The 124,244-nt window shown below is 47.4% G+C and overlaps 2 protein-coding genes and 1 pseudogene across 9 annotated transcripts; all 3 read right to left on the reverse strand.

Annotated features, from left to right (window-relative positions):
* Window positions 1-30,025: 30,025 nt before the first annotated feature.
* SMIM12 (small integral membrane protein 12) lies at window positions 30,026-33,903 on the reverse strand. Of its 6 annotated transcripts, XM_039474533.2 has the most exons (4): window positions 33,760-33,903; window positions 32,117-32,189; window positions 30,499-30,572; window positions 30,026-30,413 (listed from the first exon to the last, which is right to left on the reverse strand). In XM_039474533.2, the coding sequence occupies exon 4, from the start codon at window positions 30,406-30,408 to the stop codon at window positions 30,130-30,132; it is 279 nt and encodes a 92-aa protein (XP_039330467.1). In that variant the 5' UTR covers window positions 30,409-30,413; window positions 30,499-30,572; window positions 32,117-32,189; window positions 33,760-33,903; the 3' UTR covers window positions 30,026-30,129. The 6 variants fall into 6 exon arrangements, with proteins under 6 accessions (XP_039330467.1, XP_074236583.1, XP_003937577.1 ...); XM_074380482.1 differs by lacking the exon at window positions 32,117-32,189 and having other exon boundaries at window positions 33,760-33,821; XM_003937528.4 differs by lacking the exons at window positions 30,499-30,572; window positions 32,117-32,189 and having other exon boundaries at window positions 33,760-33,845.
* A 5,667-nt stretch (window positions 33,904-39,570) lies between these two features.
* DLGAP3 (DLG associated protein 3) lies at window positions 39,571-101,588 on the reverse strand. Of its 3 annotated transcripts, XM_003937527.3 has the most exons (13): window positions 97,626-100,265; window positions 97,284-97,392; window positions 78,665-78,747; window positions 75,322-76,479; window positions 71,144-71,349; window positions 70,740-70,812; window positions 58,489-58,702; window positions 57,893-58,206; window positions 57,394-57,479; window positions 42,638-43,122; window positions 41,602-41,693; window positions 41,133-41,276; window positions 39,571-40,431 (listed from the first exon to the last, which is right to left on the reverse strand). In XM_003937527.3, exons 4-13 carry the CDS (start codon window positions 76,426-76,428, stop codon window positions 40,213-40,215), a joined length of 2,940 nt encoding a protein of 979 aa, XP_003937576.1. In that variant the 5' UTR covers window positions 76,429-76,479; window positions 78,665-78,747; window positions 97,284-97,392; window positions 97,626-100,265; the 3' UTR covers window positions 39,571-40,212. The 3 variants fall into 3 exon arrangements, with proteins under 3 accessions (XP_003937576.1, XP_039330501.1, XP_074236586.1); XM_039474567.2 differs by lacking the exons at window positions 97,284-97,392; window positions 97,626-100,265 and adding an exon at window positions 101,362-101,588; XM_074380485.1 differs by having other exon boundaries at window positions 97,284-100,265.
* A 15,609-nt stretch (window positions 101,589-117,197) lies between these two features.
* On the reverse strand, window positions 117,198-119,281 carry LOC141580391 (mitochondrial intermembrane space import and assembly protein 40 pseudogene; annotated as a pseudogene).
* Window positions 119,282-124,244: the final 4,963 nt, after the last annotated feature.

Here is a 124,244-nt window from a genome sequence, read left to right on the forward strand (position 1 = left end):
GCATGGACAGGCCTGGCTGCCAGGTAGGGCTGCGGAGGCAGGGCCAGGACCAGGCTCACCCTGGAGGTCATTCTGGCCAGCCTGCCAGGTTCGGAGTCAGGTTGCAGGACAGAAAGTGCCTGCCACTCTAGGGATAAAGCACCCATCTACAAGCCTTTCAGAGAAAGAGAAGAGACTGCCAGGCCACAGATGCCATCACTGATCTCAGAGGCACAGCAGGCTAGCCTTCAAGAGCTGGAATGCTCCATGGGGTGCCTGCTCCTTGGCCAGTCTCTATGCCAGTCCCTTTGCCAGCAATGGCCTTTTCAGTGCTTGCAAAGACCATGAGAAGTAGGAATCGCTGCCTATGGCCTTCTTCAGATAAGGAAACTGAGGTTGAGAGAGGCTGAGTGACTTGTTCAAAGTCACGAAGCAATTGCTACCCAATTGGGATATAAATTTATATCTGTTTGACCACAAAGTTCATGTTCTTTCACCATGCCCTGACCAGTCCCAGAGGCCTTTATATTCATAGGCATCTTTAGTTTACAAAACACTTACCAGGTTACTGTATTCGTTTCCTAGAGAGCTGCTGTGAAAACCATCATCAGCCTTCCAGAGCTATATTCTCTTATCAGGAAGCTCACAACAGACCAGTTAGCTTAATGTCTTGGTTTGAGTTCCCCACCCGCCAAAGCAGGAGGTAAGGATTTCAGTGCAAAATGGTTTATTTGGGGGACGATCCCAGAAAGCTACCATAAGAGAAAAGAAATAAGGAGGAAACCAACACAGGGTGAGCAGGGATTGCTGTGGACAACTGGGGCTCAGCCCCACTAGGGACATCTTGGAAACAGCACAGAACAAAACTGTCCCCAAGAGATGCAAGGAAGCTGGAATATTCATCCACCACTCCCACACATCACTGGCTGAGAGCTGTCCCCAGCATCTAAGCTCTCTAAGCTTCCAGACTGCTCCATAATTGAACTGAGCATGCACCTGTATCCAGAGAATGTCCTCAGAAAGAGAAATGCAAGTCGACAACTGTGCAAGGATGGTCAGTACCGAGGAGGTACGGGTAGGACACCGACAGCCCCCCTGCTACTGTTGGTAAAGCAGGGAGTATCACCCCCATTTTGTAGATGTAACCCTTGTTCCTCCAGGTCACACCATCTACGTACTCTGTACACACAGACTCTGGCCCCCTTGGACCCTCTGTAGCTCTAAGGAAAAGGATGACCTCACTCCAAGGGTCACAGCCCCTGCAGCCAACCTCACAGTTCTGAACACCACCAAGAGATTATGTCTTGCCGTCCTTGCCAGTTCTGACCCTGCCCAGAGACAGTCCCTGTCCTTTGACTCCACTTCACCTCTGTCCTCCATTTCTATTCATGACCTTCCCCTTCAAAAGGCTTAAGCAGTATTTCTTTTCCCTCCATTTGGGGGAAGGTCTTACTGTCCAGGAAGCAAATAATCAACTCTCAAATACCTTCCTTTCATCATTTCTCCAACTAGGCCCAGGGGTCTTACACAAAAAAGACCCCTGGTGTCCATCAGCTCAGGGCCAGAGTGTTCCATGTATACCAGACTGCTCAAATGAGGCCACACCAGTTGTTTCATTGCAGACGAAGAAACGCTCTAAAAGCCAAGTGATCTGTCCAACTCAACACAGCAACTGTCCTTCAATTCCAAGTCTTGGGAAAAAAGGCAGTGTTCATCCTGCCACTGGAGGCTTATAACAGGTGCTAGAAAGAGATGCTTTGCTTTTGATCTACCATCTGCATGTGTAAAGGGTTGTGCAAAAGTGGAGGATGGGAGTGGTCAACCCAAGGTGTGGGCAATAGGGGGTGCACTGTTTGCAGTAAACTTAAAAATAATAATAAAGCTGCCTAAAATCCAGCCAGCTTTTTATCATCACCATGCACGTGCAATTCTAGAGGATATTCTTGATGAAGTATCCCCCAAAGGTGGGCTGCTCCCACCAATCCCCCAGTGCACTAATGCACTGTGCTACTCCTCTCCCTTCCATGACCATGGCAGACGTTATGAATCAATAAGGTCTTTGTCTCCCACTGAAGTGAGATGCTGCCTCAAAATCCATCTTCCATGCCTTACTTTAAGCAACCGCATTATGAACTGGTATTGGAACTGATCTCCGACATCTAAGATCCCTGGGACCGAAGGGTCTTCGCCCAGGCCCTGTTCCACAGACTATTCTCCAGCTAGACCACCCCATCCTGTCAAACTTAACCCAGCTCCCCATCCCCACCTCTCTGATTTCACAGTCCTCCCTCATCTTCCCTTACTACCCTCAGCTCTATTTTCGCTCTGTCCTTATCCAACTCCACACCTGCTTCCTGCCCGCAGGGCACCTAAGGCCCTGGCCTGAGAATTCAATCCAAAAAGGCCTGGCCTCCTGCCGGTCTACCTCTGGACTGTGCTCTCCCTCTGGCCAGACAGCACAGCCCCACAGGGAGCACTGGAAGGTGACTCCTGGCCTGTGTATTCTGCCATCAATCCAACCTTGAACCCACCAGGGAATCCCCTTCAGGGAGACCTGGCCTTCAGTTCTTATGGCTACCTGAAGTTACATTATGGATTTACCTATAGGTTTGGTGTCTGTCTCCCTCCATTGGGAAGTAAATTTCAAAAAGGCAGTTAACGTGGTACGTCTTATTCCCCAGTACCCACAGCAGTGCCTGGAACACGGCAGGCACTCTACAGCCCTCAGTTAAGTGAGGAAGTAAATGAGCTTTCAGCCCACATCCACCTGGGGTAGCCCACACACTCAGGATGGCTCTGCCTCAGGATATAACCCCTGTAACAGGCACACCTGCCCTTCACCTTATGTAAAACTTCAAGCCCTTGTACCTCCCCATCCTCTGCCCATCAGCCGCTGCTGTGATCTCCTGCCTTCCCCCTGTGCTCTTACCTGTCCTCTACTTCCCTGCAATCTGGGTCTCTCCCCTGTACCTGTCAAACCCACCAGCAGCCCCAAGAATGGAAAGACAGGAGAAAGAGCAGAGAATTTAAGGCGAGGACACTGAGATCAGACAGGCCAAACCAGCCATGTGACTCTGGGCTGGTGACTTAACCTCTTTAAGGTTCTGTGACTCTTCATCAACAAAATGGCAAAGTAATGACACCCATCTTAAGGGTTCTTATGGGATTAAATAGAGAGCTAAAATATACCAGATGTGTAGTGAGCACTCAGTAATGCTTACTGAGTTATTCATACTAAGTTAAAAGGCTTTTACAATAGTCCAGGGAACACTTCCAACCCATTCAGCCTCCCCCAAGGCTTATAGGGCTTCCTGAGAAAAATGTACAAAACTTAGGCTTGCACAGAACACAGGTTGAAAAACTCTGGTCTAACTGCCACCTACTTTGCATTGCATTCATGACCCTAATTCGTCATTCCCTCCCTCTATCCACAGGCCTTGTCCTAATGCTTTGCAGTGTATCTCACTGAAGAGGTGGGCTCCATTTCCTCACCTTTGAATGTGGGCTGGCCTGTGGCCTACTCTGACCAACAAAATGCAACAGAAGTGACTAAATACCAGTCCTTAGTCTGGGCCCCCAGAGGCCTTGCGTGTTCATATCTGCTCTCTTACGCCTCCACCACAGCCAAGAGAACAAGCCTGGGGGAGCCTCAGAGAGAATGAGGGACATGTGGAGCAGAGCAAAGCCATCCTGATCATCCCAGCCAAGGCAGTGTAGACCAGCTAATACCAACCAATCCCCAGACAGGTGAATGAGCCCATCCAAGATCAGCAAAGCTGCCTGACCTGTGGGTCATAAGCCCTTACTGTTATATAGCACTGAGGTTTTATGTTTCTTACACAGCAAAAACTGACTGATATACCATCCAGCCAGGTATTGGATCCTATTGTGATCTAGCCTCTCTACCAATGGTTGACCAGCTTCTGCTCGTGCAACCTCCGCCAGCAGGAATCAGATTACCTTCAGAGGCAGCCTACTCCAAAACTCTGTCTGTAGTTTGACCTAAAATCTCTATTTGTACTTGAAGCCTTGAAACAAACTCCTAAATCCACACAAAAGAAGCCCAGTCTCTCTCCTAGGCCCATCTGTGTGTTCATCTAAATGTGCACCAAGCACTTCAAAGTCAACATGTCCAAAATAAGAAGACTTTCTCTCTCTCTCTCTCTCTCTCTCTCTCTCTCTCTCTTTCTCTCTCTCTCTCTTTCTCTCTGTCTCTGTCTCTGTCTCTCTCCCCCTGTCTCTCTCTCTCTCTCTCTCTCTCTCTATGCTCAGGACAAGAACCCCTCAGCTCTCCCCCTACATTGAACCAGTGGACAAATCATGAAGACTATTTTCTCAGAGTCAGACATCTTTCTCCAGGGCTGGCTTCATATATCTACCCTAGATGCTTCCAACAGGGACCTCCATGCCAATGGTCTTACTTCTTTTATTGTTTGTTTGTTTGTTTGTTTTGAGACAGAGTTTCACTCTCGTTGCCAAGGCTGGAGTGCAATGGTGTGATCTTGGCTCACCACAACCTCTGCCTCCGGGGTTCGAGTGATTCTCCTACCTCAGCCTGCTGAGTAGCTGGGAGTACAGGCATATACCACCCACTTAGTCATAAGGTATTATCTTTTCTATATATCACTAAACTTTTATTTATTTTTTACTGCTGAGTAGCTGGGAGTACAGGCATATAGCTGGGGCATGGTGGCACGTGCCTATAATCCCAGCTACTCAGGAGGCTGAGGCAGGTGAATTGCCTGAACCCAGGAGGCGGAGGTTGCGGTGAGCCAAGATCATGCCATTGCACTCCAGCCTGGGTAACAAGAGCGAAACTCCGGCTCAAAAAAAAGAAAAATTAATGAAGGAATATAGAGCATGAATGGGAAGACTTAAAACAAGGCTCAGAGAACAACCAGAAATCCAGGGAGGCTCGGCAGCAGGAACTCCAGCCAAGGTGACCTTGCAGGCATAGAATCCATGCAGAATGCTGCTGTAAGTGCCCATTCCTGCCTGTGGGCATGGCCTCTCTGAATCTCTCATTGTCCCTTTATCTCTAGGCCATTGTCTCTGGTTTCCAAGTCTGAAGCCAAGATCACATACCCCCACCCAGCAACCAGAAACAGGGAGGAGGAACTATCTTGCCCCCTGTGACCTGCATAGTGAGAGATGGAGCTCTGCTTCCCTCCAGGAGTCATATGAGATTCCCTTAAATCAAGGGGAGGTCTTAGGGTTCTAGGCAGGCAAAATTAGGGGACAAGTGTCAACAATAGTCTCATGCCTCAAAGAGCTTATATTTTGGAGTGGAAGTGAGGAGGGACCTTAGAGATCATCTATTCCAACATTTCCCAAAGTTATTGTAACCACACCAGACAATTCTGGTTCAACTTTTTTGTTGTTGTTGAGACAGAGTTTTACTCTGTTCCCCCAGGCTGGAGTGCAGTGGCATGATCTCAGCTCACTGCCACCTCTGCCTTCTGGGTTCAAGCAATTCTCCTGCCTCAGCCTTCAGAGTAGCTGGGATTACAGGCACCCGCCACCACACCTGGCTAATTTTTATATTTTTAGTAGAGATTGTTGGCCAGGCTGGTCTCGAACTCCTGACCTCTAGTGGTCCACCCACCTCAGCCTACCACAAGTGCTGGAATTACAGGCCACCACACCTGGCCTGGTTCAACTTTTATGTAAGAAAGTTGTGAGTTGGTTTTGAGTTGCCAGGGACCCTCAGGTCACATAGCCGGAGCATGCCCAGATGAACCAAGCGTGCAGCCACAGGGGGACCCTAAGTGCTCAGTCCAAGGAGTGGGGACTGAATTCAGAAGCTGATGCTGCCTGGTAGGGTCCAGTTAGATTATGCCTCCCTGCATCAACTCATCGCAAGATCCAATCAGATCACGCCTCATTATCCTATGCTTATAAAACCTGACTCAGCCGCAGCTCAAGGAGATACTGCTTTGGAAACTACCCATGGCGTTCTCCTTATTTGTTGCAAGTAATAAAATCCCCTTGCTACTTCTCTCTTGGCTGTGGTCACTGGGTTGATACCCACCAAGAGACCAAACCCTTCCATGGTGTGGCGAACATTAATAGAACACTACAAAGAGTATGAGAAAGGTTCTGTAGTCAAATAAGTTGCTTGAGAAACACTGGTGAGCTTGGATTTCTTCATTTCTGGACATCTCAGAGTCTGTAATATGCCAGTGTGCACTGTGAACATCTAGAAGAAATCATCAGCTTTTCCTGGTTTATCTGACCATGCAACTCGATTCTTGTGAAGCATTTTGCAGGACTAATGCTCAGCAGATCACACTTAAGCAAACTGATCTAACCTCACCCCCTCATTTTCAGACAGGGAAAATGAGGGACTTCCCTGGCCTCACCAGGTCCCTGGCCTCATAATAGTCGGCTCAGAATTCAAGGAAGGAACCGGTTCCCAGAAAGAAGAGTCAAAGATGGAGGTAGGGACCTGGGCAAAGGAAGCTGCTCAGGCAATTTCCAATCCCTGGTCTGATGCTGTCTTCCCTGTTCTGTCTGCTGACATCAGCTCACCACCAGGTGCAGCTGAACAATGCACACTCTCTATGCCTTCAGGTCTCACTTCCACCTCCAGGAAATCCCTTCCAGGGAAGAGAGAGAAACACCATGGGCTGTACCAGGCGTCTCAGCCCTGCCCCCCAGCTGCCTCCACAACCAGAGGGAAGGGGCAGGACAATCTGTAATCTGCAGGTGCCAGGGCCTGATTGTGAAGCAGGCATGCTGGAGTCCAGGGCCGGATCTGCCACATGGCTGTGTGACCTTGAGAAACAGTAGTTAATTCTCTGAGCCTCAGTTTCTTCAGCTGAAAAAGAAAACACTGATCAGCTGAGACATTTCAAATCAAAGTGTCCAGGAGAATATAAGGGATTCTGCAAATGTGAAGTTACTGTTACGTTGTACACCAGATATGAAACAAACGTTCCTCTTTTTCCTAAAGAGAGATCCTGAAAAAAACATTTCTCAGTTGGGTCACAGTAACCCTGTGTGCTTCCCTAAAAGGAGGTGTCTCCTATTTGGTTAAGTTTGGCAGGGCTGTGGTCTGCCAAGAAACAGAAATAAGATGGCATAACACTGAAATGTTTCTTCAAGAAACATTCACTGAGTGCTGCTATTGTGCCAGAACTATGCTTAAAGTCTCACACACATGCACACACACATACACACACACAATGCACACACGTCAGCTTGCACCTTCATCTCCATATCCTTTCTCTGATGGCCCAGACTGCCTAAGCTGTGCTGCCCTAGCTTCACCTGCTGAATTTCTATTCATCCTTCTCAATTCAGATGAGGCATCACTTCCTCAGGGAAGTCTGCCCAGCCTCTCCTCCCTCCAGGCTAAGTTGGGTGCCTCCCATGTGCTCCAACCAAGTAAATCGCTATCACTGATCCTCCTATCCCACAGTGACTACTACCTGTTTGTACACCTGTTCCCTCTAATAGATTGTGAATGACTTGAAGTCCATGAACGTTGAGTCCAGCCTGGCTCATACAAGTTGACTAAATGAATATGTGACCCAGCATTCAGCTCTCCGTCGAGGGAAGCCTCAGGTATTGCCTCCTGACAATCCTTGAGCCAAGATTCCACATGTCTTCATATGTCCCCCCAAGAAAATGCATTCCACAAAGCACCTGAGCACTGAAGGTTTAGTAAAAAAATCAGAGGAGACGCACACCGCACAGCAAAGCCCCCAAATACTCAGCAGCTATGTGTATTCCCCAGTCTCCTTCCTATCAGCAGAAGTCCTTGATGGAAGACAGAATAACCATGAACCTGTGAATATGTTAGGTTACATGGCAAAATAGAAATAAGGCTGCAAATGGAATTAAGGTTGTTAACCAGCTGACATTAAAATAGGGAGTTTATCCTGGATTATCAAGGTAGTCACTAAAAGTACAAGAGGAGGCCAGGCATGGTGGCTCAGGCCTGTAATCCCAGCACTTTGGGAGGCTGAGGTGAATAGATCGCTTGAACCCAGGAGTCCAAGAGCAGCCTGGCCAACATTTGAAACCCTGTCTCTATAAAAAATATAAAAATTAGCCAGGCATGGTGGTACATACCTGTAGTCCTGGCTAATTGAGAGGCTGAGGTGGGAGAACGCTTAAATCTAGGAGGTGAAGGTTGCAGTGAGCCAAGATGGCGCCACTGCACTCCAGATGGGCAGCAGAGTAAGACTCTGTCTCAAGAAGAAAAAAAAAGTGCAAGAGGAAGGTGGAAATGGAGGTCAGAGTAATGTGATGTCACTTGAGCTGGCTTTAAAGATGGTGGAAGGGAGCCATGTGCCAAAGAATGTGTGTGTCCTCTAGAAACTAGAAAGGCTAAGAAAACAGGTTCTCCCCTGAGCCTAAAGAAAGGAAAGCAGTCTGCTGACACCTGGATATTAGCCCAGTAAGATCCACTTCAGACTCTGGTCTCCAGAACTGTCAGACAGTAAAGTTGTGTTGCTTTAGGCCACCACATTTGTGGTCATTTGTTTCAGCAACAGTAGGAAACTAATATATCTCCTTCTTGCCTTTGCCCCATACGATGCCCAGACTCTCCTGTCTCAAACAATTCAGTTCTGGCCCAAAACCTGCAGCACATCTCACTCAGTTAAACAAAAGCCCTGCGGCTGCCCAATCTACCGCCCCCCACCCTTTTTTTTTTTTTTTTTTTAACACACAGAGTCTCACTTTGTTGCCCAGGCTGGAGTGCAGTGGCACAATCATAGCTCACTGCAGCCTCAAACTCCTGGGCTCAAGGGATCCTTCCACCTTAGCTTCTCGAAGTGTTGAGTTTATAGACACGTGACACCACACCTGGCTTACTCTCTTTATTTATCTTTTTTTTTTTTTTTTTTTGAGATGGAGTCTCACTCTGTCACCCAGGCTAGAGTTCAGTGGTACGATCTTGGCTCCCTGCAACCTCCACTTCCCGGGTTCAAGTGACTCCCCTGCTTCACCCTTTCTAGTAGCTGGGATTACAGGCATGTGTCACTATGCCTGGCTAATTTTTGTATTTTTAGTGGAAGGGGGTTTCACCATGTTAGGCAGGCTGGTCTCAAACTCCTGACCTCAAGTGATCTGCCCACCTCGGTCTCCCTAAGTGCTGGGATTACAGGCATGAGCCACCGTGCCCAGCCTATCCTCTTTAAATAAAGAGTTCAGCAACCATTTGTTGTTACTCAAGGATATATCCCTTGACAAGAGGGCTCACACCCTAGCAAATACTCAAAGCATCCTTCACAAGCAGACAGTGTGATGCCTGAGGGAAGTACTGATAAATGCAATTTTCTCCATTTTATCACTTGTGAAATACGAACACAGCTAACACGTGGGAGTACCTGCAGGGGGCCAGGAACTCTTCTTAGTGTTTGACATGTGTCAACCTGTTTCATCCTCCCAACCACTCAGTGCAGCAGGTACTGGTATCATCCCCACTTTATAGCAGAAGAAACTGAGACATAGGAGCTCAAACAACTGTCCAAGGTCACACAGCTGAAATTATAATTCAGGCAGTCTTACTCCAGGGTCTGGGCTTTTAACCATCACAGTACAGTCTTCCAGTACACAAGTAAATGAATAAATGAAGTAAACATGGATGCAGTTGTGGACATATACCTGTGTGTACAGATGCTGAGAAAGAGTCATTAAGACAGGTCACCTGTGCTGCAATCCCAGCACTCTGGAAGGCTGAGGCCGGAGGATGTGCCTGAGCTCAGGAGTGTGAGACCAGCCTGGGCAACATAGCAAGACCCCATCTCTGCAAAAAAAAAAATGTAAATATTAACTGGCCATGGTGGCATGTGCCTGTGGTCCCAGCTACTTGGGAAGCTGAGGTGGAGGATGGCTTGAACCCAGGAGATCAAGGGTGCAGTGAGCCATGCTCACACCACTGCACTCCAGTGTGGACAACAGAGCAAGACCCTGTCTCAAAAAGAAAAAAACAAACAAACAAAAGACAAAGCACCTACCCTCAAGTTTCTCACAGTCCTTCTGCGGAAGCAGGGGCAAACTGCATCTGCATCACACAGAGCTCAGAGAGTTTTCCTGCACAGAGCTCTGGGAGCAAAGGGGAAGGGCATCTAAATTGGACTGGAGTGAGGGGCCAGAGAAAGCTTTCTGGAAGAGGTGGCACTGAGCAGAGTTTTATAGGGTACATAGGTGATCAATGAGTGAAATGCAGCATGGCCAGGCGAAGTGGCTCTGCCTATAATCCCAGCACTTTGGGAGGCTGAGGCAGGCAGATCACCTGAGGTCAGGAGTTCAAGACCAGCCTGACCAACGTGGAGAAACCCCGTCTTTACTAAAAATACAAAATTAGCCAGGCATGGCAGCGTGTGCCTGTAATCCCAGCTACTTGGGAGGCTGAGGCAGGAGAATCATTTGAACCCGGGAGACAGAGGTTGTGGTGAGTCAAGATCGCGCCATTGCTCTCTAGCCTGGACAAGAGCAAAACTCAGTCTAAAAAAAAAAAAAAAAAAAAAAAAAACAAATGCAGTAAAAGCATTGGGTTAAAAGATCCTGAGGCCTGAAAGAGAAATACAGGGACAGAAATACGGAGAGACAGAGAAACACTGACTGCAAATGGTAGAGGCAGAGAAAAAGCCACAGAGAAAGAGGCAGAAAATAGCTAATTGTGTCATGACTGGCTGCTCCCAGCCCAACCTCCCTCCAGTCCTGGGACAGAAAATAGCCTGGCTGACCCGTAGTGTGCAAAGCATTTCCTGTGCAGCCCTGGGGACCCCTGAGCTGTACTTTCTCAGGGGTGGGGCTGGCTGGAGTCTGGGTGTGAGGGCAGAGGAGGAGGGGTCAAGCAGTCCTGGGCCTGGATGAATTCTCCAGAATGAGAGTGGCTGAAGACGGGAAGGCACTGGTATGCATATGTCAGAGTCCATGTCTGTATACGGGTGTGCAGGTGCCCTTGTCCATGCCCATGTGGGCACCTGCACCTTGACTCATGCACGTGGCTAATCCTAGGTTTCCATGTCTCTCCATGGGCATTGAAGGCTGGACGGGCACAGTGGCCACCTCCCTATCTTAGGTACTTGGGCAAAGGGCAACTACGAGCCTTCTTGAGGTTACAAGCCACCTCCTCTGGGAAGCTGCCAGCTTCAGTGTTCCTGGAGCAGCTTCCACTTGACTCCTTATCCTGCCTGGTCCCCAAGGACACCACCTCCATGTGTCCCTTCATGGGTCAATGACCTGGCCCCAACTTTTACTGGGGACTGAGTGATCTAGAAAGAACATTCTCTGGGGGCCTTTCCGAGGGAACAGCAGGAGGGGTCGGGGGACAGTTAGGCCTGGCTTCCAGAATGCAGAACATCTCACTAGGGAGGATACCTCCTTTCAGGAAGCTCTTACACTTCCCAAGTGACTTCTCAACAACTTCGGCCTAGTCCTTTCCCCCTGCCTCCTGTGGAGTCCTTGTCCCCACCCCTGAGCCTCCGTCAAAGTTGCTCTTTTTTTTTTTTTGAGGAGTCAGCTCACTCACTCGTTGCCCAGGCTAAAATACAGTGATGCAATCTTGGCTCACTATAACCTCTGCCTCCCCGGTGCAAGCATTTCTCCTGCCTCAGCCTCCTGAGTCGCTGGGATTATAGGCACATACCACCACGCCCAGCTAATTTTTGTAATTTTAGTAAAGATGAGGTTTCACCATGTTGGCCAGGCTGGTCTCGAACTCCTGACCTCAAGTGATCTTCCCATCGCGGCCTCCCAAAATGCTGAGATTATAGGCCTCACAAAGTACCAGTCCCCAAGGTTGCTTTTTAGATTAACTATCTTTAAACCAGTTGTCCCCATCCTGTCTTTAGGCAGTTTGTTATTTTACCCTCTACTCCTGTTAGATTTTTCTCATTCCAACATATGGAGATGGCTTTGAACCTAGAACACAGGTCATTCCTATTCGATGGACCTGCTTTCGGAAGCATCCTAGCAGAGGCTGAGTGACCACCAATGGGGCTGCTGCAAAAGGACTCCTGCCCGGGAGGGAAGCTGAGTTTTCATCTGCAGCAAGGTGGACACACATGTTGCAGGGGTAGTTCAGGTGAAACACAGGTTTTCAGGACACCCAAAATGTACATTCTTGGGCCAGGCACAGTGGCTAATGCCTGTAATCCCAACACTTTGGGAGGCCAAGGCAGGTGGATCACTTGAAGTCAGGAGTTCAAACTGGCCAACATGGTGTAACTCCATCTCTACTAAAAATACAAAAATTAGCCTGGCATGGTGGCAGGCACTGTCATCCCAGCTACTCAGGAGGCTGAGGCAGGAGAATCACTTGAACCTGGAGACGGAGGTTGCAGGGAGCTGAGATAATGCCATTGCACTACAGTCTGGGCAACAGAGCAAGACTCCATCAGAAAAAAATTAAAATAAATAAAAAAAATCCTGACCAACATGGTACTACCCTGTCTCTACTAAAAATACAAAAATTAGCTGGGCTTTGTGATGCATGCCTATAATCCCAGCTGCTCAGGAGGCCGAGGCAGGAGAATCTCTTGAGCCTGGGAGGTGGAGGTTGCAGTGAGCCAAGATCGCACCATTGCACTCCAGCCTGGGTGACAGAACAAGACTCTGTCTCAAAAAAAAGAAAAAAAGTTTTACATTCTCTTGCTCCTCTCCTATGTCTGAGGTTTCCTGCTCACATCTCAGCCAGGATTACCTCTTTTGGCTCATACCCTGGCCCATCTAACCACCAGCTAGGATCTTTGATTCTACAACATTTGGACCCATGTTGCTCTCCCGAAAAGCCCACAGAAGAGTTGCTGGGCTGGATGAATGCCGCCTGAATCTGCCAAGCCATGCCAGGCCTTCTTGGCCTTCAGGGCCTGCTCCCCTGGTTTCCAAGCAGCTGCCCAAATAAGGGGTGCTAGCATCCCCGCCTTCCCATAGGAGAGCAATGAGTTTGTGAATTGAGGAAACAGAACTAACATTTGTTGAACATGCATCCTGTATCTCCTTTAATCCACACAACAATCCTTCTAAAAGAACACTGTCATTTTGGTGAAGGGCTTTCTAGATATGGCAAGCTGGGATTTAGAGTCGGTATATATGATATACGGAAAGGCCAGCTTCCGCTCCTCCCAGCATATATTTACAAGGGGAGGGTCTGATATGGAAGGTGTTCAGGAGGCAGGCCTCCTCCAGGGCAAGATGACCGACCCTTCCCTGGACCAGCTCCCAGGACTAGGGCAGAACCTTAGGAAGAAAGAGGGGATCTTCTGGCAGAGGCCAAAGAACTTTCTTTCCTGGGGGATTTTGTGAGAGAAGGCTCACACGCCACACTGCTTTGGGGGCCAATAACAAGGTATGATCTGAATGCAGTGAAAAGAACCTTCTTCCCACTTCTTCCTGGACCTTCAAGTGGCTCCAGTGCAATAAGGACCCATAGAAACACAGTGCCACCTAGAACCTGGGTTGTCAGCAAGTTTCAAGGCACCAGGACAGCACCGGACATGGATGGAATGAGGACTCTTCCAGGGACCCTGCAGCCCTTCTGTGGCTTGCAAGCCAGGGCCAGTCATGAACTAGCAGGCTGTGAGCACATAAGAGAGAGCCTGGGGTCTCTCTGAGTACATAGAAGTCTGAAGTCCTAGAAATTCAGGGGAAATATGAGGCAGAAAAAATGGAGCATTAAAGCCAATATGATTTCATTTGAATCCACGGGTTGATGAGGCCAGGGAAACTCACAACTCATGCACTTTTAGAGATGGGATCAGAAAGGCCAAGTCACTTGCGGAGGTGGAGCTAATGCCGAGCCTCGGTGTCTCTGGCTCCACAGCCACGTACTTTCCAATAAACCGGGCTACGTGGGCCACTCTTAACACCCATTTCCAGGCCACAATCCTAGGAGTCCTCTTAGCTATCCTCACCTCAGTTCCATTTCTAAGGCTAGTGTACTTCTACTAAGAAATCACCATCCCTGCACACCCTGCCCTGCCCAAGAGGCACAGTCACACCTGTTCCTTCTTGTAATGTCATCTGACGAACCATGTGCCTTCTCTGGGAACTGTGATCCCATCCACAGGCCATTGAAGAAGCCGCCTGGTCTTGCCTAACACATCTTCCCAGACACTCTTTAGTACTCAAGGGACCCAAGTACCTGGGCTAGTGTGTGCCTTCTTTAGGATTTTTGGATTTAGAAACCAAATGCGATAGCCCGCTCCTTTGACTGACAGAACCTGTAACACAGAAGACCTGGGGCTAGCAGTGGCCCTGTTTTCCTCCACATGGAAGAAATGGGTCTGCTGTAAGAGGCTGGCACCACCCCAGAGAGACATGCAGAGGTGAGGGGCAGGGAGACAGTACTGGATCATTTCGTGTCTGCCGCCGAAGCTGCCCTGGGAACTAGTAAAGTCTTTTCACCTGAACAAGTTTGGTTTTAGTCACTTGCCTAAAGCCCCCATATGCCCTTTCCCAAGATAGGAAGGACAAAGGGCAGCAGTGCCAGGGAAAAGAAAAGTCCTGGGGGGTGGGGGTGCAGAGGGAGGCACCCGTTAAGCTGTCCCTTGGGTTTCTCCCAACAATGGCATGGGCAGTAACATTGTTCATTTCTGGGATCAAGATCCTTTCCCGGATACCACCACCCCTCAGCTGCCTTTCGGGTGAGGTGGAGGTAAGAATTGGTGTTGGGGCAGTTGCTAGTGTCTTTGGAAACCTTCTGGTGCCTGGGGACCACCTTCCTCACACAACTTCACATGGGCAGGGAGGGAAGAAGGAAGAGATCAGATGGGGGGCAAGGGAACAGTTTATTCTATGCTAGAAAGCAAGAGAGGGACCCCAGGCTTGAATGAAAAGGGCTAGGAGACCTCAGAAGCAACCTGGATGCTTGATCACTACTCAGACCCCCCAGTGTGGCCTTACACGGCCATTCTCTTTTCTTTGACTCAAGATCTACAACTATAAAACGAGCAATGGGAGCAGAACATACTCTGGGCTAGAGACCCTGATCCCTCCCAAGTTTGGGGAAAACTTGGCCTCACATGTGACCCCAGATGGGCTCCTAACTTTGGCTTCTGCCAAGCTCCTGTGAATTCTAACTGCTGTGACTATCTGGGAACCAGCCCACAGGGCCTTCCTAAACCTGTCCAACGCCCATAGCCTCAGAAGCCAGGCTTGCTGAGCCTCCACTGTTGTGCAGCTGATGGGAAAGGACAGGAAGCTGGGATGGGAGCAGGGAGGGTGAGTTACTCCAAAGGCAAGATCCAGCCCAACGTGATGTCTTGAGGCCAGTTTGATGTTCTGAGCAGACAGATTTCAGAATTGGGGTTTCAGGAAACAGGTGTGTTCAGAGTACGAGCCCAGTCCAGAGCTGAGGAGCACAGACATCCAGCCCTGCTCCTCCAAGGGGAGCAGAGGGGGACGCTGTCAAGGCTAGTCAGAGTATCTAGAAGCAAAGCAGGGCTGATAAACTGTATAAACTGGGAATGTGTAGCTGAGGTTAGATGGCTTTGGTTGGGGGGTGCCTGGGACTCAAGCACACCAGGCTGTTGGCAACAAAGCCAGCCCAGCAGCCCACGGAGGCTCAGGGAGCAGCCTAGCTAACAGTGGTAGGACCAGTGCCTGAAGCCAAGTGTGGTGAAGAGGGAGAGACTGTGAACCACGTGCCAGAACCTCAATCTATGCTTAGCGGATGAGTGTGTCATTGACATCAGGGCAAGGCCATGTGATTGTCTGTGGTTTCTGTGTCAAGGATGGGAGACAAAGGGAAGAGTCTAGAGTGGCAGTGTTAGGATAAAGAGTCCCAGGGCAGTTGTGGCTTCCCTGGGCCTAAGCAGTCACAATTCACACCTGCCTGGGGGCCAGAGAACACAAGGCAAACTCTGTTAGTCAGTGAGGCCTGGCCAAGACCCATCCGTGGAGCACAGGGCCTACTTGGGCAGTTTTCTCAGTCCAGCCCCAGAGGTTCCCAGCATTTGAGTGTTAGACCAAGTGTGCACTGGATTAACTCCACCGGTGGAAGAAGAGAACCAACATCGAGAGTCCAGAGCCCACAGACACTCCAAATAGTAGAGGGATACTATTTCACTCAGTTCTCAGCCAACCAGATCCTTTTTCCTCATTAATTTATTTCCTTCTGCTTATCAGGTTCCATGGTTACATCATACCCTCTGGCTCAGCACCATCCAATAGGACATTCTGCAATGATAGGAATGTCTCTCCCCACTGTCCAATACAATAGCCACTAGCCACATGAGGAGCTAATTTTTCATTTTTGCTCACTTTACTTTAAATGGTCACATGTGGCTAATGGCTATCACACTGAACAGCCAGGGCCTGGCTCTCCTACGCTGTAGGGCAGTAGGATCCTCAAGTCCAAACACTTAACCGCATCTGTACACCAGCAATGATCAGAAAGGGATCTCTGCTCAGGGTAGGGCTGGGTGACAGAGACAAGAGGAGAAGGGAAAGAAATGGGAGGAAAACATGACTAGCCGAGGAGCATGTGCATTACCTTATTTCATCTTCACAGAGACCTATAAAGTAAACAAAATTAAGCTCAGATTATAAAGAGACAGAGACCCAAAGAAGTCAAATAACTTCCCTTGTCACACCATTAGTTAGGGCCAGAGTCAAGATTGAACCCAAGTGTCTGCCTCCAAAGTCCATGGTTTTCCACCTAACAGACAGCTGAGAAAGAGAACGGCCCCTGCCTGGCACCGATGGGTCTCAAGAGTTGAACAGGTCAAATGCACAGGCTGCTAGACAGTTCTCTAACTCCTCTCCTCCAGAGCAGGTCTGCCCTGCTACAACTGCAGTATTTGGCTTGACGTGAACTTCCAGAAATCAGGCACACCCAGATTCACACATAAGGCCAAAGGCACATGGCCAGAAAAAAATTATCCTTGACTGTGCCATCCATTAGTCCAGATAATTAATGGTCTATTTGATATTCTTGGCATTAAAAAAGGCAGAAGTAATGCTTTGTTTGGGCTGATATTAAAATCTCTCTTCAAACCCCTGTACTCACTAATTCACTTGCTCACTGGCAGACCAGACAGTGGGGTCAGAAGTGAGCTGGAAGGGAAGGAGACGAGGGTGGAGAAGGAACTCACATTTCTCACACATCTAATAAGTGCCAGGTACCAAGCAAAAGGCTTCGACAGATGATTTCAAGCATCCCTATGAGCCAGATGATTTTTATCATCCCTATGAGCTAGCTCTTATGATCCTCATTGTACAAGAGCAGGACTAAAGCTCAGAGGTGTAGGGTGGTAAGCACAAAGTTGTGCCGCTGACAGTAGTGGAGGATGACTTTGAAATCTAGGTCTGCCTTACTCCAAGTATGTCACACTGGCCATTGGTAAAGATCTAGAAAGCCCATCACTGCTAATAAAGTGATGGAACTCCTTTCCAGCTCACTCTGGTATCATGCCTGAAGCCAGGCTCCTGTGTTGCCATCTCATCTCCCACAAGTTCAGACTCCCATGAGCAGGAGAGGACCCAGCCCCCAACCCCATTGTGCAACCAATGACAATGAGAGCCAGGCGTCCCCTTTCTTACCCACCACTTTCCTCCCCACCCCATGGGGTGCTGCCAGTTCAGCACAATAGCGTATTCTGTGTCCAAAAGCCTCTGCTGGCGGCCCCTAGTCTTTTGCAGCCCCTCCAGACAATGGCAGGGCCCAAAAGGCCTGATAGCCTGTGACAAATGTATGTGAATGACCAGCTCACAGGAAGTGGCCTTCAATAGTCCGATAGCTTCCTGTATCCTGACATTGTGAAGGCCCACTTCCTGTGCTGTCTCTGAAAATACAGCAAGGCAAAACTGGGGGTGGTGGCGGAGGCAGGGTTTCCCTATCTATCCCCTAGCCCAGGATCACCTAGAACACACCACTCTGTTTGCCTGAGGACGCCACCAGCCAGTCTCACCTGACTTCCTGATTCATGGGTGAATTCCTGGCTGGCCTCTGACCTCTCCTTTCACCTCTTAGCGAAACCCCACCCAAGCCCACTCAGAACAAAATGACCTATTTTTAAAGATTTTACAGGCTTCCTCAGTCTCATCCCCGGCCCCACTTCCAGGTTCCCAGGCCTTCTCCTGCTGGGAAAGGCGTTCTCATGTCTACTCACATACCTCTGCTGCACACTAAACCTGTTTCCGCGTATCCGCTGGTCACTCTGCTCTGAATGATAACCTTCAATAGGTTTACAAATGCTTATTAAGTCACCCTTCAAGTTTATCTTCCCAGAGCCGATAATCACAATGCCTTCAGCTTCCTCCACGTTACAAAAAGCAAAGTGAAGCAAGAGAGCTGGGGAAGTAGGGAGGTCCTTTATCTCCGGCTCCAGCTGGACTCAGGAAAGGCTCTCCCAGGTTGTACTTCCCCACAGCACCTTGCCTCCCAGCAGAAGCTGGCCCAAGAGATCAAGAGCACCTGCCAATTACCAGGAAAGCAGGGCCAAGAGGGAGAGCTGATATCTTCTATGGAATGAGGCACTATGCTAAGAGCTTTCCCCTCAATTACTGGTGAAGGAGGTAGCAAATCCCTGTATTAAAGACTAGGACACAGAGAAGCTAAGTGACTTCGCCCAGGGTCACACAGCTAGTGAGAGGTGGAACTGCGTGACCCACAGTCTTGTAAGAGGAAGCCCACACTACCCACAGCCTTGCTTGGCACTGGGAGATGTTTTGGATATAGGGGAATGCAGAGGTTACCGTTTGCTCCCTCCTCTCACACCTGCTCTCAGGACACTCATATCTCACACATGGAAAGTCATCTCCCAACGTCCTAGCCTGGGAGAAACGATGCTGGAGAGGGGCAGGTGGCTGCACCCAGTCCTGCCAGCAGCCTGTGTCTGAGCATTGTTCCCCATCGTCAACAAAACCGGCACTGAATCAGCCTCGGGCCATTGTGGTCGCTGCGGTTGCAGAGGCAGTGGGGGTGGGGGGTGCAGGTCAAGAGGTGACAACCCATTCATTCCCTCCTAGTCACTGGAGATCTGAGAGCTGCAACCCAGTCAGTCAGGAGCCCCCGGCCCAGTGTGTCCAGGAATCAAGGAAAACAAAGACGTCTCTGGAGATGAAAGGAAGGAGGAGGGGAGGAAGCCCCCACTGACTTTCCCACCCTCCACCCTCCACCCTCCACTGTCCAAGGGGAAGAAAGGCCAAGGGCACAGTGAAGCTTGGAGGAACAGCCAGCTCCACAGGAGGTAGACCAGAACTCCAAAGCCAGCAGATCTAGGCTTCGCTCCCAGCACAACCGCTTGCTCAATGTGCAATTTAGTTACTTAGCCCCTGAGTCTCAGTTTCCTCATCTATAAAACGGAGAAAACAACCTCTGCTTTAATTCTGCTTGAGAGAATTAAAGGAGATATCAGAAGCATACAGCCCAACCCGTAGCCTAAAGGAGCTCAGTGAGCACACAGCTTTCCTTCTCTTCTTTTCTGGGGTTTGTCTGCCTTGGATTCCCAAGACTAATGAAGTCCACAGGAAAAGCAGGGTGGCTGCCCTCTAGCCCTGTTCCAGGAAGCCAGGAACCTCTGCAATCCTAGGACTCCATGGAGCTGGCTGGGCGGAAGGCAGCGGGCAGCTGGACCCAAAGCATCTGTCCTTCCTGCCCTCCAGTTCTGGCTTCTGGGCCTGAGGGGACAAGAGGCCATGAGACACCCAGAACTGCTGACCCTAGAGGGAGACACAGGATGCTAGGGAAAACCTGCACCATCAGAGGACCCTGATCTCTAGCCCACCTAACTGAGCTGCACGGAAGACTGATGGGGAGAGGGGGCTCCAGGGCCAGGCAAAGCGCTTACTTGTCATCTGTGGCCAATTCTGACTCCCAGAAAGTTTTTGAGCCACATCCCCACCCTTCCTCAGCTTTTATCAGAAAACACATGCACTCAGAAAGGAAAGACTTTACTAGAATATCAGCCTACAGCAACCCAATCAGACTAGTAAATCTCCTGGAAAAAATATTAGAAGTGATGTTTGAACTCGTCGTGCTGTTTCTAAACCACTCCTGCCAAGTGGGTACACGGAGAGCTACAGAGCTCAACTAAAACAAAGGTGGCAGTGTTACCCACTTCAAAGTCACTGTGCCCTCATCTGAGAGCCTAGGTCACAGCCTAGAGGCGGAAGGGAGTCAAGGCTCTGATAAGGCAGGGGAAGGCCAGGACAGTGCCCGGGGCCTGCTGACTGTTCCTTCACCCCAGAGACCACAGGGATAATCAGTTCACAGAGCCTTCCGGCCTCAGGCGTTTAGTTCTCACTCTAAGGCCTCTGGTGGGAGAGAAGGAGGAGGACCCAACACCAGCCCCTCCCAGGGTAGGCTGAGCTCCTTTCCTATTAAAGGCTCTGGCTGCAGCCACTCTCCTGTGCAGAGGTTTCCCCAGCAGCAGCCCCCATCATGCTGCTGCCATCTGTCTTTCTGCTACTGCTGAACTATGTCCCCATAAGAGTCGTATGTCAAAGTCCTAAACTTCATAATGCAACTGTATTTGGAGACAGCTTTAAAGATGAGATTAAGTTAAAATGTGGCCATTAGGCTGGGCCCTAATCTAATGTGACTGGTGTCTTTTTAAGAGGAAATTTGGGGGCGGGGCATGGATTATGGCTCACGCCCATAATCCCAGCACTTTGGAAGGCAGAAACGAGTTTATCACCTTCAGTTGGGAGTTCAAGACCAGCCTGACCAACATGAAGAAAGCCCATCTCCACTAAAAATACGAAATTAGCCGGGTGTAGTGGCGCATGCCTGCAATCCCAGCTACTCAGGAGGTTGAGGCAGGAGAATTGCTTGAACCCAGTTTGCGGTGAGCTGAGATCACACCACTGCACTCCAGCCTGGACAACAAGAGTGAAATTCCATCTGAAAAACAAAGAAGAGGAAATTTGGACACACTAGGGGTACACAGGCACAGAGAGATGCCCGTGTGAAGAGGCAGCAAAAGGGTACCCACCTGCAAGTCAGAGAGAGAGGCTACAGAAAAACTCGATCAAGCTAGCACCTTGATCTGGGACTTCCAACCTCCAGAACTGTGAGAAAATAAGTCTCTGGTTGGTGAGCCACGTTGTGCTGTTTCATTATGGCAGCCCTGACAAGCCAAGTCACGTCCCCTGTCTGGTCTGGGGGATCATGAGGAAGAGTCTGGGGCACTCCCTCCACACACACTCCCAAGACCTACAGTAGCCTGGGCAGGGTCCCCTCAACTCAGCGCCACCCTCAGCCACCTCTCAGCTTCTCCAGCCTCCTCCAGAAATGTCTGTCTGCCTGAAGGCCAGTCCGTGAGCCAACCAAGGCTGTGTGCAGCTTGGGATTGCTGCAAGACACCAAGGCAGTGCAGGATGGCCCTGGGGACTTGGAGGAGGGGCAGTGAAAGAGGCGCAGAGAAGCACCAAACAGCACAGCCAACAGGCCTCAGGGCTGAGGATCAGAGGACCCAGCCATCGGCCACAGGGTTCCTGTGGGCCTCAGTTTCCCCACTATACTCAAGCATCCCCTCTTACAGCCCAGAGAGAAATCAGGGTCTTAAAGTGTGGCTAAATGCATGGAATGGAAAAAATACTCCTAATTACAATACCCAGCTGTTCCTGGTGCTAACTATACCTGAGCCGCTGTTCCAGATGCTTTGCTGTGTTTTCCTGTCATCCTCACAATAACCCTATAAGCAATACATTAGCCTCATTTAACACAGGAGACAGATACACTGAGAAGAAGCTTACCAAGGCCTGCAGCTGTAAGGGGCAATGCTGGGCCTTGAATGAGGGCAGTCTAGCTCCAGAGCTGGGCTCCTTGAGGAGAACGAATTGCAGGGTGGGAGGTGTGGGGGGTTCTGAGCCTACCAAGGCTCCAGCACATGTCAGCTGGGTAAAAGCCAGCCAAGGACAGGGCTTTAGGGACAACAGCAGCTGAACCATCCACCTTGTCATCAATCAACCAAATAATAAACACACAGGACTCGAATCTGTGGGAAAAACTGTGACCTGCTACCCTGCCACACGTGGGGAAAACAGCTTAGAGAGGATCAAAAGGGCACAGCTACCCCAAGAGTTGCTCTTTGGGCTGCGTGCTGGAAAACGAAACTGGGAGGGGGCAGGAAAAGCAGGCTGCAGCCTTCATCAGAGGTAAGTCACATGAGCCGCTGACCTGACTGGAGGGCTGTGTCTGTACCCTGAGACCAGCAGGAACCCAAGGAGGTTTCCCCTCATCTCAAGTCAACCAAACCACAGGCCACAAGCTGACCTTTGTTTGGCATGATGACAGGTACAAGCCAGGAAAGGGAGGGGGTGTGGGGTGGCCACAGGGCCAGCTCTGCCAAGAATCCCATTATCTTGGGTGAGCCACTTCCCACTCCAGGGGCAGAAGGAGAATCGGTGATTTTATCTCTTCTATTTGAACTCCTTGGGAATGACAGACAAGTGGATAGAGGGTTTCATATAAATACAAGAAGGTTTACAGTCTGCTTCTTGAGGAGGTCGGGAAACCAGAGCCTTCCCCATCTCTATTTTCAAGGCTTACAGCCCTCACCTGCCAGCCCACCCCACCCTCTTAGGCACATGGCTGGAAGGAAGGCACGAAGAGGGAAAGGGAGATGAAACAGAGACACTCCAGAAGCAGTGGCTCCCACAGGATCTCCAGGTAGCCATTCTCACCCCTTCTCAGGATTCCTCCTACCAAGGGGTTGGTCCAAGGGTCTGCCAAGAGGCTGAGGGAGAGCTCTACCTGGTAAGTGCAGTAGGAGGTTCCCTGGGCTCAGACCCAGGGCCTTGCTGAATTCCTTGGAGTTTTCCCATCCACCCTGCTGAGCTGCTGCAGAGCTTTGATCACTACTACACGAAGGGTTTCCTGAATGCTTTCCTGAGGACATTGTTCCCCACTACAGAGTCATCAGGGTCAAATTCATCATGGGCTATCCTGGTCCAGGTCCTACCCAGGAGGGAAATGCAGCCCTCTGCCCAAGCCCCAAGCCCCATGAAAAAAATTAAGCCAGTAGTTTCTTTTCATTTATCCCATTACCAGCCTTGGGGAAGTCAATGCTGTAGCAAAACATGGCTGCCATTAGCTCTAAGCTGCCTGGCACCTCAAAGCATATACCTGGCGACCCTGCTCCCTGTCTTTATAAGGGACCTGTCCCCACACCCAGCCCCAGTACCTGCTCCATCCCAGAATCACACTCCAGGACCTCTTAATTCTTCCAACATTTATTGAAAATGACCATATGTGAGGGACTCTGCAAGGGGCAGAGTAAGAATTGGTCCCTGCCCTCAAGGAACTCACAGTCTAGGGGGGATACAGATACACACCAATCCCAGTGCCTTGCAACAACATTCTTACAGTAGAAGAATGAACACAGGGCTAGACAAGCAGAGCAGGAATGACAATCTGTGCTTAGGAAGATTGGATGTGGCCCCACATGCTAAATCCCGTAGTCTAACTAGGAGTTCACTAGTTGCCAGGCAGCCAGTGAGGGAAGCACCAGGGAGGCATGATGTGTAGCGCACATGGAGGTCTCAAGGTTTAAATGAGCAAAACATATTCAAGATGTGGCAAAAACTAGGTTCTATCATGGGGAACAATGGGAGGTGAAGCTAAGGAGTTGGCTGGGGTACAATGGTGAAACAGCTTGCACGACATGCAAGGGGCCTTCATTTGCTTCCTGTAGGTGAGGAGCCAGGAAGGTCCTCAGAAAGAAAATGCTGACAGAAACGGGGAGAACTTTCAGGAAGAGACCAAAAGCTTAGGCAAGAAATGAAAAGGACCAGCCTAGCGCGGTAGCTCACGCCTGTAATCCCAGCACTTTGGGAGGGCAAGGTGGACAGATCATGAGGTCAAGAGATTGAGACCATCCTGGCCAATACAGTGAAACCCCATCTCTACTAAAAATACAAAAATTAGCCAGGACTGGTGGCGTGCACCTGTAATCCCAGCTGCTTGGGAGGCTGAGGCAAGGAGAATTGTTTGAACCCGGGAGGCGGGGTTTGCAGCAAGCCAAGATCACACCACTGTACTCCAGCCTGGCAGCAGAGCGAGACTCTGTCTCAAAAAAAAAAAAAAAAGAAAAAAAGAAATGAAGCAGGCCAAAAGCAGGGGAGTAAGGCGGAAAACAAAGGATGGATTTCAGATGTACAAGTGGCCACCACGAGTGGGTGATGGAATCCACAAGAGGGAGGAGGGGCAAGATCAAAAACAATCTGAACGCCAGGACAGAGGGAAGGAACTCTATGCCAGGCACTGCACTAGGTATCTTATGAACTTATAAACATTATGTCAATCTTCACAACTTTGTGAAGTAGGCAGAATTAGCCCCATTTTACAGATGATATGTAGAAAATTTAAATAACTTCTCTAGTCACACAACTAGATTACAGAGTTAGGCTTCAAACCCAGGTCACATTTTAACCATTATACTAAATGGTAAATCTAGACAGAGATGGGTGGTATGCTGTTTTGGATAATCATCTGGAATTTAGAGGGAAATTCAGAACTGGAGAGATACACTAGAGAGTCATCAAGTCATCGCCACTGGGGTGGGTAAAGCCACAGGATGAGGCTAAGACTGTCCGGCAAGAAAAGAGGCAAGAATGAAGCTGGAAGAACACTTACATTAGAACAGGAGGGAGCAGGGGCAGGAGAGGTGGAAAAAAAACTGAGATGTGGTGGTGTCAAGGGAGAATCCCATGAAGAGAATATTGTGTACTACAACAAGCTAGAATATGACGAGTATATACAATTTCCCATACAAAAGCTTTGAACCAAAATGCCCTGACCACTGTATTGGTGGAGGAAGAGACAAGCAGTAAAGAGCAAAAAGGGCCCGGGGATGGGGTTGGGAGCCTCAGGGAGCTTGGTTTAAAAACAGATTACCTTGAAGTGCTGCAGACTCTGTGGCATCCACAATCCATGAAAGAAGAGGGCTGGGCAAGATGGTTATGGAAATGACTCCAAATTACTAGCAGCTTAGGCTCGGAGAAGGAGAAATGGACACTGGAGCGGGGCTGGAAGTGAAGAAACTGGGCAGTGAGAGAGGAAATAAGGGTGCTAAGGACTCTGGAATCTTGTAGACGGAAAGGCTGTAAAGATTTTTACACTAGTAAAGATTTTTTTTAAATGGGAATAATTAGAAGGGCCCATTTGGCATTTTTTAACAAAAAACAAAAGCAGGGTTTACTTTGGTATTATGTAAAAAGGATCTGATTAACAGATAACCGATGGTAACAAGTTTAATTCAAAAAGAGTAAACCATTTTTAAGTACCAGAGGCACTGTTGGAACAGGATGAAAACTGATACAGCAGTTACTAATTAGTGCTTATTCTTCAAACTGATTCCCCTAAAGACTTCTATTTAGCAGATACTTTAAAACAGGCTGTGTACAGAAAAGAAATAATAGCACATTTATTTGTATTTTATTATTCAGACTGGCCACCATCCCATCTAGATAAAAGGGAGGTTTTACCTAGCATTACCTAGGTAATACCTAGCACCTGCGTTTTCCGAGCACTTCTAAAGGGGTTTTCTCACTCTGTTCACACTATCAGCAGGGAACACGTTCCCCATTTTGCAGGGAAACCAAGGCCAGGGGAGGTGAAGCAGCATACCCCAGGTCACCACTCAGATCTCTTGCCTCCAAGTTCAAGGCTCTTTCCTCTCCCCATTCTCCTGATCTGTGACCTCCTGGGCATTCTGGCCAATCTGCTTCCCTCTGACTTTGCAGACTGCACTAATGGAACTACCACTGAGTAATGTGGGTCTGAAGCCTGCAGTCTCCTGACCAGCCTGTGCTTCTTGGTTCTTACGCAAGCCAGTTCTTTCTATAAACTATTTCTAAGCAGCTCTCAACCACCAGGTCTGAGAATCCCTGTTGTCCCTTAGCCAAGGCTGCTCTCTCCCCCAGATCTCCACCTCATCAGGATCACAAGGATACCCGCAACTATTACAGGAAACGTAGGTTCTTCCTGCAATAAAATTAAAGCTGCTAACGTCTACTGAGTACCTGATTATTGTGAGGATGAGGTAATGTATGTAAAGTTTTAGCACAGACTGTGACAATGTATGTAAAGTTCCTAGCATAGTCTCTATACTAAGAACTTTACATAATTACCAAATCCTCACAAGAACCCAACAAAAATTCTTACTCCTGTTTTACAGGTGAGGGTACTGAGGTTCAGAAGGACTAAGTGACTTCCCCACAGTCATCCAGTTAGTGGTTAAGGCAGTATTCATAACTCACGTCTGTCAGACTCCAGAATCCACTTTCCGTTCCCTCTGCTACACTGCCCTGGCTCCCCACCCTACAAGTACTTAGAGAACTAAAGCAAAGTGGAAAAGGAAAAGTGAGGCAAGACAGAGGGACTTTTTCATTTTCACTGCCTGGCCCCCAACCCAGACTCCGGCAAGGCTAATTCCATGATATTTCACTTGCCGACAGTCCCACCAGCCTGGAGCCCTGGGGAGCTGACAAAAGTCAAAAGGCTCCCTGGCAGGCTTGTTCTGGCAGCTGCCCAGCCGACTTGTGCTAACACAGCAACAGGCACAGGAAAGGGTCTAGAGAGAGTGGAAAAGCACCAGACACTCAGCCGCTGCAGGGAGAGAAGTGATTCCTGCCATGCTCTGACAGGATAACCCTAAGCTAAAGCCACCACCATCACAGGGCTGGGAAGAGACCGGAGAGGGAGGCAGCAAAAAGCCCCAAGCACATCCACTTACTCATGTGTTTCGGCGAACTGTGACTGGAAGGCCAGTCAAAAAGAGGGTCACACGCCTCCAAGGTGAATCAGCAAGCATGGGAGATAACCAGTTTGCACCTTGGTTCATCCCAGCAACCCTCACCTGTCATACCTGCATCCACATAAACCTTGCTACCTAATGTCACCTGAGCAGAGGCAAAAAGCATGCATATACTATCTTACAGCCACTGCAACTGCTGATCTCAGCCAGGCTGTGGGAAAGAAAGATCTAGCTGAGAATATTAATAGATTTGCTAGAGGAAGAAATTCAGTGAGGATGTGCCCTTGGAAAGGAAACGTATTTAAAAGGGGCACAATCAAAGTGAGACTGGAAGAAGGGAGCCACCTGGATTTCCAAAGATAGGGCTCTCTCGACCTGACACTGAGAGGAGGCCAATGGGCGGTGACAGGAATATCCTAAAAGATCTGAAAAATCCAAAAATGTCCATGAGAAAATTTGATATTGTTTCTGTAGGCTTTCCATCCTCTTGTTTTTCTTAGGTTGATATTAAGCTGCCTTTGTACAGGATGCCCAAAAGTGTTTTGAGGGGAACCAATTCTGGGATCTAGTATTTGTCACAAGTTGTTAGACTGAAAAAAAAAAAGTATTCTTCTTAGGTGTCATCAGAAAGAGGGGCCAGTTTGAGAGGTCACGAATTGGCAGCCACTGGGTCAAATTAACCCCATGGGTATGTTAGCATGCTTAGAATTTCTCATAATGAATTATCAACACTTAAAAATCAGAAGGTTACACATACCAAAAAACCCTGAATTTCTAGCATCTTCTAATTTTGTACCCCCTCTGGAGCTCTCAGAACATCTTAGAACCTCTCAGAACATCTTTTCGAAAAATTCAAAATCTGGTACCACTGGATGAGCAGCAGATTAAAAGGTGAGTCACCACTGCCCCCTTTTGGCAGGTCTGTGCTAACTGACAGCGTGGTGGCTCATTTGTCACCTGACCTTGCCAGCACCAGCATTAGGTTTAGCCCAGGGAAGTGACCACAGGCTTGGTAATGCCCAGGACTGCCATACGGTGGCAGCACTCGTGTGCGGATGAGGCCTGCTCATCAGCCAGAACCAGAAATCCCCTTACTTGGGTAGCTGACAGTCTCTCCCCAAGCTCCGTATCAGATTTGTTCCCTGGGAAGCAACAGCAGCTCACTTCCACATTCCCACTGGGCCTCAGTGACCCAGAAGCCAACGACTCGACCTGCTCCCTCCTCTCAGGCCACCACCTTGCAGGAAGGCACCTCCAGCTGGCACCTCTCCGCAACTGGCACCTCTAACTGCTCAGGAACTCCACTCTCACCACCTGTGAACACCATCAGGCCTCAGGAGAGAGAGCCTGAGATAAGAAGCAGGGCCAATTCCCATTCCCTTTTAGAGGCAGATTCATTCTTCATCAAATGCTCAGTACTGCCCTTTGCTCACTTAAGTTAAACATCAGTTGGCTTCAAGAGGCAACAGCTTCTTATGCTTCTTCCTAACCTGTGCTTTTACTCCCCTCACAGCCGCACCAGCAACGTATTACGTGGCAACATTTAGTAGAAACTCCTAGAGCCCTTTAGGAAAGACATTTGGTATTATGCATGAGATCCTCAAAACTGCTCATTCATCCTATTTCATCCAAAATGACATTTGCTATTTTTACTATTTATTTCAAAATGCAGAAAAAGCTTTATATATTCGTTGCAGTATCTAAAGGAGTGAATGACCAGAAACAATTCAAATGTCTAGCAATATGGAAATTGTCCAGGATAACTTATACCATACTCCCACTTAATAGACAATTATGTTGCTATTAAAAACAACTACAGGCTACCAGGCACGGTGCCTCACACCTGTAATCCCAGCACTTTGGGAGGCCAAGCCCAAGGACGGATCACTTGAGGTCAGTTCAAGGCCAGACATGATGAAACCCCATCTCTACTAAAAACACAAAAATTAGCTGGACATAATGGCTTATGTCTGTGTTCCCAGCTACTTAGGGAGCTGAGGTGGGAGAATCACTTGAACCCAGAAGGCAGAGGTTGCAGTGAGCCAAGACCATGCCACTGCACTCCAGCCTGGGTGACAGACTGAGACTCTGTCTCCAAAAAAGCAAACAAACAAATAACAGACCATCCAAGGCCGGAGGATCACTTGAGCCCAGGAGTTTGAGACCAGCCTGGGCAACATAGTGAGACCTGGTTCTACCAAAAAAAAATTTTAATTAGCTGGGCATGGTGGCATGCTCCTGTAGTCCCAGCTACTTGGGAGGCTGAGGTGGGAGGACTGCTTGAGCCCAGGAGGTCAAGGTTGCATTGAGCTGTGACTGCACTGCACTCAAGCCTGTGTGATACAGTGAAACCCCGTCTCCAAAAACCCAATTATGATGACCATATAAAATGGAAAAATTGTAATAGTATGTAAGAAATGTATACAAAACTAAATGTACAGTCGTGATAACTATCTTTAAAACCTATGCAGAGAATTAGTAAAAGACAACAAAATGTTAACAGGTGGTTATGAAAGAGCTGAGAACATGGGTGACCTTTTTAAAATCCCTACCAAATTTTCTTGAATGTGCATGTAATACTTTTATAGGGAAAAGTGTGTTTGTGTGTGTGTGTGTGTGTGTGCGTGTGTGTGTGGCGGGTCTACTTCCATTTAGACTTGAAGGTGCTACAGTCAATTGTAATGATGGTAAAAGGTTCTTGGGAATCTGTGCCTCCAGGATTCAGTGCAACTATCCTAGTAAAGCCGTTTCCAGGGCTCCTTGGCACCCTTTAGTACCAATGTTATCCTGCTCTAAAATGCCTGTACTTGCCTGACTCCTAAGACCCCCAAATACCATCTGGATGATAGGATCCGATCATTATGGTTCTCAGATACCACTTTAATCAAGTTTTGCACTATACAGTGATGAGGGTAGAAGACGGTGATGGTTTCCAAGCAAATTCACGAGGCACATGTTTGGCCCTGCCCCAAAGTGAACAGTCTGGGCCTCCCAGAACAGAAAAATGCTTTCCTTCCCTGGGGATTCCCATTCCTGAGCTGACAAGACAGATTTCAGTAAGAATGAGCACAAAGGATAGAGCAAAATAGTGAAGGGAGCCAGGTGCATATTTGAATTCTTCCCAGTGCAGACTGGAACTAGACATGCAGGTATCCCTCCTAAAGGCAACACCCAAATCCCAGCCATTCCCACTCGAGGCCAAGCCGCCTGCCCACGGAGACTGATAGCCAACGTTCATCTCATAACGCTCCTCCCAGCCATGCACCAGTAAACTCAGACGCCCGAGTGCTTGTGACCACCACACAACAGATGCGGCCTTCCTCTTCACTGGCCCCTCGGCGGCTGCTGGGTCTGCCTGGCCATCAGGGAGCAGCCAGTACTTGCATGGCAACAAAGCCAATCAGATGTGGGTTCTGGGGCTGGTGGACATGGTAGCAGGACCAGGCACCGGCCACAGTAGGACCACAGGGCCCTGTGTCCTCCATTAATTCTTCTCTGGGCGGTTTCTGTTCAGCACAGCTTTCGGGGCAAATTCTAGCTTGTCCTTAAGGCTCACCACCTGGGTGTGGTCCTTGCCTAGAAGCTCATCCAGCTTGCGATCCTCCCGGCGCTCTGAGATGCTCTTTTCCTCCTCCACAGGCTGGGGGTCCTTTCCCCTGATGAACCATTCCAGGTGGTAGCCCACAGCCCCAACCACGAAGGCGACAGGGAATGTGACATAGGGAGCATAGGTACGAACCACGGTCCAAAACACAGGCCACATGACATCTGCAGAAGAGCACAAGGTGCATTAGAGAGAACCCAGCATCCTCTCCCACCAAATAAGAGCAACCCACTGGGGCTCTCCACTCACCAGGCAGCCTGGCCCAATTTACTGAGCACCCAGTCCTGTGCAGAGCAATGCGAGAGGTCGGTCCCTGAAATAATCTAGGAAATTTCCAAAGATTCCCTTGTTAGGGAAGAAGAAAGAATCTCCATTTTATTGACTGTACTCTTTGACACATGTGCACCAATATAAGACAATGTTCCTCACAAGGGGACCTCTGAGCCTTACCTAATAGGGTTTCAAGTCTACAGATGACCCCAGGCCCTCCCTCTAGTTTGCCAGCATTTGAAGACGGGAAAAGCAGCCTTCCTCTGCTCTATGAAGTTTCTCCATGAGGGTAGTTACCTTTTCCCCATGACACACAATTCTACGATGAATCTCCTGCTCCACGATATGAAAAGTAATTCCTTTTCCTCATGTAAAGCATAAGGAGTATATTGAAACAGTCAAATCCATAATGCATTACCTAATTATCCTGGATTTTAGGTAAACAGATAACAGTTTTATCCGACTCTGAACCTGGCTTTTCCAACACTGAGACAAACCTATACGTTACAAATCTGGCTAAACCACTTTCAAAATATCTTATCTTGGCTGAAGACTGTGGCTCACGCCTGTAATCCCAGAACTTTAGGAGGCTTACAATCCTTATTACTTAGGGGGCTGAGGCAGGAGAATCGCTTGAACCTGGGAGGCGGAGGTTGCAGTGAGCTGAGATCATGCCACTGCACTCCAGCCTGGGCAACAGAACGAGACTCTGTCTCAAGCAAGAAAAAAAAAATCCTATCTTCAACCAAACCCATACCCTCGTATTGACAGAAAAAGCTCCTGAAAATATCACAAATCATTATACATACTCTGGACAACATAAGACTCGAAGATTTTCTGCAAAAAAACACCCACTGTACAAGCCATGTACAGTTGAGGGGCACAGAGTGAATTGCCTCAGGGCCTCCTGAAATGAAGTAGGCCAATACCGAAGTAATTTAAAAACACACAAACTGGGTTATTACCATTATTATCAATTATCAAAGCTCATTCAGTTATAACACAGCTGCCATTTATTGAGCACTTATTACATGCTAGGCCTTGGGCTAAGCGCTTTGTATACACTCTCTCTTAACCCTCATGTCCACCATGTGAGGTAGATACTTAACCCACTATCAGAGGATTAAGTAACTTGCCCCAAAAGTATCAACTAAAAAATCTTTCTGTCGATGCCCCTGCAAGTATTTCTCCAACACTGCTATCTCTGATCTAAAGTAAACAATTGAAACCTTACCAAGGATAAGATGACTCTCCCCCTCTTTCTTTGGTTCTAATTCTCTTTGAAAGAATCCCAGTGTTCTCTGGACTTAACACTATAAGGGTGGCGGTCCCCAACCTATTTGGTGCCAGGGACCAGTTTCATGGAAGACACTTTTTCCACGGATGAGAGGTGGAGAGGGATGGTTTCAGGATGAAACTGTACCAGCTCAGATCATCAGGCATTAGATTCTCATAAGAAGCACGCAACCTAGATCTTCGCATGCGCAGTTCAGAACAGGGTTTGCACTCCTGTGAGACTATAATACTGCTACTGATTTAACAGAAGATGAAGCTCTGGCGGTAATGCTTCCCAGCTCATCCACCGCTCAATGCTCACCTCCTGCAGTGTAGTCCAGTTCCTAATGGGCTGAAGACCACCACTGGTCTGTGCCCCAGGGGGCTGAGGACCCCTGCAATAAGGGAGTATCATGAAATTAAAAAAAAAAAAAAAAAAACTGCAGCAGCTCCAAGATTCCCCTCCTTATTGTCTTAGCACCAGACACTATGACAATTTACACACTAATCATCCTCTGATCCTCGTAACACCTTTATGATGTAGGAATTATTAGGCCAGACTCTAGTTAAGCCACAAAGGCTCACAGACATTTTTGAGGCATTTACTCAAGATCACTAGAAGGGATAGAGCCACTGATTTTGAACTCAGGCCTCTCCAACTTAAAAGCCTACACTCTTTCTAGTGGGAAGAACACACTGCAGAGTTATGTGATTTCTGACCAAATCCTGGATTCAGGGAGAACTTCCTACAGTTTCTTCCCATCAGTCTAGCATTTCATTACCTAGAAGAGCTCCTTTTTCCCAGGCTCTAAGATTATACTCAGGGATTTGTGAAATTCTGAGATACAGGAGTTACAAGAGGTACCTCTAAAGAATCCCAAACCTAATACTTCTCCGTTTTATTTCCCACCTTTAAAGCAAGTCCCCTGTATATGTAAATGCTTTCCCTAAATAGCAATTGTCCATTTAGATTTCCAAATTTGTCTTAAAACATATCGAGCATGAGTTCACAACTCTCACAGGCAGCATAAAGTCGCTCTTTATCGGCCTGCTCACAGTCTATCATTCCCAAATAGGTCAATTAATTCCTTTATTCAACACTTATAACCACTTGCTCTGTGTCAGGTGTGGTGCTGACTTAACCTGTTTGCATTTCTCAAGACACCTTAAGCTCCAAAAGGGCAAGAACCATGTCTGTCTGTCCCCATTGTGCCCTGTCCATCCCCGCACCTCTCCTACCATGCCTGGCAGAGTGCCCAAAAAAGGTTTGTTGAACAAATGAATGACAGTCCAAACAACTCCCTAGTGTAAAATCACAACATCCTCCACCCACTCCCCCAAAAGGTGGCAAGAACGTAACAGATGCCTTTGCTGATTACAAAAACCTAGAGACTCCATCATAGTCATCCCCAGGGTATCACAATGAAAGAGACAAAAGTGAAAAATACTATGACGCATATCTCCAGCCCAGCATGGAGGAAGTGTGCCAAAAGCATCCAGTAAAGGTCAACTGGGTTGCTAAGAAATCTGCCCCAGTTGGGTGCCTGGAGGTCCAACGAGGCCAGAGCCGTCGTCCCACATTAAAGAACTGCTAACAAGCACAGAGGAGGCCTGAGATGCCGGAAGAAATAACCCCGACAGTCACCCGAGCGCACTCCAGGCATGGGAGCGCAAATGAGGTCAGGGTCCAACTGGCTACCCTTCTCCCTTCTCTGCGGCTGCCGGTCCCCTGCCCCTAGCCCACCTCATTCACGGCCTCATCAACGTCCGTCCTCATTGAGGTGCCGAGAAGCCCTGCCTGCAGCGGGCCAGCTGGGCTCCGAGACTTGGTACCAGAACACCCGCAAAAGAGAGGGTCGTCACACCTGGCCGGGACCGGTGTGGACCCTAGCGATCACTCCTCCCATAACTCAGAGGTTACGGGCCTGGGCTGACAGGACCTGCTCGCCGGGACCGCGCGCTCACCTGCGGCCCAGCCCACACTCCCCAGTGCGGCCCCCGCTCTCCGCCGGCTGGCCGGGAGCACGGAAGTCGCCGCTCCCAGCGGCCCGGGGGACCTTGCCCTGTGACCCTGCCCACGGGCCGCCGGCCTTCTCGGAGCGCAGGGATTGGCTGAACTTTCGCCAAAGAACGGAAGGAAGCTAGGCGTCCGCCACCGGACCTCGCTCCGCTAAGATGGACTTCGCGCCCCCTGGTGGCCTGGAGGCTTCTCAGTGATGTTGCCACATGCTTTCTGCGTGGAAAAAGTGAAAGATAATCCAGTTATTTTTTTCAACTGACATGTACTAGGCATCTTCTAAGACCTAGGTCTGGGCACACAAAAACAAAAGACATGGTCCCTGATCTCAAGAAGTTGTTTTTTTAAAAAACGGAGTCTCGCTCTGTCGTCCAGGCTGGAGTGCAGTGGCGCGATCTCGCCTCACTGCAACCTCTGCCTCCCGGGTTCCAGAGATTCTTCTGCCTCAGCCTCCCGAGTAGCCGGTACTACAGGGGCACGCCACCACGCCCAGCTAATTTTTGTATTTTTAGTAGAGATGGGTTTTCACCATGTTGGCCAGGATAGTCTTGATCTCTTGATCCTGTGATCCACCCGCCTCAACCTCCCAAAGTGCTGGGATTACAGATGTGAGCCACCGCGCCCGGCCAAGAGGCTCTTTTTAGGAGAGTGTAATTTGGTCCTTTTAGACCTCTTGGGATCTGGGCTAGCTTTCTAGTGACCTTGGGAATATTATTAACCTGTCTGAGGCTTCCCCTTCTGTGTAGAGGACCCATTTTGCAGGGATGATGTGAGGGTTAGATAACATAATATTTGTAAAGTACTGTGCCAGGCACACAGCTAGCAGGAAAATAAATGAGGCTATCGTTAGTCTAAAAATAATTAAAATATAGTAAAACCTAAGTCTTACATGACCTCTCAAGTACAGGTATTCACTTCTTCCTCTGTGTCCCCTCTGTACCCTACATAGACATCAATTTAATCATATACAGAAAAGTCCCAAAGCTCAAGCTTCTTAATGCCCCCACAGGGAGGGCCCTTCCGACCCTCATCCCACTAATCTCAGCCTGCGTATTTATTTTACTAGCACATACCAAACCCAGCAGGCCACACTGTTTCACACTTCAGCGCCTTCCTGATGCTTTTTCATCTATCTAAAATGTCCTTCCCACCTTTTTTTTTTTTTTTTTTTTTTTTTTAACCAGGATCTTGCTCTGTCGCCCAGGCTGGAGGGCAGTGGCACAATCATAGCTTACTGCAGCCTCGACCTCCTGGGCTCAAGTGACTCCCACTTCAGCTTTCCAATGCACATCACCAGGCCCGGCTAATTTTTGTACTTTTTGTAGAGACCAGGTTTTACCATGTTGCCAGGCTGGTCTCAAACTCAAGCAGTCTGTCCGCCTCAGCCTCCCAAAGTGCTGGGATTACGGACGTGAGCCATCATGCCTGGCCATGAAGTGCCCTTCCCACTTTTCATTACTATGTGAAATTGTGCTCTGGCACAATTTTCAAGCTTAAGGGTGACCTCCGTAGGAAGCCTCATATATAGAATGCTTATCACGTTAGATACCCTCCCTCTATTATCTCAAAGAGCGCAAAGCTAAGCTCTGGAAATGAAGACGGAGAAAAGGGAACAGTATTGTACAGGCCAATGTTCACTGAAAATCAACTGACAAAAGGCAGATTAATAGGAGAAAAGACATACAAAATTTTATTTTAACGTGCATAGCACGGGGGGTGGGGTGGCCGGGAAGGGAAGGGTCACAGGAGAATGGTTACCCAATAACCCAGTGGGGTACAGAAGCTTATACACCCTTTTTCACAGGGGAAGGAGAGAGACGGAGGATATAGACAATTCTTTTGAGGGCTCTAAGTGATTCTTAGAGCGGAAAAAATGGACAGAAATTCACTTGTAAATTATTCTCTTTAGAATTTGAATGAGCCCGAGAAGCAGGCATCATCTTGTAAAAAACCCATCCAGGTGTGGTTGCCTTCCTCAGTCTTCTTTTCAGAGATAGATGAGATTTCGGAGATGGGTGGAAGGCAATTTTGTTTCTTTTGGAAAGAAGTTTTCTTGATCAGATTAGGAAACTCCAGACAGTCCCTCCCTGTACTTGGGAAACAAGGTTAGAGGGACCTTGATTCTGAGGCAACTTCGAAGGCCTCTCGGCATGTCAAAGTGCCAGTCTTTGCAGTATTGCTTTCCGAGCCCCAACAGTACAAAGAAATACTTAGGAGACCGTTGTTAGCAGAACCTGTGCACTAATTGAATATGTGGAGAGGAGAAGGGAACAGAACTGCCCAGAGGAACTGGCATTCGGTCAGCCAATCATGTGCTAGGCATGGGGGATGCAAAAATGACTGGGACCAACCTGCCTCCGGAGTTCTCTGACTAAAGAAACAGATGGGTCTACAAAATGTCAACAGACTGTAAGAAATGTGATGAGAGAAGTATACACACGCAGCACAGAAGAGGATCTTCAGCCCGGCCAGGAAGGTTCAGGGAAGGCTCCCTAGAGGAACCAGGCCTTGAGCTGAGTCTTGAGTCATGGCTAGCGGTTCCCTCAAGCAGAAGTGCTGAGGGGCTCAGGAGCATAAACTTAGAAATCAGATAGCCATGGGTTCAAATCCTGACTCTTGTCTGCTAATCTCAGAAAAGCTATTTACACTCTTTGTTTTAAAAAAAAGACAATATAATAGTACCCGCCCCTAGGGTTGCTGTATTAAATCAATCTAAACGTGTATAAAGTGCTTGGCATAGTAGTTTGCACCTTCTCAGTGCTCAGTAAATGGTTATTGACATGTTAAGTACTTCCAAACTGTATTGCTCCTTCTGTAATGTCCTATGTCCATTCGTGGCTTTACTCATTCATTAAGCCAGAAATCTGAGGGACACCTTCAAGGCGTCCCATCTTTGCATTATTCCCCAGATCCAGCTTACGGCAGCTATGCCTCCTAAATGTCTCTCAAAGTCAACATCATTCTCTCTTACCTGGACCACTTTAACAGCTCCCTCAAAGGTCTCCCTGCCGTCTTGCTGCCCCCGCCAATGCATTTCCATTCTGTTGACCATAGTTTTATCTTTCAAAGAAAACTATGAGGTCTCCATCTTAGCCCCCAATCACCAACTCTATATGGGTCCCTTCTAGCCATATTTCCTCCACGCCCTCTACAGCCACCATCACCTGCCACCCTCTCCAGCCTATGCTTTCATTCCCAACACACATGTGCTTCCATGGCTTTGCCCAGGCTGGTCCCTTGGCCTGAAATGAATTTCTCCCTTTTCTTCCTTGACTGCAAAATGCGAATTCATCCTGCAAGATCCAGTTCATAACGCAGAAAGTTTTCCCAGACTACCTGTGCTATGGTTGTACCCTCCAAAAACGTATGCTGAAATTTGTCATCATAAGTATTAAGAAGTGAGACCTTTAAGAGGTTATTAGGCCATGAGGGCTGCACTCTCAAGGGTGGAATTAATGCCCTTACACAAGGGCAAATTCAACTCCCTCTCTTGCCTGCTCAACTTCTGCCATGGGATGACATAGCAAGAAGGCCCTCAAAAGATGCCAGCACCATGACATTGAATTTCCCAGCCCCCAGAACCGTGAGCCAATAAATACGTGTTTATTATAAGTTACCCACTCTGTGGTATTCTATGATAGCAGACACCCTGGTTGCTGCAGGCTCTCTCCTCTCAATCCCTTGGCCCTTCTGGGAGAGCAGGCCTCCCTCTGCACCATAACTCTCTGTTTATGTGCCTGGCCACGGCCAGACTGTAAGCAACTCAAGCAAAAGGACTGGATCTAATGTTCAACTTATCTACGGGACTCGGCATAACTACCTAGACCACAAGAACCAAAGGAGACTCATCCGCATCAGCCCCAGCCAGGGGGATTTTAGACATGTCTGCAGCAGGATGACCATAGAGTTGCAGGTGCTGACCTGTTCCTTTGTACCCTTCCCGTATACCTCACAATCCTGGGAAACCTGGCTGTTTCTGAGAAAAGTCATAGACCCATAAAATGCTGTATATAAGGGTTAAACTCAGACTCAGCCACTTCCTGGCTTCATGGTTTGAGGTAAGCTGTTTAAACCTCTCCAAGCCCCAGTTTCCTCATCTGTAAATGGGGGTGATAACAACACCTGTTTTATAGCATTGCTCTGAGTTCAAACCTCACCCCGTGTCCCAATTTTAGAGATGATAAAACAATCTTAACAAAGTAAACTGACCCAGTTTACTTCTATCGGGAGACTTTTGGACAGTCAACCAATTTAAGTCTTCCCAAACCTGGCTGCTCAGAATCTTGTGGAGCACTTGTTAAAAACTTATTGGAGGGCAGAGTCTATTCACTAAGTCTTGAACCAGGCTCAGGAGTCTGTATGAGATCAGCTCCAAACTGATTGCTTTTGGGAATTCAGATCCCATTACAGCCCTCCTCACCTTCCAGGCTCACGAGTTTGTATGTGAACTATCTCTTGCCTTTCAGGAGTCATCTATGAAACCAGTCTATAAATCATTCATGCCACTCTTCTGTTCAAAACCCTCCTCTGACTCCCTACAGCCCGCAAGACCCAGGCCACCCTCCTCAATGAGACCCAAACACTGATATGATCAAGTCTCTGTGCTCCCCATGTCTCTTCGTCCTCCAGGCCTTTGCACAGCTGTTTCGTGATCTTGGAACATTCTTCCCAGCCCCGGCCCTCCTTCAGCAGCTAACCCCTCATCATCTTTCTGGCACTCACTCCTGTATTTTAACTGCCTGCTTACTTGTCTATTTTTCCCGTATCACCGTAATAAGCTCCATTAAAGGTAGAAACTACATCTTGTTCAGGGCTATCCCTGTGGTGCCTGAAAGCGATAAATGCGTGCCACATAAATGCATGAGAAGAATTAGCTGATCCAGTGTGGCCCAGAAAAGTAGCCAATACTGAAGGCTTTTCCTCCTGCCTGGAGGTGATACACCAACCCAAAGGACTGCTGAAGGAGGAAAGGAAAGGGGCTTTCTGGGTGGAGACTGCCAACAGCCCTCTCTGGTCTAAGAAGGCTGCAGAGCTAAAATCTCATGATTTGGCATTTGACCTCGGACAGGTCGTGTAACCTGCCCTGAGCTTTGGCTTTCTCATCTGTTGTAAGGACCAGCCACATTCATGTAAAGCACTCACCCCTTGCCTGACCCACACTGACCACTCAATAAAGCCATCGATACTAGGTTCTGGTTGCCATTTGGCTTCCCAGGAGAGCTTGGTTCTTTGTACTTCCTGCTCCCCCACACCAGCCCCCGCCAAGGTGCCCCACTCATGGAAGGCATCAGAAAATGTGGCAGGCCTGAAGTTTTTCTGCTCATCAGGAATGACTGGAGCAGAAGGAACACTGTGCCCCTAGGGGAAGGGAAACCAGTATTTGTCAATACCTAACAATAACCACATTCCCAGTTTATTGAGCACATGCTGTGTGCTGGGCAAGCTTCAGGCTTCCCTCTCTGGGGGACCCCTGGGGACTGGGAGGCAGAATGGAAAACAGCAAAACACGGAGAGCAGGAAGATGGACATCCTCCCCCTCTTCACCCCACCTGGACCCTTGCAGGAGGGTTCAGGTTCTTACTGTGGGCACCAGGGGCCGAATCTCCTTTCCACCAGCTGGCCCATCCCTGGGAGGAGCCCAGGCAACCCCTGCTGTCTCCAAACCAAGAGAGTGGGCTCCCGGCCCCTTCTCCCTTCACCCCCGTCCTCCCACACACGGGACGGAGGTGGCCTCTTCTGGAGAGAGCAGCTGGCTCGAGTGCAGTTCTGCCGTTTTATTTTTCCTGGGATACTCAAGGGGATGTGGGAACAGCCACAGGTGTGGTGAGGGGAAGCCCCCATCTCCCCTCCCCAGCCGCTGGGAAAGGGGAGAGGCCCAGGCGCCCTGGTCCTGGGTTGGTCCAGCCACTGTGGTCCCTGGGCCCGGTGGGCTGAGGGCTGAGGATGGAGCCCCTGGGAGGGTGGGGCAGGCTCCTAGGCGGGGTTCGGGATTCTTCATAAAAAGCCACGAAGCTTGATCCCCACGAAGCCCAGCCCCGCGGGGTGGGGGGGAACGCAGAGCCCAGATGGGGGACCCGGCCCGGCCTGGCCCGTGGGGGAAAAGAATGGCAGAGATGGTGCCCATGGGGAGGAGGTGGGGACAAAGCGTCGGACCAGGTGGGCGGGGGATCCAGGTGAGGGGCGCAGGGCGGAGAGGCACGGCCCCCTGCCCAGCCCGGGCGCCTTCGCGTGGGGTCAGGAAGGTAAAAAACCCACGGAGTGCGACGGGCCCGGGGGCCGGGGCGTGCGGTGCCGGTGGGGCGGGCGCTCGGGGCGGCCCGCGTTCACAGTGACCTCGACGCTGGGTGTACAGTACGGGTGGAGAACCGCGGACCCGGGCCGGGCTGGGCGGGCCGGACCGGTCACAGCCTGGTCTGGGCCTCGGGGATGTAGATCTCGATGCTGTCGGCACTCTCGGTGGCCGAGCTGTGGCGGAAGGAAGCGGCGCGCTTGGCCGCCAGGAGCCGCTTGCGCGCTTCCTGCCGCTGCCTGTCCACGGAGTCCAGGGAGCGCTCCTTCACCGGCACGCCCCGGCCCCGCAGGGGCTTCTTTGGTATCGGCGGAGGGACCTTCTTCTCCTCCTGCGGGGCAGAGGGCGGCGCTGAGCGGGGGCGCCTCACCACCCGACACCCCGGTGCCCGCCCCCGCGGACCCCGCACCCGGAGCGCTGACGACCGCGGGGCTCCGAACGCGATGGCGCTCAGCATCGGACCCCGTGACCCGAAGCCCCGGGTGCGCCTGTTTCGACAAGGTCAAATCCCCACGTTTTCCACCAAAGCGCGGCGCGCTCGAGCGCCCCCTGGTGGCGCCGTTCTCAACAGCTCGCATCAAAGCTGGGTTTTCACTCCGGGTCCTGAGAAGGGCGTTCCCCAACCCAGCCACGAGGGTGCACATTCCAGGCCTCTGGGCCACATCGCAGACAAAGTCCAGCGACCTGGCGGCTGAGGGGACCCTCAAGGTTCTGCCCTCGATGCCTAGGCCCGAACTGAGGACAGTCTGTCCTTCTGTAAAATCTACTTTTGCTCTCTCCAGCTGCAGCTGTGCCCTGGCTGAGGAAGCCTTGGGGTTCAGCACAAGCAGTGATGAGCTTTGGGGCCAAGCAGGTGGCAGTGGCCACGAGCGTTGTCACTCTGGAAGGGGATGGTCACCTATCACCTGTCCAAGCTGCCCTTGCTGCCATGGGTCCCTTCCCCTGCCCCCTGGTTCGCCCCACCCTCCACCTCTCTGGGGAGGGGAATTTCCCAGAGTCTGGACTCTTTGCCTAAAGGGACCCCAGCCCCACCTTAGGCTCCAGGAGCTTCCAGCTGTTGGCCTTGAGTTGCTGTAGCTCCAGGAACTTGAGGGTCACATCCTCGATGGAGAGCTGTAGGAGGTCCCAGAAACCCGCCAGGTCCTGGAAGGTGGGCACAGGGAACGCAGTGGGATCCTGCAGCAGAGGGAGATGGAGGGAAAGTGGTTGGTCAGGGAGGTCTGAGCCCCAGCCAGGACAAGGGAAAGCCCTATCCACCCTTACTGCCAGGAAGCTCAGCCTGGGAGAGTGGGTGGGGGCTGGGGGACAGGGGGACAAGAAAGAGCCCAGGCCTCCCCGTCTTGTGCACAAACACCTGGTCCTACCTCCAGGCACAAGACTCACAGCTAGCCCTGCAGGCATGGACACACCTCTGGTGCACACAGACATACACACACACACACACACACACACACACTTGGGTCACACATATCTGGTAGGATCTACTACTACAGGTGCTCACCATGCTTTGCTGACAGAGCCGGAAGAACTGCTGAACCTTCTGGGACAGGAGAAGTTGTGTGCTGCCCACAGCGCTGCGGATCTTCTCCAGGACTAGAAAGCAGAGGGAAATTCAGGGAGGGAAATGATGCCTCTCCTTCCCCAGCCTCCAGGAAGTCTGCCCTGAATGATGCTGACCGCTTAGTTGTTTGGCACTGTCTATCCATCAGTCTCCTCCAGCCCCAGCCCCATCCCATCCTCAAGTTCCTAACCAGTTCTTATTCTACTGCACCTGGATAGAGCACGGAGACTGTATCCTCAGACACCAACATTCCCTCCTTTATACAGCCTACATTTCTTGAGTGCTCATCCTCCTTTATCCTTTCTCTCTCCAGTGTCAGAGAACAGACGAAGACCAGCCCCAGCCTAGTGCTATGGCCCTGGCCAGGGCTTTAGCTTACTGACTACCCATTGGCTGGGCTTTGTTCCTCACTCACCAGTGCATGCATGAGTCCTGCGCCCTTTAAGAATGACCAAGTAATTTCATGTCTGTAACACATCTTCCTAGTCACTCTCCCCTCAACTTGGATATTCTGAGGTAAGACTGTGTCTCCTAGTAGATACGACTTATAGGAAGGGCCATGCTCTCCCTCAGGCCAGGACCATGTCTCCCTGGCTGAATCTCCTCATCTATGCCTCAGACAGGACCTGACATTGTGAACTGCCTCCCTCTCTGTAATCCCGGTCCCACCACCCAGACCCCCACACCAATCCAGATCTGAACGGAGTTCCCTTAGTCCCCATAAACTTGGTGATCTGGACTAGCAGCCCTCCCTAGAAGGCCCAGCCCTTTGGCCTGCAGGGTCCACAGCCCAGCCCTGGCCTCTAAAGCTGCACCGTGTGCACCGTGCTCCCTTCCAAGAGCTCCCAGCATGCCCTGCTGCCAGTGTTGACCCCCACGCTCCAGTGCAGAAGACGTGTGAGGCACCAACCGAAGGGGCCTCCTGTTACACTGCAGCCCCAGCCACCCCATCAGGGTCTCCTGAGCTGTGACTCACTCTCCTCGGGTAGCTCATAGTCCTCCGCCTCACGCTCCATCTGCTGGCACCAGTGCTCCAGCTTCTCCACCTCTGCCCGCAGCATCTTGATGAACCACTCGCCGTCCCGTGGGCAGGGGGACGCACGGCCTGAGTCAGGGAGGCTACGGGAACCACGCTCTATCCAGGAGTCACGGCGGCCAGCCCCGGGGCCAGGGGTGGGGGCGGGGGCAGGGCCGGGTGACCCATCGGTGGCCGGCGGCTCATACGGCAGTGGGTAGCCCTCACGGTAGGCCCACTGGCCCTGCGTGTGGACTGTGCGGAAGACTGAGTAGGTGGGGGCCCGGGGCCCAGGCTGGGGCTCAGAGGCATGCCTCTGGAAGGAGCGTCCAAACTGCAGGGCCTTGTCTTCTGTGGCAACCGTGGCCAGGCCAGCCAGGCCCTCCAGCTCCAGGTCTGCCTGCACGCCGGCCGTCACGCTGTTGGAGCGCTTGAACCTTGCTCGCCTGGGGAGAGGGGTGCCTGTCATCCCCCATTGCCCAGGCTCATGCCAGCTCTCTCTCATCCCCACCCCAAGTAAAAAAAAAAAAAAAAAAAAGGAAGGGAATGAGAAAGGGAACCTACAAAGTGATAGACTTTATGCGCTTTAAATATATTGGTCCTTGCAACAGCTAGGTACATAATAGACCTCTACCTATTGCACTGCCTCTGGACAGGGGTGATATCCAAACTCTTTAGCAACCAGTCGGTCCACGGACAGAGCAGATGCTGCCATACACCAGGCAGAGGAGACACAGACCGAAATGCTGCAGCAGTGCCCTGCAGGGGCTAGATTGTGGGGTGGGCTAGAGGGGCCAGGGAGGAGCCAGGGTGGTGGCTCTTTACCAGCAAAGGCAGAAGTATTTCAACATTTTAACAAATGCTATGTCTATGCTAGTTTACACCAGCCGCACTATAGTGTCCTCAGCCCTACCTAGAGACGAGTAAACTAAGTCACCCCAGCTTCTAAGTAGCAGAGCCAGGATTTGGACTCAGGCCTGCTGGGCTCCATAGTCCAAGCACTTGGCACTGCACCAGCTGCTAGAACGTCACAGGAAGAAATGCCTCGGAGCAGCTGGGGGTGGAGTGGGCCTGCAGCTGGGAGGACTTCTCTAGGGACCCTGATGGCTCAGCCCAGAGCCTGGCCAGACACAGTCAGCCAGGGCCAGTGGAGCCGAATTAAGTTATTTGCAGGAATGACATAGGGCCTGGAAATTTCTTATCTTTGAGTTAATAATATGCAAATCTTATGCAAACCAGAAGGTCAACTAGCCTTGTTCGTTTTTTTCCTGAGTTCAGAGTTCTTTTCTATGAAGAAGTCAGTGACCCCTTAAGATGCATGAGCTTGGGACCAGGCAATACTTTAAGAAATGGGAGTCAGGAGATGTGGGAGGTAGGGGGATAAACAGAAGATCAAGGTTTGGAAATTCAAGGACCACAAAAGAAAAGCCTGTGTGTCCTGAGCTACCTCCACCCCTACATGGTCAGAAGGGATTGTGGGGCCAGCTCAAGGGGTCCCTACAGCTCCCCAAGAGACTCTCCCAACCCCCGCAACTTCAGCCTTTCTCTTGCTGCCCAGGCCTTCTCTCCTTGCCTGCCTACTTCTCTCCAGCTGGCAGGCTGCCTGCTGGGAGCCTGTTGCCATAGAAACCAGGCCCAGAAGGATGCTGCAGGACCCAGGAAGAAGAGATGCACTCATGTGCAGTCTCCAACAAGCCCTATGTCCCAACCCCCACCCAGAGAGGGAAAAGGAGAGAGAACATATCCTCACTGCCTCCCACACAGTCTTCCCCTCCGTGTCTGCCCTGTCCTGCCCTGGTCAGGGCTTGCATCACCATCTGCCTTGACAATTAGACTGGCCCCCTTTCAGTTACATCTGCCTCCACTCAGTACCCTGCCGAGGAAGAGCATGGGACCAGGAGTTAGCTCCGAGTTCTAATGCTGGATTTGTCACTGTGTGCCTTTGTCACTCACCCTCCATCTAGGACATCCAATGTGTATAGTGTATGTACTTAAAATATATATATTAGATATAAATATACATACACATATACATCTAAAAATACACACATATATACAATTATAGAAATAGATTGGTAATTGCCAAGGTAGCTCCTCTCTCTAAAATTGTATTTTGCATATTTTAAGATCTGGGGCCCTTCCCAGTCCACCCAAGACTGGAATAGTCTTCCTAAAGCTGAGCTCTGCCAAGACATTCCCCTGCTCAAAGCCCTTCCACAGCCCCCCTATTGCCAACAAGACAAAGTTCAGACTTTCTGTGCCAGCATTATGTGAGGCCCTGATACCCTGGACACAGTCCTCCTCTTCAACTTCATCTCCCCCACATGCTCCTGTTCCCCGAATGGACTCTAAGTGATCCTGACTCTAAGCCTTTGCACCTGCTACTCCCCTGCCTGAAATAGCCTTCCTCCTCCTGGCTCCTTGTCCATTCCCTGCTTAAAGTCCGGCTTCATCTGTTTCACTCCCCCTGCCTGCAAGACTACTCCTGAGTGCCACACCTCCCTCAGCAGCCCTCCTGGCTTCAGAGGCAGTCCTGCCATTCGGGCAGATTGTTCTCTTTCTGGTGAGAGTCTTGTGTGTCTAACTGTACTCTTAGGATGCACCCTGACTTGCTTTGAATGTTTTTGTGCCTCTGTGTACTAGTTAGCCAGTGGCTCCTTCAGAGCTTCAGCTGTTACAAACCACAAAGATAAAGTAGGGGTTTGCTCCAATAAATATGTGCCTGAAGATCTGCCACGCCTGCGTGCTTTCCTGTCACCCCTGCTAAACACAGTTCTGTCCTTTGGCACTGCTGTGTCCGCTGCCTTCCACCTGTCCTCCAAGATGTCCTGAGAGGATCACATTCCATCGAGATGGAAACAGCCACACAGCCGGGAACAAAAGCACCAAATGCCCCAGGCTTCATGCTTCGCAAGTCACTGCCTCAGTGAGCTCTCTCACATGTCTGCCTCAGAGAAGACTGAGGATGTGGAGGAGCCGATGGGATGACCAGAAGCACAGTCCTCACCAACGCTCCCAGCCAGCAGCCAGAGATGTGTACAGCACACGCGGGAGTCGCTCATCCCCGGGCAGGTGGCATTTAAAACCAGCAGTGTGGGACAAGCTCACCCAAAAAAAGAACAACAGATCCAAGATCCAAACCCTGGGAAGCATGGACATTTCAGGGCTGGGTGGAGACAGTGCAGCTCATAGACGAGTCTAAGCCAGAAAGGAAGAGGGAGAAAACCAGCAGAAAGTGACATAAAAGCAGAGAGGGGACAGACAGGTGTCATGAAGGAATGGGCAGCTAATATGGAAAACGCAGCCGGGTAAGAATGAAAGGTGCCCACAGATTTGGCAATATGGAAGCCACGAGTGATCCAAGCAAGAGTGGGTTTGGTGGAATGTGGGGGCAGATGCCAACTGCAGCAGGTTGTTAGGAGGTGGAGGAAACTAGTCAAGGCAACTCTCAAAGAGCCTGGCTGAAAAGGGAGGAAGACAGAGAGAATGTACTGTTCGAGAGGGATATTTTGTTTTGGGTGCTTCTCACATGCTGTATCCCAAGAGGAAAGAACCTGTAGGCAGAATCATGGCCACCAAAGAGGTCCACATCCTAATCCCAGAACCCGTAAATCTGTTACCTTCCACGGCAAAAAGGATACTGCAGATTTGATGAAGTTAAGAACACTAAGAAGAAGAGACTCTCCTGGATTATTCTGGTGTAAACACATTCTATAAATGAAAGAGGGAGGTGGGAGAGTCAGAGAAGAAGATGGAACGACAGAATCAAGGCTGTAATGACGCAACATGGGGACTCAACCCGCCACTGCTGGCTTTAAAGACAGAAGCAGGCTGCAAGCAAAGGAATGCAGTCAGCCTCTATAAACTGGAAACTGACTAAATGGATTCTTGCCAGAGCCCAGGTTAAAACCCCATTGATAGCTAATGGGGTTTTTAATAAGTATGTATTGTTAATAAGTATGTATTGTTTTCCAGATAACAAGTATGTATTGTTTTCCATCACTGAATTTGTGATAATTTGTTTCAGTAGGAATAGGAAACTAATACAACCTGTAAAGAGAAATTGAATGAAGAGAGAGAAGAGAGAGGCAATAATTCAAGGAACCAGATATAAGGGGGATAAAAAAGAATAACATCTTCTGAGCACTTAGTATGTGCCAGGATAAGCACTTTCCATGAATAAACACTCTCAAGTGTTCACGAACAGTTCCACTGTATGGGTGTTAGTATCAGCCCTACTCGTAGATGAAAAAACCGAGGCTTAGGGAGGTTGACTCCTAAGATGAAGGCAGGACTGGTGGAGGGGACAAGGGGAAGAGATCTAAGTAAGCTGGGGGTTGGCCTGGAAGTGGACAGAAGTCCCACCAGTTGACCCCAGTCATCACAATGAAATGGGTGATGGCGGTGGCTGTCTGCTGGAGATGTCTGGGGAGCAGGGAAAGGAATGAGAATGAGCAGCTTTAGGGGAGGCAGCAGAACAGAGCGGTTAGGCCCGTGTGCTCTGGAGCCTTGCCCAGGTCCAAAACCCAGCTCTGTGGCTTGTGCCTCATTTCCCCATCTGTAAATGAGAATGATAATAGTAGCAGTTCATAAGACTGTTGTGAGATAATATCCATAAAGAACTCAGAACAGCACCCTGCCTGCTCATTGTGTTAGCTATTCTAGAGAAGCAAAATGGTTTGCAGCTCTCACTGAAAAGAAAGGGAGCTGGACAAACACATTCATCGGAATGTAGCGCTGAGAACCCAGCTAGGGCATTGTAGTTATTAATTATTATGATTGCTGTTGATCATTTCCATCTGTTCTCCCACAGCACTTTGAACAAAACCTCTTTTCTACTCCATATCACATTGTATCATGGCTGGTTATTTGCATAACTGTCTCCTCACTAAATAGGGCAGTTCATCACACATGAATGTTGGTTGGTTGGAAGGAAGGAAGGAAGGATGGATGGTAGAAAGCATTAACTATCTTCCAGCATCCACTCTCCATTTCCCCCTTAGTAACAGAACTCCACCATTTTACGCTGATGTATGGCTACTTTGAATAAAGATTTGGCCGGGCACAGTGGCTCATGCCCATAATCCCAGCACTTTGGGAGGCCCAGATGGGTGGATCACCTGAGGTCAGCAGTTCAAGACCAGCCTGGCCGACATGGTGAAAGCCTGTCTCTACTAAAAATACAAAAATCAGCTGGGTGTGGTGGCACATGCCTGTAATCCCAGCTACTCGGGAGGCTGAGGCAGGAGAGTCAGCTTGAACCTGGGAGGCGGAGGTTGCAGTGAGCTGAAATAGCACCACTGTACTCCAGCCTGGGCAAAAGAGCGAGACTCCATCTCAAAGAAAAAAACAACAAAAAAAGATTATTTCCCAATCTCCCTACCAAGTAGATATAGCCATGTGACTAAGTTCCAGTCCATGAGATAAAAGAAGTGGTGGCATGTGCAACTTCCAAAAACATGTCCTTAAAAGGGGGGGTATGCCCTTCCTTGCTTCTTCCTCCTCCCCAATCACCAGAGTGCAGACATGATGGCTGGACCTCAAGCAGCCATCTTGGAACATGAGACCAAAGGCAAGTGCCAATTGGGTGGGGGATGAGGAATAAGATAGAAGACTCCAAGTCCTCACGCTGTGGGGCACCTGTCAGACCTCAACTAATGCTCCCTGGATTTCCTCTAAGCAAGAGGGGAATAAACTTCTATCATATTTAAATCACTGTTGTTTGGGGGGGTTTCTGTAAATCACAGTCAAACCCACTCCTAACTCTAACAGATGAATTTTCAGGATAGTGAAGTTCAGGGCTTATGTCACTATTTAGTTTTAGATTTGGCAGTATTTATTGTGGTCTCCACCAACAGCTGTCAGTGCAGGATAAAAACTGGCTTCAGCTGTGAATTGTCATTAATGCGTAACAATGCATTCACAATTTTTCTCCCAAGCCTTTAAATGAGGCTGCAGAAGCCTCCTCCCTTTGAGTTCTCCAAGGTGACAATGATTACATTCCTGATGATTCTGCAAGTTGTCATCATGGTTACTTCAGGGAGAGTTTCTACTGTGATTCTCTGGGGGATAACATAAAAGCCTCTGGGAAGAAGCTGGGTTATCCCAAGAGACACAGTATCCAAGGAAAGCTCAATATCCAGAAGTTGTCAAGAGGTTTTGCCAAGAGTATTTGGCAGCAGGCTGGAGGGGTGGGAGGGGGAGTGGGCAGGGAGGAGGAAGGATGGTGTTATTTCAACTAGGCAGAGCCTTCAAACTAGCTCCTGCAGAAGCTCCTGTGGAAGGCATCTAAGAGCCTAAACATATAACCAAGCAGGGTAAGCTTTGCACAGGCTGAAGCTGTCTCTGGTTCTGCTCACCTTTGCATCCTCAGTGCCCAGCACACTGTTTGGCAAATAATACCGATTCAATAAATATCTGTGGACAGATCAATCTTGGGGGGACGGGATGCAGTGGAGATAGAACTGGAGTGCCAGACCCCACCCCGTATATTCTAAGCCAAGTCATCGCTGATGCTGGGCAAGTGGAAGGACTCATAGACAATTCCCAGATGGAACAGGAAGTCCAAACTCCTCACCCAAGAGATGAGCAGGGAACACCCTGAAAGGCAGACGAGAAGAGACTTTCCCGCCCAGCAATTTTAAAAACCGAAGTACAATGAGAGAAACAGATACTGGGATGAGTGAGACAGCAGTAAGGACAAGAGAGTCAAAGAAAATGGGGTGGGGCTGTGTGTGCAGTAGGGGCTAAGCCTGAAAGCTGGCCAGGCGAGGCTGCTGGAATTCATGGCTCACTTTTATGCACCAGTTGGGGCACGGTGTGTGGGGAGTCAGACTTAAAGTGCCAGGGACATAAGGGGCAGAAAGGGCTGTACAGGTGTATGACTGAGGATGCCTGCAGCAGACAGGCCAGGGAGCCTGGCCAAAGAGATGGGCCAAATTTCCCCTCTCCGCACCTGTCACTCGCTCTGAATTCCCAGTGTGATCACCTGTCCCAGGCAATTTGGTTCTTCAGATACTTATTCAACACCACGTCCTCTCCTCAGCCCGCCACATCAAGACCTCTCCAAGCACTTACACAAGAGAGAAGGCAGCCACGTTCTCTGCCTGTCCCTGCCCTTCCCTGACTTTCACTCCAAAATGCCACGCAAATTGGCCCATTTCTCTCTGTATCCACTGCTATCAGCCTTACCCAGACCACGGATCAATAGAGTAGACTGAACTAACTTAGGGAGCTCCCACTCACACCCTAAATACACAGAAATGCTGGATTTTAAAAAAATCAAAAAAGTGTTTTTGCTACAGGGCTGGGCTTAAAAATAGGAATGAGAAATTTCCGGGTACCAGAAACAAGAAGGAAATTCAAAACCTGTATAGTGAGGGGGGGTCTAAGCCAAGAGAGCCACAAGGAGATCAGTCCAGACATATGCTAGAGGCTAGATGAAAACACTGAAGAAGGATGAGAGGAGAAACCCCAGACCTGTGCAGCAAGGGGAGCTGGAAAGAGACCCTGTGCACAAAGCCGGCAGCCAAGAAGGTCTGTTTCATTTGCAAATTTGGACTCGAAACACTCATGGCAGGGATGCAGGAATTTTGGCCTGGAAGGAGGATGCTGGGAAATGGGAACATTAAGGCTTCCTTGTGTGGGGGTGTGGGGTTCAAACGAATATTACCTGTGAAACACAAGAAACCTCAAGCCTCAAGGTGAGACACTAAAAGTTTAAGCAGTGCTTCAGCATGAAGTAAATTGAACCAGGAGGAAAAAGAGGGCAGTGACAAACAATAGGGAGCACATAAATTATGAAAACACATTTGTAAATCTAAACTATTAAAGCATAAAAGATACAACAGCAGCTGATTTAGCAGAGACTTCTAAAGAAGTATAATCAAACTACTAGAGAAACATAACATGGAAGATGGCAGGAGAAAATTAAGAAAGAAATTCAAGTGTTCCAAGATTGTTCTTTTCTGCCGAAGACGGATAGAAGTCAGACTTTATATGGAAAATAATGAAATTAAGTATATCTGTTAAATTTTTAAGGGAAATCACTACTAAAATGTAAACTTCCAAACCAGTAGAGAGAAGAGAAATAAAGTAAACTTTATTTCCTGTTGATTAGTTCAACATAAATAAAAAGTAGGAGAGAGAGAAAGCAAAAAAAAAAAAAAGCATGTCAACTAGAAAATGTTTAAAGAGATAATAGAGATAAACTCAATAAATCAGTAATGAAAAAGTATATCCATGGGTCGAATATGTCTAAACTCTAGCTACATATCGCTTCTAAGCAATATGTAGCTTATATTGCTCAGTGTCTCAAAGACAGGCTGAAGTACAGTGGTGTGATCAGAGATCACTGCAGCCTCAAACTCATGGGCTCAAGTCATTTACCCACCTCAGCTTCCCCCGGAGCTGTAATCCCAACACGTCGGGAGGCTGAGGCAGGTGGATCACTTGAGGTCAGGAGTTCAAGACCAGCCTGGCCAACGTGGTGAAACCCCATTTCTACTAAAAATACAAAAATTAGCCAGGTGTGGTGGCAGGTGCCTGTAATCCCAGCTACCTGGGTGGCTGAGGCAGGAGAATCGCTAGAACATGGGAGGCAGAGGTTGCAGTGAGCCAAGATCATGCCGCTGCACTCCAGCATGGGCAACAGAGCGAGACTCTTCTCAAAAAAAAAAAAAAAGAAAAGAAAAGAAATTTTAAAAACACATCAAAAACATAAGGATACAGGCAGGTTGAAAATAAAAGGATGGAAAAAGATATATTGGAAAATTAACCAAAAGCAATCAGCCAAAGCAATAAAATCGAGCAAAAAAAGACTTCAAGGCAAAAGACATTAGTAAGAATGAAAAGCAGCCTATTTAATGATAAAGAGCCAAGCCATCAAGAAGATACAACAGTCAAAAGCTTGAATGTTTATAAACAGCACACTCTCAAACTGAAGTAAAAAGATACCAGGGCAGATGACGTATCCACAATCACAGAGACATTTTTAACACACCTCTCAGAAATGGTAGATCAAATGTACAAAAAAAAAAAAAAAAAAACAACAACAACAAAAAAAAAAAAGATAAACATTTGAAAAGTATAAATTATAAGTTTAACCACATATGATAGCAGTACCCAACTTTTTTGGCACCAGGGACTAGTTTCATGGAAGATAATTTTTCCACAAGCTGCAGGGGTCATAGTGGAGGTGGTTTTGGGATGATTCAGGCACATTACATTTATTATGTACTTTATTTCTATTATTATTACATTGTAATACATAATAATTACTCAACTCATCATAATGTAGAATCAGTGGGAGCCCTGAGCTTGTTTTCCTGCAACTAGACAGTCCCATCTGGGGGTGATGGGAGACAGATCATCAAACATTAGATTCTCTTAAGAAGCACACAACCTAGATCCCTCACATATGCAGTTCCCAATAGGGTTCAGGCTCCTATGAGAATCTAATGCTACCGCAAATCTGACAGGGGGTGAGCTCAGGTAGTAACGCTCACTCACCTGCTGCTCACCTCCTGCGATGCAGCCTGGTTCCTAACAGGTTGTGGACAAGTATGAGTCCCTGACCCAGGGTCTGGGGACCCCTGATATATGATATATGTACACATAATGAAGGAAGCCTCAACAAATTCGAAGGAAGAAGTATAATAGATACATGATATGAATGGCCACAATGTAGCAAGTTTAGAAATCAATTATGAAAAGGCAGTCCCCTGTCAAAAAAAACTCATGGCCGGGCACGGTGGCTCAAGCCTGTAATCCCAGCACTTTGGGAGGCCGAGGCGGGTGGATCACGAGGTCAAGAGATCGAGACCATCCTGGTCAACATGGTGAAACCCCGTCTCTACTAAAGGTGCAAAAAATTAGCTGGGCATGGTGGCGCGTGCCTGTAATCCCAGCTACTCAGGAGGCTGAGGCAGGAGAATTGCCTGAACCCAGAAGTCGGAGGTTGCGGTGAGCTGAGATCGCGCCATTGCACTCCAGCCTGGGATAACAAGAGCAAAACTCCATCTCAAAAAAAAAAAAAAAAAAAGAAGAAGAAGAAGAAGAAGGTACTCAGGAAGCTGAGGTTGCAGTGAGCCAAAATCGTACCACGGCACTCTACCCTGGACAACAGAGTGAGACTCTGTCTAAAAAAAAAAAGAAGTGAAAGGGAGATATTAATATAGAGATACAACAAATATTGATAACATTTTAATACTATGAGAAAGAATATTTGTGCCAAAAACTTTGAAAGCTGTCAATTTTTATAAAATGTTTCATTTTTTAAAACAAATATAAATCACCAAAATGATTCAAGAAAAAAATAAAACCAGAATAGGTCAATAATTACTAAAGAAACTGAAGCTATAGTTTTAAAAGTTTCTCCTATGCCCGAAAGGCATCAGGCCTACATAATTTTATAGGCAACCTTTGCCAAACCTTAAGGAATAGATAATTCTTCTAACACAAATTGTTCCAAAGAACAAAAACACACAGAAACCTACCAAATTCATTTTAGGAGTCTATCTTAGCTCCAAAACCTGAATTGAGTAACAATAAAAAAACTGTAGGCCAATAACACTTATGATAGATTCATAAATCTAAATGATTTAAAATTTTAAAGTAACAACTGTTCATAAATCTAATAATGTATATAAAAAAAATATAGCAAAACTGTAACAAAATCCCTAGAGCTAGGCCGGGCGCGGTGGCTCAAGCCTGTAATCCCAGCACTTTGGGAGGCCGAGGCGGGTGGATCACGAGGTCGAGAGATCGAGACCATCCTGGTCAACATGGTGAAACCCCGTCTCTACTAAAAATACAAAAAATTAGCTGGGCATGATGGTGCGTGCCTGTAATCCCAGCTACTCAGGAGGCTGAGGCAGGACAACTGCCCGAACCCAGGAGGCGGAGGTTGCGGTGAGCCGAGATTGTGCCATTGCACTCCAGCCTGGGTGACAAGAGCGAAACTCCGCCTCAAAAAAAAAAAAAAAATCCCTAGAGCTCCACATATCCATTCTTTGTCTTCAGGCATGAAAACCCTGATTCTCAGCTATGTAGTTCACACCCTCCACATTGCTTCCCAGCTATGACTATACTTCACAGCCTCCCTTGCAGCTAGGTGCCACCATGTGATGAGATTTTAGCCAATGTGATGAAAGTGGTTGCCTGTAACTGTCAGAAAGTCTTTTTTAAAAGGAAGGACTTCATCCCTCTTCCTCTTTCCTGTTTCACACTGCTCAGAATGCAGACATGACTGGAGGAGCTTGGACTTTAGCTCCTTGGACAAAAAGTGACATACAAAATACAAGGAGCCTGGAGTCCTGACACTGCACTCCCTACATCTAAGCTGGTTTTTTTTTTTTTTTTTTTTTTTTTGAGACAGAGTTTCGCTCTGGTTACCCAGGCTGGAGTGCAATGGCGCGATCTCGGCTCACCGCAACCTCCGCCTCCTGGGTTCAAGCAATTCTCCTGCCTCAGCCTCCTGAGTAGCTGGGATTACAGGCACATGCCACCATGCCCAGCTAATTTTTGTATTTTTTAGTAGAGATGGGGTTTCACCATGTTGACCAGGATGGTCTCGATCTCTCGACCTCATGATCCACCCGCCTCGGCCTCCCAAAGTGCTGGGATTACAGGCTTGAGCCACCGTGCCCGATCTGCTGGCTTTTTTTTTTTTTTAAGTGAGAGAGAAGTACACTTGTTTAAGACACTACTAAGCCCCCATGACTGCCAGCCAAGTTTAATCCAGACTGACAATGGTATTAAGCAAGGTTTATCCCAGGAATGAAAGATTGGAAAATCCATTCATATAATTCACTGTGTTACATGTGGAAAGAGAAAAATCTATGATCATCTAAATAGATTCTGAGAAAGCATTCAATAAACCTCCACTTATATTTTCTATTTTAAAAAATAAAAATAAGATTCTTAGCCAACTAGGAATAGAAAGGAATTTCCTTAATCTGACAAATGGTATCCATCAAAATTCGTAGCAAACATCATCTTGAGAAGCATAGCCACTAAAGTCAATACCACTCAGCAGAGAACAGAAGTCCTATTAAATGGAGTATTACAAGAAAAAGAAATGAAAAATACAGATTTAAAAGAAATATCTTCATTGCAGAAAAATAACTGACTATATAGGAAGCCCATCATGATTTTCAGATAACCTATGAGACCCAGTAAGAGAGACCTAATTCAGCAGCAAGGTTACTGAATATAAAATCAACATCCAAACCTAACAGTGTTCCCACACACTAGCAGTGCCTAGTTATAAAATACAACAGAAGAAAAACATCCCAATCACAATAGCCACTATACTGCAAAACGTAATCACCTTTCTTCTGGATCATAAAAAATCCTCCTAACTAGCCTTCTCATTTCCACTATTACTTGCATCGAATTCATTCTCCACTCAGCAGCTTTTGATCTCTCATGAACATAAGTTCCATCATGTTGCACTCCTTCTTTAACCTTTTCATGGCTACTCATTACTCATAATTAGATTCCAATTCCTTATCATGTCCATGCTCTGCATAACCTGCCCCCTGCCTGTTCTCCAATTAACTCCCTCCCCACTCCCCTGCCCCACCCTATACCAGCCACGGGGACCTTCTTTCAGTTCCTGATACAAGTCAAACTCTTTCCTGTCCCAGCACCTCCACATATGCTATTCCCTCTCCCTGGAATGCTTTTCCCTCCAGTCATCACCTGAGAGTTTAGTCAATCGTCAAGTCTCAGCTTAAATGTTACCTGCTTAGTATAAATAACATCCCTTCTCTCTTATCTCCTTTTTCTCTTATATTCCCACATAATAGGCAATAAAATCCCACTACATGTTATATCATAATGTATAGTCTATTTTTATTCAAGGATTACTTATTCATTGCCTTGATTTCCCTCTGGACCATAACTTCTGTGAGGGCAGGAGTCACGTCTTTGATGTTTCCTGAAGCATTTAACACAGTGCATAGGAGCTATTACACAACACGTGCTTTGTTAGTATCTGATGAATGAATCAATCAATCAATGACAAGAGTTTGCTGATTTAGCAGAAGTCTCAGCTCGAAGACCTGCAGCACTCTTCCCAGGATTCAAGGGTTATTAGGAAGAATGGGGGAACCCCCACTCCACAGCCCTCTCTAGACAGGGAACCAAAAAGCCTCTAAAGGGAGAGTGGACTTGGTAGTCCATGGGATAGCACTAGGGTTGGGGGTGGGTAGGATTCAGAAAATAGAGTTGCATCCATCCATGACTCTTATCCCATCTCTCAGTAATTCAAGTCATAGATTTGCAAATTGAGTTTGCCACAGATTGCTATTTTTCTGTAATCTTTGTGGCACAGTAAATGTTTGAAGGACAGCAGCTTTAGAAGTCATGCAAGCAAGCAGGGCAGCATATGACACCCTCGATGAAGGCATTTACAGCCCCAGGGGCATATGGAACTTCAGGGAGGCAAAGCAGAAGTCGGGAAAATTGGTGAATCCCACAGGAACACCAAAAAGACTTGATCAGGCGCATACACAAGACATCCCAAGGGCGTTCCAGAAATAGCTGGGGAAATTTAGGGAAGGACAGCAACTGGGAATGGAGCTGCGAGAAACCGCTGCTAGTGGGACACTAGTTTTTTGTGTTTTGGGTTTTTTTGAGAAAGTCTTGCTCAGTCACCGAGGCTGGAGTGCAGTGGTGCAATATCAGGTAGCTGTAAACTCCGGCTCCTGGGTTCAACCAATTCTCCTGCCTCAGCCTCCCAAGTTGCCGAGACTACAGGAGCACACAGCCACACCCGGCTCACTTTTGTATTTTTAGTAGAGATGGGGTTTCCCCATGTTGGCCAGGCTGGTCTCGAACTCCTGGCCTCAAGTGATCCACCCACCGTGGCCTTCCAAAGTGTTGAGATTATAGGCGTGAGCCACCGCACCTGGCCTGGGACACTAGTTTTATTCTCCAGTCGTATGGCTTAGGTAGCTCAGATTACCACAAAACCATTATGGCCAGCCCCAGGCAAGCTCCCAGACACCATATCTCTAATGACCATATGGCACTGCCACACAGTCATTAGAGAAAGCATCTCCCCACAGGCACCAAACAACAGAGAGGCCTCTTTCCGGTATCCCCTCCAGAGCTGGCAATGCTAATTCTTCAGTGAAAATTAAGGAGTCAATATTTTCTGAGGCCACCTAATGCCAGAATAGTGGCTGCTGGTAATTCTACTATCTCGGGTACACCACAGACTCAGGCATGTAATAGGTACCCCCAACTGGTTAAATGCTTGTGTGAGCCAAGTGAGGAGGAGTGTTGTATCTGCCAGGTGCCCCTGAGCGGCAATCTTCCTGTTTGTTTCTTTTTGAGCTCGAATACTTGTACACCACAGGATGTAATGAGGGATTGGCAGATCCTGTCATCCCCTGGAAAGGACAATTGTTCCTGCTCGGCACCTACATGTAACCTTTCCCAACCCCTCCTTCCCTGCAACTGCTGTGTATCTCCCGTCTGCCTCTGAACACCTGGGGTGCGCATGGGCACAGGAACTCTAGGTTTGATGACTCCTCTGGTGACATCTCTGCGGACAGCCTCTGTGGATGCTCTGACTGCCCTCTGTAAAAAGGCTTGGTCTCACCTCCAGGAAAAGAGGATGTGCAGGAAGACTAGGCTAGTGAGGACACTAGGCAGCCCTCTCTCCTCTTCTCCCTCAATGAAGCCTGGGTCCCACCGTGACCTACCTCTTGTCCTCTTCCACCTGCACGCCGATGGAGTGGAACTCCCTCCGGCTCCTGTTCTCGGTGTCCGAGTCTGAGATCGTCTCCACCTGGTGGCAGGGTGGAGGAGTCAGTGGCTGTGGCGCGCCAAGGTGAAAGCCCTTCCCAGGGAGAACGGCTAGCAATGGCTGCGCCCCAAGCCAGCTGGCAGGTGCTGCAACGACCATCTGACCATCTGCCTTAACAAGAGGAGAGACCCAGGCGGTCGGCCACAGGCTTCAAAGTGGTAACCACTGGTCTCCAGCCCTCCATTAGCCAGGAAGGGCGATGGTGCCAGGACAGGGAGAAGGGAGTGGGCGAGGGCTGGCTGGAACAGCCCCGTCGATGTCCAGGCACGAGGTCCACTTGCAGCTCAGGGCAAGCCACGAAGAAGGTCGATATATCCAGAAGGCCGCTTCCAGCCGGTCACTCCAGCCCCAACCAGCCAGGTCAGAGCCCTCGTGGGCGCCTCCCCGTTCCATACCTGCACCCCAATGGACGGCCGCCACTTCCGCTGCCGCGCCAGGCTCCGCAGCTCCTCCCTGCCAGGGATGGTCTTGATGATGAGTGTGGGGGGCTTGGGGCTGGCCCGGGGCGGCACCGGCGCCAACTCCAGGGTGCGTGCGCCCATGGCGGGGCCGTCCAGGCCGTCGGCGGAGCTGCAGCGCCGGGCGGGGCCCTCGGCCGCGGTGAAGCTCTCCTGCGCGGAGTCGGTGCTGCTCTGGGCGGTGATGGAGATGCGGGGCGGGGCCTGGCTTCCCGGCGGGATGGGGGGCGGGGCCTTTCTGAAGTTGAAGGCTGTGGCGGGCGGGCACAGAGACGCAGTGCTTGAGGCTGGCGGCCCAGCGGGGGTCCCGGGCCCGCCCCCGACTCCCACCCCCAAGCGGCCCTACTGGACCCTGCAGGGGCGCCTCCTCCACGTAGGGCTGCACGCACGCCAGGGGACGCCCTCCGCGCCACCCGAGCCCGGGAGGGAGCGATCTGCGCAGGGTCACAGCACTGTCGAGGGGATGGCCAGGACCCAGACCCTGCGCGCTCTCCAGCCTAGGGCGGGGCCAGGGGCAGGGGGGTTGTACTCACAGGAGCCGGGCCTCCCTGAGACAGCAGCAGGGGCAGCGAGGAGGGGCAGGCAGTCGTCGTCTTGAGAGCAGCCGGCCTGGATGGCCCGGAGGTAGCTGTGGCTCCGCATGCGGAAACAGCCGGGCAGGTCCAGGGCGTCCACGGCCTGGGACTCCAGCTCCCCAAACACGGACCCGCACACGGCCTCCAGCTGCTGGTTCAACTCATCGCTGAGCTGGGGGGGAGGGGCGAGGGAGGACAGTTACGAGGGGCCGGGAGGGAGTAGAAGTCCCTTGGGTACTCTGCCTTAGGAAGACCTCTGTGTCTACAGCGGCTGCGGGCGACTCTTCCACATTTGAACTAAAAGAAACCCTAACTTTTTGCAAAAAAAGATGGGAGCACCTCTGCCCCATTCTGCTCCCCAGGCTTGTCTTGGGGCCCATTCTTTCCTCTAAATATCCCACACCCACCTCTACCCAACCTATGCCTCTTCCAGGTGTCTGTCTGGCTGCACCCCAGGCTACAGACCACCATGTTTTCCTTTCCTCGCCACCTACTCCCAGCCCCTGACGTTTCTCTCACCTGACCCCAACAGAGAGGAGCAGGGACCTGGCATACACCCTCCTGCCCAGTATCGGGGTAGGGACTGCATGGAGGCCACCTTTTGTTATTTATAATCCATTACATTACTAAATTGATCGAAAGCAACCCATGTATATACCAAGTGGCAGGACAGAAACTAATGGGTAAGTGACGGGGATTAATCTATCAGTGTCCCAAGCCTTTCCCCACCTTCTGCCCACTGACTCTGGCCCTGGCTTAACCAGTGGGTTCCTTCTCTACCTTTCCCCTCTGAGGAAAGCTTAGCCATTGCTGGATGAAGTTCTTGGTTTTGTGTTTGATATTTTGGTGGTGCAGAATCCATGGTGTTAAAAGAAAAAAAAATAAGTTAAAGTATGAAGAGAAGCAAAACAAAAATTTTGTTTAAGGAACTGTGCTGCACACCACCACACTAAATATACCATAGAGGTTGCAGCTTCATTCACATTACAGGAGAAAACTAGTGCAAAGAAGAAGTAAAGGTAGGAAAAGGTGCCACCAGAGGTAAGTGCTACACTCAGAACACAGGTGACAAAGTCCTGAACATTGCTCAAGATGGGTGCATATTTAACCCTAAGCTTCCAAGCAGGCAAAGCATCAGGGAGTATAGCCTTAGCCTCAGAGTTGCCTGCATGGGCTATGAATGAGATCCCACCTAGATTCAAGTGCTGGCTATACCACTTCCTTTTTTTTTTTTTTTTTTTTTTTAAGATGGACTCTCTCTCTGTCACCCAGGCTGGAGTACAGTGGCACAATCTCAATTCACTGCAACCTCTGCCTCCCAGGTTCAAGCAATTCTCCCTCAGCCTCCTGAGTAGCTGGGATTATAGGCGCATGTTGTCACACCCAGCTAATTTTTTGTATTTTTAGTAGAAACAGGGTTTCATCATGTTGGCCAGCCAGGATGGTCTTGATCTCCTGACCTCGTGATCCACCTACCTCGGTCTTCCAAAGTGCTGGGATTACAGGCATGAGCCACTGTGCCCAGCCAGCTATACCACTTCCTAGCAGAATGGCCTGGGAAAGTTAAAGTTCGGAGGCCTCAGTTTGCTTGCCTGTCAAATGGGAGTGATGATAGTACCATCTTCATAGGGCTCTTGAGGGGACTCAAAGAAAAGCAAGTGAGGCTTTTGGTACACATACTGGCACACAGCAAGCCCTCAGTTAATGGCATACAAAGATCTCACTGCAGTTCAATGTTTCCATAATTCAGTTTCCAAAGCGTAACATGATTTCACTGGATTCTACTTCAAATAGAGCCATTTCTATTACGATCTATTAATGGGCAAACAAGACCCAGAGAGGGCAGATGAACTGTCTAAGGATGCCCAGCTGGTAGGTGATAAAACTGAAATTAAATGTCATGCTTCCTGGCTCCCACGTAAGGCTGATTGAGCAACAGAATCTCCTGGGGAGCTTGTTAAACCTACATTAACTCAGAACCCACCCTAAAGATCTGAACCCAGGGTTAACAAAACACCTCTCTTGCTTTAACTGCTTAGAAGCTCAGAGCCAAATTTGCTGGAGACTTAGATTCAGTGGTTCCAATGTGGGCCCAGTAATTAAAAAGGTTTGCCTGGACTTTTTGAAGCTTTTTCTAAAGGAGTTTCATTACAAGTGTATGGAAATCACAGGTCGTGGAAAAATCTGAGATCCTGTAGAAGTTAAGTTCTCTCATATTTGAGGGTCACAAGTCACACTTGTGTGACAGTCGTGGCTTTCACCATGATGCTCTGTCATCTACCACTCAGTCTTTCTGTCTGCATTTCTGGGGCACCAAGGACAACAGTTGCCAGTGTATTTCCTAAAATGTAGTAACTGAACTATCTCCTGCTATTTATGGTCTAGGCTCAAGACACTCCCCAACTAGAGCAAATACAGCCCAGAGTATCCCTCTTGGAGCACAGGGGAGCTAATCTAACCCTAGCAGAAAGCACACTGGTCTCGAGTCTGGACACCAGGGATGAAAGGAATCTCACTCTGTCGTATATTTCTGTCTCTCTAGTCCTCTTCTGTGTGTAAAGCACTAGACATAATATCTGGCACACAGTAGATGCTCAATAAACTTTAGCTACTATTATTAGCAACAAGAGGCTCTTAAATCACAGCAACAATACCACTCAGAATAAGAAGTGCCTCTTTCCCTGGGGTTCCGAAACTCTTGAAATCCCACCCACAGGCTATACTCACTACCAATTCTATCCAAGGCAGACGAAAGAGGGTGAACAACTCCCTCAGGTCATACACCTGCCAGCTGAGCTGGCCAAGAGGAGCATCTGGGGTTGCAACAGGAGACCAGGACACGGGAAACAGAGTCAGAGAGATTCCCAGAGAAACACTGCACCCAAGTTGATCTTGACTATCTTACAATTATAAAACTGTAACAGTGTGCTGTGAATGCTCCTTCCTGCACTGACTTCCACCCTACTTGCCCTAACACCCACTTAAACAGGAAAGTCAGAGTCAAAGAATCCTCTTGGGATGAGATCCTTAGCCTTTTTCCAAACCAGACTGAGAATCAGTAGCCATTTCCAAGCTCACGGAATATTTAAAGTAAAAATGCCTTGCGCCTCATTGAGAATTGTCCAGACTAGAGTTGATGGGTCCAACAGGGGGCGAGGCAACATCCTGTGTACTTTACATGTGTTATTTAGTTTAGATAACCTTTAGAAAACTCTCCTTTTTCAAAACATTGGATAAAATATAACAAATGTTGCTTTATATGCATAGCTGAGCTCACAAGAAAGCTAGATAAATCCCCAGGGGACAAAAGCGAAGAGGAGACTGGAAAATCAGAATATTAACTGTGTAAGCCAATGCTGCAAACAGCCCAGTGGAGGCGGGAGGTGGGGGCAGGAGCTGTTGGTCTCAGTGTTTTGGCAAAGGCTTAGGTGTTAATACCCACTTGGGCACAGGAGGAAGGCTTTAGGCCCACATGGAGCATGGAATTGGAAATGAGAACCTGCATAAAGTTAGGAAGAGTGAAACCTTTGATGAAAATGTAGACTACAATAAAAAAAATTAGTCTTCACCACAGGCTGATGACAAGAAAGCTAGTCTGAAGTACAGGGAGGCAGGAAGGGAAAAGAGGCAAATTCCCTAAGAATCTGTACCTACAAGCTGGTCCTCACACAGACAGATACTGTGTATCTGCATGAACCTTCATGGGCCACACCCCCAAAATTAAAAATTAACATAAAACAGTCCCAAACCAGGGATATTCTAGCAGAAGCAATTGCAAAATATTTCCTGGGGAACTCACTCCTAATTCAAGCTGCTCATGCTTCCCATAGATAAAGTTCCATTGAAGATGAGTGTAGTACATGGTAGACAGCCTCTGACATAGCTCCTAATGATCTCCATCTCCTGGAATTCACACCCTTGTGTAATTTCTTTCTCATGAGTGTGGACTGGACTTACTGACCCACCTATAATGAGTAGAATATGGCAGATACAATGGGATATCACTTCTGAGTTTAGGTGACAAACAGACCATGGTTTCCATCTTAGACACCTTTTCTTACTCTCCTTCTCTCAGAGCCTTTGCTCTAGGGAAGGCAGGCTGCTATGTTGTCAGTAGCCCTGTAGTGAGTCCCACATAGAAGAAATAGATGCCCCCAGCCAGTAGCCAGCAAGGATTTGTGGCCTTTCAACAGCCACGTGAGTGCGAGTGGAGGCAGATCTTCTCCCAGATAAGCCTTGAGATGCTGCAGCTTTGATCACAACTTTGTGAGACACTTGACCCACCGGCACCCAGCCAAGCTGCTCTCAGATTCCTGACCCACAAAAACTGTGAGATAATAAATATTTGTTGTTTAAAGACACTACATTTGGGGATAATTTATATAGCAATAGAAAATACAAATTGTGATATAAACAAAAACTAAACTTGTATTGAATAAAGCCATTGAGAATTCAAGATTTCTCTGTTACAGTAGCTAGTGTTACTTTAGCTAAAACAAAATAACTTTTAAATGATGTTTAAAAGTTCTAAGCTTAAAAGATAAAACTGAAAACATAAGAAGAAAATAAGACTCTAAAGCAGGACTAAATTGTCAAAACCACCATTTTATCCCTCTGAAAATCAATCAAAGGCATACAACAAAGAAACATGTATTCATAAAAATTACTGAACTTTGGGTAAGAATAGCATGACTCTATAGTATCCTTGCCTGAGGCTGCCTTTGTTCACCAAGCCCCCAACACTATCAGTTGCAATACTTCAACAAAGGTGATGCAGCCTGTGAAAAATCAGCTGCTTCACTGTCTCTGCCAGAGGACTTCACTTAATTTGAGGCATTGTCAGTTATAGTATCAAGAACAGGGAAGGCTAGCAGCACTGCTAGGCTGGGTTTCAGCAATGTTTGGGGCAATCAATGGACTGGCGAACTAACCAGGAATTTATCAGAAAATTCCAGGGGGTGAGACAGACATAGAAAGTTTCATAAGCTCTCTGCATATCTTGGGTTAACTAGAAGCTGGGTGAATGCACGGCAGAGACCAGAGAAGCCTGAGCCACCCACACATCCCTAGCCAATGGGGCCTATATACGTGTGCCTGGGAAATAAAAGAATCTGGTGATGATTAAAAGCCAGGGTAGGTTTCAAAACAACCTGAACTTTGCCCTCCCCAGCTCATACATAGAACTACAGGCAGAGAGAGGAAGTCTAACTAGTTTGAGATTCTTGAGCACAACCTCCAAAAAATCCTGGCTGAACACTAAGATGTACAGATACAGGGTAACCCCTAAGAAATAGGGCTTAAAAATAAAAATAAGAAGGAAATAAAACTGAATGGAAACATCAGAGGCCACGTGTTGCAGACAAGACAGATTTTACAGATTTCATTCAGGGATTAACAAACAAATAAAACAGTAACAATCTTCAAGAGGAAAGTATAAGAATCCAGAGTTGCCACAATATATCAGCTAAAATGTTCAGTATTTAACAAAAAATTATGAGACATGCAAATAAACAAGAAGGTATGCATGTCCCCAAATGTTGGATGTATCAAAGACTACAAAGCAGATATTATAAATGCATTCAAAGAATTAAAGGAAACCATGTTTAAAGATTTAAAGGAAAGCATGACAACAATGACTTCATGAATACAATCACAACAAAGAGAGATTTAAAAAAGGAAAAATGGAAATTCCAGAGCTGAAGAGTACATAGTTGAAATTAAAAATTCAGTAGAGGGGCTCAATGTAATAAATGATTAGTAAACATGAATATGGATCTGTATAAATTACCCAGTATGAATAATGGAGAGAAAAAAATTAAACAGAAATGAACACAGCCTCAGAGGCCTATGGGACAACATCAAGCATACTACCGTACATGTAATGGGCGTTCCAGAGGAGGAGGAGGAAAAGGAATAGATAGGGCAGAAAAAAATATTTGAATAGACAACAGCCAAAAACTTTGCTTTTGTTTTTGTTTTTTGTTTTTGTTTTATTTAGAGACAAGGTCTCACTATGTTGCCCAGGCTGCAGTGCAGTGGCTATTTACAGGCACAATCATAATGATCACAGTGCACTACAGCCTCAAACTCTTGAGCTCAAGCAATCCTCCTCCCTCCAATTCCCAAGTGGCTAGGGCTACAAATGCCCACTACTGTGCCTTGCTATCAAATTTAATTAAAAAACAAAAATCATTAGAGATCAAAGAAACTCAATGAACCTAAAGTAGGTTAAACACTATGAGATCCCATATTCAGGCAAATTGCAGTTAACATGTTGAAAGCTGAAGACAGAGAAAATCTTAATAGCAGTGTGAGAAAAACAATTCATCACATAGAGGGAAACAACTCACTTTTCATCAAAAATAATGAACACCAGAGGGCAGAGGAATGGTATATTCAAACTGCTGAAAGAAAAATAACTGTCAGCCAGGAATTCTATATCCAGCAAAACCGTTCTTTAAAGATGGAAGTAAAAGTAAAAACATTTTCAGATAAATATAAACTGAATAATTTATTGCCAGAAGACTTATAGTACGAGAAGCACTAATGGAAGTCCTTCAGGCTAAAAGGAAAAGAAAGTAACACCCAATGGTAACTCAAATAGACAAGAGGAAATAAAGAGCACCAGAAATGGTAAATATGTGAGTAAACATAAGAGCCTCTATAAATATATTTTCCTTGCTTCTCTCTTAACTTCTTTAAATAACATAAGATTATACAAAGCACTTATCATAATACCAATGTTGGTTTAGAGCAACTGTTAGATTTAAAACATATATAGGCAATAGATTACAGTAATAGCACAAAGGGGGAAAATGAATTAGCGCAACACTTCTATATTCTATATTTTGATGAGCTAGATATACATTGTAATTCCTAGTGCAACCACTAAGAAAGTAACTCAAAAAGTATAGTAAAAAATTAATGAAGAAATGTAAATGGCACACTAAAATATTTATTGATTTAATACAAGACAGTAAAGAAAAAACAGAGGATCAAAAAATAATATGAGACAATCCAATCACATCAACAACAACATTAAGATGCCTGATGTGGTGGCTCATGCCTGTAATCCCAGAACTTTGGGAGATCAAAGTGGTTGAACCACTCAAGCTCAGAAGTTTGAGACCAGCCTGGGCAACATGGTGAAGCCCCATCTCTACAAGAAATACAAAAATTAACTGGGCATGGTGGCATGTGTCTCTAGTCCCTGCTACTTGTGGAACTGAGGTGGGAGGATTGCTTGAGCCTGGGAGGTCAAGGCTGCAGTGAACTATGTTCATGCCACTACATTATAGCTTCAATGTCGGAGCAAGATGCTGCCTCAAAACAAATTAAATAAATTAAATTAAATTAAACATAAATGGATGAAATACTCATTCAAAAGGCAGAGTGGTAAGACAAAGAAAAAAAAGACTCATTAGATGCTGTCTACAAGAGACATACCTTAACAGGTTGAAAGTAAAAGAACGGGAAAAAGATATACTATGATACTATGCAAACTATAACATGAGAGAATTTTCCCAAATTGTTGAAAAACATGAATCCACAGATTACGGAGCACACACATGAACATAGCATAGCGAAAACTGCAAAACAATAAAATCAAAGCAAGATCTCAACAGCAACCTTTGAGGAATTAAAACTACCTACAAAGACAATCAAGTTGCTAGCCAACTCCTTAACAGCAACAACAGACGGATGACAAAAGAATATCTTCAAAACACCAAGAGAAAATAAATGCTGAGCTAGAATTCCCATAATAAGCTAAATTGTATCAAACAGTATGAGTAAAATATATTTTTTGTTAAAGCCAACGTTTGCTACTAACAGATATTCACTGAAAAAATTACTAAAGAATATACTTTAGGCCGGACGCAGTGGCTCAAGCTGTAATCCCAGCACTTTGGGAGGCCAAGGCAGGTGGATCACGAGGTCAAGAGATCGAGACCATCCTAGTCAACATGGTGAAACCCCGTCTCTACTAAAAATACAAAAAATTAGCTGGGCACGGTGGCGCGTGCCTGTAATCCCAGCTACTCAGGAGGCTGAGGCAGGAGAATTGCCTGAACCCAGGAGGCGGAGGTTGCGGTGAGCCGAGATTGCACCATTGTACTCCAGCCTGGGTAACAAGAGCGAAACTCCATCTCAAAAAAAAAAAAAAAAAAAAAGAATATACTTTAGGAGGAAATAATGAGATGTAAAGAAGTAGACTGAAGAGTAAAAAAGGTAGAGATGTGAGTATATATAATCAAGAGCTAATAACGTAGAAAGTAACAATAATAATAAAGACTAATTTGACAGGTTAAAAGGTAGATCTGAAATGCTGGGCAGCAAGTCCATGCAAGAAGGGAAGAAGTCATTGAAATTAAGGTGTCCTAAGATCACTTAAGGATTTGAGGTGATGGGTACGTCAATTCACTTGATTTAATTATTCCACATTGTATTAATAAATCATAACATCACTTCATACCTCATAAATATACACACCTACAACTTGTCAATTTATAATAAAAATTAAAAGTAAAGTAAATGCTGAAAGAAATAAAATAGGAACTGAATAAATGGAAATACATCTGATATTCAAGAACAATAATATTTAATAGTGTTAAGAATACAATACCTCATGAATTAATCTACACATTTGGAGCAATCCCTGCAAATTCCAAGCTATATTTTTTACAGAAATCAACAAGCCTACCCAAAATCCATGTGTATATGCAAAGGAAGCACAAAACACAAAGCAATCTTTAAAAGGAGTAACAAAACTGTATAATTTCAACTTACCAAAATCAATCCTTACTACACAGTTACAGCAATCAAAGCATGTGGCAATAGCATTAAAGACAGGCTCACGCAGATCATTGGAATAAATTTTAAGATTCATTAATAAACACATGCATTTATGGTAAATTGATTTTGAAAAAGGGGCCAAGAAATTTCAATGAGTAAAGAAAGCCTTTTCAACAAATGATGCTGAGAAAATCAGATATCCACATGCAAAAAGATAAAACTGGACCCCTAACTCGAATCACATACATACGCAGAAGTGCGCGCGCACACACACACACACACACACACACACACACTACTCAAAGTGGGTCATACATCTAAATATAAATGTTAAACTATAAAATTCTTAGGAGAAACATTAGAGTAAATTTTTGTGACCTTGCATTACACAAAGATTTCTTAAATTTTACACCAAAGCACAATCAAGAAGATAAAAATTGAATTATGCATCATCAAATTTAAAATGTTTTGTTCTCCAAACAACAACATAAAAAATATAAAAATACAAGTCACTGAATGGTAGAAACCACTCCAGCTGACACCTTGATCAGATTTCTAGCCACCAAATTCTGAGAAAATAAATTTTTGTTGCCCAAAAGAAAAAGAAGAACAAGAAGGGAAGAGGTCATCAAAATCGAAATGTCCTAAGGTCTCTGCATTGTTCAGGAGGAGTACAGAAAAACTGTCAGCTTCAGACATTAAGTCAAATATGCATATCAAAATTATAAGGGTAACCACAAAGAATGAAATAGAATATGTAACTACTAAACCAGTGTGGGATTTGGTGGGGAGAAAAATAAAGAAAACTCAAACCAAAAGGAGGCAGCAAAGGAGCAGAAAAGCATAAGCCCAAAGGCAAGATAAATAGAAGGCACAAAATAAGATGACAGAAATAAACCCACAGGTTAGAGTTAGGATCACCACAGTACCCTAGGTTTAGGCCGAGGGGTAATCACAGCTTATCAGTGATCACAATAAATATAAATGTACTAAACTCTCAAGCAATTATCAGAATGGATATAAGTAAAATCTAGCTATAAACTATTTTTTTTAAATATACCTGAGACATAGACAAAAAACTTGAAAGTAAAAGACAGAAAAAGGTGTTCTAGGCAAATACTAAACAAAATAAAAAATAGACTAAATACTAAAATGTATATATACACATATATGGGGAAAAAGTATTACAAGACATAATAGGGTGACATCTCTAGTACTTTAAACTTTTTTCATCTTCTATAAAGAAAGGATGATAAGCCATAGCTCGAAGCTAAATACGTCAAGTATATGTGATGTTAGATAGTGCAAAGTGCTAAGAAGAAGGAGAAAGGGCAGAGGAAGGAGGAGGAGACCTCAACAATGACAGCACAGGAAAGGGGAACAGGAAATGCTGGAAGGGAGATTAAATTAAAATATTAGAGCATTTGGGAAAAGACCTGAAATAAGTGAGGAAGTGATCCATGGGAGTGTCTGGGAAGGTGACATCCAGGCAAAGGTAGTGGCAAATGCAAAGGCCGTAGGGAGTGGGCCTAGCGTGGCTGTAGTGGGAGGGAAGGGAGCAGAATTAGGAGAGGGACTCAGAGGCCGCTCTCCTCCAGCTAGGTCATCAGGTCATGCAGGCCTTGAAAGTCATGGTTAGGTTCTTGATGTTTACTCTGAGCAAGGTGAGGGTTTTGGGCAGAAGAGTGAGTGAGTGTGATTTTATCTTTTAAAGATCATGCAGGCTGTAATTAGAGGAAGAAAGGGAGCAAGAGCAAATGCAGGAGACCGACTAGAAGGCAGTGCCATTGTCCAGACAAAATGACATGGTGCCAGGAAGAACCGGTGGCAGTGGAGGTGGTGAGGAGTGGTTGTGGGATCCTGGATGTATTTTAAAGGTGGGGCCAGCAGGATCAGCTGAAGGACTGGAGGTGAGTTGTGAGAGAGAGAAGGTGGTCAAGACTGACTTCAGGCTTTTAACCAGAGCTTCTAGAAGGATAAAGTTGTCATTGTCTGAAATGGAGAGTTCAGAGGATAGAGCAGCAATTGGGGCAGTGAGGGGTGGGAGGGCATTGGGGAAGGGGTGTGCATCAGCAGTTTCGTTTTGGACATCTTAAGTTTGAGATGTCTACTAGACATCCAAATGAGATTTCAATACACCGTTAGACATACATGCCTGGCCTTTACGGGAGAGTCCGGGCTGGAGATATATATTTGTTAGTCATCAGGCCCTCAGCCATGAGCCCAGACAAGATCACCCAAGGAATAGGTATAGAGAGAGGTCCAGGGACTGAGCCCTAGAAAGCTCCAGTGTCTAGATCCTGGGGAATTATAGAGACACCCAAGACACAGACTGAGGATACGCAGCCCAGGAGAGAGTCTAGGAGAATGTAGAGCTTTTGGTGTCCTCTAAGCCAACCTAGTAAACTGTTTCAGGAAGGAGGGAATCTTCAACTTTGTTAGATGTTGCTGACGGGTCAAGTAAAATGAGGGCTAAGCATTAACTCGTGGGTGTAGCAACAGAGGCTGGTCTGATGCGAAGAGAGCTGCGCCAATCAGATTCCCCAGTTCAGGCAATGTAGCAAAGAAATACTGAGAGACTGCAGCGGTGAACAATGGGAGTCAATGTGGACAGTCTTTTGCATTGCATTTTCCCTAGCATACAGTAAAAATAGCGAACCTTTATTGAGTGCTGGCTATGTGCCAAGAACACTATTATGATGCCTATTTTTAAAAAGGGAAAGTGGGGCTCAAAAAAGTCAAGTAACTTGCCCCAGGTCACTCAGCTGGTAAGGAGCCGAGCTGGAATTCAACACCATTTCACGTGTTTCATTACTAAACGGTGCTGCCTCTGTCTAATTAAGAGGAAAGTCCACACTTAGATATGGAATTCACATTTATAAAACGCCATTTTCGGGCCAAGTACCTTGCGTTTGCATACGTTTTCTCACTGAACTCTCACAAAACCCCCTGTGAAATAACTGTCCCTACCATTGCCATTTTAAAGATGAGAAACAGAAGTGTTGAAAAGTAAAGTCTCTTGCTGGTGGTTCCACAGGATAGAGGGGCAGGGTGGCAGAAATCAGGCCCAGATCATCTCTGAGACTGCAGCATGGCCTGTGCCCTGTCTGTACAAATCAATCCTACGTTTTACATGGGGGCAGGGTGGGAGCAATGAGGCCTGGAGAGCCCCAGTGCATAGGCGTTGCCCTTACAAGCTCATCACTTTGAGGACACTTGGTGGGTTTTAAGGCTGTGATTCTCTGAGATTCCCAGCCTGAGTCAGCTCCAGAAGTCCTAGGGCAGGTTTCCCAGTTTCCCCAGAGCCAGGCCTGAGCTCTCTCCCTGGGCAGACCCCCTGATTTTAAGGCCTTGGCTGAGCATGGGATTGAATCCCCTTTTCACTCTTTCCTCCAGGCGTCTGGGCCTTTCCCTACCTGTCCGGTGGTGAGGGAACGGCTGTAGCCAGGGATGGAGCTCCGGGGGTGGATCCGGGGTGGGACACAGCAGCTGGAAAAAGCCAAAATTCCAGAGTCACAACAGTGGACTGCTAGGAGGTGGGAGAGAGGAGATGAAAGCAAGGGGGCCCCTGAGCAAGTCCTATTCCTCAGAACCCCCAAAGAGAGATCCCTTAGGAGACCCTAGGTAAAGAGACTCCTCCAATTAGGCACCAGAGAGGGACTCTCACCAAGGCCCTCCCTTTACATGGAGAGGAGTGAGACACCCCAGTTGAACCCTAAGCAGGCTACCCGACTGGCACTCACTCTACACACACCTCCCACAGAAATCCCACGTCAGCCTCCCGACCCCACACCGCCCCCGCAGCCCTCCCTGTCCTTACTTGATCCTGGCCTGGTCCACGCTGGAGGAGCGACGGGTGGTGAAGCGTCGGGCGACTGCTTTGGGAGATGTCTTGGGGCTGCCGTCGGAGTCTCCGCTCTCCTCATCCCCCATGGCTTTGATGTAGCTGCCGCTCCGCATCCTGCGGCAGGGGATCTCCCCATCCTTGCCACCAGTGGGGTAACCCCCCCAGTCATCTTGCGGCACCTGCAGGGACAGGGGCCTCTGTCTCTCAGACGTGACCCTAGTAAATCTAGAGGCCAGGACTCTTTCCCCACTGCCAGCGGGAGGTGCTCTGCCCTGGCTTGAGCAGGCACACTCAGGTACATGCAGAGGCAGAAGGGGAGATAGGGTCTCAGGCTGTCCCCCTCCCTTACAAGAGACACCTCGTCATCCTCCACAGACCTTCTGCACTTAACTAAGGGCCACCCAGAGAGTCTGAGGGAGTGACATGCCAGGCGTCAAGCGGTTGAAGATCAAAGGCCAGAGTGACCTGTGTCAATCCCACGCCCGGCAGTGAGGCATCACCTGACCTCAGTCAACCTTCTACCCCTCCTTCTCCTTCATCCTTTCAACCTGCTTACATTCCAAATCCTCTCCTCTTTCCCGCTGTGGGGAGCCACAGAGGGCTTCATGTAGGGGAGTGACATCAGATTTGTGTTGCAGAAAGAGCTCTCCCACAGTCCAAACAGAGGCTGGATTGTGGAGGGCCAGGAGCAGGGCAGAGGCTCAAGTGGCGAGAGGAAGACCAATTAGGAGGCTGATGCTGTTATCCAGGCAAGAGACGATGAGGCCTAAATTAAGACAATGACAATGAGGGGGAAGAGGAGGAGATGGAAATGAGAGGTGTTAAGGAGCATCAGTGAGCCTGATTAGACGTGGGGTATGAGGGGGCGGGAGGAGTCGAGGAAGACTGCCAGGCTGCTGGCTGAGGACCTGGGGGAGGGTGCTGCCGCTCGCTGAGCCATAGAACCCCAGAGAAACAAGTCTAGGGAAAGGTGATAGGGTCAGGGTTGAGCACCTTGAGCTTGGCATAGCACTGTTGAGCAGGTGGTTGGATGTCTGGCTCTGGGATTCAGTGGGGAGATCAGGGCTGGAGGCGGACATGTGGGAGTCATGGGCAGCAGCTGAATCCATAGCAGTGAATGAGACAGCCCAGGGGAGAGAAGAAGAAAAATGAGCAGAGATCCACTGACATTTTAAAAGGGACTGTGAAGAAAGGAAGAGGAGCCTGTGAAGTCACCTGAGAAGGAGTGGGCAGAGGGGTAGGAGGGAAGTCAGGAAAATGCCATGTCATAGAAACAGGAGACATTTCAAGAATAAAAGGAGTCGATTATGTCAAATGCCACAGTGCGTTCAGAGGTTAGTAACTCAGGCTCGGGAGTTAGAAGATCCATGTGCAATGCTGGCCCCATCACTTGCTGCCTAGGTGAACTTAAGCAAAACGGATTAACCTCAAAGTGTCATTTTCCTTGTTGGCGAATTGGTCATGATACGTATGCCAACATCAGAGGGTTGGTGGCAAAGATAAATGAGCCAATAGAGAGTTTCCAGGACACAGAAAGTGCTCAATAAATGGTAACAATTAATATAAGCACCAAAAATTACCTTTTAAGGACAGCCCTCAAGAGATCATCTGTGGCCATGCCAGGGCATTTCAATGACAGGGAGTGTGGAAGTCAGACCACAGTAAGGGGACAGGACAGGTGTGTATGCTCTAAGAACTCGATTACGAAGGACATGGAAGGTGGGATGGGGCTGCAGAAATATTTTTTAGGATGCAAGTGACATTGGACATGTTTTCAGGATGATGGAAACAGCCAGTAAAGATAATCTTTAAATCTCAGGGGGAGGGTAGCCGTTCAGGGATGAAGGGGGTCATGAGATGGACTTGAGCCCTGGAGGATGGATCAGCCTGGGATGGGTGGTCCCAGCTTTTCCTGTGAGCCAAGGAAGAGGACGAGGGTGGCTGGAAATCTGGATGCATCTACAGAGATGCTGACAGGAAGCTGAGGGAGTCCATGATGTCAGCCTACACTTTGGAAAATGAGGTGTAAGTGAAGATGTGGGGGAGAGGACCGGGGGAGGTAGGGAGGATTTAAAACACTCGTTGTAAAGAACAGGTTAAATGGGGTAGGGATGGGAGCTCCAAAAGGGGTCACACCTCAGGGAGCATAGGGTTCAGGGGAAAGATGGAGACTCGGGATGAGATGGGGTCTCTTGAAGGAACCCACAGGGAGGAGCAGGGCTCTTCGAGGGGCTAGGGCTCAATCAGAAGATGGGAACACAAAGAGATGAGGCTCCATAAACAAACAGGGGCTCAGAGTGGACAGAGGGATTCTGGAAGAGGGTTAAGAGAAAGCTGGTATCCAGTGGGAGAAACAGGGCTTCAACAATCAGATTGGGAGACCAACAAAGATGCCTGGCCGCATGGGGCTAGCCTCCCCTGTTTTTGTGCCAGGGGAGCATGATGCTGTCTGCAGGGTCCCTGTAGCCCCTTGGTTCTTCTCCACATGGGCTCAGACTTCCCAGTCCTCAGATGCCCTTGAAGTCCAAACCAGAGAGATCATTTCCCTTCCCCATTCTCTACAGAGAGGAGCAGCAGGCAGGTGGAGAGAGGCAGGCCAGCAGATGGGAAGGCCACACTGCAGGGTTCCCACACTGTAGCCACTGCAGAGCTCCTCGCTCCTCTGCAGGACACTGTGAGGTGCATGTTAAAAAGGAAGCCCCCAGGGAGGTCAGGGCAGCCCTGGAGAAGCAGCAGGGAGCAGTGAAATGGCAGCAAGTCTTCAGGGATGGCAAGAAATTAGCTATGGGGGAGAAAGGATGGGTGTTCCCTGCCTGGACCCTTCAGTTCCTAGCTTAGAGCACCTCCCTACCCAGGGAGGGGGCAAACCAGGGTCCTGATTCCAAAAGTCCCTTCTTGCTTGCATTGTGGCCCTCTATGCTCCCTTGGGCTTTCACGAGTTATCCAGGAGAGCCCTAACTTGTGCACAACTTACCCAGCAATGCCAATGTCCCCCAAAGACACACGCAGCCTCTATTCTCCACACCTTTGAACACGCTGTATAATCGTTTCCCAGAACACATTTAGCCGGCACCCAACATCTCCAACTCCTCCACTGAGATTCAGCTCTGGGGACATTCCTTGCCAGGTTGGTGAGATGTCTCCTCTGTGTTCCCAAGATTCCCAGGGTTCTGTCATATCTCATCCTCATCACACACTACATTCTATCTGCTTCCTTGTCTGTCCCCCTCTAAATTGTGAACTCCTCACAAGCAGCACCTGTCTTCATCTTTGTATCCACAGCATCCAGGAAATGCTCATTGATTAAACAGATCAGTATCAACTATGTAAAATGCAGAAATACACTGGACTTCCAGAATGCATACTGACTTTTCCTCCTAAAATTATAGCAGAGCTCAAGAAAACAATGTGGGCTGGATGAGGCTGGGATGAAGGCTCCACAGCAAATAAGAATCGGAGCTCTGGCCTCACCTGCAGAGACCATAGAGGTGGTAAGACAGAAGGAGAACAGCGTGCACCATCCACTTCCCAGAAGGCCCCACCTGAAAGGGCTGAAACCCGGTTTGTCCCCTAGTCTAGGAAAACACATAAGACAGGATCCCAGGACTCCTCTACAGACTCGGCTGTCCCACCACAGGTACCCCAGAATGACAAACCTCAACAGAGTCACATTCTGGAAATAACTGATCTTCATATGCAAACATGTGGGCTACCCGGATTACAGCAGAAAAGAGGGCTGGAAAAGGCTTTGGGGCAGGAGAACTGCTTGGCAACTGCCAACCTTCAGTCTTGAGAGCAGCTACAGCTAAGCTGTACCTCACCATCCTATTCACTGTCTGCCCTCAACTTCATTATGCCTCCAACCCCCCAAGACAGAGATCAGAACAGTCTGTCCAAAACAGTAGGTCAAGGGGAGGTCTTCCAGGCATTGACACATCATTAGAATAGAAGGGCCCCTTCAGTGCACAAATGGGAAAAGTGAAGCCCCAAAGGAGCTCAGGGTGATCCAGTGGGGCAGACCAGAGCCTCCCTGCATCCAGGCCCTCCATCACTGGGACAGCTGGCTTCCACCCAACCCTTCCCACTGCTTCCTGGTTGACAAGACTGGTGAAGGTCAAGGACCCTGTTCCCTTACCCCAAAAAAGCCTCACCTGCAGATAGTGATAAGTCCTGGCTTTGGCCTTGGTCTCTGGACCCAGGAGCCCCTTGCCTGGCCCGGCCCCCGGGTATCCATCCCGGCCCTGGCTGACCATCATGGTATGCCAGGCACTTCGCTTGACTGACTGTCCATCCAGTGACATGGACATGCCAGTGCAGGCAAGGCAGCGGCCTTCTGACCCGCCCGAGCGCCCCTTGAAGCTCAAGTCCCGGTAGGACCCATCTGGAGCCTCCAGGCAGAAGGGACCACCAGGCTCCCCAGGGGGCCTCCCACCCGCCAGGAAGCCGCTGTCACTGTCCAAGTTGTCATCGGAGCTCCACCAGCCTGTGGATTTGGCCTGGTGCCGCCCATCCCCCTTTCGGTCCTTGCTCTTGCTCCTCTTGCCGTGCCGGGACTGGTGGTGGTGGTGATGGTGGTGGTGATGGTGGTGGTGGGAGGTGTGGGGGCCTCCGGAACCCGGGCCGGGGTAGCTGTCTCCTCCAGAGCCACCTCTTCCCTCAGCTTTGGGCCCGTTATAGTCCCGCTTCCCCGGCGCCTCCAGAGAGTGAGACTTGGCAAAGAGCTTCTGCACAGAATGAACCAGGTGCCGGATGCGGCTAGGGCTCTCGCTGCGGGGCTCTGGGGCAGTGCCAGTCCCTGGTGCTGGCCCGGGCCCCGCCCCTGCTGGCCCTCGCTGGTATGGTAGCGTGTGGAAGCCATCTTGTTGAACTGGCAACTGCTTTTCAAACTGATCCAGGAGTGTGGGAGGCAGGCGGGGGGCACCCTTGCCCTGTGGGTGGCCCACACAGTCTTCACAGGTGTCGAAGGGGCCTTGGCCAGGGTACATCCTGGGGAAGGTGCTGCTACCCCCCCCAACCCCGGCCCCCCCTGTCCCTCCCTCAGGGCCTACCGATGGCCCTTCACTCAGGCTCAGGGGCCCTTCAGGAGAAATGTGTCCCAGGCCAGCTCTTGGGGCACAGAAGCGGGGCTCAGTGGAGAAGGCCTCCCTGGAGCCCAACAGGTATGGGGCCCTGGCAGCTGGGCCCACGTCCATATGCTGCTGGTCAGCAAAGCGGGCTGGGCGGGGATGGCTGCCTCGGTCGCCATGGTAACCCCTCATGGCCTCAGCAAAGGCTCTTCATAGTCTTGGGGGCCAGGCCCCAGGAACCTCCTAGAAAAATAGGGAGAAAAAGTATTTGAATTGAACAGCCCCCTTCACCTAAAACCATCTTTTATTAGGCATTCTTATATCCCTTTAGGTAATACATGTCAATTTATTATGATTAATTGCACTATCCTCCCACAAATGGGCTAAAAATTCCTTTAAACAGGCCGGGCGTGGTGGCTCACGCCTGTAATCCCAGCACTTTGGGAGGCCGAGACGGGTGGATCATGAGGTCAAGAGATCAAGACCATCCTGGTCAACATGGTGAAACCCCGTCTCTACTAAAAATACAAAAAATTAGCTGGGCATGGTGGTGCATGCCTGTAATCCCAGCTACTCAGGAGGATGAGGCAGGAGAGTTGCCTGAACCCAGGAGGTGGAGGTTGCGGTGAGCCGAGATCATGCCATTGCACTCCAGCCTGGGTAACAAGAGGGAAACTCCTTCTCAAAAAAAGAAAAAAAATTCCTTTAAACGGTCATAATAGACAAAGACACTCAAGGGCGCAAACTAATCCCATCATTCAACGAATGCTGCAAATCTGATAAATACTTATTCACGAGAGGATATTCCCTCAGTCAAATGGGTTCTTTAATGTCCTTAGAGACTGGGCACAGTGATTCACGACTGTACTTCCAGCACTTTGGAAGGCCAAGACAGGAGGATCACGTGAGCCCAAGTGTTCAAGATCAACCTGGGCAACCGAGCAAGACCCCGTCTCTATAAAAAAATTTTTTTCAATTAGCCAGATGTGGTGGCACATGCCTGTAGTTCTAGCTACTTGGAAAGCTGAGGAGAGAGGATCACTTGGGCACAAGAGCTCAGAGCTGTAGTGAAGTATGACTGTTTTATACCACTGTACTCCAGCCGAGGCAACAGAGTGAGACCTGGCCTCCAAATTTATATATATTTATGTTTATATTTGTAAATGTATATTAATATTTATAAATGCATATATATTTTATATACATAGAAATATTTATGTATACATATATATAAATATATGAACATTTATGTATAAATATATATATATGTACTTTGGGGTGTGGGTATCCTTAGATTACCAGAAACAAAAGGATACCCAAGAAAACATAAAATATTCAGAGAAACCAGTCTTTAGGTGAACTAGCTTTTCACAAGCTGGCATTAGGCAAATAGATCCATAGCCACATCTCTACCCCAACTCTGCTCTACATCCCACTGTTGCAAGAGCCAGGCCTCAGGGTCACAGCTCCCAGCTGCTATGAAGAAAGAGAACACTGGACCCAAATCTACATATCCAGCACCATCCCGCAGAAAAACCCCTCCCCTTCCTTCCACATCCTGTGCATTCCATCTGGCTGTAGGCTCATTCTCCCTCCCCTGCGGACTGAAATAAGAAGGAGAACCTGAGATGACTCTTTCTCGTTCCTCTTCTGAGTTCCAAATATTCCCCCCAAGAAATTTCCCCTTTTGCCTTTTACCCCCACCCTCCACTCCCATTCCACTGGAGGGGAATCACGAAGGAGGAAAATCCATAAAGAAGAAGAACAGCAGCTACACATAGTAGCATCTGAATCCTAAACAGGGATTGGAACCCAGGAGTTCCTCCTCCCAGGAACAGAGGGAAAGCAAGGAAGGAAACAATGGAGAAAAAACTCTGGAACCAGTGCTCCTGGCCCCCATCCCAGGCTTTCCAAGGCTACAGGACAGAGAGGTCAGCTCTCAGCAAGAGCTGCCTCCAATCAGGACTCCAGGAGCTGCCAGGACAGGAGCTACAGCAGGAGGGAGTGACAGCAGGAGGGACAGGGGCAGAGGAGCTGGCAGACGGTGCCCTCCCTCATCCTCGACCAGGCTCCTGGGCCATCTGCTGACTAGGAGGGATGACAGCCTCAAAGACTCCAGACAGCAGCACCTCCAAGACTCATTCTCTTTCTCCCTACCACCACCTCCCCACATCCACCTTTCTTCCAGATCCTGCTCACCGCTCATCTCCTACTATTTCCCAAGCACTTGCTATATACCAGGTACTGTGCATACCTGATATTCTCTAATCTCACTGAAATCTTGTGACGTAGATATTATCCACACTTACCCATGAGAAAATTGAGCTCAAAATGGTGAGGTCACAAAGCCAATAAGTGGATGAGTCACTTTGGATCAAGATTCAAACCTGAGTCTAATCCCCGTCTCCCAGACTATTCTATCACTCACCATCCACGGTGTCCCATCCTTGATGTCAGGATCCCCACCACCAGGCAGAATCCTAACTTCAGAAGGCTCAGGACCACTGGCTCCTGATGGAAAAGGAAAGGGTGGTAAGCAAAAGGGACCAGACTCCCTCAGTCCTCAGAGGACTGGTCTCTGGCCCTGACAGTTTCCCTTCCCAACCCCCCAAACTGGACTGACTAGATCCCCCATGATGCAGAGCCTTTGAACCCCCAGGGAAATGAGGTTGGCTTCATTATGCAAATACATGCAAATGTGCGTACAGGTTGGACTACCTCCAACTGTAGGTGTCTGTGGGATCTGTCCATGGTGCTGAGCCACTGCATTTTTTTTTTCCCCCCATTGCCCTCAAATATTATTCCATTCCACAAACATTTGTTGAGCAGCTACCATAAGCAAGAGAGTGAGAAGTTATATAGGTGATTTAAGAGTGGTCCCTGTCCTCGAGGAGTTTGTAGTTTAACAGGGGAACAACTTCTCACGTGACAGAGTTATTACAGGCCACTTTATTTTTGCACAAACTGTTCCCTCCTCCTAGAATGTCCTTTCATCCACCTCAAAGCCCTCCCCCTGGCTAACACTTACTCATATTAAGCCCCACCTTCCCTTGAAGACTTTCTGTGCTCTTATTCTAGGTTATGCTCTTTACTGGGCTTTTATAACACCCTGGGTGTCCCCATGAAAGCAGCTATCACACTGCATTGAAAATGTCTGTTTCGGTTTCTGTCTCCCCACCTAGAATGTGGTCTTCTGCAGGATAGAAACCAAATCCTATTCATCTCTGGATCTCCAGCACCTAACCCAGGGCTTTGCCCAGAGCCAGCCCTTAATAAGCATTCACTAAGTAGACGAATAAACGACTGTGCTGGAGAGAGGTACCAAAATGTTGGTCTACTTCAGATGAAGACAGGATCAGATTCAATAGAGGGCAATCAAGGAAGACTTCTCAGGGGAGAGGGTGTTTGTGATGGAGTACAAGATGTCTGTGTGTCCCACACACAGAGGTGGTGGGGAAGAGAACCTACCCTGTGAGGAAACAGCAAGCACAGGCAGAAGAAGTGTGCAAACAGGGAATTCTAAGGGGTGGGCTCAGAGAGTTCTGGCAGACAGGGAACGGCAAACAGTGGGAATAGGAGAGAGAAAATCAAAAAGGAAGATGACTCTGAAGTTTGCAGCAGCCGTGACTGGAAGACTAATGATGCCATTATTAGACACAGGGACATCAGGAAGAACAGCTAGCTTTGCAAGCATGATTAATAGTAGTGGAAGAGGCACAGTGAGACATCAGGAAGAACTTCCTGACCCTGAAGGATGTGAGACAATGAAGAAGATTGTGGTTTCCTGAGAATCTTCCATAGAGGACAGGGTGAGACATGCCCAGCCCTGGCCCACCCTGGAACCTGGACTGTGGAAGCTGTTGGTTACCCTGCCTGAAGGAAGACTGGGGTGACCTCATAGATACCAACCGCCTGGCTCTGGATGACAATTCTCCTCCATTACCTTTCTTTGGGGAAACGGGGAATTTCAGATCAAGATGGCCTTTCAAGCAGTTGTTGGAAACGCACCTGGAAGCATCTCTCTGCCTTGAAAAGAAGGCAGAAGGATAGCCTGGCCCTTCATCCATGTCATTCTCTTCCCTCTTCCTGCCGCAGGCAGGACCTATATCTGAGACTCACAGCACAAAAGGCCACTTTGGCAGAAGCCCAGACTGTCCCATTTGTTCTGTGTGTGGTGACGTCAAGCTGGAGCCTCACAGAACTTCCCAGTGGTGGACATTCCTAGGTGCCCCTCTGTCTCCTGCTTCACACAGGTGCTGCTGGCAGGCCACTCGGCTTTCACCAAGGCCTTATCAAACCTCAGCCCCTTTGGCATCAATCCACGTTCTCCTTGCTCTTGTCTTGGAGAAGATAAGCCCAGTAGTTGCTGCCTTCTCCAGACAGACCAACCCTCAACGCCTTTAGCCTTTACCCAGGTCCTACAGGGCAGACCTGTTTAGTGGAAAAAGCACAGGTCCTGAGATCAGAATGTATGTGACACCTGACATACCAGAGGTGGCCTACCCTCCCTAAGCCTCAGGATACCTGCTCACATATCTCCTAGGACTTTAATGGATATCAAATAACACAATAACTCTTACAAACTCTAAAAGATTATACAGTGTAATCCTTCATGAGAAGCCTTTCTTTTGGATTTCCAAAATCCCCAATGTCCAAATAGTAAACAATATAATCAAATCCAAATTACTGGGAGCAGGAGATATCCAATTTGTGGATTTTTCTAAAGAAAATATTTAATTAACAACTGGGTTCTTCCTATATGTTATGCTTTATGATCACATTCATCCCCCCACACCACCTGCCTTCATCCCCCCACACTGCCTGCCTTCACTCCATTACTAAACAAAATCAATAGGAGGGAAAAACAAGTGAGGAAGGGACTAATAATTCAATCCATCACCATGTCCTATGGAGTTTGCTTCCTAAAAAACAGATGTGCCCATTTATTTCCATATCCATCAAATCTTTGTCAGCTGACTCGCTAAAACCCACTCCCAGCCTCCTCGTCCTTATCCCAGCCTCCTTTGTAACTAGAGGCCATGCGATTTCATTTTGGCTAGTGATATATACATGGAAATATGATGAAGGTTTCTAGGACAGATTTTGCCTTTGTGACCAAAGGGGTAGGACTTGCTAGTGCCATCTTTCCTCCCCTCCATTTTGGCCTGACTACAACCATGATGGCCAGAGCTAGGACCGCTATCTTGCCACCACGAAAGGCCTAGAGAATGGCAGAGATGTCAGTCCTGGCATCATCAGGCCATGGAACCAACATGAACAGTTGCTCTACTCCGGGTCTATATGTGATAAGGAATGCGCTCTTTATTTAAACCATTGTTGGCCAGATTTCCTGTAGTATTTGCAGCAGAAAGCACGGCTAATGAATCCAACTGTCCCTGAGAACACCATCTCCTTCCTGCCTGCATGTCTGCACATCTTCTCCTAACTGGTCTCCCTGCTTTCTTTTTTTTTTTTTTTTTTTTTTTTTTTTTTTTTTTTTTTGAGACGGAGTTTCGCTCTTGTCACCCAGGCTGGAGTGCAATGGCGCGATCTCGGCTCACCGCAACCTCCGCCTCCTGGGTTCAGGCAATTCTCCTCCCTCAGCCTCCTGAGTAGCTGGGATTACAGGCACGCACAACCATGCCCAGCTAATTTTTGTATTTTTTTTTAGTAGAGACGGGGTTTCACTTTGTTGACCAGGATGGTCTCGATCTCTCGACCTCGTGATCCACCCGCCTCAGCCTCCCAAAGTGCTGGGATTACAGGCTTGAGCCACCGCGCCCGGCTTCCCTGCTTTCATTCTTACCCTGCTCCAATCCAAATGGCCATTTGGAAATGCAAATCTGATCATGTCACGCCTCTGCTTAAAACTCTTCACTGGCTGATTGATGTCCTTAGGATAAAATGGTTTCACTTGTCCAACAAGGCCCGCAGGGTCTGGCCCTTCCTACTTTTCCAACATCCTCTCAAAACATGCTCCCCTTGCTTTCTCTGCAGCAGCCAGGACAGTCTTTTGTCAGTCCCATGATCCCTCGCATCACGGGGCCTATTCCCCCTGTTGGGAAAGCTTTTCCTACCCACCTCTGCCTTGCTAACTCCTACACACCCTTCAGATCTCAGCCCAGTTGTTGCTTCCTCAGGGAAGCTTTCTCTGGCCTCCCTGACTAGGTCAGATCCCCCTGCTGTTTGCTCTCAAGGCACCATGTACCTGTCCCTTATATTGTTACCATTTTAAATTTCTGTGACTCCTAGATCGTCTGTCTCTCCCACTAGAATGTTAGCTCCCCATAAGTGCAGGAATTTTATCCATCTTATCCACTGAATTCTCCCCATCCCTAGAACAATGCTTAGCATATGGCAGACATTTGCTGAGTGAATGTGAGTCTACAAAACGAGAGCCTTTCATTTATGATATTTTATGAGAGTCCCAAAACTGTTTCAAGGGATAGACATTATCCGCCCCCTCCACCTTCCAGTGTACAGAAGAAGAAACTGAGGTTTGGAGAAACTAACTGAGTTCCCCAAAGTCACACTGAGAGCTGCTGTCAAAGCCAGAAGTCAAATCCAGTGTTGGCCGATTTCAAAGCATTAGCTTTTCTCCTGTCTATGTTGCCAGCCCAGAGAAGTCAAACTTACTCAATACCATTACGAAGTGAACAGAGTAATGAAAGTGAATCTATTTTTTTAAAGCACACAAACAAATAAAAAGACCTCATCCATACATATCTTCCAGACCTAACCAGAGTGTGATTTAGCCTTTTCCCATGTGTGGTGAGCGCTGAGTTTATACCAAGTCCAAGGTCAGATTAGTATAGAATAAAGGATGCTACCTGAAGTCCTGTGACAATTCTGGGTGCTGGTGTTATTTTTCCATTTTTATTGCACCAAGTCATCCAATCACTCTCAGGACACATAGAGCTGCCCAGATTGTGAACCTGGGGGCCGAGGGAAGCAGCCACTTTTGCAGTAGCCTATGGCTGGCTGGAAAGTGGAGAGTGAAGGAGTCTGGGAGGGTGCTGTGTGTGACAAATTCATCTCTGATGCAGCTCGAATCTATCCGGGAATGGAAGAAATGGCACAGATGCCGTCACCAAGAAATTACCCAATTTAGCACCAACTACACAATCCAGCAATTCGTTTCTTAAACCGGAACTTGCTGGGGGCTGCCAGGCTGGCGGGGTTGTTGTTACAAATCTCACTGGGAAACCAGCTGTGTAATTCACCAGGAGGTTGTCACTGCCCCAAGCAATTACCTTCCAGAAAAAGAATGGAAAATGGGAGAAGGAGTCAGAGTGTTTTCTCTCCCTCTCCCTCAGGGCCCTGCCCAGCCAAATCAGTTGGTTTTCCTTTCTTGAGACCTAGACAACTCACAAACTCCCTTGATTAAAGCAGTTATGGGTATGGACTCTGTCATCAGACTCTGTGGGCTCAAATCCCTTTCTACTCACTTACAGGCTGTATATACTTGGGCAGGTGATTCACCTCTCTTAACCTGTTTCCTCGTCGGAAAAATGGGGATGATATTAGAGCCACTGTAAAGGTATGAATGATGTAATGTTTAACAAGGTAAAGCACAGAAATCCGCTAGCACTGTCCCTGATACATGATAACAGTAGCTACTTTATCACTGTTTCTTCCACTGGTTTACAGTGTGACACTGGGTAGGTCACTTAATTTCTCTGGATGACCATCTAAGACCAAAGATACTCAGCTGGGGAAAAGATAGATTCTTACTCTAGATTATCCACATCTGGGTACCCAGGGATCCAGGTGTGTTCGACAAAGGCCGGTGTCTCAGAGTTTGGCACAAAGTAATGCCTTAGGCAAAGATGAAGATTTCAAAATTCAAATATTAGCCAATTAACTCCTTCCCCGGGAAGCGGTCTGGGAGAGCTACAAGTTGAACATGATGGTTCAAACAGCAGCAAAAGGTTAGAGTTGTTCCCTTGTGAAGGTCAGCCCTATCCAATCCCCTCACCTGGAGTCTATGAGGTCATCCCCACACCAGTTCCAACACAGCAGAACTTCCAGCAAGTGAGGCCTAGAATTCATTTTGCTGCTGTCGGCCTGGCTCCTCCATGCCTGTGGTAAGCCTTGTGTGTCCTTGGGATCCCAAAGTTTTAGGCTTTGCCTACTGACCCCCTCTCCCTGTGTTAACCAACCAGAATAGACAAGATCGTGCCTCAGTTTCTCTGTCCAGCCCTTCACACTGGAAGCCCTAACACAGAGCCTCTGACCGCAGCTCATAACCCTGATCATTCAACTGTGCCCATGGGTAGGCATACCTCTGGCCCCTCATCTCTTCCTACATCCAGTTCTGCCTGAGGCCCCCTGACTGATTTGACACTGGCTTTGCCCAGATGCCTGTGGCAGGGTCTCTGTAGCTGGTCCTGGTCCCTGGCTTCCCTCAACCCCACTACCCAGCCTTGTTGCTAAGACTCGGCAAGCCTTGTATCCAGCCCCGCCCCTTAGGACCCAAGGAAAATCACCTCCTCCTCCTCCCCTCACTGCCCCAGAAAATGGAGAAGGAAGAAGGGGAAACAGAATGGAAGGAGAGAGGCTTGCCTGTTTATTCATTCACCTTTATTACTTTATTTAATCAACACTTCCTAGAGGCTTAGGGCAGACATTTTACAGAAAAGGGGTTTACAGCTCCAAAACACTTGAGCCATTTATGCAGATACAAGTCTAAATCCATCTCCTGACCCACTGGACAGTGCTCGGCCTGTGAATAACCCACACTACCTATAATCTCTTTGAAAATCCCACCTCAGGGGGCTTTGCACTTGATGTTCTCTCTGCTGGAACACTCTGCCCCAGATATTCCCATAGCTTCCTCTGTCTCATCTTTTGGGTCTCAGCTCAGAGAGGCCTATCTGACCACTCACTCCAACTAAAGTTAAGCTGCAACCCTGGGTATGCTCTATATCACCTGCCTCATTGCCCTCAGAGCACTGATTGCCCTTTGAAATTATTTTCTTTGTCTATTGCTTGTTTATAGTATGCCTCCCCATAGTAGAACATAAGCTCCAGAAGGGCAGGGACTGTATCTGTTTGTGTGCTGCATTTTGAGTGGCTAGAACAATGTCTGTCACTAAACGGTGTTCAAAAAATACCTGTTCTGTGAATGCATATTTTCCCTTCCTGCCCTCATCCACTCTGCTCCTATGTACAACAGCCCACAGAAAGGACCTCCACTCCTTTCCCTTCAAAGGCTTTGGAGAGCCCTGGAGATTCTGGTATTAGAAATCCAGCCTTTATACCCAGCCTTGTTCACGATGTTTGTCCAGCCACTCTGCTTAGCAGGTAAAGGCGGTTCTTTTCCACTTGCATCTAGGTCTCCCCCAGATATGTCACTCTGCATAGCTCAGGGAAGATAGTGGAGACAGAAGGGAGAGTAAGAAAGAAAAAGGTGTCGGGCGCGCTGTAATCCCAGCACTTTGGGAGGCCGAGGCGGGTGGATCACGAGATCGAGACCATCCTGGTCAACATAGTGAAACCCCGTCTCTACTAAAAGTGCAAAAAATTAGCTGGGCATGGTGGCACGTGCCTGTAATCCCAGCTACTCAGGAGGCTGAGGCAGGAGAATTGCCTGAGCCCAGGAGGCAGAGGTTGCGGTGAGCCGAGATCACGCCATTGCACTCCAGCCTGGGTAACAAGGGCGAAACTCCGTCTCAAAAAAAAAAAAGAAAGAAAGAAAGAAAAAGGTGACCCTCCCCATGCTGCAGAGAAAAGAATGAGGCAAAACTTTCAGGGATGGGCTGCAGGAGCAGGATTCAGGGTCTACCAGCCCCACAAAGGTCCTTCACTCAGACTTGCTGGGCCCCAGCTCCCTTCCCAGCTGGAGCTATGTACCCAAGAGGCATCAGAAGCAGAGCCTGGGGTTCCTCCTCCTTCTCCAGGGCTGCCCAAAGCCCCCTAAGACACAATTCAGCCTGACCAGCCTCACTCCTTCACGCCCCCTAATTGCAGCCATGGCCAACTGCTTCCAGCCCTTTCTCAGCTATCTCCTCTGTTTCTGTCAAGTGAACCAATTCTCAGGCTGATCATTTCCACTTTCCCCCTCTCCTGAAAGTCTCCAGGAGCCTTCTTTGGGGAAGACTGCACACTGCTGAAACGGAGGACTCCTAGGACTAGAACTCCTGTAGGACCCTGGTGAGGGGCAGCTGGTAAGAAACTATGGCTTCTGGGTCTTCGGCTAAACGGCTTTGGGTTCATATCCCAGGTCCATCACTTACTAGACGTGTGGCATCAAGGAAGCTTCTTTGTCTCTCTCAAGTTAAGTTTCCCCATTTTCAAATGGGAGCAAGAGTAGTCCCTTTCTCCCTGTGATGTCACAAGCACTAAGATAATGCAAGTAAAGTATCTAGCATGGTGCTGAGGGTTAGCTATCGATAACTAGGGAGAAGCTATTTAAATGCATGAGACTTGGAGGCAGGGAAGCTGGGAGGGTCTCTAGACAGCTTTGGGCAAAGCCCGTAACTATCCATACATGACTTGGTTTGGATCAGAAGTGGGTAATCTGAAAACTCATTTGTTTCACGCATGTAGGAATTTCTGTTTGCCTGGGCTCCTTGTGAAGACCTCCCACACCCTGAGCATATGGAAGACAGCAGAGCAGTCCTGGTAGTCAAAGATAATAGCACCTGAGACGAATAGAGGACCTTGATTTACGGACTCCCACAAACCGCTGTAGCCAGGATTAGAGGTTTCTCTTCCAACTCCAGGGAGCTGGAAGGGAAAGCCCAGCAACCTCATAGCTGGGTACTGGAGAGCCAATCATTCACTTCCATCCATTATGTCACAACCTACCTTTATGACCATGAGCAATTTGTGTTATCTGTCTGAGCCTCAGTTTTCTCATCTGTAAAATGGGATCACAATACCTACCTCCGTAGCTTGCAGCAATGCGTAACTAAGCTGACCTATTCAAACAACTGCACATATATCTCCATATGTTGACTTCTTTTGACTTTAGCACCAAAACACCCTCTTTCATTTGTATGTGATTTGGGCTGGTGCTGCCCTAACCTCCAGGATGCGCCACACCTGAGCCTTTCAGGGCCGTCAAAGAATAACAGATAGGAGCCCAAGCCCATGAAGAGGTCCACTGGGCAGGAGTTACTCAGCCTGGCCACACCAATGGTCTTTCCTACTCTCTGTGCCAGGCGTCTGGTCCCCTCCTGGGGTCCAGAGCTTGGGACTGCCTCCTGGATGAACACACTGTCCTGGAAGTCTCTGTGTGAGCTGGGACAGGGGCTTCCAGCACCAGGGCCTGAGCCCTCCTTCTGGGCCTCTCCCACAGAGGAGTCAAGCACAGGAAGCCAACCACAGAGGCTTGCTGGTTGGCTGACTGCCAGGTTCACATCATGGCACTTCCCACCCCTCAGCTCTGCCTGAAACCCTGCCTGACCCTGCCCCAGCTTCAGGGATGTCTACACCTCTGCTCTCTCTGAGTTTCAGAGAAGACAGCCAGGAGCTGGGGGACACAGCATGAGAGCACACAGAAGGAAAAGACAGCACAGACTGCAAAACCCCTTTGTACTGAAGACCTCTCCTCCCAATTTTACCCTCTGCTGCAGTGTAGGTGTACTCTCTTCCATGAGGTCTCCCCTAAAAGTGCCCTCCCATCAATCCCAGGACACCGCAATTGCCAGCTCCTCTTGGATCTCATATCTCTATTCCCCAGAGTAGGGTAAGGAGTTGTTTGTAAGCTGTGAGCGCCTTGAAGGCCAGAATTCATGGGCTCTATCTCTGTACGGACAGACATACAGTAGGTGCTTAATGAGTTCAGGGTCGGCAACTGAGCCATCAAGGAGTGCCCCACAGCTGAGACATAGTGAAATGGGGAGAAACAGGGGGGCAAAGGAAGGCAACGACTCCCTGCAGCTGGACCAGAACTCCCCAGCAGATAGAACTGCCCCAGCGTGATTTGACTTTCCTAAAGAGCTGGGAGTGTCCCGTCCGAGGAGGCATGCAAGCAGAGGTTGAGGGCCGCTTTGCAGGATGGTACAGAGCGCATTCAAGCGCTGAATACATTGAATACATTTCAGACCAGACAACCTCTGGTGCCTTTCAACTGTGAAGTCTAAGGTTAGGCTCCTGAATACTACAGCTGTCCAGACGCAGTGTTAAGTGCTTTAGATGTGTTTCCACGTATAATCCTCGCAACTGTCCTTTGCAGTAGGCACTATTATTACTCCCATTTTACAGAGAAGGAAACTGAAGTTTAGAAATGTAAAGAAAATTTCCCAAGGTCACACAGATGGTGGAAGAAGGATTTAAATCTGAGTCTGGGTCCAGGCCTGACAAAGCCCCAGGCTAAACAGAGCACATTTATGTATGTATTTATTTATGTATTATTTTTCTTTGAGACAGAGTCTCACTCTGTTGCCAAGCTGGAGTGCAGTGGTGCGATCTCGGCCCACTGCAACCTCTGCTTCCCAGGTTCAAGCTATTCCCCTGTCTCAGCCTCTGAGTATCTGGGACTACAGTGGGGCACCACCATGCCTGGTTAAATTTTTCCTTTTTTTTTTTCTGTATTTTAGTAGAGACGAGGTTTCACCATGTTGGCCAGGATGATCTCGATGTCTTGACCTCGTGATCTGCCCACTTCAGCCTCCCAAAGTGCTGGGATTACAGGCGTGAGCCACCACGCCCAGGCTCAGAGCACCTTTAAAGTAGCATGTCTCCCTGACCAAACTGGTCTAAGGAGGCCAGTAGGCAGACACCAGTGTGCCCTTTCTCATCACTCAGTCTCAGGAAACCTTCCATCTCTGCAATCTCTTCCTTATACACAGCCATACATGGCCCCAAGATTGCTCATTCACAAATTAGTAGGTGTTCAGCCAGAGGCAAATTACATAGCCATGTAGTCATCCACACACAACTTACACAGCACCTGACCGCACACACAAACTTGTTCCTATGAGGATTCATACACCACATGTGCATTTCCATCCAATAGATCTTTTTTCCTTTTTTGGGGGGATGGGGGGACAGGGTCTTGCTCTGTCACCCAGGCTGGAGTGCAGTACCACTATCACAGCTCACTGCAGCCTCGACCTCCCAGGCTCAAGCAATCCTCCTGCTTCAGCCTCCCGAGTAGCTGGGACTACAGGCATGTACTGCCGTGTCTGACTAATTTTTTATTTTTTTGTAGAGACAGTCTCACTATGTTGCCCTAACTAGTCTTGAACTCCTGGGCTCAAGTGATCCTCCCAAAGTGCTGGGATTATAGGCTTGAGCCACCGCGCCTAGCCATTCAATAGACTTCGACGCTCGTGTGCATAGAACCTTAAATACATGTCCACATGTTTATCCCCAGATGACAGAAATTCACGTTTGCTTCACAGCACTTAGGCATCCACATCTGCTCAAGGGCATTCACCAAATCCTCCCCCAACAAGAACTTTATCCATTTTTCCCAAATCCATTACTAGGCCCAGGTGAGCCATGATGCTCCTTCTCTCTTGGGTTGGCCAGGCAGTCCAGAGAGGGGAAGAAGGCTCAGCCTGCCTGTGATGGATGGAATTAATCTACTGAGCTGGAGAAACTAAATAATTAAATCCCTAATCACCCCCCAAGCCAGCCCAGGCCAATATAGCTGAGGGAGGGAGGGGGCTCGGAGGCCCAGACCAATATCCTAGAGAAAAGGAGGGGCTTGGGAAGTGAGGCATAGTCAGAACCCTCTGTGGGGGTGGGGGTGGTCTCTGAGAGGAACTCTGCCAGCCAGGCATACAGACAGACAGACAGGTTCTGCAGTGCCACAGACTCCCTTTCCACGTGGAAATGAAGCAGCTTGGGAAGACGGCCTGCCACCATCCACAGACACAGGGAGAGAGGAGGGGCAGAATCCTCCTTCCACCCTTCTGGAGCCCTTCCTGCCTCGTCTTGAGGTGTGTCCTGGGGGTTTAAGGGGAGGGCAGGCAGGACCCTCAGAGTGCCCAGGACAGAGGTAGGCAAGGGGTCTGCTCAAGGTGGAGCTGACGTGGTCTCAGCCAGGCCTTGGCCCACCCCTGTCCCACTGAGAACAGGCTCAGCCTGGTGCAGATGGCAGGGGAGGACCTCTCCACATGGGTTCACCTGCTACCCCGAGGAAGTGGATCCAGCATGTGGCTAATAGGCTGAGGATGGGGCAGACGCCTGGGCAGGGGGGCTCAGGAAATCAACCGGGGAACAGGCCCCAGTCCGATTGGCTGAAAAGTGGGTCATTTTCCTTTTGAAAAATAGTGAGAAAATGGAGAAGTAGGTCGGGCTCTTATCCCCTCAGCCCCAGGCACCATCCCCGACTTGCGGGGTAAGGAGATAAAGTGACGCCTGAACATGCCAAAGCCCCATGTACCCCAGGACCCTGGCCAGCACCCCACAGGACAGGAAGACAAGGTCATCATTACCCAGGACATCCAAGGACATGCACACTCTGAGGCCAGGGCTGGAACACCAGCCCCACCCTGCCCTGGGGAATCTAGGGTGAAAAGAGCTAGGGCCGAGGCCAAGCTAGAGGGGTGGGGGCTTCAGCACACAGGACTCTGAGGAGCCCCCTCCTATCCTCGTGTCTGCTGTGATGCCTCCTCTCCTCTCTTCTCCTCCCTTTCCTCGTCGTCCACGTGGGCAGAGTCGTTGCCATGACACCGCGGGCAGGTGGGCGGCTCTGGCGGCTGTTTCGGCCCAACCCCCATGCTCACAGCCCAGGTGGGAGGGGAGCGGCTGCAGCACCCTGGCCCCTAGCCCAGATAAGAGAAGAGAGGGGCAAGAGGGCCCCTAAAACCTGGAAAGGGCTCTATCACTGGCCTCTCTGTCATGAAGCAACCAAGCTCCAGGCTTGTAGGTTTGGGGGAGGAAGAGTCAAAGAGGATCTTAGGCCTTGACCACTCCCCTCCACCAGAGGTCCCCGGAGTGGCATGGGGTGGGGCAGACCCCCAACTTCCACTTCCTCCTTTTCTTACCAGCTGTCTTCCCAGCTTTCCCCCATACTATGCCTTAGTCTCCATGCTAGCAGCTGATTGCCCCTCCCTGAGGTTTAACCTTAAGTTGTTCATTTTGCAACACAAGCTCAATACTCCATGCTCTCTTGGGAGAAAGGAAACCAACCAGGCCAGGCACAGTGGCTCACACCTGTAATCCCAGGACTTTGGGAGGCCGAGGTGAGCAGATCACTTGAGGTCAGGAGTCCGAGACCAGCCTGGCCAACACAGCAGAAACCCCATCTCTACTAAAAATGCAAAAATTAGTCGGGCATGGTGGCACGTGCCTGCAATCCCAGGTACTTGGGAGACTGAGGCAGGAGAATCACTTGAACCTGAGAGACGGAGGTTGCAGTGGGCCGAGATCATGCATGGCACTTCAGCCTGGGCGACAGAGCAAGACTCTGTCTCAAAAAAAAAAAAGAAAAGAAAGAAAACAACCAAAGTTGAGACACTCAGAGAAATTTCTCCCCTACTACCAGACCACCAAATATCTCATAGAAATAGGGACCCCTTTCTCTAGGTCTCTCCATATACCTGAATTCACATCACAACCCTCAGGACCAACAACTCCTAAGCCTATAGTTGGCTAAGGCATCCACATCACCAGGGTAGAGAACCTGGAGTGGAGCGGGAGAAGAAGGGAAGAGGTTGGGGACAGGCATTAGAAGCTGCCTGAGGATGCTGTCCCACCCCCACCACATCTGGCTTCAGGAAGTCTAGGCCATGCCTGAGCGCTCCATCTCGGAGCTCTGCAGCCATTCCCCTTCTCTCTACTCCTCTCACAGTCCACGTGCCTCTCTCCAAGTGTCTCTAAGTCTCTGTCTGTGGCTCTGAACTCCTAAGACCATTCCCTTTGTTCAAGACCCGGCTCCCAACTCCTGTCCCCTGCAGTAGGAGCCCTGCCTCACTGACAGGGTGGAACCACAGAGACCCCTGCATGGCAGCTCTCTGCAGCCTGGCTGGCAGGGATGAACATACATGGGATGGTGGTGACAAGACCCAAAAGGAAGGGAAAACTGCAGTCAACATTATCTGGAGGGTGTCCAGCTTGTCATGAATTGTTCACGACATACATATCACATATACACATAAAGACACTTTTACTTTCCTCCTTGGCCTTCCCCTACTAAAGCAGCAGATGTGGTTGAAGTACAAGCACATGCATGTATATTTGTGCATGCGTGTGTACATTGTGTCTCCTTTTCTCCACCCCCACAGCTGGTGTTCTACGTCAGGCCACTCTCATCCTAATTGCTCACCAAAGCTATGACAACAGGTTCCTAACAGGTCTCCTTGCCTTGCATCTTATTCCACCTTGATGCTTTCTCCCCACTTGCTGCCAGCTATCTAAAATTTCTTTATTCAACAAATATGTATCGAGTTCCTACTCCGAGCTGAATACTTTTCTGGACACTGTAAGTACAGCAATGAACAAAACAGATAAAGTTCCCATGCTCATGAAGTTTATATTCCAGTGGAAAAAGAGGGATGATAACCAACTATAGAAAATAAAGGTGGTGGCAAGTACTGAGATAAAAATATTAATAATAATGGAGTGAGGAGATAGAATGTCAAGGGGCTATTTAAGACAGACTATTGGGGAGGTCTTTCTAAAAATGTGACTTTTGAGCAAGGACTTGGATACAGTGAGGAAGTGAGTTGCCTAGATATCTGGGGGAAGAGCATTTCTGGATGAGGGGGAAAGCAAGCGCAATTGCCTCCAGGTGGAACTGTGCTTTTTATGGAACAGAAAGGAAGCCCACAGTAGGAGTGGCCCTGAGATCTAGGAAGTAATGGGGGCTTTGCACACACAGCACTCACGTCGCTCAGGACCCATGACACTTTGGGTTTCACTCTGAGTGAAATGGAAAGCCCCTGGAAAGTCAAGACCTCATTTTACTCTGGCTGCTTTTTGGGGAAGAGTCTGTGGAGGTGGGGCTGGCAAGAGTGGAAGTAAGAAGACCATCTGGAACATTTCCTGTCACTGAAATACCTGTTCCCACAGTTGCTCACCTGGTAAGCACCTGTTCAACTTTTAAGCTTCAACTCAAAAGCCTCCCCTTCTATGGATCCTTTACCAAACCTTTCCCTTCCCCACTCCAGAGCCAACCTACCTCTCTTCAGGTCCCCACTCCCTCCAATGAACACTTAACGTGTGTCTACCTTCCTTAACCCTCTCCTTATTTGGTTCCACGTCCTTCACCCTCTCAGGATTGCAAGCTAACTGAGTCAAGGACCATCCCTAGTGCCCGACACAACCTGTGGCACATTAGAGGCATAAAATAAACACTGATTGAATGAATGGCTGCATTGGGTGAAGCATGTGTGATGGGGAAGGGTATGTTTGCAGGCTACTGTTAACCTAGATGAGTGAGATGCACATATATATGGCCACGGGTTGTAATCAGACGAGTGTTAGCATATGCCCACGTATTTCTGTATGTATACATGTATATACATGTATACATGTCAGCATGTATGTGCATGCTGACAAATCCCCATGTTGGTTTAGACATTCCTGTAGATTTGTTTATGTATGTACATGTGAGAAAGTGCACTTATGTTGATACATGCATATGATGGCACAGACAAGTAATATACACATATGCCTGTACGTGTGTATTGCCACATCTCATATGTATGAGGCTTATGCATACACTTGGGCCCCCCTTTTACTCACTACCCCTTTCATCCAACAAGCGCAACTTGTTGAATTTTGAAACCTCTATAGCAATGTTAATGTTAAAGCCCCCATCCTCTTTCCCCACATACAGCCCTGAGCACCACAGCAACTGAACAGCCTGGAAACTGGATTTCTTACTCAGCTATCCCCAAGGACTTCTAGGTTTTCCCTCTGCAAACTCCTTTCATATGATGGAGAACAGTTGGCTTTCAAGGACATGAGAATTTGAGAGAACTCAGGGAGCCTACTTTCTGGAGAAGAGCTCCAGGTAGCAGGGTGATCCAGTTCAAGCTAATGGGAAAACACTTTTGGGTGGCCCAACGTTCAGTGAGAATCCGTCTCTCTCTCTCTCTCTCTCTCTCTCTCTCTCTTTCTTAAATTTATTCACGTTTCACTCAACTTGAGTACATATATTCATATGTGGTCAATATGGTATGTATATGCATGCCCCACATACAAGCTCACATGCACACTTACACTCATATATATGCATTACTGGGTAAGCACACCACACACACGGAGACAGACAGACACACAGACACACACACACACACACACACACACACACAGAGGTTTAATTCAGTAATTTCCTTCACATCGACATATATCTATGAATGCATACATAACCATACACACATACATACATACACATCCACACTTATATAAATAAATATGCTTATACACATATACACAGCATACTCACACATACTTATATGCATATACACAGTCAAATACCCACTCACAGGCAGAAATACACATGCATGTGTACTGCAGTCCCAGGTCCTGCAGAGATAATCCAGCCCCTCCTCTGGCTTCTATCCTGTCCACAAAGTTCATATTCTCTTCAAGTACATTACAAGTTTGCATTTGCTCTTTCCTCTTGCTAGTCTCCCACTTCTCTATTTGGAAAGCTGGTCCTGTTGTCAATGGGATATACCCACTCCTGGACACGTCCCATTCCCACCCACTCTCAGGGGGAAAAATGTCATTTTTAAAAAAGGGCTCTGTCATTCCCTCATCCCATGCCTAGAGAAACAAATATTTTCTCAGAAAACCTGGGTAGGAGTAACAATAAAGTAGGTGTACCTCTTCAAACCCAGGAGACAATCCCTCATCTGTGCAACCCCTTAACTCTAAAAAAGAATGAATGAAAGAAAAGAAAGAGAAAATATCAAGGCCAAAGTCTTTCCTCCCAGTACCTCAAGGTCTAACACTCTTAAACTCCAAAATAGTTATTGGGGCAGAGGAAGAAACAGTAAGGAAATTAACTGTGGGTACTAAAACTCCTAGGATACCTCTTTTCTTCCCTAGAGGGCAGCTTCATGTTCAGTGAACCCCTCCCTTCCCAGCCTGTGGGACCTGCCAAGGGAGAGTGTAAACCAGGAGGCTTAAAAATGTAAAGGGGGTAAACTAGACTCAAATAACAAAAGAAGCAAGTATTTTAAAAACAGGAGCTTGGAAGGGAGCAGGGAGGCAAGCTGCAGACACCTCCTGGCAGGGAAGCAGCTGCTGGAACAGTGGATCAGGAAGAGCAGGACTCTCCAAGGGGCCAGGGAAAAGGGGGTGGACATCTAGCATTTCATGTGGGGGTGGAGGGGTGACTGCTTCAGGCAGTAGCAGCAGCTCCAAAGTAAAGTCTTATCAAAGCTGTTATGTAACCAAGGGAGCCGAGTGGAGCACAAACACCTCCCCTCCCCAAACAGGCACCCACACCCACACCCACCACCTCCCAGCACCCACAGCATAGGAAAACTCAGCTCCTCCCAAGCAGCTAGAGAAGGCAGGAATCATCTTGATGAGTTACATCAAAAACATGATGGGTGAGGGGCTCCTTACGAACTAGAAGTCACATCTGGGAAGGGATAACTGGTTCAGTTTGAGGTCCCTAGATACCTCTCCCTTTTCTTGAACTCCCTGCCACACCCAATTTTTGCCCAGGATTATCTGGAAACTGTCTCATTCCTCTCCCCACAGGAAGGATCCCGTTTGAATATCTGATTGTGCTCTTGGGGATGGGAGGTGAAGCCACCATCAACCCCTCCTGCCTGTTATTACCCCACAGACTCATCTGCATGTCCTGACATTTGGCTCTCATCCCCCTGGGATGACAAGGGAAGGGACCTTGAGAAATAACTCTTGCTCTATTCCCTTCATGATTACAAAGACAATCCATAAGAATACAGGTACTTGAAAGAACCCTGACTCTAAGCCATAAGGAGAAAGATATCCAAGAGAACTAAAGTCTGAAGCCCAGACCTCATCCTTCCATTTGAATATTTTTTACTCCTCCAGATCTTCCTCTTTTCCCACTGCCCTGTCTCCAGTAGCCTCCTCCTTCTCTTCTCCATGGCACTGAACAACCCCACCCACTCCTTGAATCATTTGCTTAAAAATCTTCCTCCCCAACAAAAGTATCTCCCAAATGCTGCTCTGAGCTAGGTTTGGAAATGGGCAGAACACAAGACAGGCTTGCAGAATATTTCGGTGTCCCCTGTCCAAAATCCCAAAGTATGATGGGCAAGGGAATATCAAGTGGTCAATAAGTTATCCTGAACTCCTCAGCTCTAACTACCTTACACCTAACCAGAAAGATCCAAGCTCTCTTAATCCAGAGCCACCTTGAGCCTGAACTTCTGGGACCCAGTAGGTAAAAGGCTGGTATCAATACCTCTAAGCTTGTTGCACTAAAAAACGTTCCCAGGAGATGAGAGCTCACAGGCACAGTATTGTTCTCCACCTCTACCCCTACACTAACAGTAGGATGGTTTTGGAAGGGAGAGGGGGAACTGAAACAAAAAGGGAGAGGGACCCCTTGGGGGAAGGGTTCCTAAACACCACTAACAACTGTGACACCTAAACCATAGGGAGAATCACAAATCCATATTTCGATCCAGGGACCCTGCCCTTAGAAAATGGGTCATCTGGGAGAATTTTTCTAGTGAGCCCTCCCCACTGCCCACCACCTTTCCACCTTCGGGACCGAAGGAAGCCCCATTCAGCACTAGGGACAGCTCTGAAAGAACAAATCCCCGCCGAGTCCTATTCAGCACCCGGGACAGTTCCCAGCTACATTCCCGGCCCCGGTAACCAGAAACCCAGGACGCCAGGAAGAAACAAGCTTACCCCGCCACACACTCTCTTTAGAACAGAAGCCCCTCTCCCCCGCCCCTCCCACTGTCGCTCCCATCCACCGGGGGCACCTGACAAACCCCACCCCACCTTCCCTCTATGTCCCAAGAGAGAAAAGAAACCCAGACACGGGGCTTCCCTGAAGGAACCTAGAGAGGACCCCACCCACCTTCCTTCAGCCCAGAGCCTCTCAACGCCACTCACAGCTGGTTGTAAAAACCACTTTCCTTCTTAACCACCACCCCAAAAATAAAAGAAATACTCACGTGGGGGCTCCCAGCCCTGCAGGCAGATGTGGTGGGGGGAGGCAGAGAGAGGTAGCTCCCCACACCCTGTTCTGAGCCCCCTTTCTGAAGGAGCCAGCTCCCATCTGGACTGGGGGGAGGAGAGACATGTGGAAGCACTGAGTGAGGGGAGGGGAGAGGGGAGAGGGGAAGAAGCAGGAGCGAGGGACTGCGGGGCGGGGGTGTCGAGATGGGGGCGAGGGAATCCTTTTTAATTTCATTCTCTCCCCATGTCTACATCAACCCTGCAGGCTCAGCTCTTTAATATTTACACACAGGAAGAGAGGATAAGAAAGAACAGAGAGTGAGGGGGGCAGGGGCTACCTGAGCTCAAAGGGCAAAGAGGCAGGGGCCTTTGGAAGCTGGAAGCTTGGGCCCCCGACACCATCCCCAGCCCACTTCCACTCTTGAGCTCTTAACTGAAAGGAAGAAGAAGGAACCCTGGGACCATTCTGTCCCTTTGTTAACAAGACACTTTGAAGCTGCATCAGAAAAAGATCAGATCCCCACCCACATACCTGGACACCCCCACAAACCCAGATTTCTTGGGTGCCTTATGTGCAGATGGTAAAGACGGTATTCAGGCACAAGCATGTTCTAATGCTTGGAAGCATGTTTGCCTGTGGGCTGGCTGCTGTATAAAAACACATGAACATGTCAGCTAGCATGTATAAGTTTATTCAAGCATGTTCTGAGTGTTTTCACACATAAACAGCCCATGCAATCATATGCAAGCCTATGTAACCATATGTGTAAGCCAGCTCCAAACAACCTCCTCCCAGCCCTCCAGCTACAGTCCCAGGGACAAGGCCACCCACTTCTCCAAACTCCCTTATTCCCAGAACCCTCCCTCAAAGCCTCACTTTTTCTGTCTGTGACATGGGAAGAAGGGCTGGTAGGAAGAGATGCTGCTTGGAGCTCAGAGGCCTGACAAGTTATTAGCAACGATGAGCTGGCAGCTCGTTACCATAACGATGGTGCCACTGCCTCACCCCAGCTCAAACCCAGACTCCCCAGACGGCAGGAGGCCTGCTGAGCCAGCAGCCTTCAGACTGGGGCGGGGGGTGGATAAAGAGGGAATCAAGACATAATGCTTGCATAGTGGAGGGTACGCAGCTGTTTTTCCAACCCCCACTGAGTGACAAAGCTTTGACTCTACCAAGTGGGAATGAAATCAGAATCTGTGAAGGTTTCCTGACCATGGGATGGTAAGACCAGAAGGGGTCTTTGGAAGCTCCTCTAGGCAAAAGCTTTTGTTGTCATTTGCTCCCTTCATCACCTCACCTCAAAACAACTAAAAACAATCAAATACAGGGCACCTTGTTGAATTTCAGTCTCCCCACCTGTAAAATGAGGGCAATCCCTTTATCATTTGTCCTACACTTCTGGAAGATTTCATTAGAAAGGGTTTGGGGGTAACTACAGACCCTTCCTAAATCAGACAGGCCTCAGAAGTTTCTCTACCCCTTAGGAACCCAATAAGGTAAGGAAGGGTCCATCCAGCTAGAGATGAAATGCACTGGAAACTGGGTAGGATGAAGGAAAATGAGCTTAGCCAGCTCAAGTCCCAACATCGGCTGGAAGAGATGATGTTAGGTGTCAGGCAGCCGCTGAAAGCAGGGACTGACACAAGAAAGTCTGGGAGTCTGGCCGGCAGCAGCTCCAGCCCCTCACCAGCAGGAATCAAGACAAGCCCAGGGCCTACCTCGGTGGTGGGTGTGGCTAGGAATCCCCATCCCCAGCGACATCTGTAGCACTCTCTCTTTGGCAAGGAGTCCCAGGTTGAAAGATGTACAGCCTTAGGCTTTTTGAGTCTTCATTTCTTTTCCAAAATCCCCAGTACTCAGCTCTGATGGGGGTGGGGAGAGTTTAGGAATAGAAGGCAACATGGAGGACTGCAAAGTTCTGGTCTAAGATTAGCCTAGGAACCCACAAATTTGTCGTGTGACCTTGGGCAAGTCTCCTCCCTTCTCTGGGCTTCAGAGTCCCCAGTCTGTAATGAAGAGGTTGGACCAAATCAGTTCTAAGAGTCCTTTCCTGGTCATCATTCTGTAGTTACATACAAGCTCACTACTTGGATGTGAGCCCCCTGGCACAAAATGCAGTGGGCACGGCCTGCCGGATCAGTGGGGCACTGGCGGGTGGGAGATGCAGGGGCTGCATCTGAGGCTGTTCATCCTATGTTCATGTTCCTTTTAGAAACACCTGCCACCCCAGCCCTCCCAGCTCCCTTTTTAGACCCTGATTCACTGCCAACTCACGAAGCCTCTCCCTCCCCTCTCCTCCTCTTTTCTCCCCTCCTCTCTCTTTTAGGCATTGGCAGCTGGGTGCAGAAGTAGCCCCAGCATTCAGGGAATACTTCGAAGAGGGAGAGGACAGTGCCCCCAGGGTCAGAGAGAGCACACCAGGAAGCACCAGTCTCTAACCTTGGCCCAGCCCAGTTCTTTGAGTCACTGAAAGACCTGGGCTGAAATCTCTTTGTACCGCTGACTAGCAGCGTGTGGTTGTGGGAAATGCAATTCCTTTCTCAAGCCTCAACATCCTCATCTGTAAATCGGCATTACATTTGGTTGAACCATGGGAAATTGCTGTTTTTGTAGGTTAAATAAAAACAGTTGAATATTAACAATTTCAAATGACTTAACGTGATACCTGTCCTGCCTGCTTCCTAAGGCTGTTGGGGAAATAAAAGTTCAGAGGACAGCATTTTCAAAAGCCCTGAACTAATATGAGGACATTATTTTATTATTATTACTTCAAAGAGCTTAGTAGGGACCCACCTGGAGCCAGTGGACTGAACCAATGGCCCAGAACTTGAAGGTTTGAGACTTGGAAGTCTGGGAAAGTACCACCTGCTCTGAGGACTAACAGGGCAGAGGCTTCCACCTGGCCTCCTCAGCTCCTAGCTCTAAAAGGCCTTCGGTGGGTGAAGCATTACTGAGATGACACAAATTCCCAGGTCCCCAAAAGGAGAAGCAGCACACACAAGCACATACTCCAGCTCACCCTAAGTCCCCCCCTCCCACCCACTAGGGGCCTCAGTGTACAGGAAGGACAAAACCAGCAGCATCCCAGAGGGCACCCCCTGAGGTAGGTGAAGGTGGAGACCAAGGTGGGAAGTGCCACCAAGCTCTTGCCTGAATCAAGGGTCAGGGGTCCCCTGACAAGTGGGGGTGATCTAACCTCGGAAAAGTCTCATCTCCCTGTCCCATGTCCCACCAGGAATGGGGGAGTTGCGGGGAGAGACAAAGCACAGGTGTGGGTGATTCAGAGTGAACCGTGCTAAGATACACTCTCTCTCACACAGCCAGCGTGCGCGCAGGCGCGCGCGCACACACACACACACACACAGTCACACAGGGCAGATACCGGGACCCACTCACAGAGACTCACACCGGCACACACATCCATTCACACACACACTCACAGAGACACACACAGGTACATTCGGAGACAACACACACTCATTCACTCACATGTCCACCGATACATACACAGTACCACCCTTCACACTCACGCTACATACACCCCCTTACATGCACACACAGTCTCGCCCACAGTGACACACGCACACACACACTGCATACACTCACCGGCACACACAATCACCCACAGACCCACACAGTGACACACTCGGCACAGACACACAGTGACACGCACTCACATTCACACACCTGCAGAGGAAACTTCTCTCCGGATCTCCCCAACACCACGACTTCCCCCCACAACCAGCGGGCTACTCCCTCCCAGACCCGAGCCTCCAGCCGGGCGAGGGCTCGGCCGGGGCTGCCGGGCCCCCGCGGTCCTGACCGGGAGAGTGGGTCCGCCGTCCGCGTGGTCCCCCGCCCGCCCCTCAGGTCGGGCCCGCGGGCAGCTAGGCCGGGGCGAGGACGGGGGCAGCCGAGGAGGCCCAGCCCCTCCCCCTCTCCCGGGGCTGCTAGCCGAGGCTGCCAGAGCCCGAGGCGTGGGCGGCGCCGGGACCGCAGCACGGCGGAGCCTGGGGGGCGCTGCAGAGGGCGCCGCGAGCGCGGCCCCGTCCCCTCTTCTCCCCGCGGCTTACCTGGCCCGGCTCGGGCTCCGGCCGGGTTACATGGTGCCGACGGCCCGGGCCGGGGGCGCTGCGGCGTTGGGCGGGCGGGCGAGCGGGCAGGGACCGGGGCCCGGCACTGCGGAGCCCCCAGCGGAGGGGCCGCGCCGGCTGCGGAGCCCCGAGCGAGCGCCGAGCGGCAGCGGGCGCGGGAGCGGGAGGCGTCCAAGCCACGGAGGCTGGATTTCCCGGGGACCGGGAAGGGGAGGCGGGGGGATCCCGCCCGCGCGCTCCGCCCCCGCCCCCGCCCCCGCCCCCGCGCAGGGCGGCCGAGCTGCGAGAGGGAAAGGAAGAGGGAGGGGGACCGAGCTCCCCGCCCCCGCGCAGACCCAGGAGGGCGGAGGTCGCCGCCCGGGGGCGGCTGCTGGGGTCCCTGAGGAGCGCCCACCTCGCCCAGCGACGGCGCTGGGGGCGCCCAGCTTGGGGTCACCAGTGAGATCCCCCCTCCCCGGGGACCCAGGAACAGGCACCTAAAGTGTCACCGCCACGCACAGCCGACCCGGGCACAGGCGACCCAAGCGCGGCGGCGGGCGGGCGGGCGGCCGGAGACCGGCTCAGCCTCACGGACTGGGTCTCGCGCCCCGCGGAGGCGCAGTCACGCCCTGAATGTCACACACAGCCCCCCAGGCCCGTCTGTTTGGGAGACTCTCCTTCGGGCTTTCCCGGTCGGTCGGCCGCCCGACCTCAGCTCCTGGCCTCGGGGTCAGGGAGCCCCCCCTCTTCTGCCCCAGCCCCTGCCAGGATGGGGCGCTGTGCCGGTCCTCCGAGCCGCTGGCAGGCGTCCCCCACCCACAGTCCGCACAGCCGAAGCATCCCCAGCGTGGAGGGACAGCCCCGCTGTACCTGCCTCCTGTGCTGGACCCCCGCCCGCGCCCACTGTGCCCGCCCGCCTCTGGGCCCTGAGCTTGGGATTGTGCCATGGCGGGGGCGGGGTGGGGGGAAAAGGGACTGTCCAAAGCACAGCTGGAGGCTGCGGAGCCTGGACACAGGCTGCGGGAGCCGAGAGGCGGAGAGCCGACTGCAGCAGTCCCTGGCTTGAATCCGTCTTGGCGCCCAGAGCGATGCTGTAATGGGGGGGAGGGGGCCGCGGTGGGGAAGCCGCAGGAGGAGGGGCTGAAGACGGTGGGGGAAGGGGTCGCTCCAGATTCCGGCTTTCGAGGGTAGGTGTGATAGAACACTGCCTCTGGCGCTGAAAGTTGGGGGTGGAGGTTCAGTGGGCATCCTTAAAGCCCTCTTCCCTCCTCTGCCTTTTCCGGTCTTGAAAGCTTGCGGTGGTGATGTAGTGGGCTTGGGAGGCTTGGGAAACTGTTCACCTCTCTAGGAACAGACCTTGGAGTTGTTCTGATTCAATGTCCTCCGCCCACCCCTGCCCCCAACAACTCCCTGTTCTTTGTTTCCCTGTGGGGCCACTCGCTCTCCTTCCTGTATAAAGGGGGAAACTGAGGCACGGAAAGGCGAAGCCAAAGGCCCAGAAGAGCTAGTACTGGGAGCCAAGACCTCTTTTCCCCAGGGAGATGATGTTTTAAGATGCCACGATACATTAAATAACATAAAGGGCTTGGAGAGCCCTCCTCCCAAAGGAGACCTACAAGTCTGGTAAGAGACCAGTAGATTGGTCACCTACCCTGCCGCTCACAAGAACAGTTCATTTTCTCTTCAATCATGAACTGAAGTTGAAGACCATTCCCAGCCCAGGGTTCAGTCAAGAGCAGATGTCAGAGGAAATAAGAAAGTTCTTCCCAGGAATCCACTTTAGAACTGAAGGAAACATTTCACTTTCCATAGAGCATAAGAACAGACGTCAGGCCGGGTGCAGTGGCTCACGCCTGTAATCCTAGCATTTCTGGGAGGCCAAGGCAGGTGAATCACCTCAGGTCAGGAGTTCAAGACCAGCCTGGCCAACATGGTGAAACCCCGTCCCTACTAAAGATACAAAAAATTAGCTGGGTGCAGTGGTGTGCGCTTGTAATCCCAGCTACCCGGCAGGCTGAGGCAGTAGAATCGCCTGAACCCAGGAGCCAGAGGTTGCAGTGAGCCAAGATCGCGCCATTGTATTCCAGCCTGGAGCTCCGTCTCAAAAAAAATAAAGAGAGAACAGCCATCATAGAGGATGCTAAAAAGCACCACTGTGTATCCACAATTTTGTATTTTGTAAACTATTCTGAAACTGAAAAGCATCTTACAATAAACAGGGACGTTTAAAATGGCTCTTCTACCTTTCTGTTAAAGCTATCAGAGTTAGTGCATTTTAGAATTGAGAACATGTTATTTGTATTTTTTCATTCAACAACACTATACTGATTATATCTGGCACCTTGATAGCCTCTTGGGGACATACAGATTAATCAGACAGGCTTACCTTAGACAGTGTTCTCTCCTAGCTATCCAGTGATTAATCAGGGAGATGGAAATGTAAACCAATAATTACCGTCAGGGCCAGCTTCATGAGAGTGTGACCTGTGCAGTCATACAGAGCCCCACAGATAGAAGGGCCTCACTCTTGGTTGAATATTCTGCTGTCACTGTTTTAGAACTCTTAATAATTTTTGAACAAGGAGCCCACCCTAGGCCTAGCTCTGCCTAGGTGAAGAGGACAGTCAAAGAAGCTCAAAAGAGATATTTGAGTGAAGTCTCAAAGATGGGGAGAGAGACTTTCTGGTAGAGAGTCACATATGCAAAGACAGAGACTCACCCAAAGTGTCCATCAGACAGTATGACACATGCTTTGGTTGATCTTCCCACTGAAAACATGATAAATAGCAATCAATCAATAAAATAAAATATTTTTATTAAAACAATAAAAAAGAATATATACGCAAAAATATATATATTTCTAAATCTTCTTAAATGTATCAGTGTGCTGGCAAGAAAATCAGAATCGCTGCAGCCAAAATCTAAGTAAAGGCGGAACTAGAGAAGTAAACAGAGTACTGAAGCCAACTTTAGCCTTGGGGGCTGCGATAGATTTGTTGCAAAAAGAGCACCAACTCTCTATCTCTACCTGAATCCATCTCCCTTGCCTTGTGACTTTGCAACTCACTCCATCAAGAGGTAGACTCTTTGGAACAAGTTAAAGAAAAAAAAAAAAAAAAGGTGGATGCTGAAATCTGAGTGGACTTGTCTTGCTTTGGCCAGTGGAATCTGGGAGAAGTCATGGTGTACCAGTTCTAAGCTTAGGCCTTCAGAGACATGAATACTTTACTCTTTCTCTTGGTCTCCTGCCTCCACTATAAGAACAAGCCTAAGGCAGCTGGAGGATGAGTGACAAGGTGGAAGAGAGCTATGCCAACCCAACCATCCCAGCCAAAATCATCGTGGACCAGCCTATAGCCAGCAGGTCTCCAAACATGTGAGAAAGCCCAGGCAAGTGCCACAGAGATATCTACCTGTCCACAGCTGACTGCAGCGCATTAGCGATCCAGCTGAATGAGAAGAACCATCAAGCTTAATTTAAAGACTCTTGAGCAATAACAAATGCTTATTAATTTCAACTACTGAGTTTTAGTATGGTATGGTTTTATGCCACAATATTGTGGCAATTAATAACTAATACAGGGTCATTTGCTGAAAGATGAAATTTAACTTAGGTTTTCATGATCTCTCAGGGCACCAGAGATAAAAGATAAAACCTGAGTCTGCCCAAGATGGTCACATACTCCCCTGCATAAGCTTAGAACCCCAAAGGGCTGTATTCTCAATTTTCTAGTTCTCAAACAGGAGAACTAGAAAAAACTCACCCCATCCCCAAACCTAGGAAATTATAAGAAAGCTGCATGTTTTAAATCTTGGCAGTAGTAATGAGTGTAGAAAGGAAGAATCACCTCCTGAGTATCCATTACTACAGGTTAGATTTCACATCATATGTAGTAAAATCCACTCTACCTAAAGGATCTGGAAAAACTCAAGCCAAGAATTAGGTGTAAAACATCCCAGATTGGTAGTGCCTCAGGTGCTCAGCAGAAGCAAATGTAAATCTTTGTCTCAGGCCTCAAATAATTTCCACAGATTAAAATTCCAAAGAAAATGAATAACTCACAGTTAAATGTCTGTCACTGAACACACAAGGAAACATGGAACTGTGAACAAGAAACAGTGTGATTGTTCATTTTTATGTGTCAACTTGACTAGCTAAGGGATACCCGGATAGCTGGTAAAACATTATTTCTTGGTATATCTGTGAGGGTGTTACCAGAAGATATTAGCATTTGAATCAGTAAACTGAATACAGATTTGACCTCATCAGTGTAAGCAAGCATAATCCAATCCACTGAGGTCCCAGATAGAGCAAAAAAAGGCAGAGGAAGGCAAAGTTGTTCTACGTCTTGAGCTGGGACATCTGTCTTCTCCGGCCCTCAAACTTTAGAGCTCCTGGTTCTCAAGCCTTCAGCGTCAAACTGAGAGTTATACCTTTGGCTGCCTCAATTCTCAGGCCTTTCAACTCAGGCTAAATTACACCACTGGCTTTCCTGGTTTTCCAGCTTTCAGACTGTATACTGTGGGACTTCTTGGCTTTCATACTTCTGTGAGCCAATTCCCCTAATAAATCCCCTTGGATATTTCTATATGTAGACCATTGGCTCTGTTCCCTGGAGAACTCTAACTGATACTGCCAGCAAAACAACACGTAGTAGACAAATACCTACAAATAACAACTGATAGTATTATAAGACACAGAATATAAAATAACTGTTGAATATATTTAGAGAAATAAAATAATCTTGCTCCTCTGGTTTATTTTTCTTGTCTTATTGTACTGGCTGAGTCCTAGAGTACAATGTTGGATAGAAGTGGTGATGGTGGGTATGTTTGTCATGTTCACAACTATAATGTTTCTGACATTTCTTCTTTAGGATGACATTTATTATAGGGTTTTTGGAGACCCCTCTTGATCAGGTGAATGAAGTTCCACTTTATTTCTAATTTACTGAGAGTTTTTATCAAATGTACATTGAAATTAATCAAAGGCTGGATCTTTTCACTTGACCATATAATGTGTTCAACTATATTTAGAGATTTTCCTAATATTAAATTTTACTTTCCTGGGAGAAACCCAACTTACTCATAGAGTGTTAGGATTTATTTCATAGATAATATAATAAGATTCGATCTGCTAATATTTTGTTTTGGATTTTTGCATCTATATTAATAAACAAAAATGAGCCTGACATTTTCCTGTCTTTGTTACCTATGATTTGGCATCTAGGCTAGTCTAGCCTTATAGAATAAGTTGGGGAAGTATTACCTCTTTTCTTAAGACTGGAATGATGTGATACTGTAAGTTTTTGTGAGATTTGTGTAAGATACATGTTTCATCTGTAGAACTGTCCTTATTACTATTGCCTCTATTTCCTCAACAGGATGTATTAGTCCATTCTCACACTGCTGTAAATTACAGGGTAATTTATGAAGAAAAGAGGCTTCATTGACTCACAGTTCTGCAGACTATACAGAAAGCATAACTGGAAGCCCTCAGGAAACTTACAATCATGGCAGAAGGCAAAGCGGACATGAGCACATCTTCACGTGTAGGAGTAGGAGAAAGAGAGGGCAAAGGGGGAAGTACTGCTTTTAAACAACCAGATCTCATGAGAACTCACTGTCATGAGAATGGCAAAGAGAAAATCCGCCCCCATAATCCAGTCACCTCCCACCAGATTCCTCCCCCAACACTGCGGATTACAATTCAACATGAGATTTGGGTGGAGACACACAGTCAAACCATATCACAGGACTGTCTAAAGCACTAGTTCAGGCTTTCTACTTTTTTAGCCACTTCTAACAAGTTATATTTTTAAAGGATATGTCTATTTTGTCTAAATTTTCAATGATAAAATTTAAATGATAAAATTATTTTATCATTTAAATCTCTGCTTTACCTGTAATTATGTCCTCCTGTATAATATTTATTTGTACCTGCTCTGTTTTTCTTGATTCACATTGCCAGAGGTTTGTCCATATTTTAATCATTTAAAGAATTAGGTCAGGTGTGGTGGCTCAACCCTGTAATCTTAGCACTTCGGGAGGCTGAGGTGGGTGGATCATTCGAGGTTAGAAGTTTGAGACCAGCCTGGCCAACATGGTGAAACCTCCACCTCTACTAAAAATACAAAAATTAGCTGGGCATGGTGGGGGGTGCCTAAGTGTTTTTAAATTCATATTATGGTTTCTTTTTTGACCTATGAGTTATTTGGAAGTGTATTTTTCATTTCCAGATAGTAATATTTCATTTACATTTTTATTATTAACTTCTAACTTAATTGAATTGTGATCAAAGAATCTTGCTTGTGTGGTACTTATTCTTTGAAGTTTGTTGAAACTTGCTCTGTGACTAGTATCTGATCGAGGTTTCTAAATGTTCCATGTGTGCTCACAACTCTCAGTTTCCAAGGTGGCTTCAATTACTCTTATCTCATTGTGTGTATGGCCTTGGGTAGCCTGCTCCCACACTGGATAATGGGGCTAACATGTACAAGCAATAGAATTTGCAGAAATGACAGTGTATGACTCCAGAGACTAGATCATAAAATACATTGCAGTTTTCACCTTGCTGTCTGAGGTAGCTCAATATCTAACTCTGGGAAGCCAGCTGCCATGTCATGAAGACACTCAAGCAGACCTACATGGGTAGAAACTGAGCCCTCCTTCTGAGGTAAGTGGTGGGACTCAACCCCAGAGGTAGGACATGAGACCAAATAGACAACTAGCTAAAACAGGGCTGGGACAGAAGCAGCTTTCTATAAGACATGCCCACCCAGGGTGCCATGTCAGTTTACCATTGCTATGGCAATACCCAGATGTTACTGCCCCTTTCCTTGGCAATGACATGACCTGGCAATGAATCCAGAAGTTAACACCCTTTTCCTAGGAATTTCTGTGTACAGTGCCCCTTAATTTGCATATAATTAAAAATAGGCAAAAATGTGAGTGCAGAACTGCCTCTGAGTGGCAACTCTGGGCACTCCGCCTACGGGGTAGCCCTGCTCTGCAAGGAGTAGCACCTCTGCTGCTACTGTGCGTGGCCACTTGAATAGAAGTTGCTGTCTAACACCACAGCTCACCCTTGAATTCCTTCCTGGGGGAAGCCAAGGACCCTCCTGAGCTAAGCACCACCTTGTCCTGCATCACTTCCAGCCATTAGCACCAATCTCGTGATTATGTGAGTGAGTTTATCAGCAGATCCTTCAGCTCCAGTCAAGCCATCAGATGACTGCAGCTCCTGAGAAGCTATCTCTGAATTTCATGAGAAATCTTAAGCCAAAACCACCCAACTAAGCCACTCCCAAATTCCTGACCCACAGAAACTGAGAAGTAATAAATGCTGTGGTTGTTTTACACTACCAAGTTTCTGCAGCAATTGGACAATTAAGACAATTCTGGAGAAAATTTTGTAGTCTCTGACTGTAAGAAGCAGAATTATGTATAGGTTAAGCCTCTGTCTTTCAATTGAATTGTTCATATCTTCAACATATTTACTAAATTTCTATCTGTTTAACCTATCAACACCTTTTTTAATGTGTTGAAATCTCCCCCCATGGTGAAAGATCTTGTCTATTGTAGCCCTATCAAATTTTCTTTATATATTTTCATGCTTTTTTATTAGGTGCATGCATATTAGAATTAAAAAAGAAACAAATAAAACTATCATTATTTTCAGATGACATGATAACTTACCTAGAAAATAAAAAAGAATCTAAACAAATTGTTAGGAGTACTTGTGTTTAGCAAGGAGTCTGGATAAAGTATCAATGTACAAAAGTCATTTGTGTGTTTATATTTGCACAATAATAAAACATAATTTTTTAAAGTATATGACTTAATCATTACAAAAGTTATATATTTAATAATAAATCTAATAAGAGAAATAGAAGTACAAATTTTTACTGGAAGTCATTTTAAAAGACTTAATAAATGGAGAGATATTTCACATTCATGGATTAAAAACTTTTAATTTGCAATGATGTCAGAGCTTCCAATATTAATCCCTAGATTCAATCCAATTTCAATCAAAATACATGCAATTTGATAAACTGATTCTGAAATTGGTATGAAAAAATGAAGAACCAAGAACTGTTAAATTTTTTTACTTTTTATTATGGCAAATTTCAAACATATTTTTTAAACAGAATAGAAAAATACCTCCCCATGTGTTTGTTACCCAGATGCAATGATTATAAACTCTTAGCCAATTTTAATTTATATTTTCTTTTTTTTTTTTTTTTTTTGAGATGGAGTCTTGCTCTGTTGCCCAGGCTAGAGTGCAGTGGTGCTATCTGGGCTCATTGCAACGTCTGCCTTTCGGGTTCAAGTGATTCACCTGCCTCAGCCTTCTGAGTAGCTGACCACACGTGGGCACCACCATGCCCAACTAATTTTTTTTTTTTTTTTTTTTTTTTTTTTTTTTTTTTTTTTTTTTGAGACGGAGTTTCGCTCTTGTTACCCAGGCTGGAGTGCAATGGTGCCATCTCGGCTCACCGCAACCTCCGCCTCCTGGGTTCAGGCAATTCTCCTGCCTCAGCCTCCTGAGTAGCTGGGATTATAGGCACGCGCCACCATGCCCAGCTATTTTTTGTATTTTTAGTAGAGACGGGGTTTCACCATGTTGACCAGGTTGGTCTCGATCTCTCGACCTTGTGATCCACCCGCCTCGGCCTCCCAAAGTGCTGGGATTACAGGCTTGAGCCACCGCGCCCGGCCTAATTTTTGTATTTTTAAGAGAGACAAGTTTTCACCATGTTGGCCAGATTGTTCTCAATCTCCTGACCGCAGATAATCCACCCACCTCAGCCTCCCAAAGTGCTAAAATTACGGGCATGAGCCACCATGCCCAGCCGTAATCTGTTTTCTATTCTTTCTCTGTACTATTTTGAAGCAATTGCTAAACATAGTACTTTATTAATAAATATTTTAATAGGTATCTCTATTATAAAAGAAATTTTTGTTAAACATAATCACATATCTTCTCATAATGTGACATAATTTCTCAATATCATATTATTAAATATCTAGTCAAATATCCAATCAAATTTCTCTGATTCTTCTCATACATTATAATCAATTGATGTCATCTAAGTCTTTTTTTTTTCTGTGACAGAGTCTCACTCTGTTGCGCAGGCTGGAGTGCAGTGGCACGATCTCAGCTCACTGCAACCTCCACTGCCTGGGTTCAAGCGATTCACCCACCTCAGCCTCCCAAGTAGCTGGGACTACAGGCATGCATCATCACACCCAGCTTATTTTGTACTATTCGCAGTGATGGGGTTCACTATGTTGGCCAGGCTGGTCTCAAACTCCTGACCCCAAATGATCCAACCACTTCAGCCTCCCAAAGTGCTGGGATCACAGGCATGAGCCACGGCTCCCAGGCCACTTAAGTCTTTTTAAATCTATAGATTCCCTCCTTCTTTTTTTTAATTCCAGCAATTGTATTTGTTGAAGAAACCAGATTGTTTATCCTGAGAATTTCCCAGTTTGGATTTTGCCTCTGGAGTTCCATCATATTTCTCTATCTCCTGTATTTCTTGTAAATTTGTAACTAGTTTTAGAGGTTTGATCAGACACGGGTTCAATTTTGGGACAAGATTTCATTAATAGTGTTGTATATTTCCATTAGTAGATATATATCTTTTGAGTAATGGTTACATAGACATATACATAAAAGTAAATTTTCATCAGTCAATACATTTAAGATTATACATTAGGTTGTATATATTAAGATCTATGCTTTTAAGATGTACTTTAGTATTTGTCTTTTTTTAACTCAATAAAAATAAAAGTAATAATTTGGTTCCCTTGCATATTACAAAGGTGAATGATGAGAGTTTTGTGGGGGTTTTTTGGTAAAATTATACTTTTTTTTTTTTTTGAAACAGGTTCTCACTCTGTCACCCCAGCTGGAGTAAAGTGACACTTATTACAACTCACTGCAGTCTCAACATCCCATGCTCAGATGCTCCTCCCGCCTGAGTCTCCAGAATAGCTAGGACCACAGGCACATGCCAATGCCCCCAGCTAATTTTTGTATTTTTTGTAGAGACAGGGTTTTCCCATGTTGCCCAGGATGGTCTCGAACTCCTGGACTCAATAATTCATCCGCCTCAGCCTCCCGAAGAGCTGGGATTACAGGCATGAGACACTGTGCCCGGCCTTTGGTAAGATAATGAACTCATGCATTTAAACATGTTTGGTATATTTTAATCCATTGAAAGTATTCTTTTATTACACTCTATTTTTCCCAAATTTGATCAAAGGTAGCCTCTTTAAGTTGGCTGCTGGGTCCATCACAAGCTCATATTTGTTAATTTCCTTGCTTTTTAATACAAGAAAGTCTGTCAACTCATTTTGTGCATTTTTTTTTATACAAGGTAACCATTTTTTCAAAGATTCAGAGTGCTTTTAATTCAAAAATTGTATTAAAAGCTCCAAACTGGGTACTAGGAGATCTCATTAATTAACCTAAACACTTCTGAGGAAGAATAAAGAGGTGTTATTTGCCTTATCAGAATCAGGACTTATTAAAAAGATGTAGCATCAAGACCATGTGGTGCTGGCTCAGAGAGACAACATGATCAGTACAAGAGACTGGAGAGCTCAAAAACATATTTATATACGGAACTTAGATGCGTAACAGAGGCGGCATGGCAGATAAGTGGGAAAAGGAGGAAAAAGGATTACCCATTTGGAAAAGTAATTAATTGAATTCCTACTTCACACAATACACAATTTATCTCCAGTTGGATTGGGTTAATGATTTAAATGTCAAATGCAAAACTCTTAACAGAAATTGCAGCCAGGCACAGTGGCTCACGCCTGTAATCTCAGCATTTTGGGAGGCCGAGGCAGGTGAAATACTTGAGGTCAGGAGTTTGAGACCAGCCTGGCCAACATGGTGAAACCCCGTCTCTACTAAAAATACAAAACTTACCCGGATGTGATGGCATGCGTCTATCGTCCCAGCTACTCAGGAGGCTGAGGCATGAGAATCACTTGAACCCAGGAAGTGGATGTTCCAGTGAGCCAAAATCATGTCACTGCACTCAACCCTGGGCAACAGAGGGAGACTGTCTCAAAAAAAATTTTTTTTAAGTTGCATTTGTCTGGGTTCTTTTGACAAACAGAACCAACAAGGGTGTGTGTGTGTGTGTGTGTGTGTGTGTGTGTGTGTGTGTGTGTGTATGGATGGATGAATGGCTAGATAAATAGATAGATAGATGTGTACAGATCCATACATAGACAGACATAGATAGATGAGTATAAGGAACTGGCTCACACAATTACGGAAGCTGAGAAGCCTCAAGATGTGCAGCAGGCAAGCTGGAGACCCAGGAGAGCTAATAGTAGAGTTCCAGTTCAAGTCCAAAGACAGGAGAAGAACTGATGTTCCAGCTTGAAGACAGTCAAGCAAAGAAAAATAATTCTTTCTTATTCAGCTTTTTCATTCTACTCAGGGCTTCAATGAAGTGGATGAGGTCCATCCACACTGGGGAGGGTGATCTGCTTTCTCAGTATGCAATTTAAATGTTAATCTAATTTGGAAACACTCTCACAAACACACACAGAAATAATGTTTAACCAAGTATCTGGGCACACCATGACCCACTCGAGTTAACACATAAAATAACCATCACAGAAGTATAGATAAATGTCTTTCTGACCTTGGATTAAGAAGATTTTCTTAAACAAGTTGGAGAAAAAAAAAAACCACTATCTAGGAAAGAAAAGTTGGATATCTTTGACTATATATTAAAGTTAAGAACTTCTATTCATAAATCATCTTAAAGAAAGTGAAAAGACAAACTATAAAAGGGGAGAGGATATTTGTAACATACATAACTGACCAAGAATCAGCATCTAAGATTTCTTTTAGTTTTTAATATGAACTCCTTCAAACCAATAAGAAAAAGGCAATCAAATAGAAAAATACGTGATACATGAGCAAGATACAGAAGAGGGATTTCTCAGAGAAAACACATATAGCAGATACACACTTGAGGACATGCTCCAACATATTAGTAACCAGGGAAATGCAAATGAAGACCAGAATGAGAGACCAATTTGCACTCATCAGATTGGCAAAAATTAAGAAATCTGACAATCTCAAGTGCTCAAGTGTTGGACAGAATGTGAATCAACAGGATTTCTTACACATTTTTGGTGCTGTATAGATTGGAATAATCATTTTTAAATCATTTGGCTTGCAAAGTTTGCCATCCATAGTCCCTCAAGGACAGCATTCAAAGTTTTAACAGCCAGTACCACAAGGGGATGACCAAGCAGAACAGATTCAGCCAAACCGATGCTAGCCAATAGTTCTGCTGATGTGTACTGGCCGGCTACTAATCTTTTTTTTTTTTTTTGAGACGGAGTTTCGCTCTTGTTGCCCAGGCTGGAGTGCAATGGCGCGATCTCGGCTCACCGCAACCTCCGCATCCTGGGCTCAGGCAATTCTCCTGCCTCAGCCTCCTGAGTAGCTGGGATTACAGGCACGTGCCACCATGCCCAGCTAATTTTTTGTATTTTTAGTAGAGACGGGGTTTCACCATGTTGACCAGGATGGTCTCGATCTCTTGACCTCGTGATCCACCCGCCTCGGCCTCCCAAAGTACTGGGATTACAGGCTTGAGCCACCGCGCCCGGCCCCGGCTACTAATCTTACATACACTTACAACTTAGCATTTCCCCCCTAGTTATTAATATGTACCCAATGGAACTTCTGCTTATAGTTAATCAAGAGACAGATACAAGAATATTCATAGCAAGATTATTTGAGGTAGGGAAAAGAAAACTAGAAACAGCCAAATACCCACTAACAGAAGAATGGATAGAATAATCATAGAATAGTCACACAATGAAATAGTATATACAGTATGTAAAAATATGAATAAATCTAAGTTAATATAATGTTGAAGTTTTTTTTGCAAAGTCCCAGAAGATTGTATATACCGCAAAGACTAAAACTGAATATTTAGGCCACATATATATTTGATAAAACTGTAAAAACAAACAGAATGTAAATCACAAATTTGGAAAGGAGGAGGCAGAGTTGTAGGATAAGGGAGAATCAGGGAGGCTGCTCTTGTAGCTCTTGGGTTGGGTGATGGGATTATAGGCATTCATTACATTCTTTTACAAATACCTACAGATATACACTCATTCACAAATAAGAGGTTCATATGCAGTGATAACAGTGAACCATAAACCAATAATTATAATTTATCCAATTCTGTGTATGTTAAGTTCATTAAAAAATAAAAGACAAAATATGAGCAGAAAACAGAAAATTTTAAAGAATGACCAAGCAAATAAGAAAAAAGGACCTAAATGGAGCAGCTAGAAGTGAAAAATATAGCTGAAATATAAAACTCAATAAATTGGTTGAATAGCCAACTGGAAGCAGGTGCTAATAGAATCAATGAACAGGAAGAGAGAGCTGAAAAATATACTCTAAAAGCATCCTAGAGAGAGGAAGCTGTGAGAGACAGGTTAAGAAGGCAATAGGAGACAGCCTAAGGTACATCTAATAGGAAGCCCTCCAAAAAAGAGGGAAAGGATGGGGCAGGAGCAATATGCAGAGAGACAAGTGCTTATGATTTTCCAGAACCAATGAAGATATCAAGCTACAGATGCCCAACAAATTTCAAGTAGAATAATTAAAAGGAAATCCAGGCCAGGCACAGTGGCTCACACCTGTCATCCCAGCACTTTGGGAGGCTGAGGTGGGCAGATCACCTGAGCCCAGGAGTTTGAGACCAGCCCAGGCAAGAAAGCAAGACCTCATCTCCACTATAAATAAAAAAAAAATTAGCCAGGCGTGACAGCATGCACCTGTAGCCCCAGCTACATGGAGGCTGAAGTAGGGGGATTGCTTGAGCCTGGGAGGTTGAGGTCGAGGCTGCAATGAGCCATGATCACACCACTGTACTCCAGCCTGGGTGACAGAATGAGACTGTGTCTGAAAATACACACACACACACACACACACACACACACACACACACCCCTCAGATTATATATATATATATATATATCAGCTAAGCTATCACAACTTATGAGGTCTATGCCTGTATCATCAACTTCATCTCTTTTACCACTATCCCCACACAGTTTAATCATTCTGAAATGGTACTTGGATTCCCACTTCCCTTGAGTGTCTCTTATTTCAAATTTCCTACAACTATTTTGGAATTTATACATTCTTCCTATTCTTTTAATGATTGCTCTAGAAATTTCGACATATATACGTAACTTATCAAAGTCTGAAGTTAATCACACTCCAAAATACAAAAAACTTAGACATTGTAACTCCATTCTTTCCTATCTCTCTCTATATATATACCTACACACACACACGCGCACACACACACACACACACACAATTGCCATATGTTTTAATTCTATCTTTGAAGACTCCACTAGACCTCATTATCACAGTTTTGTACACTCAAGATCTACTTATATTTATCTTTTTTTTTTTTTTTTTTTTTTTTTTTTTTTTTTTTTTTTTGAGAGAGGTGTCTTGCTCTGTCACCCAGGCTGGAGTGCAGTGGCACAATCTCAGCTCACTGCAGCCTCTTCCACCCAGGCTCAAGCGATCCCCACCTCAGCCTCCCAGGTGGCTGGGACCACAGGCACATACAACCATGCCCAGAGAATTTTTGTTTCTCTTTGTAGCAATGAGGTCTCACTATGCTTCCCATGTTGGTGCCCAACTTCTGGACTCAAGCAATCCTCCTGCCTTAACCTCCTAAAATGCTGGGATTATAGGTGTGACCCACCATGCTTGACCCTATTTATTCCATATTTACTATTTTCTTTTTATTATTTCTTGCATCCTAGACCTTCATTCTGAGATATATTATAAAATCTCACAAAGGTCTGGGTGCAGGGCCTACTTCCGAGTAATCCCAGTTACTCAGAAGGTTGAAGCAGGGGGATAGGTTGAGCCCAGGAGTTTGAGGCTTTAGTGCAATACTGATCATGCCTGTCAATAGCCACTGAACTCCAGACTGGACAACATAGTGAGACCCTGTCTAAAAAATAAAAATTAAAAATTTCATAAAAATAAGCAAAAATCTCAAACTTTCTGAGATTTTAAAATTTATTTATTTATTAGAAATCATGTTTCCTTTTAATTGAATATTTAATTCACAACATTTCCTCTCTTGCTGCTACTCTGGTAATAATTAGGTCCCCAACACTCAAGAACATTGCACCTGACCAGATTGAGAGGAACATGGGCCCCAAACCAGGGCTTTCGGAATAACGAGGAACAGCAAAGCAGCCTCTCCCTTCACTTAGAAAGGGACTATACATGGGAGGGTCCAAATCTTCATCATCCAAACACAGAAAACCAGGAGCTCAATGCCAACATGGAAACAAAATGTATCATGAAGCGGTACAGTCCCCTTCACACACTCAAGGTCAAGATGGGTTTGCAGAAAGTGTATCTGACCATCTGGCCTCTGCTAGCAGATATGGCCCCACCCCAGCGTTTTTAAGACAAGATGTTTTTGTTTCTATTACTTGTATTATTTCCCCAAGGGGTATAAAATCTATGAAGAGGAATATAATGAATCAAAATAAATCAGCTCACTCACAAGAAACGTTCCTGGGTAATGGTTTTTAGTTGCTGAGCTTATTCAGCACATTATTTAAAAGTGGCAAAATTCAGGGCAATCTGAGAAGAGAATTCAAAGTGGCGGCTACTGGTTTAGGTAGGACACACATACAACCACCATTTTTTTAGTGTATATGTCAAGAGGCCAAGACCCCTGATCATCAGAATAAGTTATTTTGTATATTACAGTGCACAGGACAACAGAAGGAAAGACACTTTCTTGAAAGGCGACTAAAAGGCATCTGCAAAAGGTCCGTATCACTGAAGTGGAAGGACTGGAGCCCAGTGCCTTGTGGCCTTCATTAACTTGACCCCTCCTCTTCTTTGGTTGCAGTGGCCTCAGAGGGAGCTGTTTCTTCTACTTGTTCTGCTGGCTTCTTCTTTACTTCCTCTTCCTCATCCTCAGCCTCTTGGGGATATAGGTCTGGGTATTTCTGCATGCATTCCTGCATGGCCCAGAACTGGTCTACACAGTCTGACCCCTTGATCTCCTCCTTGCTGTAGTGGAAGCAGGAAAAGGCTGATTTGAACTGTTCCCCACAGGGGTCGCTGGCCATTCCCCCAAGGCATGGGCAGTTCCAGTTAATGTTTCCATTTGGCAATATCAATCCAAGCTCCTCGTTCGGATCATCGGGGTCATCAGCCACCAATTCTGCATTGCTTGGAGTTTCATGGTCTCCTTTGGTGACAAATGTGATTCGATCCTTCCCTTCCTGCCAGCAGTAGGACATGGCTGCAGCCTGGCTTTGAGACCTTGCAGAAGCTGCGACGGCAGCGGCAGCTTCATGCCATGACCTCCCTCTCCTCAAGCCGAGATTTATATATATATATGTGGTCTTGCTCTGTCACCCAGGCTGAAGTGCAATGGCACAATCTCAACTCATTGCAACCTCCTCCTCCCAGGCTCAAGCAATTCTGCCTCAGCCTCCCGAGTAGCTGAGACAACAGGTGCACACCACCACCGCCGGCTAATGTTTGTACTTTTTGTAGAGACAGGGTTTCATCATGTTGCCGAGGCTGTCTCAAACTCCCGAGCTCAGGTGTTCTGTCTGCCTCAGTCTTCCAAAGTGCTGGGACTACCAGCATGAGCCACCATGTCCGGCTAACCTAGAGTTTTTGCAAGCAAGCAAAATGTGGAGGCTTTAGGCCATGGCTAGCAAAGCCATAAATCTGCATACTCAGAACCCAACCATTCAGGGAAGGGTCTCTCCACACTGGCAGTTGACTCTAATCATTGCCGTGTGCCATTGTTAGTGGAACTGAAATGCTGCTGCTTTGGCTTGATGCCTGAGATTAAAGTTATCTCTTGTGAAATGGAGAGAATGATTTTTCTGTGTTATGCTCAGTTGGAGAAGTCCTGCAGTAAAATTGCTTGAGCTGTTAGTTATATGGCTCTTTTTCTCCTTGCCGTGGACATCCAGGCAGGGACTCCATAACCTCAGGCCCTAATGATTTCACAAGAGTCAAACTCCTGCTGAAACTCCATTCCTGCTGATGTTATCACCACCATCACTACCAGGAACCAATGAAGCAGGATACTCAGCCATGCAGCATGCAGGTGGAGCGGGAATTCAGCCGTAGCCTGAAGGCCATGGAACTTGGAGGCTGCATTGCATTCAAGGCAGAAAGTTTGTGGTTTTGCTCCTTGGAAGGAAGAAAGAGATGCTCCCTTTGAGGAGTACTTAGTGGAAGAGAGGAGGGGATCATAGTAAGGTTGACTGAACCTCATCACGTTTTAGAGATCGGCGGTTTCATTCTTTCAACTCAGACTCATAACCCATGTCTCCCAGGGTGCATATCTACCACCGGCGTGACCAAATTGAAACTATCTCCAGTATCAGTCTCTGTCTTGTACCTGGAACCAGCACTCCATTCCACTACTTAGGACCTATTGCTAGAGTTGGTTAATGTGCCCAACTCCTATTTATTGTGAGTTCTCCCTCACTGACTTCTGATCTCCTTCCCTGCCCTCCAGCTTCTGTTGGGGTCACCTCCAGTCCATAGCCATATTTGTATATGTCTGAAAAAAAGGTCAGGACTTCTCTGAGATGACTCAGGCCTTGTGTAAATCATAAATGCAAATGGATACCAACAGGAAGAAGATTTGCCTAACCTCTCTACAAAAGACCTGAGCCCTGATTGGTATCTAACCATGGTATTCTGTTACATTTACATAATTTAAAGTAGTTTTAGAGGTACATTTTTAAAGTGCATTTTTCATTTTTAATGAATTAAATTTTAAATGTAGTTTTATTAAATTGTAATTACATTATATATGTATACAGATGTATATATATCTACATACGATGCATACATTATAAAAGTACAATTTGATGACTATGTCACAAAGTAAACATATGCCTGTCACCAACCCTGATCAAGAAACAGAGCATTATCAGTATTAATGTATATGTCCAAATAAGAAGGACTTGGTGGCACGAGAAAGAAGGGCCCAAGATCATCCCAGAATTTGGCTTGGCTGACTGAGCGGATTGTGGTGAAATTCACTAAAATAAGAAACACAGGAGGGAAAGGAGATACAGAGGAGAAAATTATGAGTTTGATTTTGAACATGAGTTGAAGATTCCTATGGAATACACAAAATAAAATTTCTAGGCCTGGTGTGGTGGCTTATGCCTGTAATCCCAGCACTTTGGGAAGCCAATATGGGTGGATCACAAGGTCAGGAGATCGAGACCATCCTGGCTAATATTGTGAAACCCTGTCTCTGCTAAAAATACAAAAAATTAGCCGGGCATGGTGGCACGCACCTGTAGTCCCAGCTATTTGGGAGGCTGAGACAGAAGAATCCCTTGAATCTAGGAGGCAGAGGTTGCAATGAGCAGAGATCATGCCACTGCACTTCAGCCTGGGTGACAAAGCGAGATTCTGTCTCAAAAATAATAATAATAATAATAATAATAATATTTCTAGTACTCAGTTGGAATTATGGGATTAGCACTCCAAGGAAATGTTGGGACTGGGTAGGTAGATTTAACGACAAGCACATTTTTGTGCTTTTCCCAAACTTAAGAGAGAAAATTTTAATAGCAAAGTATTGACATTCTTGGGATGTTTCAATGCTTTGGGTAACTTGCTTAACCTCTATCTCCCCAGTTTCCTCATCTGTTAAATTGGGATAATCATGGTACCTACTTTATAGAATTCCTTTTTTTAAGACAGTTTCGCTTTTGTCGCCCAAGCTGGAGTGCAATGATGTGATCTCAGCTCACCGCAACCCCTGCCTCCTGGGTTCAAGCAATTCTCCTGCCTCAGCCTCCCAAGTAGCTGGAATTACAGACATGCACCACCATACCCAGGTAATTTGTGTATTTTTAGTGGAGACGGGGTTTTGCTGTTGTTGGCCAGGCTGGTCTCGAACTCCAGGAGGTAGTGATCCACCAGCCTCAACCTCCCAAAGTGCTGGGATAACAGGCGTGAGCCACCAGTGCCCAGCTAATTTTTAAATTTTTATTAGAGATAGGGTTTTGCCATGTTGGCCAGGATGGTCTCAAACTTCTGACCTCAGGTGATCCACCCGCCTCAGCTTCTCAAAGTGCTGGGATTATGGGCATGAGCCACCGCATCCAGACTTATAGAATTCTTATGAGTAAATACTGAGTTAATGAGTAAATAAATGTAAAATGCTTAGAACAATGCCTGGCACATCGGAAACACCCAGTAAATGTTAGCCACTCTTTCCTATAGGGACAGCAGAACTAAATATTTGAAATGAGAAGTGCTCTCAATATTGGGATATTTACAACTGCTTACTACAAACAGGTGTTAAGGAAAAAAACCAATGAACCCAGCCAGTAGCCTCTTTGAATTGAGGGAAAAGGAGTCTATCTCTGGTCCCTGTGCTTTGGAGGGACTTACATCTCTCTCTCTCCCTCTCTCTGACTCTCTCTCTCTCTCCCTCTCTGTCTCACACACACACACACACACACACACACACACACACACATACATACACACACACCACCATAATTTATTTAAAAACACATGGATATCTGTCTCTCTGAATCCAGAGCTGTTGAAATTGTATCTAGTAATTACATCTGGAAAAAAAGCCTTAAAAATAGCAACAATTGAGAGTATTAAATGAATATAAACTTTGATATAAAACATTGGCATGATAGCCTTCAAAGAATAATGTTATGTTTTGATATTTAGCCAACAAAAGCACATTATTTCCAGAAAAGAAAAATATGTATTTTCTAGGTTTGCTAGAAAAAATTTTGAAATTTGATGACAGAATGGACAGACATGTAAAATGGATAAAAATTAATGATAAACAATCACTGTCTGAGAAGTGAGTTCAAAATGAAATTAATAATTTAATGGGCAACATGGTGAGAGAAGAAATTACACTCGGCCCTCTGTGTCCATGGTTCTGCGTCCGAGGATGGAACGCAGGGATCGAAAACATTCAGGAAAAAAATGAATGGTTGTGTCTGCACTGAACATACACAGATTTTTTTCTTGTTATTATTACCTAAACAATACAATATAACAATTATTTATATAACATTTACATTGTATTAGATATTGTAAGTAATCTGGAGATGATTTAAAGTATACGGGAGGATGTGCATAGGTTATATGTAAATACTATGCATTTAATATCAGGGACTTGAGCATTTGCAGATTTTGGCATCCAAGAGGGTCCTGGAACCAGTCTTCCATGGATACCAAGGAACCATTGTATACGTAAAATTTCAAAATGTAACTATTACTCCATTCAACTAGGTTGTGCAGAAACCAGAGTCATGTTGAACAACTAACTTTAATATACATAGTGAACTACCAGAAGAAAATACGGAAGCCAAAAATAATTAGCACATCACTAGTTTTATGCTTGCTATGAGAAGTACAAGATTTTTTAAAATTGGGATGTAATTGATAGGCAACAAGGTGTACAAATCTTGAGTGTTCAGATCCATTGTTACATATGTAATTGCCATCAGATAAAAATAATTTTCAATACCCCAAAATGTCTCCCTTATGCACTGTACCAGCTAATATCCCTCAAGAAATATTATCACTATTCTGAACTCTATCATCATAGAATAGTTTTACCTATACTTGACATAAAAATAAGCCCAAAGAGGGTAATTTTTCATGTCTTCTTCTTTTTTTCTTTTATCTTTTTTTTTTTCTTTTGAGGCAGAGTTTCGCTTTTGTTTCCCAAGCTGGAGTGCAATGGCATGATCTCAGTTCACCGCAACCTCCACCTCCCCAGTTCAAGTGATTCTCCTACTTCAGCCTCACGAGTAGCTGGGATTACAGGCATGCGCCACCATGCCCAGCTAATTTTTTTGTATTTTTAGTAGAGACAGGGTTTCTCCATGTTTGTCAAGCTGGTCTTGAACTCCCAACCTCAGGTGATCTGCCTGCTTCGGCCTCCCAAAGGGCTGGGATTACAGGTGTGAGCTACCAAGCCCAGCCTTTCGTGTTTTTTTTTTTGTTTTTTTTTTTTTTTTTTGCTCAACTTTATGTCTGTGAGGTTCACCCACGTTATTGAATGCAGTTAATTCTTTGTCATTGCTGTGTAGTATTCCAGATATAACTATACCATAATGTATTCATTCTACTATTGATTAACATTTGGTTCACTTCAAATTCAGGGCTATTATTATTAATGCTGCTATGAATATGCTAAATACAAATCTTTCAGTGGACATACACGTTCATTTCTCTTGGGTATGTAGTCAGCCCAGTAGCTGAGTTGCCCAGTCATACATTATGTTTGCTTAGCTTTAGTAGATGCTGCCAAGTCGTTTTCTAAAATGCTTATGGAAATTTACACTCTCATAGCGATATATGAGACTCCTCGTTTCTCTATATCTTTGTCAACTCTTAGAATTGTCAGTCTATTCACTTTAGCCATTCTAAAATTAGGTGGATATGAGGTGGTATCTCATGGTAGTTTTAATTTGCCTGTACTTGATAGATAATGACACCCAACACTTATGGAAAAATGTTTATTAGCCATTTGGATATCTTCTTTTGTGAAATGCCTGTCCAAGTCTTTTATCTTTTTGAAACTTGAGTTGTCAGTCTCTTTAAGAAATTACTCTGAAAAGGCTCATGAAAAAAAGTCCAGTTATGAATTCTTTTTCCAAAATACATATTGTAAAAATTCTCTCACAAGTTGTGGTTTGCCTTTACACTGTCTTAATTTTGTGGTTTATTGAGGAGAATTTTTTTTTTTAATGAAGTCAATTATGAGTCTTTCTTTTAGTTATTCTTATGTCCTGTTTAAGAAATCTTTGCCAGCGGCCGGGCGCGGTGGCTCAAGCCTGTAATCCCAGCACTTTGGGAGGCCGAGGCGGGTGGATCACGAGGTCAAGAGATCGAGACCATCCTGGTCAACATGGTGAAACCCCGTCTCTACTAAAAATACAAAAAATTAGCTGGGCATGGTGGCACGTGCCTGTAATCCCAGCTACTCAGGAGGCTGAGGCAGGAGAATTGCCTGAACCCAGGAGGCGGAGGTTGCGGTGAGCCGAGATCGCGCCATTGCACTCCAGCCTGGGTAACAAGAGCGAAACTCCGTCTAAAAAAAAAAAAAAAAAAAAAAAAAAGAAATCTTTGCCAACCTGAAGGTTGGGAAGATATTCTCCCATGGTTTGTTTTGAAAGCTTTATTCTTTTACACAGAAGTCTGTGCTTCATCCCCAATTAATTTCTATGGATGATGTAAGGTAGGGATATGGTTCATTTTTTCTTCTCTATCACTTATTTAAAAGAGATCTTTGGCCAGGCGCGGTGGCTCACGCCTGTAATCCCAGCACTTTGGGAGGCCAAGGCGGGTGGATCACGAGATCAGGCGTTCGAGACCAGCCTGACCAACATGGTGAAACCTCATCTCTACTAAAAATACAAAAATTAGCTGGGCCTGGGGGCACAGGCCTGTAATCTCAGCTACTCAGGAGGCTGAGGCAGAAGAATTGCCTGAACCTGGGAGGCGGAGGTTGCAGTGAGCCAAGATGGTGCCACTGCACTCCAGCCTGGGCAACAGAGTGAGACTTTGTCTCAAAAAAAAAAAAAAGAGAGAGAGAGAGAGAGATCGTCTCCCACTAAATTGCAGTAGCATTTTAGTTATAAATCAGAGGACAGTACACGTGGGGGCCTGTTTCTTCCTCTCTATTCTGTTCCATGGGCTATTTGTCTATTCTTGAATCAATCATACACTCTTTTTTTTTTTTTTTTTTTTTTTTTGAGAAGGAGTTTCACTC

The sequence above is a fragment of the Saimiri boliviensis genome, chromosome 11 (genome assembly GCF_048565385.1).
Source record: "Saimiri boliviensis isolate mSaiBol1 chromosome 11, mSaiBol1.pri, whole genome shotgun sequence".
Classification (NCBI taxonomy): Eukaryota; Metazoa; Chordata; class Mammalia; order Primates; family Cebidae; genus Saimiri; species Saimiri boliviensis.

Excerpts from the sequence above, each read along its gene's own strand:
- DLGAP3 (XM_039474567.2), bottom strand. The coding sequence starts at position 76,428 with ATGAGGGGTTACCATGGCGACCGAGGCAGCCATCCCCGCCCAGCCCGC. Across the intron at positions 57,480-57,892 it reads GGCCGTCCATTGGGGTGCAG|GTGGAGACGATCTCAGACTC; the intron begins GTATGGAACGGG and ends CCCTGCCACCAG. Across the intron at positions 41,277-41,601 it reads GGCTCTGTCAGCAAAGCATG|GATCCCACTGCGTTCCCTGT; the intron begins GTGAGCACCTGT and ends CCTCTGCTGCAG.
- SMIM12 (XM_039474533.2), bottom strand. The coding sequence starts at position 30,408 with ATGTGGCCTGTGTTTTGGACCGTGGTTCGTACCTATGCTCCCTATGTC.